General features: G+C 43.1%; 1 protein-coding gene across 1 annotated transcript; it reads left to right on the top strand.

The window, feature by feature from the left end:
• Nucleotides 1–13816: 13816 nt before the first annotated feature.
• LOC140735885 (tumor necrosis factor receptor superfamily member 5-like) lies at nt 13817–103159 on the top strand. Its single transcript, XM_073061458.1, has 9 exons — nt 13817–14089; nt 51250–51334; nt 64758–64883; nt 73575–73718; nt 83002–83098; nt 88727–88788; nt 92501–92599; nt 97920–97957; nt 99553–103159. The coding sequence occupies exons 1-9, from the start codon at nt 13862–13864 to the stop codon at nt 99799–99801; spliced, it is 1128 nt and encodes a 375-aa protein (XP_072917559.1). The 5' UTR covers nt 13817–13861; the 3' UTR covers nt 99802–103159.
• Nucleotides 103160–132637: the final 29478 nt, after the last annotated feature.

Below are 132637 nucleotides of genomic sequence, written 5' to 3'. Positions count from 1 at the left end.
AGATACCCCTCACTATAGTATCTACTCTTTTTTGTTTTGGCCTGCTTCTGCCAGTTTTGTTATGGATTAACAACCACAGTCCATTGCTTATTGTTTAAGTTCAACCTCAAGTGCTCTAATCAATAAAGAGGAGAGTTATGATATCATAATAATTCAGGCAAAATCTGACTCTCTGCCTGAAGGTACATAGAGTGGGGCAGTGATATCTCAGCTGGGTCATGGGTTAGAGAAATGCTGTCAAGTCTATTTGAAATGGTAGATTCTGAAGTTTACTCCATTGCTTGCTATACACTAATTCACAGGAATCGCATCACTACACGATTAGAGTACAGGAATCGTACTAGCTAACACTGAACTACAATAATAAATGGCAATAATGCATGGGCTGGGCCTGGGAAAAACATGATTTCTTCAATCCATATTTCTCATGATATGCCAGATACAGATGTGTCACATTGCTTTTCAGCAAATGTAATGCATTTCGAGCCAACTCTAAGAGAAGGGTGGGTTAGCAAGAGATTGTGTGATTATGTGATTACATGATCATTGCAATCAATTATGAGGCACTGAGGATCAAATGTTTACAATAAGTAATTCATTTCTTAAATTAAGTCCATAATCCCTCAGGTGTCCCCCCCCCCCCCCCGATATTGAGCATTCTCCACCTCCCTCTTTATCTTTATCGCCCCTTAGAAATTCCCACCACCCCTGGGGGGGGGGGGGGGGGTGAAGAGGGGTGATACTGCTAACTTTGGGAACTACTGCTATTATAGCGGAAAGGGTCTGCCCAAAGATAGTTACAAGTACCCTCACTAAAGGGAGGTTATATTGTTACTACCAAATTTTCAAAGACTAGTTCACTTCCCTGTTTATCCGCCACAGTGAAGTTCACTGCCAGTACCTACTACTTGAGTGGTGGGTCCCTTGTCTCCACCAAGGAGGAGATACCTTCAGCTAACAAAGTAGTTTAAAATGCAGTTCATTCATTTTTAGTGATACATGTTTAAATCCAAACAACATTCTGAAAACACACTTAAAACTCACAGAGGATTTCTATCTTATAAAAGGTTGCTAAATTACAAACAATGTCTAAGACATAAAGGTTTTCCAAAACGTAAGTACAATTTCTACAAGTTTAAAAGGTGTAACGACCTGGGAAAGGTTTCCCTGCTAATGTAATGGTTTCTCCGTAGTGTAGTGACTGAGTTACAACTTGAGATAATAGGGGCTTTGGAATGTGTGCTGGCCAATGAGGGAGATGCTTTTCTTTCTTGTGTGCCTGCCCATTTACAGTAGTCAGGCTGAAAGTGGTCTTGTTCTTTAATAAGATCCATTCTCTGGACACTGTGGACATCAAACAACGGTCTTTTGGCAAGCCAGAACCCTGGGCTGGAAGTTTTGGTCCTAAGGCTTTGCCTAGGAAGAAGAATGATTAAGTAGTCTTATTCATTGATGATGACTCCCCCCTTCCCCTTCTTTCTTTTTCCATTCCCCATTCTGGTTCCCTTCTCACTCCTTCTGTCACCTCACCTGGCCACTTTTTCCATTGGTTCCTTTCCTTCCCTTTTTCTCTATGGTCCACTATCCTCTCCTATGTGATTCTTTTGTTTTGCCCTTTACCTTTTCTATCACCTTTCAGCTTCTTACTTCCCCCACCCCTCCCCTACCCATGCATGTTCCCTCTCACCTGGTGTCACCCATCACCTACCAGCTTGTACTCCTCCTCCCATTCCACACCCCCCTCCCCCGCCATCTTCTTATTCTGGCTTCAATCCCCTACTTTTCCAGTTATGATGAAGGGACTTGGTCTGAAACATTCATTTATTCCCCTCCACAGATGATGCCTGACTTGCTGAGTTCCTCCAACAATTAAAAAAAGCATTTACCCTACTTGTGGCCTCGGAATGTAAAAGGCATTTCTTTCCCCGTTGACCATTTTTCCATACTATTATTTAGTCCCTAGCCTATCGTAGGTCTTTCATTTTTTTTTCATTTGCTGTACTATTTCCCCCCTTTCTCTGAATGTGCCAAAAATCTGTTGTATCCATGATTGGAGACATGGGAGACTGCAGATGCTGGAACCTGGAGCAACACATAAAGTGCTGGAAGAACTCAACATGTCTGGCAGCATCAGCCGAGGGAAATGGACAGTCAGCATTTCGGGTTGAGACCTTGCACCTGGACTTTTTTGTTGCAGAGCAGTGTCAGGGTAGATCTGGATCCTGGACTGCTCTACTTAGCCAAAGAAAAGTTAGGCATAGTTGGGGTCCATGTGTGTGTCTATGGTTATACCTTTGATTTGGAGGGAGCAGGAGGAGCCAAAAGGGCAAGGTTGAGGGAAAACACAAGCACTGCCAGATGGAGAAGGGATTTAGTGGAGGAGAACTGGTAGAACTGATTTTCCCAAAAGAAATGAAAACCCTGGGGCCTTCCTATATTTTATTGTCTGGAAGTGGTGCCAAGTTTGGGTCTTATAAGCCAGTCCAGATGAAGGATTTCACCCTAAAATTTCAACAGCCCATTTCCCTCCAATGATGCTGCCTGACCCACTGAGTTCCACCAGCACTTTGTGTTGCGTGTGTCATTTTGAAAGAATTGCATAAATCTGCAATGACAACTCTGCCAATTTGTGCAAAGCAGCCTGACCTGCTAAGAGTGCTCTGTTTGTATCTCAGCCTAAATAAATTACTTTTCAAATAAGTTTCCCTGATGGTGTGATGCATAGCTCTACTACAAAGTGCAGTACTGAATTGGAAGGCCCTTCCTTGGCTTGAACTGCACTGAGTTAGTGAGTCCACTGCGAAAGTTCTCTATGATTATGTGAACATCAGAAGAACTGCACATAAGGTATAGGAGCAGAAGTAGGCCATTCAGCCCATCAAGTCTGCTCCACCATTCAATCACGGGCTGATCCAATTCTTCCAGTCATCCCCACTCCTCTGTCTTCTCCCATACCCTTTGATGACCAGATACTTAGAAATATGAAATGAAAACAGTAAGTGTTGGAAACACTCAACAGCTCAGACAGGTTCTGTGGAAAGAGAGGCCTGGACCCTTCTTCAGAATTGGCATCCAAACATTTAACTATTTCTCTTTCTACTACTGAGCGTTTCTAACTTTTTCTGTGTTTATCTTGGTAGCTGTGACATGAGATATGGTGAACCAAGTGTCCAGTACTTGAATACCAACTAGTATCTTCGGGTAGGAACTGCTACAAGCACAGCTGCCACACTGGACTCTGTTGCAATGCCTTGAATGCTGCTGTATACACCTACTTACAGAATGAGGGAGATACTGGACTCTGGAGCAACAGATGGAGGAACTAGTGGGTCAGAGAGCATCACTGGACTGAAATGGACACTTAATGCACCACACGCAAAATGCTGGAGGAACTCAGCAGATCAGCCAGCATCTATGGAAAGTCCACGTTTCAAGCCGAGACTCTTCAGCAGGACTGGAGATAAAAAAAGATGATGATTTGGAGTTAGAAGGTAGGGGTAGGGGAGAGAGAAACACAGGGTTATAGGTGAAAGTGGGAGGGAGAGAGATGAAATAAAGAGCTGGGAAGTTGATTGGTGAAAGAGATACAGGGCTGGAGAAGGGGGAACCTAATAGGAGAGGACAGAAGGCCATTGGAGAAAGAAAAAGGGAGAGGAGCATCTGAGGGAGGCGAAGGACAGGCAAGGAGATAAGGTGAGGGAGGGAAAAGGGGACTCGAACAGAGAGGATGGGGTGGGGACATTACTGGCAGTTTGAGAAATCGATGTTGATGCTGTCAGGCTGGAGATTACCCAGGCAGAATATAAGATGTTGTACCTCCAACCTTGTGTGGCCTCATTGTGACAGTAGAGGAGGCCATGGGTGGAGATGTCGGAATGGTAATGGGAAGAGGAATTAAAATGGGTGGCCACTGGGAGATCCCGTTTTTTTCTGGTGTACAGGGTATTGGTGCTTGGTGAAGTGGTCTCCCGGTCTACACTGGGTCTCACTGATATGCAAGAGGCTGCACTGGGAGCACCAGATACACTAGATGACCCCAACAGACTCAGAGGTGACGTGTCGACTCACCTGGAAAGACCGTAAGGGGTGCTGAATGTCAGTGAAGGAGGAGGTGTAGGGACTGGTGTAACACTTGTTCAGCTTGCAAGGATAAGTGCCAGGAAGGTGATCAGTGGGGAGGGATGAATGGGGTTGCAGGGGATCCTTACGGAAAGCAGAGAGTGCAGGGAGGGAAGAGAAGCATGTGGTGGTGGGATCCCGTTGGAGATGGCGGAAGTTACAGAGAACTATGTGCTGGGCCCGGGGGCTGATGTAGTGGTAGGTGAGGACAAGAGGAACCCTATCCCTGGTAGGGTGGTGGGAGGGTGGGGTGAGGGCAGACATACTCGAACTGGAAGAGACGTGGTTGAGGGCAGCATTGATGGTGGAGGAAGCGAAGCCCCTTTCTTTGAAGAAGGAGGACATCTTCATTCCGGAATGCCCTTGGACAGTTAATGTTTCAGACTGAGATCCTTCACCTGATTCTAGTCCAGGCGAATGGTTTAAACCTGAAAGGTCAACTGTCCATTTCTCTCCATAGGTGCTGCCTGACAGGGAGTTCCATCAGCTTTTTGCTTGCTACATAAGGAATAACTAATTGGGCCCATAAAATCACAGCACACAGGAGGATCACAGAAGGAAAGCAATGCACAAAAATTGAAATCATGAGATCAGACAGAACCATGGCTTCTATTGTGTTTTGAAATCATCCTGACTGGGATATACACCGCCAACTCCACATTGTCACTGGGTCTAAATCCCAGAACCTCTTCCCCAACAATCCTGTGGAAGCACCTTCATCGGAAAGGCGGCAGCAGTTCACCACCGGCTTCTCAAAAGTGGTTAGTGAAGAGCATTAAATGCTGGCCTTGCCTCCTTAAAACCAAATCAAGCACATATGTACAGTACATCATATACGGTAAATCCTGCTGGAGACTGAAGAACGGAGATTTGCAACCACTATGACAAATTAACCTGAGTTTAACTAAGAAATTACGAAGGTTAAAGCTGTGTTAATGACTCATTGTCAGGCCACAGAGCTCATCCTACGTCCTTCACTACGTACACAGAGGAACTGGAAATGAAACAGAAAGAATTGCGCACGGGGGAGGTTTCTTTTGAGAAAGGAAAATACCACAGTTCTACAAAATGGAGCTTATTTCTCTTCACTAAAGTTAGCTGCTATAAAGATAGTCCAACAAAGAATCTTATTATTGTGCTACTCTACTCTGCGTCAGCAGCTCATTTGAGTCTGTCCCACTCCAGGGCTGGATATATAACCTATGGAGAATGGGACACTGCTCTCTTTTGGATGAGATACTACACCAAGGCCTCATCTCACAATTCAGGTAAAGCAGTCGCTGGAAATATTCAGGGAAGTGAAGGGGAGATTCCCAGTATTCTATCCATCACCTCTCCCTCAATTTGTGCCCCGTATAAACAGATGAACTCATTGGCAACTCTGTGTTATTCACAGGTTTAAAGACACAATCAAACTAAGAGTAGCTGGCAGAGGATCAGCCTGTAAGAGAACACATAAAGAGCTAAGCATAAGTTTTCACCTTCAAAGAGCTGTGCTATGACAGGTATTGTGCCACAAGCCATACCTAATCCTTTCTTTTGAAAGCCTTCCACCAAGTTTCCATTGACTCTGAGGGACGATGTTATAGCAGTATCGACAATCACATTGGGTGTAGATGGAGTGAATGCACACAGCCTTTTTCCCAGGGTTGGGGAACCAAGAACCTGAGAACTTGGGTTTAATGTAGAAAGATTTAATAGGAACCCAAGGGGCAACTGTTTCACAACAGGGATGCCATATTCGAAATGAGCTGCTAGAAGAAATGGTTGAGGTAGGCACATTAATAACACTAAAAAGGCATTTGGACATGTAAGTGAATAGGAAAGGTTCAGAGGGATATGGGCCAAATACAGCTTAGTCAGCATAGATCAGTTGGGCTGATGGGCCTGTTTCAATGCTCTTTGACTCCACGAGACACAGATATACCTCCACAAATATAAAGAACTGACATCATCCATCACAGCCAATGCCTTTTGATATAAGGTCATGGGCGTAAAGAGAGGCATGCAAGGAGGCTTCCCTAGGGGACAAACACTGGCATGAGCCATTTGGACAGGCCTCCTTGTTCTCTGATGCAACTTGACATAGCTGCTGAACATAGAAAAATATAACTACCAGTTTACATTCTATAAGGCCAGAAAATCTGCATTTCATCATAGAATCCCAGAGCAAGGAAACAGACCAGTTGGCTCTTCATGTCCATGCTAACCAATCCATATTAACCCCATCTCCCAGCATTTGGTCTATAGCCTTCTATGCCTTTGTGATTCAAATGCTCATCTAGACACTTCTTAAGCGCTGTCAGTGACTGCTTCTACCCATCTCTCTAGCAGCATAATCCATCTACTCACCACTCCTAATCTCTTAGCTCTTAGCCTAAATCTGTGTCCTCTAGTTTTAGTCATGACTGATAAGGGGAAACGTTTTCTTCAGTTTATCCACCTATACCCCTCAAAATTTTATAAACTGTGGTCATGTCCTCACTTGATTTCCTGTACTCCAGGGGAAACAGATGCAGTGTCTCCTAACTGAAACACTCCCTCCCTTTCAGCCACCATCCTGTTGAATCTTTTTTGCACCCTCTTTAGCACTTATACATCTTACCATAATATAGTGACCCGAACTGCATGTAGTACTTGTGGTGAACTACATATACCTGTCTGGACACGCACCCCCCCCCCCCCCCCACTGACTGCTCCTGTGGCTCCTCCCACAGACCCCCGCTGACTGCTCCTGTGGCTCCTCCCACAGACCCTGGTATAAAGGAAATTGGGGCCTGAGCCCTGCCCTCAGTCTCCAGGATGTAGCATGGTGGCCAATTGCTGCTTGTTCTTTCTTCCAGTCAATAAAAGCCGATATCTCGCCTCACGTCTCAGAGAGTTATTGATGGTGCATCAGTACTCCAGTTAAGGTTGATGTTTTATAAATTTGGAACATAACCTCTCCACTCTTGTATTCAATGTTCTGACAGTGAATGTCAGTATCTCATAAACCTTCTTAGCCATATTATCTAACTCTGCTACTTCCTTCAGGAATCTTTGGTCTTCCACACCTTTTCTACAATGTCTCTGAGACTGTATCAATCACACTGTATGCCCTAACTTCACTGCATTATTAAGGACCTCCAGCACCAGGGCATGCCTTTTTCTCACTGTTACCATCAAGTAAGACATACAGAAGCCTGAAGGCACACACTCAGCGATTCAGGAACAGCTTCTACTCCTCTGCCTTCTGATTTCTAAATGGACATTGTGCCTGTGAACACTTCCTCACTTTTAAAATATATATTATTTCTGCTTTTTACACAATTTAAAATCTATTCAATATACACATACTGTAATTGATTTACTTATTTATTTAAATTTTTTTTTTCCTTCTTCTGTATTATGTATTGCATTGAACTGCTGCTGCTAAGTTAACAAATTTCACTCACATGCCGGTGATAATAAACCTGACTCTGATTCTGATTCTGGTATACTCTCACATTTATCTGGATTAAATGCATTCTGTGAGCACTAGGCTTCACACTCTCAACAACTCCACCAGCCGTGTCAATATACACAAAACGCTGGAGGAACTCAGCAAGTCAGGCAGCATCTATGGAAGCGAATAAATAGTCGGTGTTTCAGGCCGAGACCCTTCATTAGGACCGGAAAGGAAGGGCCCAGAACCCAGAATAAGGAGCTGTGGGGAGGCGAAGGAGAACAAGCTGGCTGGTGATAGGTCAGACAGCAAAAGGGGAAGGTGGGTGGGTGGGGGGGGGGGGGGAAGATTGGGGCGGAAATATAAGAAGGTGGGAGGGGATAAGTGGAAGAGGTAAGGGGCTGAAGGAAGTCAATGGACCATGGAATAAAGGGAAGGAGGTGGGGAACCAGAGCAAAGCAATTGGCAGGCGAGGAGAAAAGGGTTGAGAGGGTAGCCAGAAGAGGGAGTGAATAAGGAGAGAAGGAGGGAAGTGGGAGAAATTACTGGAAGTTGGAGAAATTGTTGTTCATGCTGTCAGGTTGGAGGCTACCCAGATGGAATATGAAGTGTTGCTCCTTTAACCTGTGTTTGGCCTCGTTGTGGCAGTTGTGGAGGATGGACAAATATGCTGGTGTGGGAATGGCAAGAGGAATTGAAATGGCTAGTCACTGTGACATCCTGGCTTCTGTGGTGAATAGAGCAAAGGTGCTCAATGAAGTGGTCTCCCAATCTGCATCAGGCCTCAGTGATAAAGAGGAGGCCACACTGGGAGCACCTGATACAATAGGTAAACCTTAGGGTCACAAGTGAAGTACTGCCTCACCTGGAAGGACTATTTGGGACCCTGACTGGTGGTGAAGGAGGAGTTGTATAAGGCAGATGCAACAGTTGTCATGCTTACCAAGGGTAAGTGTCAAGAGCGAGATCAGTGGGGAGGGACGAGTCATGTGGAAAGTGATCCTATAGAGAGCAGAGATTGGGGAGATACTGATGATAGGTGATAGGATCCTGTTGGAGATGGTGGAAGTTACAGAGAATGTGCTGGATATGGAGGCTGAGCGGGTGGTAGGTAAGGTCAAGCAGAACTCTATCCTTGTTATGGCACGACGATAGGGTGAGGGCAGGTGTGTGGGAAATGGAGGAGATGCAGGTGATAGCAGTATTGATGGTGATGGAAGGAAACCCAGATTTTTGAAAAAAAAAGGGACATCTCAGATATTCTAGAGTGGAAAGCTTCATCCTAAGAACAGATACAGCAGAGACAGAGGAATTGAGAGAAGGCAATAGCATCTTAATAAGTGACAGGGTTAGAAGAGGTATATTACAAATAGCAAGGATCCTAGCAACAAGTTATGTGGAACATCACTAGTCACAGGCTTCTAATCACAAAAAGTGCCCTCTACCTTCACCTTCTGGCTTCTATTGCCAAACCAAATTTGAATCCAGTTTGGCAACTGCTTCTCATGAGCCCTAACCTTTTGGATCAATCTCCCATGTGGGGTTTTGTTGAAGGCCTTGCAGAAATCCATGCAAAACACATCAACTGCATTACTGTCATCAAAACACTTCATTACCTCTTCAAAAGATTCCATCCAATTAGCCATTCAAGATAGGCTCCTGACACAGCCATGGCTGGCCAGCTTAAGTCAATTCCTGCCTATCCAACTGATCCTGTCCCTCAGAATGTTTTCCAATAACTTCCCTGCCACTGGTGCTAGACTCATACGCCCTTAACTATCAGGGTTTTCCCTGTTGTCCTTCTTGAAAGGGAGAAAACCATATTTTCTGTTCTCTGGTCTTCTCTCTATCTCTCTATTTACTTACTTAGTCCTATAGCAAGAAGTAGGCCCTTCTGACTCTTCAAGCCATTTCACTTCAGCAACCCCACATCCCTGATTAACCCTAACCTAATCACGGGATAATTTATAATGATCAGTTAATCTACCCGATATGTCTTTGGATTGTGTGAGGAAACAAGAGCAGCTGAGGAACACCTGCGTTTCCATGGGGATGATATACAGAGACTCCTTACAGAACGGCAGCAGAATTGAACTCTAATCTCCGGAATGCCCCTAGCTGTAATAGTGTCACACTAACTGCTATGCTGCTGTGGCTCACTTGTGGCCAGCAAAGATTAAAAAATCTCAGCCAGAAGCCCAAGAATCTCTTGCCTTGCCTCCCAGAGCAACCTGATATAAATCTCATTTGGCCATAAGGATTTATTTACATTTAAGCCTGTTACAGCATTGACTTTGTCTATGGTGATTAATGCTTGGAATTTCACTTTGTCCTTTACTGAGTTCTACAACTACAAAGTCCTTGTCCTTTATGTAACACCCTGGTTAAGATTGAACTGCTCAAGTTGAAGGGTATTTCATTTAATGTTTTTCTGTAGACTCAGTGTGTTCTGCTGGTAGTGCTTGTGTTACCATTAAAGATAAGGGGTTGCAATGTTCAGCTTAGGAATGTTGTGTCATCCAATCAGGATATGGAATTAGCAGAAGGTTCTAGAGAACACTGGGCGGAGAGGTTCTTGTGATGGACACTGGGGTGGGTCAAGGTCTTTTCGATGGGAGATGGAGAGAGGAAAAACTTGAGAGAATCGACCATAGGATTCAATCCAACACAAATGCGCAATTTGATAGTCCTAGAGGGGAAATTCTACTGGTGATCGGTGAATAGGAGTTGGTGCCATGAGTACATTGGATACATCAGCTTTTGGAAGATTTGAGCTCCAACCTTGTGCACATTTGACTGTTTTAATTATGATGGGCTCTTTAATTTTTTTTCTTTCTTCTTTAATAATGGCTTTGTTAAGTTAACATTCATAAATATACTTTCCTTATAATTGTATGCAGTATATGATCTGTTACTTCTTGCTGATGGCAAATTGCATGAGGCAGTAGTTACATGGTATTCACACAGATCAGAGTTTGGGTGGTCAAGACATTCCAACTTCTTGGTTTTGGTGGGACCCAAGTCATACTGCCACTAGATGTACAGAGTCTGAGAAAGGTGGTTTTCTCATCGCTGAGTCCGGTGGCTGTCAGTGAGGGACAAACGAGCCGCATCTCTAGAGATGCCCAGTAAAAAGAGGTTTCATTTATAACTATTGATGAAAAGTATTCACCTATACCTTCTGGCTCCATGTACAGATTGCCCATGTCCATATTGGGCCCTACTCCTTCCCGGGCTGTTCTTTTGTTCTTAATATACTTATCTTGTCTGTGAGTGGTTTTGTGACCTTTCTTTGTCTCCTTTAAGCATCTACCTACACTTTTTACAGTCTTTGCCCATTTTTAGTTCCTTTGACTTGCTATAAGCATCTATCATCTCTTTATTCAACCCTTGACATACATCAAGATCCAGGCTTCCTGAAATTGTTACCTTGACTTTAACTCTTACAGGAACATATTGGCCTAGAACTCTTGCTATTACACCTTTGAACATTTACCTGCATGTGGATGCTCTGAGTTTACCTTTGCCAGGTCTTGCCTTACTGTAATGAAATTAGCCTTCCCTCAATTTAAGACCTTGATGGAAGCCCGACTTTTTCCTTAATCACTTTGAAACATGCAGGTATGGTGACTTTCTCCAAAATATTTCCCACTGAAACTCCCTCCATCTGACCAGTAATATTCCAAATGCAAACTAGAGTCATAGAGCACTACAGTACAAAAACAGACCCTTTGACCCATCTGGTCTGTGCCTATAGTCATCAACTTGCAACTGGACTGTAGCCCTCCATACTCCTCCCTTCCTTGTAATTATCCAAATTTCTCTTAAAGGTTGAAGTCAAATCTGTTTTATCTCTTCCACTGATAGTTCCATTCTCACACCACCCTCTGAGTGATAAAGATCCCTCTCAGTTGCTCCTTAAATATTTCACCTTTCATCCTTAACCTGTGACCTGTAGTTCTAGTCTCACACAACCTCAGTGAAAAGAGCCTGTTTGCATTTACCCTATCAACACCCCCTCATAATTTTGTAATCCTCTATCAAATTTCCCCTTATTCTCTTATACTCCAGGGAATAAAGTCCTAACCTATTCAACCTTTCTCTATACCTAAGGTCCTCCAGACCCAGCTACGTCCTTGTAAATTTTCCCTGTATCCTTTCAATCTTATTGATATCTTTCCTGTAAGTAGGTGACCAGAACTGGACACAATAATCCAGATCAGGCATCACCAATATCTTATATAACTTCAACATAACATCCCAACTCCTGTACTCTGATTTATGAAGGCCAATGTGCCAAAGGCTCTCTTTACAACCCTATCTACCCATTATGCCTCTTCCAAGGAATTATGGATTTGCATTCACTGATCCCTCTGTTCTACTCACTCCCCAGTATCCTACCATTCACTGTGTAAGCCCTACTCTGGTTCGACCTCACAAAGTGCTCCGCCTCACATTTTTCTGCAATGAATTCCATCTGCCATTTTCCAGTCAATTTTTCCTGGTCCTCCAGATACTGCTGCAAGCTTTGATAGATTTTCCCACTGCCCAATATGCCCCCAGTCTTGGTGACATCCACAAATTTATGGATCTATTTTACCACATTAGTTCATTGAATATAGATGACAAACAACAAGAAGCCCAACACTGACCCTTGTGGCACACCACTTGTCATAGGCCTCCAGTCAGAGAGGCAAGCATCTCCTATGACCCTCTAGCTTCTTTTGCAAATCCAATGTTGAATCTAATTTACAACCTTATCCTGATTGCCAGGCAACAGGAAGTTTTTGACAGGGTTCCCCTGCAGGACCTTATCGAAGACCTAGCAGAACATTCCCTCATATTTCACTTGGGTAAACTACAATGCATCTGTCTGACCACTGAATTTTCCAGTTTCAGGTAACCCACATCCAATGTTCCCTCTAACTTGTAGTAATTAGTGTACGCAAAAAACCTGTGCTGTGCATTTTTTTGTCCTGTGACAACAACATGTGTGCACTGAACAATTCCTTCAATAAAAAGAGTATGAATAAGCCATTTCTACAATCTACAGACAAATCATTGCCAACTCCACGTTGTGAACATCATCCGTATTGGAAACCGGGAAAGGAAGTGTGATTGTGTACGATCAGAAAAATAAAGGGCTATGCGGTAGGGAAATTCTAGGCGGTTTCTAGAGTAGGATACATGGTCGGCACAGCATTTTGGGCCTGTAATGTACTGTAGATTTCTATGATTGTGTAATATACTTAACAAGCCAATGGGTTAGAGGTTGACAACCTTCTGTGTGCAGTTTAAATTCCTTTGTGCTCTAGTAGCAAAAGATGTGTGCACACAAATTGCTTAGAGTGAGCATTATCCACACCTTTGATTTCCTTTCTGACCTCTAGCATTCCACCTAGGTTCTCTCTACCTTTACTCACCTTCTCCTTTCCCAGCATCACACGAACACCCTACCCATTACTTAGATCCATTACCATGTCCTGCTTGGCTCCATCTACCCACTATCCACAATCTCACCCAGTTGCACCAGTTATCAGCCCCTGTCTCATTCCTCCCCCCCTTCACTACTTTTTGCTGGCTACCTTTGCTTTATGATGTGGAAGCTTGACTTGAAATGTCAACTATCTCTTTGCTGAATTGATGATTTTCTAGCATCACTGGTGATTTGCCTTGGTATGCATCCCTGGGTGCAACTATAGACTTGAGAATCCTTTATTAAGCAGTTGCTTGGGGTGAATCCCCACAGAGGCAGGGGATGGTCTCATCTTCACCACCGATGTCCTGATGACAGTAAGGGCTGGGAATGAGATTCCAACCAATCCTTCCTGTGAGGTTGGTCTTTGTGCACAATGAGATGTCCAGAAGGGAATGCTGCAGACTGGCACAGCCCTGGCTGCAGGAGGAGGTGCTGAGGCTCACACAGCCAATGCCAAAGCTCTACGGGGCAAGAGTTTCGTCTGCCATTGGGTATTGAGGGACTGAGCCCTGTGTAGAAACCACGGAGACAACTGGCAGTGTGTATCATCCCAGGAGGTCATACTGCTAGCAATTGATGCTCTGTACTCAGAGTGCCTCTGTGGGCATGGACAGATGGGCCGAAGGGCCTGTTCCACGCTCCATGACTCTAGTGTGATAACTACCAATGCACAGAATCGATACACTGTGAATGTGCAGCACTCAACCACCTCGGAGGCGTGCACGCGGTTACTTTTGTATTTCTCGCATAGGTTTTCGCCAATAACATTGGTGGATTTTAAAAGTCCCTCTGCCTCCCCAGTAGCTGCTCGACCCGCTGGGCTCAGCTGAGACAGTGGGATGTGGCGGTTGTTCACGCAGCAGCTGGCGTTTCGCTCCGATCTTTCGGTCGGGCGAGGGATTTTGGGGGAAGCGGGGCCGGGAAATCTCACTCCGCCCCCGGAATGTGCGAGGACGAGGAGGAGGAGGCGGAAGTCGGAGCGAGTCGAGTGGGCACGGGGCAAAGCGGCAGTACGGCCGCTGACAATGGACTGGCTCCTCGCCTTCTTCTGGAGCGTCACCCTGCCGGTGAGTGGGGGCGCGGGGCATCAGGGAAGGGTATCGGGAAGGGGGAAGCTTTAAACTCGCCGTCCCGGTTCGTTCCATCTCCCTCCCGCCACCCAGCTGTTACTATCGTCTGCACAATCGTTGAAAGGGCCACAGAGCGGTCCTTGCCTCCTTGTTTACGGGAGCAGGAATCAAACTCTTTTGGTGGGATTTGTCGGGAATTAGCCCGCTTTCACTTTCGATTCTCTTCAGCCCCCCCACCGCGTCCATTGCCGTGAGCGGCGTCAGTGCAGCCACACAGCCGGTCACAGATCGCCCGCCAGCCGCCTTTCCCCGTGCCTCCCCACTTGACAACCCCCCCCCCCCGGTAGACGTCCCGGCTGTTGACCCATTTACAATGTACAGTTCTACCGCTGTAAAAGTCGAATTTTCATGGCATTTATACCTTGAGACAATAATCTTAAACTTCGGCCCCTGCTCAATTCAACCTATCACTCGTCAGATTGCGCTCCCCACTACTTTACCCTTTGCGGCCTTCTCCTCACCCCTCTACACTGGCTACCTCCCCTCAACACTTTCAGTGCAGATGAGGGCCCTCGATTAAGATGTCCACAGATCCTGCCTAATCTGAGTCGCTCTGATTATTTGTTGCTTCTTATTCCAGTATGGGTAGACTTTTATGTCTCCAGTCAGGGTGACAGGGGGTGTTGGAACCAGACCATGCTCGTCCTCTCTAGACCTTACTTGTCCTCCCAAGTGTGTCCTGGGGCTATTTAAATGATACTTACTATCCATTAAATATCCTTCAATGAAAGGCTGGATATTTATTTATTGTAACTTCTAGTGATTTTAAAATGCCTTTCACTGTACTACTGTTACAAAACCCACACATTTCACAACGTGTCAGTGATGATAAATTTCATTCTGGTATCTGATCATAAATATCCTTCAATCAGAATCAGGTTTTTTATTACTGATACAATAGTATGTTCTGAAACGTGTTGTTTTGGTGCAGCAGTGCAGTGCAAGACAGAAAAATTACTGTAAGATGCAAAAATTAAATACTGAGGTAGTGTTCATGGATTCTTGGGCTGCATAGAAATGTGGTGGCAGAGGGTAAGATGTTTGTAAAACATTAAGTGGGTCTTCAGGCTCCTCCGTACCTGTTTGGAAGGCAAAGAGGGCGAGCCCCGACTGAAGAGGGTCTTTAATGACGGCCGTTGCCTTCTTGAGGCAGTCGCCCATTTCTTGTATCAGTGCTGCAACTCCGCTGACAAGTAATTCCTCACAGACTGTCCTCTGAAGAGTCCTTGCCAAAAAGAAGGTAGCATTTATGCCCTTTACATATACCTGCAAGGGAGAGGGGTCTGCGGTTTATTTAGTGTGTCAGCTACAGGTTGACACTTCCGACAGTGCAGCACTCCCTCAGTGTCAAAGAATGACCTGTATGGAGGTGAATAGCTTTAAATGTGGCAGAAACTTGTCAAAGTCAGAGACTTCTCACATTCAACTTCTATAGAGAAGTCTGAGGGGGGAAGTGCACACTTGGCATGAACAATTAAACCGTGCTTACCTTGAAATGGTGAAGAATTATGTTTAGGCTATATTTGGTTGTCCTTTGGTCCTACTGTGATACCACAATAATATAGAGGGTGAATGTGTGATGGACTGTCTACCCACGTGTGTGATAAGACATACAATCATCAGCATCCACAACTGTATACAAATAAAAGCCCATTAACTTTCTGACAGACTATGACTCATTTTGTAAGCTCGTGTTCACATTTATTGAAGGAAAAGGTTAAATGTACCAGATTTTCAGAAAACTTGCAGCCTCAGTTACAATATAATAAAATATTCTTTGTTGAATCATAACCTTTGTTTGGTTCAAAGAAAATGTGTAAGACTTGTACAGGAAATCGAACATTTTCTGAGGCAGCAGTGGAGAAAGCACATTATCACTCAGAATTTTAACTTGCTTTAAGGCAGGGGTTCCCAACCTTTTTTGCACTATGAACTGCTAGCATTAACCAAGGGGTTCGTGGACAACAGGTTGGAAATCCCTGCCTTAAGGTCTGAATTGTCACAGAAGTAAAATCAGCACCCTTCTTTTAGAAACAAATAAAGCTACTGATCACAAAAGACCTGAGTAGCAGATAACAAGCCCCAAAATGTTTTCCTACCTGAAAGAGCACACCCATGAAAGAAAATAATTGTGAAACAGTGCTTGAATATGATAGGATCACTAGTTGCATTTTATCAAAGCACCTGAAAGTTATTTGGTCACAAGGACAGTTTGAGTGATCTTGGCTATCTAATAGGCTTACAAATTAATTTATTGCCATTTCAGGCAAAATTCAATGTAGCTCGCTCTCCTTCGGTAACGACAGCTGTGCGAGCTCTACTTTTTTTCTATGGAAGTAAATCTCCGCTTTGGGTATAAGAAAGTCTCTCTGAAACATTACCAGGCTATACCACACACATTGTTTTAAGAAAGGAAGTGAGTGTGGGCTGAAACAGCATCTGCTGGCAAGTGCTTTGTCCAAATGTTTAAATGATTGTTTTGAGTTAATTAAAATACCTGCTGAACGAGTTTACAGGAAATTATTGATAATTGTTGCTGAGGCAATTCCAGCATGAAGAGAAAAGAAAGCAGACAGAAGAGATTGTGGCTAAATAGTGACATGTCATTGCTCTCATTATAAAAATACCATTTAATGTACAGTGAAGCCTGCTGTCTCCCTGTGAGTATGTAGACTCCTATGAAATTAAAACATTTCGAGAATCCCCAAAATATGAGTGAGGGGTAAACAACCGATGCCCACCCATTGCTTCAGCTGAAGCACATTACTCTGCAAAGTCAGAAATCCAGGCTCTTATAGAATTCATTGAACCCCAAACTCATAGTGAAGAACAGAATCTGTGCCAAGATGAAGCCACCCCTCGGGGTGGAGGAGCAACACTTTAGATTCCATCTGGGTAGCCTCCAACCCGATGGCATGAACGTTGATTTCTCCTCCCAGTAATTTTTCTCCCTCCTCTCCCCTCTTCTTCTATTCCCTACTCTGGCCTTTTACCTCTTCTCACCTGGTCTCCTGTTCTTTCACTTCCTCCTGGGTCCCCTCCTCTTCCCCTTTCTCCAATGGTCCACTCTCCTCTCCTATCAGATTCCTTCTTCTCAAGTCCTTTACCTTCCCCACCCACCTGACTTTACCTATCACCTTCTAGATCACCTGCTTCCCCTCCCCCCCCACCTTTTTACTCCGATGTCTTCCCCCCTTTCTCTTCAGTCCTGAAGAAGGGCCTCTGCCCACAACTTTGACTGTTTATTATTTCCACAAATGCTGCCAGACATTCTGAGTTCCTCCAGCATTTTGTGTGTGTTGCTGCAGATGCTGGAGCAACTCACAGAAGTTTCACCAGAGAAACTTGGCAGGTCAGGCATCATCTACGGAGGGAAATGGATAGACGAGGTTTCCTCCAGAGATGCTGCCTGACTTAAGTTCCTCCAATGTTTTGAATGTTGCTAGAAACTATTTGAAAGCATCTCCTTAAATAAATAATAGAATATTTGGTGAAGTGGATAGTTGTGATTTACATATTTTACTTAAGCTGACTGTGATCAAATGAAAGAAACACTGGGATTAACTTGGCCACTTCCATGGGCCTATCAACAATTTCAATGTGCTGTAAAGTCAGCAGGGTCTCAGCCTGAAATGTCGACTGTACTTTTTTTGCAGAGATGCTGCCTGGCCTGCTGAGTTCCTCCAGTATTTTGTGTGTGTGTGTGTGTGTTACTAGTCAGTATAAATACTGCTGAACCTGTACAAGAGGGACAGGTTGCACGTGAACCAGAGAAGGACCAATACCTTTGTAGGGAAATTTGGTAACGTTAAATGGGAGTCTTTGAACTAAATTGGGAAGGGGTGGAACTGAGCAGGAGCAAGGCATCTTAAGTAAGTTTAGTAATCTGGATAGCCAGGGGCACAGTAAAGACAGGGAAAGGAATATCCAGTAGCGCTGCATGTATTTCAATGTATGATGTTTAACAAATAAGGCGGATGAACTCAGAGCGTGGATTGGCTGCAGAGGATCGGGATTTTATAGGCATAACAGAAACATGGCTGAGAGAAGGGCAGAATTGGCAGCTTCATGGTCCAGGATACTGATGCTACGGGTAGATACAGGTTAGCGAGGAGATGTTACCTTTTTGAGGAGGGAGGGCACAGCAGTGGTGCTCAGAGATGCCATTCTTCGAGGAGCATCCAGTGAGGCCATATGGGTGGAACTTGGAAACAAGAAAGAGAGGTTTTCTCTAGTAGGGCTGTATTATAAACCTCCCCAGTAGTCAGAGGGAATGTAGAGAAATTGCTCATAGTATTAAAAATAATAGTGTTGGGTTAGTGGGAGATTTTAATTTGCCTGGTATTGACTGGTATTTAAATAAAAGATTGAGAATACTTTTAAGAGGGAAATTAGGAGGGTAAGGAGAGGGTAGGAAATGAATCCGGCAGATAAGGTTAAGGAAATTCCCAGGAGGTTCTATAGATATACTAAGAGTAAAAGGGTGACTATAGAGAGAGTAGGGCCTCTTGGAGATCACCGTGGCTCCCAATGCCTTGAGCTGCAGGAGGAGGGTGGGATTTTTAATAAATATTTCTCTTTTGTGTTTTGGAGTACAGTTGTACTATTACAGAGGAGGTGTTTGCAACCCTGCAGCATGTTAAAGTGGATACATCCCCTGTGCATCCTTGGACTTTGTGCAAGGCTAGAGAGGAAATCGTGGAGTCCCTTGTAGAGATATTTACTTCATTGTTACTCACGGATGAAGTTCTTGAAGGCAGAAAGCTGGCCAGGATCTACTAGCATTTGGATAGACTGAGTCTGTTTAGGAGTCAGTGTGGCATTGTACATGAGGTTATGCTTGACCAACCTTCTAGAATCTTTTGAAGAGATGACAAAACATGTCGCTAAGAGTTGGGCATTGTCGAAAGCCTTGCTAAAACCCAAATCGACAAGGTCCCATGTGGTAGGCTGGTCTGGAAGGTTCGATCCCACGGAATTCAGGCAGAGCTCGTTAAGTGGATTCAACATTATCTGGGAGGTGGGAAGCAGAAGATGGTGGTTGAGGTTCATTTCTCAGTTTAGAGGCCAGTGTGCTGCAGAGATAGGTGCTGGGACCTTAGTTATTTGTTATTTATGTAAACGACTTGGATTCAAATACACAAGACTTGATCACTAAATTGGAGGATGACATCAGATTAGGCGGTGGTATTGATAATGAAGTAAGTTATCGATTACAGGGGGTTATTGATGAGTTGGGGAAGTAGGCCGTGGAGTGGAAAATGTATTTCAATACAAATAAGTGTGAAGTGATGTAATTTGGAAAGTTAAACCAAACTAATATAGTACAAATGTTCGAGCATTAGGAATTGTAGTGTTACATAGGGACAAGGAGTACAAGTGCATAGTTCATTGAAAGCAGCATAACAGATGAACAGCTTGGCTCGTTTAGCATGCTGGCCTTCAGTCAGGACACTGAACGTAGGAATTGGGACATTATAGTTGTATCAGTTGTTGGTGAGGCTGCACTTGGAGAAATGTGTACAGTTTTGGTCAGCTTGTTATAGGAGAGATGTGGTTAAACTGGAAAGGGTGCAGAAAAGACTCACAAGGATGTTGGCAGGACTGGAGGGCCCAAGTTTTGGGGAGAGGTTGCCCATAAAACGTACGATAATGCGGGGCATAGATAAAATGGATGTTAGCAGTCTTTACCCCAGGGTAGGGGAGTCCAAAGTTGGGGGGCATAGATTTAGGGTGAGAGGGGAAGAGTTGAAGAGGGAGGAAGTTGGTGAAGCAGTTACAGTAGTATAATTGAAGAAGCATGTGGATAGTTACACGGAGGAGTGGGCCTTTGTGGGGTGTGTGCTGAATGCAGGAAATTGGGATAGCTGGCTGGGCACGGTGGTCAGCATGGACTAGTTGGGCCGAAGGGCCTGTATTTATACTGTGTTGCACTATGACATCATGACTGTATGAGCACTCTCACATCAGGGTTAAATGAAAATCTTTCTCATGCCTCACAGTAGTTCACCATCATGGTGGACTATTTGATAACAGATGAGCTGAGTTATGATCCTGCCTATGTAAGTTCCAGGCAGACTGCTTGGTCAGGATTTCATGTAAAGTAGGACCAACACACTAATAAGATACATGTTGGATATCTTGATGGAAAGCGAGAGTAGGATGAGGGGAGCGCTCACTCAGCTGCTTATTGTTGTACCCTCATCAGCAAACCTCTGCAGCTGTGGCTGGAAATATTCCTGGCCCTGGCTCTGGATTGAGCTCTCTATTCTAGTTGTTGTACACTGCCAGGTTCTTCAACAGGCAATGTTTCTCCACAGTTACACAGCAGAATAAATAAAAACATTTTTTAAAATGGGTCTATAACTTCTTTTCTGTAATTCACCACAGAAGTTAGGAGGTTATTTATTATCTAGGAAACTCTGAGACAATCCCACAAGGTTTGTGTTTACCTCAGCAAGCTCAGGGTTCATTGACCCCAATTCCCCTGAGAAGCTTGTGATGAACAACCTTCAATCTCAGACATGGGTTACGAAACATCTTGTTCTCAAAATGTGCATTTATATTAACAATTTGGTGGTTTCTTGGACACACACGTATCACCTCTCTTTTTAAAAATTATGGCACATTAACTATTAACAGCATCTAATTTCTGTAGCTGTGATGGGGAGATTTCAATTCAAGTCTTTAGATGATTATTTTGGGCCTCAGACCTGTTAGTCCACTGTGCAGCATTTTTTAAACCTTGTGACTGATCTAAAAGCACTGTGTCTTTGGCAAGCACAGTTTTGAGTTTGTTCATGGAGGAGTTTAGCTTGGCCAGAGATGGAGAGTAGTAAATAAATCAAGTTGACCATTGTAACATTAAGCTGAGTGCAGCAACTGAAGTTGTCCATTGTCATATAGAGTGTAGTGTAGCTGGAGCTAGAGGATGATGCCTAAGCCTAATGGATTTATTGACATCCAGTGAGGAGGCCCCTAATGGCCCTTTGAGTCAGTGATCCCTGATTTAACCCTAGCCTAATCATGGGCAATTTACAATGACCAATTAACCTACCAAATGGTACATTTTTGGACTGTGGGAGGAAATGAGAGCACCAAGAAGGGAACCCATGTGGTCACTGGCCTGACAGAAATTGAATCTGGGTTGCTGGTATTGTGTAGTGCAGAGCTAACCACTACACTCCCGTGCTGCAGATGTTAGATTAGGGTGTAGAATCGTACTTTCCTTGTTTAATTTTCCAATGCTTGCTTGTATTTTTATATAATTGCCTATATACATGTAAATGTTTGGTGAATTTGCCTGCAATTACAGAATAGCTTCTTTATGTATTTTTCTAGAAGTTTCTTTGTTTCTGTAGCATGTGTGAGACAACTTGAATTTGGAAATTTTATCGGCTAATAGTTATCACAGGAGTTCTGCTATTTCTTGCCTGAGTATGAAATGACCATGATTGTTTTTTTGTTTATCTTTTCCTTGTTCCCTGGGCTCATTTTATTTGTTTGTATTCCGCTCTTGAAATGCTTAATGAAGTGGCCTTAAGCAATAAGTTTTGTGTCTCATTCTTGACTTCCAAAGAAGTTTTGGACCACAAAAGCATCAGGATCCATCACCAGACTGAAGCTGATGATTGTAATTTAAAGCAGAGTGCCTCAAGGTGGATGGTATGGCATTGGCAGTTTCTTTGGATGCCTCCCTGGTCTCAGCTGCGCTACAAGGAAGGGATGAGCAACAGCAACTCGAGGGAATGGGCAGGCATTCACTGGTCTTTGTTAATCATGACAACCATAAGAATGCTTTTGCTGAATTCAACCAGGCTGGCTGGGCTTCCATGATCTATATTTAGAGTTAGAATTACTTATTATTTTTGGTTTTGCTTGGGTCCATTTTTTTTTCTGTTTGGCCATTAACATTGTGTGGCAAAAGTAAATTTTGTTTGGTTAAGTGTGACAATGCTTCTTGGTGGGACAATGATGCAGGGAATACCACACAATTGCACCTGCTATTCCCATCTCAGTGGCCAGCGGGTCTGGCCGTGTTCCATTCGGAGCTCACAGAGGCATGGAAGTTCACTACCAAGTAAGAGTAAATGGGATTAGTATAAATGGGTCATCTCCCCTATCAACCAAGAATCTCTTAATCTTTGCTTTAAGTACACTCAATGGCCTCCTTATTAGGTACCTCCCCTCTACCTAATAAGGTGGCCACAGCGTGTATGTTCATGGCCGTCCTTCGCTGTAGCCCATTCGCCTCAAGGTTCAATGCGTTGTGTGTTCAGAGATGTCTTTCTGCACATCACCATTGGAGCACACGGTTATTTGAGTCACTGCCGCCTTCCTGTCAGCTTGAGGCAGCCTGGCCATTCTCCGTGTCTCATTAACAAGGCGTCTTCTCCCGCAGAACGGTCACTGGATGTCTTTCTTTCTTGCACCATTTTCCGTAGACTCCAGAGACTGTTGTGCATGAAAATCCCAAGCGATCGGAAGTTTCTGAGATGTTCCAGCCGACTCCAGCAATCATTCCATGCTCAAAGTCACTTGGTTCTCATTTCATCTCCATTCTGATGTTTGGTCTAAACAACAACTGATTCTTGATCATGCCTGCAGCATGCTTTTATGCACTGAGTTGCTGCCATATGATTGGCTGATTAGATCTCTGCATTAACGAGGTGCAAGTATCTAATCAGCCAATCATATGGTAGCAACTCAGTGTACCTAATAAAGTGATCACTGAGTGTATACCTCCTTTTTTATGATATGGACCCCTATGATTAACCCAGGTTGGGAACCCCTGATACTGACTGACTTGACCTCCACAGCTCTCTGTAGCAATGAATTCTACAGTTTCACCACTATCTGAGTGAAGAGATTACTCTTCATCTCAGTTCTAAAGAGACATCTGAAACTGTGCCCTGAGACGGAAACATCCTCTCCATATTCACTCAATCCAGGCTTTTCAGTATTCAGTAGATTCAATGAGTTATCTCCACCTCCCCCCCTCCAGCCACCATACATCTGAATTCAAATGAGTGCAGGTTCGGATTATCAAACATTTATCGTAGGTTAAGCCTCTCATTCCTGGTATTATTCTTGTGAACTTCCTCTGGACCCTCTCCAAGACCAGCGCATCTTTGCTTGGATGTGAGGTCACAACATTTCACGCATTATTCTCAGTGTGGTTTCATCAATAGCTTGTAAAACCTTAGCAGTATGTCCTAGTTTTTTTTATTTTCCAGTTCTTTCAAAACGAATGTCTTCTTTATTAGCAGATTTGGTCACAGTTGAGTTTGGGCCAATGGATACAGGGAAAGGAAAATCAAAGAACACATAACAGATGTGAAATAGGGATGAAAGGGAATGGCTTGGAAGAAAGGCAAGGACAAGCAAATGGAGGGATAAATCCAAAAGAAAGAATTGCAAAATTTCTTCCAAATGTTAAGTAAGATTACCGTTGAGATGGGGTGATGTGAGATAATGTTATCGAGGCAGTGATGCTTCCCAAAGTGTTCATCAGATGTTCTCTGTAGTTTCCTCTTGAGTGTTGTGGTTTTGCAGGTGAGATGGTGTTAAAATGTGTGAGAAGTGATTGCACATTGAACTCCTGACTATAAAAGTCTGCTTTCTGCCTTCACGTGTTGCATCTTGGAAGGCTGTGTTTAATTACAAATTCTATAATGAAACCAAGTTTCTCTAAACTTTTGCAGTCCACCATGGGATGGGCTTGACCTTGCTCTGTGCTGTCAGATCAAGTATAAAAACAAGTCTCTGCTGCTCTCTCGAATGTTCCAGGGATGACCTTGCTTGCATCTCATACTTATCCCTCAACTGACTGCAGTAGAACAGATTATTAGCTCAATGGTATTGCTGGATCATGCCGTGTCCACTTCAGCTACAATGAAGTACCAGTGTTTGGAAAATATATCACGGAGTATAAAGCACTGTGAGTTGTCATGGACAAAGTAATGAATTTTAAAGTTATTTAGTTTTTTTAAAACTTAAGTATCCTGAAATTGGGAGGGATAGCTTTGGAAAATATTGGGAGGCTGGGTAGTGAGGTCTTTCACCATTTCAGCATGTGCCACAGATTTCCCTCTTTTGGCCTCCATCACAACAATCTCCAGATGAGTATGTTACAAGTTTTAATGCTCAATAATTCTGGCCAAAAAGTGTAGCTAGTGCTCAGTATCTGGAATAGAAAAGAGTGCTAAGCTTGAATCTGCAGATGTCTCTCTGTTCTGCCCATGTTAATATCCAAAGAATTATGTGTTGTGAAAACATACTTTTTGGCCTAATTCCTCCACGTCAACCAAAATGGCTTTCTGAGCTAGTCCTATGTGACTGTGTTTTGTCCATATCCCTTTAAACCTTCCAATCCATCAACCTGCCCAAATATATTTTAAACATTGTAATTTTACCCACCTCTACCCTTTCCTCTGGCAGTTCATTCTATCTGCTCATCAACTTCTGTGTGGGGAAAAAACTTATCCCTCAGGTCCAGTTTAAATATTGTCTCTCTCACCATAAACCTTTGTTGTCTAGTTTTAGATTTCCCCACCCTGAGGAAAAGAATGTGACTATCCACATTTAATATATTTTACTTTAAATTAAAGAATGTCAGTGTTTTAATTTTAATTTTTTTATTTAATATTAAAATTAAAATAATGCTGACACTCTTGGACCAGTTACTTCACCATTCTGCACATTTTAATTTGGTGAAAGTGGTTGGAAACAGAGAGAAGTAAGGTCGGCCCTCCTTATCCGCAGGGGATTGGTTCTGGGACCCCCCTGCGGATACCAAAAAACGCGGATGCTCAAGTCCCTTATTTAACCTTTCTCAGTGCAGTGGACTTTAAGGCCTGGCGGAGCTCTGAATGCGCAGTGTTTCTGTTCACGAAAATAATCATGACCATGATTGAAAATAAAGTGGAAATAATAAAGTGATCGGAAAGAGGTTAAACGACATTGGTCATTAGAAAAGCCTTAGGCTACAGTCGGTCAATGATCGGAACAATTTTAAAGGATAAAGGCCCTACCCTGATGAAAGCTACAATTATTACTAAGCAATGCAGTGGTTTAATTATTGAAATACATACGTTTCTTAAGTTTTATATGCATAGAAAGGTAAAATATATATTAAGACAAAACGTTTGACTAACTGACACTAAATAATACTGGATGTACCTGTTCTGACTTACTTAGTAAGAGAACTTCCAGTTTTTTTTCCGATTCCAATCCACGGTAACCTATGCACATCCTCCCGTATACTTTAAATCATCTCTAGATACTTATAATACCTAATACAATGTAAATGCTATGTAAGTAGTTGTTATACTGCATTGTTTAGGGAATAATAACAAGAAAAAACAGTCTGTGCATACTCAATTTAGTGCTGGAGAGAGAACTTCCGGGTTTTCCCGATCCGCGGTTGGTGAATCTGCGCATGTGGAACCTGCGGATAAGGAGGGCCGACTGTATTAAAGAAGTTTTAATTTCTGCAAGATATTTGCCCCCTTCAACTATACATGCCTCATTGGGAAAAACAATGTTACTCAGTGGCTCATGTTCATTCAATGTGTTAAATGTTTTACAACTATGGTGTGTAAAACAGTTTAAGGCAGCACCATCCAGGTGCAATGTGCTATGCATTGTTTGGCTTAGCTTGGCAAGTGTACAAGTCTTTGAAAAGAAAGAACCATGGCACCAGAGTTCTCGGTCAAATCACAAGTTACTTGACCTTGGAAAGGATGGCCATAGGCAACTGAAGGTTGATTTCCATGCCCTGGGTGAGGGGAAAGGAAAGGTCAGTTTGAATTCTTCCCCTTGATAACTATTGGTGGTAGGTTCTCCCAATAAATACCTTGCAGCAATACTTTCACAAATGGATCCTGGCTATCAAAGATCGACAAAGTCCAGCATGATTCAGCACGTGAAGGGAGAGTTTGCAGGAAATAACTTCCATTCTGCACAATAGTGTATATTTTTATGATACAACTCTGGTTAGATGGGTTATACAACTCTGATAGCAATCTAAGACTGGGAATAATCCAAAGACCATAAATTAAAATCTCACCACAGCAGAAACGTTGAATTTTTTTTGGTAAAATATTCATATCTCATACATAACTAGCCAGCATTTATTGTACACCCTCAATTCCTCTTGAGACGATGAGGTTTGGATTGGATCATGTTTGGACCAAGCCTGTGATTAGGTAAAGAACTGAGAGGTGCTGGCAAAACACAAACCTGGCACTGGTGACATCGTCATCGGTTGATAAGTGCCATTCGATTGCATTGATGATGACAGTTTTCACCACTTTGCTGCTTCAAGAGTGGATTGAATGGGGGGTATTTTGCCAGACTGGATTTGTCTGGCTTTTTGTGCAGTAGATACATATGAGGAATGTTTTCTGCTGTTTTGTTAGGTGCTTGTCTTGTTATCAGATGAACTTGACTCGGAATGTAGCTGGTTCTGGAGGGCACCTTCATAAAGACAGCATCCGTCATTAAGGACCCCCATCACCCGGACATGCCCTCTTCACATTGCCACCTTCAAGGAGCTGGTACAGGAGCTTGAAGAGACACAGTCAATGTTTATGAGCAGCTTCTACCCCTCCACCATCAGATTTCTGAATGGACAATTAACTCATGAACACTCCCCTCTCTTTTTACACTACTTATTTATGTATATACATATTGTAGTTTTTTATTATTGTGTATTGCAATGTGCTGCTGCCACAACACAACAAATTTCACTTCATATGTGAGTGATATTAAACCTGATTGTGGTTCTGAGTGCATGTGTTCATTATCACAGCTGGGAGGTTGTATAGTCCCAGCTCTTGCTGTGTCCATTGCTCTCAGCTGCTTCTTAATAATACACAGAGTGAACTGAATTGAATTGTCTAAAGAGTGGTTTATGATAATGGGGATCACATGAGACAGATCATTCAGCTCTAGCTGAACCTGGTTTTGAACGATTGAGCGTTTCCTTTAGCACTTGCTGGGTCCCACTGTCACTGAAGCTGAGGATCGTCTTTAGAGCCTCCTCCCCCATTAGCAACTGCACAACAGAGGGTGTCCTGGCTGTGAAGATGGGACTTTGACTTAACAGGGTTCAGTGTGATGGTCACTTCTACCAATGTGTCACCATTGGCAGGTTGGCTAGGACGTGGTTGAGTAGGTTAGCCCTCGTAATGGCTCTCTCACTACTTGCCATAGCTGCCAAACTCTGTCTAGGTCTAGCACAGTCATTCAGAATGATAGCAGGTCCTCTGGCACAGCAAGTCCACGCTGATCATGAGGCACCCATGTGTTTCCGGCCTTGGCCAGCTCCATTAGTAGTGGTCCCGCCAGAAGTCCTCACCCAGAGTCAACTCTGAACCCTTGCTACTCCCAGTATTTCCTCCCAAGTATTGAATAACATGGAGGAGCCCTGATTTATCAGTTGTTGGTGGTGATCATGCAGGGGTTCCCTTGCCCTGTTTTATTCGATGCCAGAATCAGGTTTATTATCACTAAAATATAGTATGTTGTGAAATTTATTGTTTTGTGGCTGCAGTACAGTGCAAGGCATAAAAATCATTATAATTTATGGTAAAAATTATAAATAAGTAAATGCAAAAGAGGAATAGTGAGAGCCATTCAGTAATCTGATGGTAGAGGGGAATAAGATATTTTTGAAATGTTGAGTGTAGGTCTTCAGACTCCTGTATACCTCCTCCCTGAAAGAAGTAATGAAAAGAGGGCATGTCCCGGACAACAATTTAATGATGAGTGTTGCCTTTTTGAGGATCCCTGAGGGACTGCCTTTTGAAGATGTGTGAGAAGGTGGGAGTGCTTGTAGTCATGATGGAACTGGCTGAGTTTACACCCTTCTGTGGTCTCTTTTAATAGACAATAGATGCAGGAGTAGGCCATTTGGCCCTTTGAGCCAGCATCGCCATTCCATGTGATCATGGCTGATCATCCACAATCAGTACCCTGTTCCTGTCTTCTCCCCATATCCCTTGACTCCACTATCTGTAAGAGCTCTATCTAACTTTTTCTTGAAAGCATCCAGAGAATTGGCCTCCACTGCCTTCTGAGGCAGAGCATTCCATAGATCCACAACTCTCTGGGTGAAAAAGATTTTCCTCAACTCTGTTCTAAATGGCCTACCCCTTATTCTTAAACTGTGGCCTCTGGTTCTGGACTCCCCCAACATCGGGAACACGTTTCCTGCCTCTAGCGTGTCCAATCCCTTAATAATCTTATATGTTTCAACCAGATCCTGTGATGAGGCTTCAATGACCTGAGGTAATGTTGAAAACTCTAAGGACTATTCTCTCTCACCTCTGCATCACTGTGCCGCCTCCTTTAGTGGATCCGCCCTGCCAGCAGAACAGGACGTGAAGAATGAGTCTGAGTCTGTTTCTTTCAGACCTTTGGACAACTCTTCTCTACTTAAATACCAACCCCCACATTTGTGAGGAGGAATTTACCATGCTTGATTTTGATGACTTTGATCACAAGAGTGAATTCACCGTATCCGAATTTGATGCCAGATGGCCCGTCTGTTTCTCTTTCTTCCTCTATATGTAGTATTTCTCGGATATGTGAATGGCTTACTAAGCCATTACAGAGATGACCACAGGGAGTGGGCCTTGACTCACACATAGGCCAGATTGGGTCACGGTGGCAAATTTCATTTCCTGAAGGGCATTATGTCAATCCAGTAATGTCATAAGTATTAGGAATAGGACTGATTATGTGTGAGGGGTTTTCCACCAAATTCCTGATTATAAATCTGATATTGCGCAACAGCCATTGTAAGATTTGAACTTTGGTCTGTGCTTTGGTTTGTACTCCGGTCTCTTAATCCACTGTGCCACAGCCACGAGGAGTATTTGTATATATAATGCCATTAATTGTCCTTTGGGGAAGAAAGCTGACCTTATGGGAAGATCTTGAATTAGTGAGTAAATGGACTAAGGAGTATTCCACCCACTGCTATAAAGACACTGCTCTTTGTTATTGTTTCTTCTAGTGATCTGCATGTGGTTTCTTATCACTATTAATCAAGAGGGTTTATCTGGTTTTAGATTTTGTATCAGCTCCCTTTTTATGCTCATATATAGAACCTTCAGAAATATAATTAATATGACCAGTTGAAGTCACACCCAGATATTTTTAACTTATGAAACTGTTGGTTCTCCAAAATGGATGACCTATTTAATATAGCACAAAGCAGAACTGTCCAAATGTTCTGTTCATAGATTCACACTACGTGTGAAGAGCTATTGCTCAGGAAGGCATTTTCTGGTGAGCGACAGATAAACAAGGGCTTGCAGGGCAGTAACTCAAGTTAGTAATCAGGAAATGCGTCAAAATGACCTTATTATTTCAATCACTTGACTGAAACTCAGTCCTGCAGCCTCTTCAAATCACATCATCATTATACAACCTGCCGTTCAGGGTGTTGTGATATATGTGATAATGGAGCATACAGTAAAGAGTGTCATAAACTTTAAGCTTCAGTGTCACCGAACTCCCAGGATGATATAGCTCATGAACAGCACTGACTTCCTCCTTCACAAGAAGCCTGGCAAAACCACGAGACAGAATTAAAAGCATGCACGCAGTTTTGAAAGATTGTACCAAAAAGCTCAAAGCCAGCTTTTATCAGGCTGTTATCAGACTCTTGAATGTACCCTCTGAATGATAAAAGGCAATCTCTAAATCTCCCAGTCTACCTCATTATGACCCTTGCATTTTATTTGTTCATCTGCACTGTACCGTCAGCACTATATTCTGCATTTTTTTTTCTTTTTACCACCTTGACATACTGGTCTATCTGGATGGCATGTAGAACAAAAGCTTTTCACTGTATCTCAGTATATAATAAGCCAGCAATTTTATAATGCATTTCCCATACACCAGCTTCAGTCATTTTGAAAGTATGCTTTCTATGGCGGTCTCCAAGACCCTGATGAAGGGCCTCAGCCCAAAATGTCTACTGTAGATTCGTGTTCATAGATGCTGCCTGACCTGCTGAGTTCCTCCAGCATTTTGTGTGTGTGTTTTTTTGGGGCCACCTCCATTGGATTCTTCACTGTCCAATAAAGAAATCTTAAAATATGACACTCTTCGGGCCTGATCGGAGAGTTTAGACTCTCCAGTCCTGTATTCATTACTTGTTTGACTTGGACACATTTTGCTGTGAGTTCTTGGTAGTTCTGTGGGCACCACTGGAGCCCCTTGTGCCTCGTTGTGGCCACTATCACACATGAGGTGTATATAAGCTATACAAAATTATGAGGAGTATAGATAGGGGAAATACAAGCAGAATAATAGTTTGGCATGGACTAGATGAGCCAAAGGGCCTGTTTTGTATACTGTAGTACTCTATGACTCTATGAGAGCTGTGTGGGTGCTTTGGTCCTTTGTGTGAGTTGAAGAGTTGTTATGCATGTATTTTCTGGTAGCTTCTGCTGGACCTGAGTGAGATTTTTCTAGTGCTCTACTCAAGAGAGTTAAAGAGGGTCACCTTCTGCTGCTCACCCAGCCGAGAGAAGCTAATTTAACACAGACAGGAAGTTAACGCTGTGAGCTGCTTGGTTGCATAATTCTCTAAAATGTGACTTTGAATCTTAGTGTAGCAAGCATCTGAGGGTTTGCTGCTGAGTACTAACTCAGATTTAGTGCTAGTTAAGGTATCTATGTTAAAGAGGTCACTTTCTAAAGGTCTGAGTGCATGGACCAGAATGATATTCCAGTACAGCGTAGGGAAGTTTTGTTCTATTGAATCAGAACTTTATTCATTCAGTGGTGGAAAACAAAAGAAAAAAAATCTGACAGCATATTTTGCAGAAGCATAGGATCCTGGTGTCCAGGTGAGTAGTTGTGAGACAATTGAGCCATTATCAAGTTTATGGAACCTGGTGTGCCACATTCCTTTTGTTAATGCGAATGAAGACTAACCTTTGTGTAGTGCCTGGGAGTGACCATAGGATTTAGGAGTAGAATTAGGCAATGTAACGCATCAGGTCTGCTGATTTTTTTAAAAATGCCTTTCTCCTGCCATCTCCAGGTCACCCTTAACTCCCTTACCAGTGAAGCACCTATGAATCTCTGCCTTGTGTCATGGTCTCCCACAGCCATCTGTGGCAAAAAATTCTGCAGATTCCCCACCCTCTTGCTGAAGCAGTTCTTCTATTTCACTTTTAAAGGGGAGTACCCTTTATTCTGAGCCCATGCCCTTGGACCCTAAATTCTCTGACTAGAGTCATAGAGCAATACAGCACAGGTACAGGCTTTGCAGCCCAATTAGACCATGGTGCAACCTAGCTAGTCCCAATTTCCTGTGTTCAGCCCATATTCCTCTAGGCCCCACAACCTCATGAATCTATCCAAACGTACCTTAGATGAGATTATTGTACCTGCCTCAACCCCGACCACTGGCAGCTCGTTCCACATACTCACCAGCATCTATGTGGAAAAGTTGCCCCTCAGGTCTCTTTTAAATCTTCACCCGTTATCTTGGTTTTGGATTCTCCTACCCTGGGGAAAGACTGTAACCAGCCACCTTATCTGTGTCTTTTGTAATTTTAAGCACTTCTGCAAACTGTCCCACATTCCCTGTAATTCCAAGGAATCAAAACTGCTTTGACAAACCTCTGCCTGTAACTCAGCCCTCTAGTCCTGGCAACATTTTCTCTGACTTCCACTTCAGTTACTTGCCCTGCCTCCTTCACAAAGAGGTGGTCCCTCCCAAATTTGCACCCTCCCAAATGAGACCCTCTGTGTATTGATTCAGTCAGCTTTCCGGGACCTACTTCACAAATACCCGTGGAAACATCCTGCCCACATCCGCTCTATCCTGGCCTTTCAATATTTGGTAGGTTTCAATAAGATGTCCCTTTTATCCTTCTGAGCATTTTACCACCATTGAAATATTTTTAAAAGAATAGTCACTATGAAAACGTGACTGCAATTTTCATTCAACTAAATCCCTCAGTTGGCTTTGGAATCTTTTCAGCAGCTCTCCTTATTTAGTGACATTGACTACGGAACAATTTTGAGGCACTGGATGGGGATTAGAGTCATGGGATCATTTGTAACTGTTGTTTGTGTACACATGGATTATCCAATGGGAAGACAAGTTGGTTATTCAAACAATGGCACTTCTGGCACTGATGTTATGATTGGAGACTTGCGGTGATTCCACTTCAGTGTGCTTCAGATGTTGTGAGGCATATCGTGACGTAATGGAAGCTGCCTGTTACTTTAAAAATATGCTCTGAGTGTCATTAACACTCCCAGGTTTAGAATTTGGAATCCTCTTTGAATCCCTGAGTCACTTGTAGGAGCATCTTTCCCCTTCTTTCTTGCCCAGTCCCTCACTTTGTGTCCTGCACACATCACGTCTTTCCTGTTCCCCTGCTCTAAACTGGGGAGTTCCTTGTTTTCCACGTGTGACAAAGTGCTTCCCTCTTACTTGTACCGTTGTGACGTAGAACGCCATCTGTAGCAGTACAGTGCTGTTTGTGGAACGCAAGCTTCTAGTCTCTCAACAGAGGGTTCTGAAATTCGTGTACGGTATTTCCTTGATCGGGATTAAAAGCAAATTGCCTCCCATTTAACACGGTATTTTACATGAAATCATCTCTTGTACCCCATATCAATATAGGGACTGCAGGGCTGGAGCTTCTTGCGTCTTCTGTGTTAAGAACAGGCCAGTGATTGAGTTACCCGCAGGCTGTTACAATAATCCTGACCAGGTGCTGTTCATGAGTATCAAAAGACCAGAAGTCCTTACTCAGTGGTGAAATTTTGAGCTGGAGAAGGTGGCAAAATGGTGCGGCTAGTGCAGGGTGAGCTGCTGCCTCACATTTCCAGTGACCTGGGTTCAATCCTGATATCTAGTGCTGTCTGTGTGCAGTTTTCATTCTGTTTCCTCCTGCTTCCAAAAGTCTGGCCGGTTGGTAAATTGACTCATAATGCAGAACTGAGGTGGGGGAAAATGGAGAATGGAGGGAGGGAAAGATGTGTTTGGTGGTAGGATCCCACTGAAGATGGTGGAAGTTGCAAAGAATGATATGCTGGATGTAGATGCTCATGGGGTGGTAAGTAGCGACAAGAGAAACCCAATCCTTGTTAAGGTGGCGATAAAATGGGGTGAGGTGGGGAAATAAAATTTAAAAATGTGTTCTCTTTTGCTGATCCCAATAACCAGTTAGACAATTCCTGCATCTCACCATTCCGAAAACTCCCTTGTGATGAAACTTAGACTTTGTTTTTATGACAAAGCTTTGATCCTGTCAGTCATAAGGTACAAGAAGAGAATAGGGTTACTGCCCAGTTACTGTGCTGCATCATTCAGTCATGGCTGACGTTTTTATAACCCCAGTCTCCTGCCTTCTTTCAGTAACCCTTACCACCTCACCAGTCAGAATCTCAGTCTCTGCTTTAAATACAGTCAATGATACACTGTTAAATACAGCCCCTCGTGGCAGTGAATTCCACTGATTCACCACCATCTGGCTGAAAAAAAATTCTTACTCAGCTCAGTTTAAAAGGAGATTCCCTTCAGCAAGATATTTGATAAGGTACCCCATGCAAGGCTTATTGAGAATGTAAGGAGGCATGGGATCCAAGAGGACATTGCTTTGAGGATCCAGAACTGGCTTGCCCACAGAAGGCAAAGAGTGGTTGTAGACGGGTCATATTCTGCATGGAGGTCGGTCACCAGTGGTGTGCCTCAGGGATCTGTTCAGGGACCCTTACTCTTCATGATTTTTATAAATGACCTGCATGAGGAAGTGGAAGGATGGGTTAGTAAATTTGCTGATGACACAAAGGTTGTGGATCGAGTGGAGGGCTGTCAGAGGTTACAGCGGGACATTGATAGGATGCAAAAATGGGCTGGGAAGTGGCAGATGGAGTTCAACCCAGATAAGTGTGAGGTGGTTCATTTTGGTAGGTCAAATATAATGGCAGAATATAGTATTGATGGTAAGACTCTTGGCAGTGTGGAGGATTAGAGGGATCTTGGAGTCCAAGTCCATAGGACACTCAAAACTGCTACTCGGTGACTGTGGTTAAGAAGGCATACAGTGCATTGGCTTTCATCAATCGTGGGATTGAGTTTAGGAGCGAGAGGTAATGTTTCAGCTATATAGGACCCTGTCAGACCCCACTTGGAGTACTGTGCTCAGTTCTGGTCGCCTCACTATAGGAAGGATGTGGAAACCATAGAAAGGGTGCAGAGGAGATTTACAAGGATGTTGCCTGGATTGGGGAACATGCCTTATGAGAATAGGTTGAGTGAACTCAGCCTTTTTTCCTTGAAGCGATGGAGGATGAGAGGTGACCTGATAGAGGTGTATAAGATGATGAGAGGCATTGATCGTGTGGATAGTCAGAGATTTTTTCCCCAGGGCTGAAATGGTCAACACCAGAGGGCACGGCTTTAAGGTGCTTGGAGGTAGGTGCAGAGGAGATGTCAGGGGTGAGTTTTTTACTCAGAGTGGTGAGTGTGCGGAATGGACTGCCGGTGACGGTGGTGGAGGCGGAGTAGATACTCCTGGACAGGTACATGGAGCCCAGAAAAATAGAGGGCTATGGGTAACTCGAGATAATTTCTCAGGTAAGGACATGTTCGGTACAGCTTTGTCGGCTGAAGGGTCTGTATTGTGGTGTAGGTTTACTATGTTTCTATGTTTAATCTGAGACTGTGCCCTCAGATCCTAGACTTTCCTGCTAGTGGAAACACCCTGCCCTTGTCCAATTTATCCAGGCTTTTTAGATATTTGTTAGGTTTCAATAAGATCCACACTCATCCTTCCAAACTCACAATGAATACAGGTCCAGCAATATCAAACAGTTGTATGTTGAGTTTTTCATTCCTGGATCATTCTGGGACAATCAAAAACTGCAGCAGGTCAGACAAGTTGCTCTCTTTGTCTTTGTTGCTGTTCTTGTAAGATTATCGCTTGTACGTTTCACAAAGCCTTGGTTCTCTCAAAACACATCTGGATCCTGGTTCTAACTGTACAGCCTGTATATTCATCTGACCAGCCCCATTACAGAATGCTACAAATATGCATTGGCATTAGCAAGACCTCAGTTTTATTGGCAGCATTTAAACAGAAAGTGGTAATTTTGTCTTCACAAATTCCATCAAGAAATTCTTTTAATGGATCAGTTGTTATTTCCTTGTTCCTTGATGCTGCCTGTTCTTTTCTGTTCCAGAGTCCAAAAGCTAGTAGGATACTGTGTATACCTATCATAGAGCAATGCGTGTGTCTCGTCCCCTCGTCTCTCTTAAAGATGGCTGCTTTAAAACGTTGCTTTTCCCTAATATGTGGTTCCTAGTCAACTTTTGAATAATGATTATATTTTGGGACTTTTTAAAATCACATTACAATTGCTTTCCAAAAATTGGTTTATATAGCGTAAGAGACAGTATTACGTACTAAGTTTAGCTGTCAAATTACTTAGAAATGTACAAAACAGGAACACAAGTTTAGACCTAACCTGCTGGTAGTTATAAACCGCCTCCACTTTATTTCCTATGTCTCAATCTATGTTTTTAAAATTTCTTCCTCACATATGTACCAACCTCTTCCTTCCCCTAAATCAGATTGATTCAATTTCACCTCAATAGATGACTTCCATATTCTCTCTGTCATTAGTCGTACTCAGTTCCCTGAAACTGGATGACATTGAAGCATGGAAATTCCATTGTTATGTAATGACATAGTGACATTTACTGTGTGTAAATACAGTTCAATATAATTGAAACTGATGGGACAAAACAGAAAACCGATAAAATATAGCTTGGATTTTTAGATTCATGAATAGAAACAGAGCACAAAGCAAACTAGTTATCCTGTACAAAAGCAAAGGAGTAATGATTATCCAGTGTTTATAAATCACCCTGGAAGCCTTTTTACAGTTTTGTGTCTACTTTAGGAAGGATTCCAAAGTCTGTCCATACTTGGCAATAGAAAGATACTAGAGGAACTCAGCAAGTCAGGCAGTAAATGTGGAAGGAAATGAGCAATTAATTTCTTTCCACAAATGCTGCATGTCTTGCTGAGTTCCTCCAGCAATGTGTTTGTTGCCCAGATTCCAACGTTTACAGTCTCAATCCATCCTTGGCTCACTTAGACCAGGAACGAGGTGCTTCAATTACACAAACTGGGAAAAAAAATAGGACTTTCTCCTTTGGACAGAGAAAGTTGGAAGAAGATTTAATCAGTGGGTTAAAATGACCTTTCTAGGGTAAATTTTGGAGACTGGCTTGCAGCTACTGGTGGCTGAAATAAGAGGACACCCTCTAGGATAGTTAGCCAAAGAACAAGGGCAAGGATATTTTTTTCTCTCTTTTAAATGCCAGAGTTTTCACAACTTGGAGTAAATCTCCTGAAAGGATTTCACAACAAAGCAATCCAGGTTAATTATAGGTAAGTTGAAATCCTCTACTACTGTGGCCCTAAATCCTCAAACACCTCTCTGTGAGTTGCATACATATCTCGTCCTCTATCTCCCACTGACTGCTGAGGCTTGCAAAATATTTCTTAGAAAGTGATGCCCATTTTTCCTTTATTTCTAATCTCTATCCAAATGTCCTGTGAAGAGTCTTCTGAGTCACCCGCCTCATTACTGCAGTGATTCTCTGCTAGGTCAGTAACACAGTGATTAAATGGCAGGGCAGATATGGTGGGTTGCAAGGCCCAATTTTTCTCCTGTGTCCAATGGTCCTCTTTAATACCCCCCTTTCATGCCTGAAGATTCAACACTCTGGAATACTGATTTGTCAATCCGGCTCTTCTTTCCACCATGTCTCTGTGATTGCAGCAATATGATATCCCCACATGCTCGTCAATGCCCTCAGTTCATCTGCCTAACCATCCAGGCTCCTTGCATTAAGATGCGATTTACCCTTCTAAACCTGTAGGAGGTTTCAAAGGTACATTTAACGCCAGAGAAATGTATATACAAATATATCTTCTGAAATGCTTTTTCTTCACATGTGTCCATGAAAACATGGCAGGTAAATGTTAGACCCTCAAATTCCCTCCCAGCTCCCCTCCCTACCACGCATAAGCGGCAGCAAGCAACGATTCAGCACCCCCCCCCCCCCCCCACTGGGGAGGAGGACCCCCCACCGAGCACTCAAGCGTGAGCAAAGCAACAACAAAGACACAGACTTGCAATACTCCAAAGACTACTTGTCCACCCAGTATTTGACGTACCACAGGCGCTCTCTCTCCCTACTAAGGGAGAAGGAGGTGTCTCTGGTTTCACAGCGAGAAGGGAGACATAACAAACAACTCGCTGATTTACGATGTTAAAAGTCCATTGTGTCGCTTTTTCTGAGCTCTGTGCCCAAAGATCTCAGGGCACACGGCCTTAGATTTTCCATCTCCCATGACATACTGATCTCTTGCCTGGACACCGATCTTTGATCTGCCCATCTCCAGAGCCATGAGATCTTGGCCCTCCGAAAGCGAGCTGAGTTCTTAGACTGAGCCCTTGGCGAGCCAAATAACGGCTAGTCATGAAACCCCGAGAGCAGGTCCCATTCAAAGAACCTTAGTCAGCATGTAACTCCAGATCAGGGTCTTCAAAAGAACCCTGAAAGGGAAAAATTGAGATATTAAAGATGGAAATAGAGCTGCTTCTGAAGATGCAAGCAAAGGAGTCGCTGTTAGGCACCATTAACCCTCCTAAGAGGTGAGCAGTATGTTCCATTGCTGGGTTGATCTGGGTTCTGCAGGTTGGTTCAAGAACTGGTGGTGACCAGTCAATGACTCTATAACTGTACAGAGTCCAGTTTGGAATGAAGAGTGGAACCACGTGTATCTTGGGGAAAGTGTCTAAAATGGCTAACTGAGCAGAGACAGATAGTAAGTCATCATAACATGACAGAATAAAAACATAGGTACAGGAGAAGGCTGCATGGCTCTTGAGAATGGTCAGAAATCCAAATCTTGATCAAGTCCTTCTCATGCTCCCAAATCTACTAATCTTGGTCTTGAATGCAGTCAATGATTTGGAACATGCATTGTCCTCTGGAGTACAAAATTTACACCCTCTGAGTGAAAAAGTTCTGAGAGCTGTCTCTAACTCTTTAGTTTGTAGTTCTTGTCTCTTTAACCAAGGCAAATATTCTCCTACTTCTTCTTTGTTAGGCTTTTGGGATCAAGAATGACTTGCATCCACTCTGATTCAGTGGTGAATGCTGAGGCCAGTGTGGTAACTGCAGGCAATTCCAGAGGTGGGGTGGGTGGTGCCAGATTGGGAGGGTAGCTGTGTGCACTCGCTCTGCTGCTTATGCAGGGTTTCTGTCTGCTCCAGGTTCTCAATATGCGAAAAGCTTCACATAGAGTGGTCATTGGCCAGGCATTTTCAAGAGTCTGTGGGGGTATTGAGTTTAGTACATAAAACAGTCTGTGCTGAACATGATGTCAAATTAAACAATCGGCTTGTATATGTTCTCTATCCCTCCCTTCCATGCAAGTACACGTACCTCTTTACAAAGCTCTTAAAATGCATCTGTAGGATCTGCTTCCCCCACCACCCCAGGAATTGCATTCCAGGCACCAACTACAGGTCCTGCACACCTTCTTTAAACATTTGTCGTTTTGCCTTAAAGCTCTGTTTGCTAGCATTTGACATTTCCGCCCTTGGTAAAAGACTCTGACTATCTACCCTATCTGCATCTCCCAGAATTTTATAGACTACGATCAGATCTCCCATCAGGCTTCAACTCATCAGGGAAAGCAACCCGAGTTTGTCCTGATGCAGGGCCTTGGCCCGAAATGTCGACTGTTTATTCTTTTGCTGCCTGGCCTGCTGAATTCCTCCAGCATTTTGTGTGTGTTGCTTGTCCAATCTCTTCTTGTAGCTCAAAGCCTCAAATCCAGGCAGCATTCTCGTGAACCTCCTCCGCACCCTTTCCACAGCCTACACATCCTTTTGGTAATGGGACAGCCAGAACTGCTTGCAATTCTCCAAGTGTTACTTCCTTCCACAAGCCACTGAGTGTATAGCGTGTCCAATCCCTTAATAATCTTACATGTTTCAATCAGGTCCCCTCTCATCCTTCTAAATTCCAGTGTATACAAGCTCAGTCGCTCCAGTTGAGACAAGGACAGTTTACCCACCAGCAAGGACGGTATACCCACCAGCTTCTGAGGGATGAGTGTATTAAATGCCAAGTTGAAGTCAAAAATCAGCATCCTGGCATATGAGGTTCCATTTTCCAAATGGGACAGGACCGAGTGGATTGCAGAGGCTATGGCATCATCGGTGGACCCATTGGAGTGATAAGTGACCTGGAAAGGGTCCAATGTAGCAGGGAGATGGGATTTAATGGGATCCATAGCCAGCTGCTCAAAGCACTTCAGTATTGTTGAGGTCAGTGCCACCGGACAGCAGTCATTGAGGCAGGTTACTGTCACCCTCTTGGGCACCAGAGTGGTGGTGGCCACCTTGAAGTCTGAGGAGACAGTGGACTATTCCAGCAAGATGTTGAAGATGTTTGTCAACTGGACTGCACAGTCCCTCAGTACCGAACCAGGTACGTTATCAGGCCCTGTAGCCTTACCTGTGTTAACCCTAGCTGGTCTTCCTCAATTCAGCTGTAGCCAGGCAGGGTGCCTGTTCATCAGGGATAAGAGGGACCTTCCTTGCTGGCACATCGTTCCGTGCATCAAACCAAGCATAAAAGACATTAAGCCTATTAGGAAGAGAAGCATTGCTGTCATTGACGCACAGGATAGTCTTGTAGTGCATTATGGTCTCAGTGCCCTGCCACGTGCACCTGACATCTCTGGTGTCACAAGGATGGCTGTATATTTTCCTTGAATAATCCCGTTTTGCCTTACTGCTTGTGCAGGAAAGCGCAGAGCTGGCTGACCTGAGAACTTCTTATTCCCAAGAGAGCAATGGTAACTAGCCTAAACGATTACCGCCCAGTGGCACTGGCTTCAACAATCATGAAGTGCTTTGAGTGGCTGGTAATAAATTGTATAAAATCCCATCTTCCAGCTACATTAGACTCTTTCTAGTTTGCCCATTGCTCAAATGGGTCCACAGATGATGTCATAGCCTTGGCCCTCCACTCTGTCCTGCCCCACCTAAAAGACGATGCTTCATACGCCAGAATGTTGTTCGTTGACTTCAGCTTGGCATTTAACATGATCATCCGTCAGAGGGAGGTGGGTAAACTGTCCTCGTTGGGGACTTAACACCCCTCTCTGTAACTGGATCCTGGACTTTTTGATGGAAAAACCCTAGTCAGTGTGAGTTGGCAGCAATGTCTCAAGCTCCATCATGCTGAGCACTAGTGCCCCCCAGGGTTGAGTGTTCAGCCCACTGCTGTTCACGCTGCTGACTCAATGCTGCACTGCCTGATTCAGCTCAAATTGTATCATCAAGTTGGCCCTCATCAGCAACAACAGTGAGATGGCATACAGAGAGGAGGTAGAGAGTCTTCTCAAATGGTGTGAGAACAATAACCTTAGTCTCAATGTGGATAAGGCAAAAGAGGTGATTGTGGACTTCAGGAAGGCACAGATCAGTCACCCTCCATTGCAAGTCAGTAGCTCTGCCGTGGAAGAGTGATGAGCACGAAGTTCCTTTGTGTGCACATAACAGATTACTCGCATAAAACAGGCTAGATCGCCAGGATCCTGAAGAAATACCAGATTACAGATGTTCCCCGCTTTACGAATGTTCGCTTTATGCCACTTCGTTTTACAAAAGACCTACATTAGTAACCTGTTTTCGCATTACAAAGAGGATTTTCACTTCTACAAAGATTTTTCCCATATAAATTAATGGTTCTTCACTTAAGGCAATTTGGGCTTAAGAAAGGTTTCATAGGAACGATCTACCTTTGTAAAGGGGAGGGAAACACCTGTAATACCATCCACAATCTGTAAGGAAGCTCAAATCACAGCTTATGTGGGTTAAAGACTCAGGACAGCTGGAGTTTACAGGATTCCCTGTAAATGCAGGGCAGTGCATATTGGCCAGACAGGACACATGGTGGAAACCTGCATCAAAGAGCACAGGAGATGTATCTGTTTGGGTTACCCGGAGAAATCGGCAGTAGCAGAACATTGTATTTGCAATGGCCGTTGGATGACGTCAGCACAAAATTACTGTGCTGTGCCAGTGGCTTTTGGGACCACCTGAAATAAAACTAGAGGAAAATAATTTTAACAAAGAGGAAGGTATCGCTGTAAGTAAGAACTGGAGTTAGATTGTAAGCAAGATGGGACAGCTGAAACCTGATTGGATGAGGTCTAACCAATCAGGAAGGACAGAGGATGGTATAAATATCACTGGACTAGACATGCCCAGGCATCATCCCTGATGAAGATGACAGAGTCTGACATTGAAATGTTGTTTATAGTTGATATCTGTATGTGGCTGGAAGCCCAAGAATAATTTATCAGCAAGAAGCAGAGTTAATGCTTCAGGTTGTCAGAAATGGGAAAGAAAGAAAATCTTGTTTTAAGATCAAGAGAAGATAAAGAAGATAACTTTATTAGGGGTAGATCAGAATTGGGACAGTTAGATAGTGACAAGGATGTGCAATGCTTCTAGCAAATCAGGGTGGGAATAAAACAGGCCAATATATTTATGTACTTCACTGATAGACTTGGTTAAATTCTTTAGAATAAAGGCAAATTGTATGAAAACTCTCCCTAGAGAGCAGCCTTCTTATTGCAGGAAACAGTTCAGTAAGTATATCCTTCCTTCAGTAAGATGAAAAATGTAAACTCTACTCCAGATTTAGGAAAAAAAAAGTCTGATGTTTTCTGATGTTTGTACTAATTAATTACTGGAATGGGAGGAGACTTTCATTATGTTGGCTGCATTTCCAAGGCATGAGGAAGTGTCAGTTGAGGGGAGATGGTTTTGTGATAAACTTCCTGTGTTTATAGCTTTCTGAAACTTGTCCCACTCTGGGACAAAGCAGTGCCATGCCAAGCTGTGATACTGCCAGTGGCTTAGTATGACGCATCTGTAAAGTTTGGTGAAAGTCCTTGATGACATGTCAAATTTCTTGAAGACGTAGAGGCAATGGCATGTGCTTTTTTGGTTTTGGTGTCTATGTAGTTGAACCAGGAAAAATTACACTTAAGAATTTGAAGCTCTGAACCATATCCACCTCAGCACCATTAATACATACAGGGATGTGTACTCCACCCTGGTTTCTGAAGTGAATGACCAGCTGTTTTATTTGCTGGCGTTGAGGAAAAGGTTGTTTTGACGGCACGTCTTTGGGCTCTTTACCTCCTTCCTGTATTCCATCAGTCATTGTTTGAGATCTGGCCCACTATAGTGGTGTCATCTGTGAATTTGTAGATTGAAGTTCAAAGTAAATTTATTATTTAGTATGTACAGTGTACCATATACAACCTTGAGATTCATCTTCTTGCTGGCAGCCGCAACACAAAGAAACACAATAGAATCCACGAAAATCCCCACACGGCAAAGACATCCAGTGTGTGAAAGTAGAACAAGTAGTGCAGAAAAAAGAGAAGAGTAAACAAACAACACAAAGAACATGAACTGCAGAGTCCCTGAAAGGAGTCAGTTCAGTACTGAGGTGAGTACGGCCGGTCCTGGAGACTGATGGCTGCAGTGTTCATTCAGTGCGGAGTCGAGTGTAGCTGGCGCAGGAGCCCAGTGGCTGGGGGGGCAACAACCACCCCCAAACCTGGGGGTGTTGACCCAGAACTGCTGTACCACCCACCCAATGGTAGTAGTGAAAAGAGAGGGAGACGAGTGAAACCCAGGCAGATGGGACAAACTCAAGTGTGGGCTCTTGGCTGACACAGAGAAGTGAGCTGATCTGTTTAATCTGGTTTGGCACTTAATTTGGCTTGTCTTTTGCTCTTGGGCCCCAATGCTTTAATCCGGCCTGAAGTCCACCCCACAAATGGCTGCTGCAGGGATGGCCTTGTCTAACATTCTGAAGATTCCAGTTTGCCGAAAGGAGTTTCAGTAGACTGCACTGAGGCGATAGTGTGTGTGAGCAGGGTGAATCACTGGGTCTTCGAGTAGCAATGGTGACAATCTTGAGAGAAAGGATTTTGGCTAGACCTCAAACTGAACACATGGCATAGTCAATTTGAGACAGCAATTATAAGAAGCTTTGTTTACTGGCTCTGTTGGAGCTCTTCACAAACAAGAGAAAATCTGCAGATGCTAGAAATCAGAGCAACACACACAAAATTCTGGAGGTACTCAGCAGGCCAGGCAGCGTCTTTGGGGGAAAAAAGCACAGTCAACGTTTCGGAACCTAGTCTTGCTGAAGGGCTTCGGCCCAAAACGTCGACTGTACTTTTTTCCATAGATGCTGCTTGGCCTGCTGAGTTCCTCCAGTATTTTGTGTCTGTTGGAGCTCTTGTTCCCTTATGTTGATGGGTTTCAGCTGCAGAGTGGTGAGGTCAGCCAAATAGTAAAGGAAGTTCTGAAGAATTGAATGTTCAAGTGATTTTCAGACCTCTGCACGAAAGATTGCTTGGCTGATTTGTTGAAGTATGGAACTTTGCCACAGGACATGAAGCTTCGTTGAAATCAAGATTAGAAATACTCAGCCATTTTTTCACTAAATCTTGGCTTAGTTGGGGAAATTTGGTTAACGTTAGTGACAAAACTGGTGAAAATCTGGCTGTGTGGTGCCACACAACAGCTTCTCACTCAATGTCAGCATGACCAAGGAACTGATATTTGACTTCCAAGAGGAGGAAACTAGAGGTCCAGGAGCCCGTGCTCATTAGGGGATCAAAGGTGGAGAGGCTAGCAACTTTAAATTCTTTAATGTTATCATTTTGGAGGATCTGTCCTGGCTCCAGCATATACCATAAGCGCCATTATGAAGAAAGAAAGGCAGTACCTCTGCTTTCTTATATGTTTGCGATGATTCAGCATGTAATCTAAAACTTCTGACAAGCTTCTATATATGTGTAGTGGAGAGTATTTTGATTGGTTGTATCATGCCCTGGTATGGAAACACCAACGCCCTTGAATGTAAAAGCCTGCAAGAAGGAGTGGATACTTTCCAGACCATCACGGGTAAAGCCCTCCCCATCACTGAGTACACGGAGCACTGTCGCTGGAAAGCAGCATCCATCATCAAGGACCCCCTACCATCTGGGCGATGCTCTTTTCTCACTGCTGCCATTAGGAAGATGTACAGGAGCCTCAGGACCCACACCGTCAGGTTCAGGAACCATCAGCCATCAGGCTGTTGAACCAGAAGGGATAACTTCACTCAATATCACTCGCCCATCACTGAAATGTTCCCACAACCTATGGACTCACTTTCAAGGATTCTTCATCTTCATCTCCTGTTCTTGATATCTATTGCTTATTTACTTTTTATTATTTTGTTTTGTATTTGCAATTTTTTGTCTTTTGCACATTGCTTGTTTATCCGTCCTGGTGAGTGTCTTTCATTGATTCTAACGTGTTTCTTGTATTTACTGCGAATGCCTGCAAGAAAATGAATCTCTGGGTTGTATATAGTGAAGAATATGTACTTCGATAATAAACTTAATTTGAACTTTGAAAACTGTTGGAGATTAATCTTAAACTCACGAATTTGTCTGAGTTGGACCCAGTATTAACATTGGGGAATAGGTCCCAAAGAAAGTCTGAGGGGAAAAAAAACTGAACGACTTGAGTTCATCCAAAACAGAATAGTCCCGAGAGGTAAAGAGATTAGACTCCAAGAACTGCTCTGCAGGTTTCTCATGTCATTGCTGTAAAACGTCTGATAATCTGCTCTGCTATTGTTTGGAAATCCGGATCATTTGGCTTCTGGCTCACATAATTCTGATGCTTGCATTTGCTATAACTTCACTAGGGCCCTGTTCCCACACCTCCTTAAACTCTGATAAAGGAGTTTAACTGTCTATTCATTCTATTGCTGTTAGTCCCTCTTGTGTTTTTTTTGGTCAGGTTTATCATTCACATATGTTGTGAAATTTGTTGTTCTGTTGCCGCAGTATAGTGTAAGATACAAAACACTACGATAAGGTTACAATAAAAAGTTAAGTAAATGGCGTAAAAGAGCAACAGTGAGGTAATGCCGATGGATCCGTGGACCATTCACAAATCTGATGTTGAAGGGAAAGGAAGCTATTCCTAAAATTTTGAGTTGTATCTTTAGGCTCCTGTACCTTCTCCCTGGTAGTAGTAATGGGAAATGGGACAGATGGTGAAGGTCCTTCATGATAGATGCCCCCTTCTTGAGACATTGCCTTTTGAAGATGTCCTCAGTGGTGAGGAGATTGTGGCTGTGCTGGAGTTGAAGCATCATCTTTCAATCCTGTGCATTGGAGGCTCCATACCGGGAGATGATTCAACTTGTCCGAATGATCTCCACAATACATCATTGTTAGTCGTTGGTGATATATCAAATCTTGTCCAACTCATAATAAGGTATAGCCAATGGTGTGCCTTCTTCATGGTTGCATCAATATGTCAGGCCCAGGACAGATTCTCTCGGATGATGATGCCCAGAAACGTGCATGTGCTCACCCTTTCCACGGCTAACTCCTCAAGGAGCACTGATCTGTGTTCTCCTGGTTTCATCTTCCTGAAGTCAAGCAATTCCTTGGTCTTGTGGAAGTTGAGTGCAAAGTTGTAACACCACACAATGGCTGAACTGTCTTGGGCCTGAAATGTTAATCTTTCTCTTTCAACAGATGCTGTCTGACCTGATGAGAATCTCAGGCCTTATCTGCTTTACTTCAGATTTCCAGCAACTGCAGTTTCTTTCAAGATACTCATTTTTACTTTCTGAGCTATTTTGAGGCACTGGTCCCAAGCTTAAAAAATAACTGAACAAGGCCTCATTTCCCATGCTCCCTTGAAACACATCACCAGGAAACTATTTCCCATAAATGAGAAAATCTGCTGATACTGGAAATCCAAAGCAACAAACACAAAATGCTGGAGGAACTCAGCTGGTCAGGCAGCATCTGTGGAAAAGAGTAAATAGTTGACTCAGTCCTGAAGAAGGGCCTCAGCCCAAAATGTCAACTTTTTAACTCTTTGCCATAGTTGCTGCCTGACTTGTTGAGTTCCTCCAGCATTTTGTGTGTGTTGCAACTAGCTCCCATGACCCTTTTAAACTCACTGATGTCTCATTTTCCATGAGCCTTTTAAACTAATCAACAGCTATTCCCACTTTCCCTTTAAACATCGTCCAGGTCTGTTCCAACACTTTTAAAATCACTGGGGTTTACTTTGTTTCCCATGCTTCATTGAAAGTCACTGGGTTTGCTGAAAAAATGTTGTACTATTACGGTATATGAAATCTGTTTTAAAAAAAAGTTAATGGAAGTCTGTTGGACTAGCAATAAGAGTAATAACCAGATGTCTGGAAAATCTGCTGGTGTGGCACACCACTGTCCCGAGAGTGCCAGATTAGTGGAGGAAGCACTAGCTCGCTGTTGAATATAATGGTTTCCAGTTAATTGGGATACATTAGGGTCAGTACATTTTAGCCCAATTAAATGGCTGCCCCAAACAGCTGAAGTTTCAAGCAAATAGTTAAAAAGGTATATTTAAAAAAAAGCTACCATTTAACTGAGTAACGAATTATGTATTTAAATGAAGTACAGAAAAAAATTAGAACATTACCAATACTGCTGCAGTACTATAAAACTCATAGTTATTGATGGAGGAATTCATCCAGAGCACTCTTGTGTTCTTTTGATTGACTGTAAACAAAGACACCTGGTGCAGATAATGGATTGACTTCATACAATGTTTTCAAAGATTGCATCTTCTATGTCTTCATTTTCATTGTAACATTCAAAATGATTGTTGATACCTCCAAATTCTTCGTAGACCCTAACTTGTTGAAGTTGTGAAATAGTTCTGTTTTTGCTCCTGGCTACTTTTGGCATCACCAAGTGTCATAGCTTGAAATTGCAGTGAGCAAAACGGCTCTGAATTGCCGTAATGCTTATTTCTCGCTAACTATCAGTGACAAAAGCCATTGCTTTTTGAGCACAAACACAAGCAACTGATGCTATTTAAAAACTGTTCACTCTATGTATAGTGTAGTGTCTAACTGCCATGCAAGTTCACACGACTGACACTAATTAGAAATTGTCCATCAACTCTCTCCTGTCCCAATGAAGTGGCATAGTCTCAAATAGACAAAGGGAATCCCAGCTGTTTTCTCAATTAGTTTTTTTCATCCTTAAAAGTTGTCCCAAATAAGTGGCTGCCCCCATTAACTGATGGTCCAATTAACCTTGATGTACTGTAATGCATTAATATCTCTCTTGAAACACTAAAATCTTTACCATTGACCCTGAGATGGGGGTGGCAGGGATCGGCACAATGGTGCGAGAGCCTCAATGATGAGGCAATAACGCGGGCCCTTATGATGATCCCAGTCTGATGGATCAGTTGTCCTGAAAGTTAGTAAGTCGCTCTTGTGAAAACGTGGTCCGGTTTCCTAGCTGTGTGTGAGGGTGATGCAGTTGCTGTGATCCTGGTCTGACTGTGCAAGTGGGACTCCCACTGGAAAATGCAGCAGTGAATTTCTGAACAATGTCAAGTGGCCCAGACACAGTGATTATCACTTCCACAATAAGTGTATTTTCGATTACGTAGCTGAAATAAACTAAACCCTCTGGTGTAATTTCTAGGGTGTGCTCTACTGGAAATCTTATTTGATTACTAATAAAACTTCGTAGATACTGCGTTTCAAGCCCTTTGAACTAAGAACTTTTCCTCCTTGTTTTAGACCGTTTGGTGGGCCAACTACATGAGTCAAAGTCAGAGTAAAATTTGTTATCAGAGCACATACATGTCACCACATACAACCCTGAGATTCTTTTTCCTGCAGGCATACTTAGCAAATCTGTAGAACAGTAACTGTAAACAGGATCAATGAACAACAAACTGTGCAAATGCAGATATAAATAAATAACAATAAATAACAAGAATGAAATAACAAGATAAAAGAAGTCCTTAAATGAGTGTAGATATTGCATTTTGTTCAAGAGCCTGATGGTTGAGGGGTAGTAACTGTTCTTGAACCTGGTGGTGCGAGTCCTGGGGCACCTGAACCTTTTACCTGATGGCAGAAGTGAGAAAAGAGCATGGCCTGGTTGGTGAGGATCATTGATGATAGATTCTGTTTTTCAACGGCAATGTTTCATGTAGATGTGCACAATGGTTGGTGGGGGGAGTTTACCTGTGATGTTCTGGGCCTTTTGTAAGATTTTCTGCTCAAAGGCATTGGTGTTCCCATCCCAGGTGGTAATGCAACCAGTCAGCACACTTTCCACCACACATCAATAGAAGTTTGCCAAGGTTTTTGATTCTGAGTCTCCACAGACTCCCGAGGAAGTAGAGGCACTGTCGTGCTTTCTTCGCAATTATATTTATAAGATGGGTCCAGGACAGGTCCTCTGAGATAGTGACACTCAGGAATTTAAAGTTACTGACCCTCTCCACCTCTGACCTTCGGATGATTATAGGCTCATGGACCTCTGGTTTCACTCTCCTGAAGTCTGCAATCAGTTCCTTGGTCTTGCTGACATTGAGTGAGAGGTTGTTGTCATTACACCACTCAGCCAAGTTTCTAGTCTCCCTCCTGTATGCTGATTCGTCACAAACTTTGATACGGCCTACAACAGTGGTGTAATCAGCAAACTTGTGACAGACAGACAGACATACTTTATTGATCCCAAGGGAAGTTGGGTTTCGTTACAGTTGCACCAACCAAGAACAATGTAGAAATACAGCAATATAAAACCATAAATAATTAAATAATATTAAGTAACTTATGCCAAGTGGAAACCAGTCCAGGACCAGCCTATTGGCTCAGGGTGTCTGACAGTCCGAGGGAGGAGTTGTAAAGTTTGATGGCCACAGGCAGGAATGACTTCCTATGACGCTCAGTGTTGCATCTTGGTGGAATGAGTCTCTGGCTGAATATACTCCTGTGCCCAACCAGTACACCATGGAGTGGATGGGAGACATTGTCCAAGATGGCATGCAACTTGTACAGCATCCTCTTTTCAGACACCACCGTCAGAGAGTCCAGTTCCACCCCCACAACATCACTGGCCTTACGAATGAGTTTGTTGATTCTGTTGGTGTCTGCTACCCTCAGCCTGCTGCCCCAGCACACAACAGCAAACATGATAGCACTGGTCACCACAGGTTCATAGAACATCCTCAGCATCGTCTGGCAGATGTTAAAGGACCTCACTCTCCTCAGGAAATAGAGACGGCTCTGACCTTTCTTGTACACAGCCTCAGTGTTCTTTGACCAGTCCAGTTTATTGTCAATTCATATCCCCAGGTATTTGTAATCCTCCACCATGTCCACACTGACCCCTTAGATGGAAACAGGGGTCACCGGTGCCACATGGTCACCGGGTCACATGGTATTAGAGCTACACTCAGCCGCACAGTCATGAGTGTAAAGCAAGTAGAGCAGGGGGCTAAGCAGATGGCCCCATGGTGCATCTGCAGATGGAGATTGGAGATTGTGGAGGAGATATTTTTGCCATTCTGGACTGACTGGGGTCTGCAAGTGAGGGAATCCGGGATCCAATTGCACAAGGGGGTATTGAGGCTCAGGTCTTGGAGTGTTTAAGGAGAGCAAAAAAATAACATTTACTACAGTGTCATCTTTTGAATAAAGTTCTACTTGTGCAGCTATGGAAATGTAACAAAAGCGCAGGGGGATAAAGGTGAAATGTGGCAAAGTAATGTGAAACTTGTGTAGAACCGTGGTTAAACCAGAGCTGAAGTTCTGTTCTGCTTTCCACGTTATAGGGGAACTAGAAAAGGGTGCAAAATAATTAGTGTAAGGACATCAAAGCCAAGAGAATACACTCCTCTGGAAAGATTGAACAAGCTTGGGCTTTTCTTCTGAAAGTAGACTGAGGGGTGACCCGATAGAGTCTGTTTAACTGCACAATATTAAATCCATTTGCCAGTGTTCAGCAAATACAACAGGCCATGCCTGCATGACCTAGACAACTGCCACACATACCGCTTTAAAAAAAAGTATATCCTTGCCTGTAAAATCTTTTCAAAGTGTCGTTTAGAAGATGCTGTAAAGATGTTGAAGAAGGACTTGTGGTCTGATGCAGCTAAAGTGGAATTTTTTAGCCTTGGCACTGAGCAGTACGCGTGGAGTAAATCTAATACTGCACATCAGCCAGGTAACACCATCCCTACTGTAAAGGATGGTAGCATCATGCTATGAGGATGGTTTTCAGCAGCAAAAATGGAAATCTGGTTAGCGTTGATGGGAAGATGAATGCTGCTAAATACAGAGAGAATCCTGGACAAAAACCTGCTAGCCTCTACAAGAAAGCTTAAAGCAGGGAGGAAGTTCATCTTTCAGCAGGACAACAACATAAAGCACACTGCCAGGGCAACCATGGAGTGACTTCAAATAAAGAAAACTGATGGCCTTGAGTGGTCTAATCAGAGTCCTGACCTTAACCTGATCAGACATCTGTGACAAGACCTCAAGATTGCTTTCACCTAGCACAGCTTTAGTAATTTTGCAAGGAGGAATGAGCAAATCTTGCTCCATTACATTGTGCAAAGCTTTCAGAGACTTGTCAAAAAGGACTGCTGGCTGTAATAGCTGCGAGAGGTGGTTCAACTAAGTACTGAGTAAAGGGGGATCAATACTTTTGAACTGCAGACATTTCTAGTTTCTCATACTTTACAATTTTGTTTTATTTAGGGGGGAGGCTCAACTGTGGAGAGACAAAAAAGAGCATGTGATTCACAAATAAAAATTCTCAGTTAAATTGATCATGACCCATGGTTGTAATACTCATTTATGAGAACACAGGGTTGGGATCTAAGTACCTTTAAAAGGAATATTCCTTTCATATGCTTGAAAGGAATAACTTGAGCAGCTATAGGCCTGTGATTAATTTCAAGGCCCATTCAGAAGTTGAATTTTATTCAGTGATGGGCTTTCACTGCGTCGAAGGCGCAGACTTTCATTAAGAAGTAAGAGCATGATGAAGGCCAGCTGCATGTATAATCATTTTGTGCCCGTGTTTTATTTTCAGTTTTGCATTTCTGCTCCCTCCATCAACTGCGACAGTGAGACCCAGTACCCAAAGGATGACCGGTGTTGCTTCAAATGTGGTCCTGGTAAGTACCTCTACCATGGGTCTTAATCACAGTGAGACTGGAGGGGGAGGAGTGACAGGAGCAAAAACAAGATTTACTTAAGAACTGGTAGAAAGAAAAATAGATTCATATTTGGCACAAGAGTGACTTTGTGTAAAAACAGGAAATTCAGGGTTGTTCAGAATGCTAGTGGAGCGAGTGATAGGGTTAAATATTTCAGGTTGCTGACATTTCACCAGAACTATGAAGAGTTATAAACTAAACATGTTGAAGCTGCAGATATGACTGGATGAGAAACTGAGTTTAAAGCACATCAGAAGCAGAAGCAGGATGAGGCCATTTGGCCCTTCATGTGGCTCCACCATTCAATAAGTTCATGGCTGACCTTAGCACCACATACTTGCATCAACCTCACTCCCCTAAATATCAAAACAATTTACTGATTTTTTTTCTCTTGAATATACACAGCAACAGAACCTCCAGGGAAGAGAATTCTGAAGTTTCAGTACTCCTGGGTTAAATTTCTTCTCATTTCAGATCTGAATGCCTATTCCCTTGTTTTTCCGAGATCATGATTACTGGCTCTGTTCATCCCAGCAGAAGCCACATTGCTTCTAAACTATCAGGAGTTTTGTGACTTCAATGAGATCACCTCTTTGTCTTCTAAACACTACCCAACATATGCCCAATCTGCTTAATCCCCTCTCAAAGGAAGGCTCAACTCATCCCTCCTGCTTCAGGAACCCATCAGTTGATGGTTGTACTCCCTGTATCAGAGTGTATCTTTCCCTATCTAGGGAGACCAGACCATACGTAACATCCAGGTGTGGTCTCACTTGGACCATGTATAAATGGAGAATTGAAATCCTCCAGCAAGAAAAGCTAGTGTACCGTTTGCCTTGCTAATACTTGCTGTGGATATCATTGTCACTGTGATTTGTGTACAAGGAGACTCGGAACCCCTTGAACACTGTTAGACTTTATTCTTCATCATTTAAAAAAAAACACAGCACTTTCCTAATTTTTCTGCCAATGCAATTCACCTTGCATCATATTCTATCCGTCATACCCTCTCCCCCATCTGTCTGTACCCCACATCCTGACGGCCCACTCTGCCACCCAGGTCTGGACATCTTAAATCACTGATACAGATTGTGAATTTCCCCACTAGTCTCAGTTCCCAATCAGAACATACGTGGCACATGTTTAATAACCTCTTGTGTGGCAACTTATCAAAGGCCTTTTGAAAGTCCAAATATATCACATCCATGAATTGATCTATTTAAGTTGTTATAAACTCAAAAATTTCCAACAAATTAGTTGGACTTGGGTTTATTTATATTTATGTGTGCCGACTCTACACAGTCCTATTATTTTTTTTCAGGTTCTCCATTGCCGCTGTGTAAATGATAGATTCTAGCATTTATCCCTACTATGTACTATTCTCGGGTGATAAGTCTCTTGTTTTCATATTCACTCTTCTGGCTCCTCTATGTCTGCAGTAGGGTGGAGTCCAAGAGAGACTGAACGGCATGTTCTGTGAGATGGCTGTGAAGTCCTGTTTATGACAGATAATCTCCCTGAAGGCGGGTGTATGGAAAGAGAACTGTTATCTTTGTTTCCCTCCTCACAGATGTCTGACTGTTGAGAACCTCTAGCATTCTCCATTTTAGCTTGTGTTTCCAGGCATTGCAATGCATAACTTTTTTATTCATTGTTAAAATAACACCTTTTTTATTTGATAAAGGATCTAATTAAGTTGTCTTTCCTCAAAGGCTGATGGATTTTGTTATAGTTCTAGCATGTATTACTTTGGACCTCTAAACACTTTGCTTGTGTGAATAGTTTATTCATTATTTTCAGGTTAATGATGCCGTTGCAAGGTGCAGAAGATTGACATTGAGGTCCTTTGGCCCTTAAAACCATTCTGCTGTGCAATTTAGAGTCTAGTCCTTTTGCATCTCAATTCCATTGATCCCATAATAATCTTACCTGGCTTGAAACCTTTGCATTTTGAAGCTTTTAATTGAACCTAGTTTCTGCCACCTTTTGAAGTGAATTCCACATTGTCACTACCCAGGAGAATTCACTTCTTGCCCTTTCCCAACATTTCCTGAATGGCTGAGGTGACATGACTCTGTCACCTGGTTGAGTACTTTCCACCACAGGTCAGCACAGAAAAAAGTCCTCCAGCCTATTATGTCCATGCTGGCCATTACACTAATCCCATTTTCTCAAAGGTTCATTTTACTGTCAAAGTGTGTATGTACATTACAACTCTGATATTTGCCTGCTCCAGATGGCCATTCAATAGAGAAAGACCATGGGTATTGATGAAGGAAAAAACATCAACTACCCCCCCCAACCGACTCGAAAAAGAACAGAAACAAAACTCGCAGATGTAAAAATCCCCGCAGCAAAAAACAGCCACAATAACAATCAACGATTCTCTACTCATACCAATCCCCGCACCCCGCACCCCTCACCCCTCACTGGCAGGAAAGAACAGCGATAGTAGCACCAAACCCCCAACCCCTCTTCTTACACAGAAAACAATTAACAGATCACTCACCCACCAATCGTCCACAAGAAAACACTGAAAACTGGAGGATACCAATATCCAGTCCAATAATCAGATAAATTTCAGTATATGGGAAATGTTTTTTTTTTGCAGCATATGTGGAGAGCAGCTGCATGAACTTAGCCTTTCCGTAAAGAGTGACCTCTGACTCACGTCTGAATGGCGCCAACCCGGCTGCTGACCTTTTTTGCGCTGAGCCATTGCTGACCCCTTCTGCATTTCACCTCGATGTTTCAGTCTTCCTTGCCGCTTCGAGATAGAGTCACTCTTGACCCTGCGATTTGTCTCTGGTCTTTCCCACAGGTTAGCTTGTGTTCTTGGACCTTTCCCCCCACAACCGTCTCTGACCGCCATGAGGCATTTCATTTTCAGCCTTTTATGCCCTGGCTCTCACTCTACAAGCTCATATTCTCTAATCATTTTAACCATCTAGCCAGTGAAGCATAAATCTCAAAGTAATAACGGAAAGACATGATTTTAAACTTTGACTCAGAGCACTCACTATAGACTGAAAACAGTAGTGTAGTTTATACCCAAGATGACTGAGTATTCATTGAGTCATGCAATGATATGTCAAAGCAAGAAGCTGCTCAAGCTATTACCCTTTTTGTAGGCTTTGTTAGAGATGCCCCTTCTTGTGCATAGTCCTGTGCTTGTTTCCCCTTAACTGTTTATCCATTCTGTCTTGCCGTTTAGCACTGAACCTGCTTTCACCAGACAGTGTACTGAAGGTCATTTCTTGCCACATCCTTTTCACTAAGTTTCTCTTCCTGAGTTATCAACCAGTCTGCTGATGCTAGATGTGGGCTTTATTTTTATCAAAACAGTATATACAGTGGCATGCAGAAGTTTGGGCACCCCTGGTCAAAATTTCTGTTACTGTGAATAGCTAAGCGAGTAAAAGATGACCTGATTTCCAAAAGGCATAAAGTTGAAGATGACATATTTCTTTAATATTTTAAGCCAGATTACTTTTTTATTTCCATCTTTTACAGTTTCAAAATAATTAAAAAGGAAAAGGGCCCGAAGCTGAAGTTTGGGCACCCTGCATGGTCAGTGCTTAGTAACACCCCCTTTGGCAAGCATCGCAGCTTGTAAACGCTTTCTGTAGTCAGCTAAGAGTCTTTCAATTCTTGTTTGGGGGATTTTTGCCCATTCTTCCTTGCAAAAGACTTCTAGTTCTGTGAGATTCTTGGGCCATCTTGTATGCACTACTCTTTTGAGGTCTATCCACAGATTTTCGATGATGTTTAGGTCGGGGGACTGTGAGGGCCATGGCAAAACCTTCAGCTTGCGCCTCTTGAGGTAGTCCATTGTGGATTTTGAGGTGTGTTTAGGATCATTATCCTGTTGTAGAAGCCATTCTCTTTTCGTCTTCAGCTTTTTTACAGACGGTGTGACGTTTGCTTCCAGAATTTGCTGGTATTTAATTGAATTCATTCTTCCCTCTACCAGTGAAATGTTTCTCATGCCACTGGCTGCAACACAAGCCCAAAGCATGATCAATCCACCCCCGTGCTTAACAATTGGAGAGGTGTTCTTTTCATGAAATTCTGCACCCTTTTTTCTCCAAACATACCTTTGCTCATTGCGGCCAGAAAGTTCTATTTTAACTTCATCAGTTCACAGGACTTGTTTCCAGAACGCATCAGGCTTGTTTAGATGTTCCTTTGCAAACTTCTGATGCCAAATTTTATGGTGCGGAAACAGGAAAGGTTTTCTTCTGATGACTGTTCCATGAAGGTCATATTTGTGCAGGTGTCGCTGCACAGTAGAACAGTGCACCACACTCCAGAGTCTGCTAAATCTTCCTGAAGGTCTTTTGCAGTCAAATGGGGATTTTGATTTGCCTTTCCAGCAATCCTATGAGCAGTTCTCTTGGAATGTTTTCGTGGTCTTCCAGAACTCAACTTGACCTCCACCATTCCTGTTAACTGCCATTTCTTAATTACATTACAAACTGAGGAAACAGCTACCTGAAAACGCTTCGCTATCTTCTTATAGCCTTCTCCTGCTTTGTGGGCATCATTTATTTTAATTTTCAGAGTGCTAGGCAGCTGCTTAGAGCAGCCTATGGCTACTGATTGTTGGGACAAGGTTTGAGGAGTCAGGGTATTTATAAAGCTTTGTAATTTGCATTACCTGGTCTTTCCTAACGATGACTGTGAACAAGCCATAACCTTAACAAGCTATTTAAGATTTGAGACCTTGGTAAAAGTTATCTGAGAGCTCAAATCTCTTGGGGTGCCCAAACTTTTTCAAGGTGCTCCTTTCCTTTTTTCACTCTAACATTGTACAAAACAAAAATAATACACTAATCTTGCTTAAAATGTTGAAAATAATGTTTCATCTTTAACTTTATAACTTTTGGAGATCAGTTCATCTTCTATTCACTTAACTATTCACAGTGATGGAAATTTTGACCAGAGGTGCCCAAACTTTTGCATGCCACTGTATGATTTTAAATATACAACATGAGTGGCATCGATAATGCAGAGAGTAAGAAACTTGTTTATTTGGTAGCAGGGGTGTATAAAATTAGAAGTATTGAACTCAAAATTCAGGAACTTACATATATCACAGCTTTGTAAAATTCTGTTTAGGCCACATCTGGAGAATTGCATTCAGTTCTGCTTGCCCCATTATAGAAGGGATGTGGAAGCTTTGGAGAGAGTTCAGCGATGTTTACTAGGGTGCTGCCTTGATTAGAGGGCATGTGCTACAAGGAGGGGCTGGACAAGCCAGGATTGTTCTCTCAGGAGTGGCAGACACTGGGCGGAGGCATGATAGAAATTTATAAGATTATGAGAGGCATAGATAGAGTGGGCAGTTGGTCCCTTTTTTTTCCTGCACAGGGTCAAAATGTCCAATTCTAGAGGACATGCATTTAAGGTAAGAGGGGGATAAGATCAGAGGAGATGTGTGGGGCAGGTATTTTACACAGAGTGGTGGGTGGGAGGAATGGTGGCAGCGTTGATAGTGGAGTCAGTTATAATGGAGGCATTTAAAAGGGTCATAGGTAGGCATGTGAATATGCAGAGAATAGAGTGGTGTAGACTTATGTAGGCTAGTGAAGGGACTAGTTTATTTAGGCTTTTAATGTCTAGTTTAATTAGTTTGGTACAACAATATGGGGCTTAAGGGCCTGTTCCTGTGCTGTACTCTTCTCTGTTCAAGCGAGAGGAGAAATGGATTTCAAGGGGATTGCGGAAGAATATTTTCCACCCATATTGTGGTTGGAATCTACAAAGGGGTGGTGGAGGCTAGGACTCTCACAACTTTTAAGGAGTGCCTGGGTGAGGCTTCGGGCCAAGATGCTGGCTAGTGGAGATGGGCTTAGACGTGGTGGGCCAAAGGGTCTGTTTCTCTGTTGGATTGTGCTGAGGCCTACTACTCCCTCTGTATCACACAATGTTGCTGTCTTCCTCATGTCTGCACCAAAGCTGGCACCATTCCAGTGAGCTTGTGTTACACTGTATGCTGAGCAAGGTCTGGATTTCTCTGAAGTATAGTAGTGCCTAGAATTAAATACAATAGCCTAGTTGAGACTTTCAAGTATATTTTATTAAGATTGACCATAACTTCTTTGCTGTTCACTGCTCTAATAATACACCAGACTTCTAAACTAAGTCTATATATTGTGCTGAGGTGTATGCTTTCATCTGCATATGTAGCTCTTCATTATTCCGTCATTCCCTCTAAATTGCTCCCATTTGCCACATCTTGCCTCTCTTCATTCTCTGGCTCACTGTCAAATAGGAATGACGTGCAAATGACCTATGCTAGTTGCACTTCCCAAATTTATGCCTCTTTCTCATGCACTGCACACTTTGGAGGATGAGGCCAGTGCTTGCGGGAGGCAGGGAGCACCGTCTGTTTGAGGAAGTGGGTGGCCACCATTGAAAATCAAACAAATTGATGTATGGAACCTGAGCTGAGCTGGTCTTCAACCAGTTGCTGTGCTGATAGTGAATGCTGCTGTCCGTCCATGGTCAACACCAGATGTTAAGCTAAAGGCCACTTTGTGGAAACTGTGGGGCAACGTGACATTAAGCCTTTGGTGCAGTGGGTCAGGTGATTAAACCAGCATTTGGCCCTGTTGTGGTCTCAGGCCTCCCTCTTGGCTGCACCAAGGAAATTCATTCTCCCTCCTGGCAGCCTCTGTGATCTTTAGCCTCCCCCAGGATAATGTGTCCATTATCATTACTCAAGGACATCTTAAAAAGGTGGCACCCCAAGAAGGTAGCATCTATCATTAAGGGCCTTCACCATCTGGGACATGCTCTCTTAGAACCATAGAACATTACAGCACAGAAAACAGGCCATTTGGCCCTTTTAGTCTGTGCCAAAACTTTATTCCGCTAGTCCCATTGACCTGCACCCAGTCCATAACCCTCCAGACCTCTCCCATCCATGTATCTATCCAATTTATTCTTAAAACTTAAGAGCGAGCCTGCATTTACCACGTTAGATGGCAGCTCGTTCCACACTCCCAGCACTCCCTGAGTGAAGAAGTTCCCCCAATGTTCCCCTTAAACCTTTCCCCTTTCACCCTAAAGCCATGTCCTCTCATATTTATCTCTCCTAATCTAAGTGGAAAGAGCCTACTTGCATTTACTCTGTCTATACCTCTCATAATTTTGTAAACCTCTATCAAATCTCCCCTCATTCTTCTATGCTCCAAGGAATAAAGTCCTAACCTGTTCAGTATTTCCCTGTAATTCAACTCCTGAAGACCCAGCAACATCCTAGTAAATCTTCTCTGCACTCTTTCAATTTTACTGATAAGTTAGGTGATAAGTTAGTTTTACTGATATAGTTAGGTGACCAGAACTGCACACAATACCTTCAGGGAGGAGGCACAGAAGACTGAAGACCCACACTCAAATTTTTAGGAACAGCTTCTTCATATATGTAATAACTTGAAGTTTTTTTTATGTCTTACACGAGATTGCTGATACAAAACAATTTTCATATATCAGTGTTAATAAACCCGATTCTGATTATGAATCCGATGTGATATCAAAAGCAAATACACATTGATGTTTCATCTCAGTATAGGGAATTGTGTTGCTTAAAAATGAAGCACATTTTGAATTTGAGGATGCTTTGCAAAGTGCTGGTGTGGTGCTGGGTGACATAAGTGGATTCAGAAACACATTGCCATTGTAGGAGTCCCTCTGTCTGCTAAAACTCGTCATTAGGATTACCTACTCCATTAGGGTGTTTGACGCAGTCAAAAAAAGAAGTGACAGTGATGTTTTTGAGTTTTGTGAATTATTCATTGACATCATGATTAAATTTTAGAATAGGAATTGACAAGGTACCCAGATACTGACAAGCTATGGCATACACTGCACTGGAGAATCCAATGAAGTTCCAAAAGCAAGAGAAAATCTGCAGATGCTGGAGATTCCATCCTGATGAAGGGTCTCCGCCGGAACCATCGACTCTTTACTCTTTTCCATAGTTCCCTGAGTTCCCTCAGCATTTTGTACGTGTTTAAAGTTTGAAAGGACTGCTTTGTGCACTTTTCTCTGTACTGAATAAAATGAGCATGTTGTCAGTTTGTTGACCCCCTTTGATAATGCATTAATTTTTCTCAAGCTGGAAGCTTCACTGCTTCAATGAGAAGGAACGTTCTGAGCCTGCCCAGTTCGTAAGCTGTGTTTCGGCACTTCATTTGCAGAGAAACAACAGATCGATCCTAATAACGTGGCTCTGTGTTCACCGTCACATGTGACCAGATGGATTTTTGAGGCAATTATTTGCCATGTTGAGCTTCCCAGAGATTTCAATTTCTTCAGCCAAAACCTCACCTAAGATTGAAATTAGAGACGCGTTAGAAGAATTCCTCTTACCAAAAGTCACTTATCATTTCCTGTCAGAGTTGCCTCATATACAGATACTTCTGTGCTTAATGTCACTTTATGTACATACCATCAGTCCATGTATGTAAGCTAATCTTATATATTAACAGTTACATGTACATTGGTTTATAGGATTGTTTTTATGTTCATTGTGTTTTTATGCTTTGCGTTCTATTATGATACATCAGATCGGAGTAACAATCATTTTATTCTCCTTTCCACTCATGCACTGAAGGATGGCAACAAGCAATCTTGAATCATTCATCTATAACATGATACCAAACAGTCACATTTGGTAGTGTTTGGCCCATTTCGCTTTAAGTCTTTCCTACCATGTAACTGGCCAACTGTCTTTAAAGTGCTGTAATTATTGCCACCTCCACCACTTGTTACATATAGCCAGCGCCCTTTGTGTGGAAAAAGTTGCTCCTTGGGCCCCCTTTTTAATTGTTTCCTATTCTCATTTCAAACATACGCCTTCAGTTTTGGACTCTCCTACGCTGCGGAAAAGATTGTGGTTATTCACCTTCTCTGTGCTCCTCATTATTTTGTACATCTCTATAAGGTCTCCCCTCAGCCTCTTGAGATAACATCTTGTGAGTCTTTACTGCACAATGTGCTGGTTGGTTAATTGGCTCCTCCTGTACGTTACAGGCAAAAGAATCAACGGAAAGTGAGTGCTCCAGTTAGAGAAATAATAAGTTGCAGGGGCATAGGAAAAGGGAGTAGGCTGATGGGATTCTTTTGCATGAACTGGTATGTACCCAAAGGGCCAAATGGCCTGCTATATTGTACTAAGTAAGTGCAAGTACAGAAATTTCAAGAATTGAATTTTGAGTAAAGTAAACCTTTAGATGAATGGTAAATTGAGTACGCTCGAAGATTGATACAAACAATCAGCCATTATTATGTCAGACTAATTGACTGCTACTTGGTTGTGAGTTCAAATCCCAGTCCATATCCTGAACTCTGACCGTGCAGTGAAAACTTAAAAGGGCTCGATAGAAGTGTATAATGTTGCAAGAAACATAGATAGAGTGGACAGCCAGCATTTTTTTCCCCAGGGTGGCAATGGCTTATTCTGGTGTGTCTACATTTGAGACATTGAAGAGACCTGTAGGTGGGAACATGGATAAAAAGGAGGGTCATATGCGGAGTAGGAGGGAAGGTGAGATTGGTTGTGAAGTAGGTTAAAAGGTTGGCACAACATCAAGGACTGAGGGTCCATACTGTGCTCTATTGTTCTGTGTTAAAGATGAAGAGATTTAAGAGATAAAGAGCTTTATTTGTCAGCAGAACATACAGTGAAATGTGCTATTTGCATCAAATCAAATTAGAGAGGATTGTGCTGTGCAGCCTGCAAGTGCTGCCATACTTCCAGCATGAACATAGCATGCCAACAACTCACTAACCCTAATCGTTCGTCTTTGGAATGGGTGAGGAACCCGGAGGAACCCACGCAGTCACAGGGAGAGCATATAAATTCCTTACAGACAGCTATGGGAATTGAGCCCGCTCTTACAGTTGATGTAGTAAAACAATTGTGCTAACTGCTATGCTACCGGCCCACCCCTTGCTGAATTGGGCAAGATGTTAAACTGAGAGATTGTTGTTTAGCTTGCTTGGGTTAGTGGTCCCATGGTACATATCAAAGAGCAGAGTTCCCCATATCCTGACCAATCCAACACTTCAGCAGACTGATGAACTGACGTGATGTTTCTGTCTGATACTGCCACAAGATGTACACCTTTTTGTTTTATATATACGTATATGATTATGTGATGCTCCAGGAATTGTTTCTGGCAAAGAAAATGTCTTTATGTAATTGTTAGTTTTTGCCCACATAAATAAGTTTGTAATCAACAGTGTTTTGCAAATTTTGTTCCAAAACGGATCCCAATTTCCACAACATATTTGTAGTATGAGGTACAAGGGTTACCCCGATAGTGAGGGTGTTGGGGTGTTTTGATGGGTGAGCGCATTGGGGTAAAATGTTGGGTTGAAGTGTTGGGATGAGGTGGGTGGGATTTTTGGGGTGTGGTGTTGGGTGGGATTGTTGGAGTGAGGAAGTTGGGTGAGGTGTTGTTCAAGTATATTGGGGTGAGACTTTGGTGTGCTCTGTTGGTAGGACCATTGGGGTATCACATCGGGTGAGGGTGTTGTGGGGGCGTTGGGGTGAGGTATTCAGTATGGGTGTTGAGGTAAGATATGTGGGAGCTTTTGGGTGCTGCATTGGTTGTGGTACCATGTTGGTGGAACCACTGGGGTCGTGTGTTGGGATGTTCTGGTTAAGGTGTTTTGAGTGCTGTGTTGATGGGGGTGTCGTTAATGCTCATTGCAACAGTATGCAGTGGTATATTGGGTAGTCAGTTAGCATGTCACAGAGATGGAATTATCCGGAGAAAGGGTGATGTGTGCTCCATGGAGCCAGATCCCATGAGCCCCCAGGAGGGTGATGTCAGCTTTAAGAAGGAATCAGTGTGGAGATATCTGCAGTTTTAGTTGAGCCCTGGCCTGCCATGGTAACCCTGTCACAGTCATGGTTACCATTTTCCTCTTGACATGGAGATAGGTTGTTACACTCTTCAAACAGTCCCATCACTCCTATCCCTGAACTTGTCTCCCGTTAACCTATTCTCTCTTCACATCCTATCAGTTCTGCTACTGTTCACCCTGAACAGTGGCCAGTTAACCAGCCAGCCGGATCTGTCCCTGAGAAGTGAGAGGATAATGAAGCCTGGGGTGTCCTCTCACTCTTCACACAGACAGCACCTGCAATCAGGATCCAACTTGGGTCTCTGGAGCTGTGAGCACTGGTGCTACCTGCCACACCACCGTGCCACTGATATTAAATGGCAGTTCAGATCCCTAAGGTTGTTATAGCTGGGAGTGGTAGTGGGGATAAGCTCCCACTACTGATTAACTGCTCCTAATGGCATGCGACTTAAGTAGCCTTTGACAACCAAGCCTTCCTGACAACCTGGCCTTCATGTGTGGTTTAGCTACTAGGCCTGGTGAAACAGTTTCTACTGATAGGAGGGGGGGCAGAGGCAGGTTACTGGCACCTTACAGGTCACTTCGGGCAGGTGAGGCTCGTCAGCCATGGTTGGCAGCTTGTCTAGGAGAAGGAAAACTCTGATCTCAAACCTTCGCTGCCTTGCGGCTGTACCCACTCATGGGGAAGGCTTTGGTAGTAAACCCTGAGGGGGGCAAAGAAATCCGGAGCTGGAGTCCCTAAGGCAGTCCTACGTTGAGTTCAGCACTGACTGGCAACTCTGGCGACGCTGCTGGTGCCAAACTGTATCGGCCTGTGCGCTTCCATTGGGTTCATCAGATGCGTGGCGACGGGGAACTTGCTCTCCGTATTTTACTGCCCTGGCTTCGATATCTAGACAGCCGGGACGCAACATGGTTGACCGTGACCAACGGAGGCCTCGGTCCAGTTGTGAGCCTTTGGCCAGTTTTAGTCTGTGTGTCAGTTTACTCCTGCCTGAGCATTGAGGTGAAGGGTTGTGGTCAGAAGCTGTGAGCTCTCGCTTTGCTGCTGACAGCAGGCCCGTGACTGCTGTTCAGTAAGCCTGGACCTCCGGGACAGTAACGTGGTTGGCTGGCATGCCGGCATAGTCAACCCCTGTGAGTACGGCCTTAATGGCTGGCTGTGAGAGGCAATCACCCACAGCATTATTCTTTCCCTTTGATACGTTATATATCAGTTGTGAACTCGGATACGTAGGTCACGTGGTGTTGCCGCCTTGCAGACCTTCTGATATTTTGGCCATCGCGTGCATGAGGGATTTGTGATCACCTAACGCTGTGAGGTGGTGGCCCTCTAGAAGAAAGCAAAAATGGCAGACAGCCAGATAGAGACCGAGAAGCTTACACTCAAATACACTGTACTTCCTTTCGGGGGGTGGGTACGTCTACCACTGAGGTTTTGCAGAGCTTGAAGTGCCTTGGGTCAGGGCAATTTCCAGAATTTCAGGCAGTCCTGGTACAGCTCCCCTTTAGCAGGTTTACTGTTAGAGAAATGTATACAATATACATCCTGAAATGCTTTTTCTTCGCAAACATCCAGAGAAACGGAGGAGTGCCCCAAAGAATGAATGACTGTTAAACGTTAGTGTGCTTACAAAGACACAGACTTGTAGTGCCCCAAAGACTACTGATTCACCCAGAATTTGACCATACCACAGGCTCTCTCTCTCTCTCCCCTTAATAAGGGAGAAAGAGATGTCTCTGTTTCACAGTGAGAGGGGAGACATAACAAACAACTTGCTGATTTACAATGTTAAAAGTCCGTTGCGTCGCTTTTTCCCAACTCTGTGCCCAAAGATCTTGGATCTCTGGGCAGACAGCCAGAGATCCTCCGTCTCCCGCAACACACTGATTTCCTTCCAGGACAGTCTGCCCTTCTCCAGAGCCTCGAGATCCCGGAACTCAGAAGGCGAGCTAATCTCATAAGCTGCATCCTTGGCATGTCAAACGACGGCCAGTCATGAAGTCCTGAGAGCGGGTCCCATTCCTGCAAAGAACTGAAGTCAGGGTGTAACTCCAGGTCAGGGTCTTCAAAAGAACACTGAAAGGGAAAAATAGAGATATTAAAAATCGAAATAGAGCTGTTTCCGAAGATGCAAGCAAAGGAGTCGCCGTTAGGTGCCATCGTCTCCTCGTAAGCTCCTCCTTCTTCTGAAGGCTGGTTTTAAATTGTGCTGGCTGTCATTGAACTGGGTTTCATTCTGATGAATGCAAACAGGTCAACAACCTGGTGTGCACTGGCTGCACGCAGCTGTCAGTGAAAGAGTAGTTTGTGTTGCCCTGAATTGCAGTCAATGGGTGTGGGTTAAAGGGAACCCCTATACTTCATCTTCTGAGATACTCACTTTAGCATTCTGATTCCTGCAGCGGTATAACCCTTCCCTCGCTGTTGTAAGGTTATGAGGCTTCTATGTTCTGATGTAATTCGGGAAGCTCTAAGAGAGGTTTTCTTTTTCAGGCTCGTACATGGTAACTGAGTGTAGCGTAACGCAGTACCCCGATTGTCATCCTTGTGAAAATGGCTTCTACCAGCAGCAGTGGAACAAGGACGCTCACTGCAAGAAGCACTCGTCTTGTGATTCTGGCAAGTGTCTTTTACTTTTAATAGTCACATTGTGTTTAACAATAATTTTCCATCCCTGTCAGTGGCAAACACGAGGAAATCTGCAGATGCTGGAAGTCCGAGCAGCACACCCACAAAATGCTGGGGGAACTCAACAGAGCGGGCAGCACTGGTGGAAAGGAACAAAGAGTCAACATTTCGGGCCGAGACTGTTCATCAGGACTGGAAAGAAAAGGGGAAGCAACCCCAATAGGAAGGTGGGGGGAGGGGAAGGGGGAATGAAGTGTGAAGTTTGGAGGTGATAGGTGGCAAAGATCAAAGGGCTGGAGAAGAATGAATGAGAGGAGAGTGGACCATGGGAGGAAGGGAAGGAGGGGAGGTATCAGAGGGAGGTATTAGGTGATAGGCAGTTGAGAAGAGAAAGGGTGAGGGGGAGCCAAGAATGGGAAATGGAAGAAGAGAGGAGCAGGAAGGGGGAGAAATTATATGGAGTTGGGGAAATTGATGCGTGCCATCAGGTTGGATGTGAGGTGTTGCACCCAGCGGATATGAGGTGTTGCTCCTCCAACTTGAGAGTGGCCTCATTGTGGCAGTAGACAAGGCCATGGACCAGACTGTCAGAATGGGAATTGGGATTGGAATTAAAATAGCTGGCTGCTGGGAAAATCCTCCATTTTGCTTGACGTAATGTCTGCCTGGCTTTGTCATCCACCTGGTCTGATCGATTGGACTTACCCTAATGCCCTCTTTGCCTCCATCCTGTGTGTGATGTGCTATGGCTCAGCTGATGGCACCAGTGACTGAGTTATAAAGGTGGTGGGATCACAGACGTTAGCTTGTGATCCAGTCAGTTGCTCCATTACAATGCAGAGGAGGTACAGTGGGGCAACCTTGGGTTAACTGAGAGGGGGTGTTCAAGGCCACATCTGTCTTCCTTCTCAAATGGCAGGAAACCGTCTCAACAGAGGGAAGGAGGTCAGAGGACTGACCTAGCATTCTGATGAATAATCACTCCTCAGTCAACATTGCTGATGTAAATTATGGGGCTTTGCTGTATTGAGATTCTGCCAAGAGAATCCTGGTTGCTGCATTGTCACTTTAAAGTACTATCTACTGTTTCTGAGTACTTCCTGCAGGTTTACAGTAGTAGTGATTCAATTTATTGACTATAAGGCAATTGGGTATCTCCTGAGATTGTCATATAGCCATACACCCTTCAGCATACCTCGCCTATATCAGTCATCAAATGCCCATCTCTGCTAATCCCATTTACCAGCATTGGCAGACGGTATTGCATGCCTTGGTAATCCGTGTGCTTTATGTGAAAGGTGCTAAATGAACTAATGTGTTTTTAAGCACTTTTTTTCAGAATATTTTCAGTGTAACCTTGGCCACTTCTTTCACCCTCAGATACTCAATGCGAATAACTCGTCATGCTAAGGTTTTAAAGATTTGTCTCATTTTGATTCCCATTTAAATGTTCTTGACATATCACAGAGCAAAGCACAGAAAGTTTTAATAAACATGTTACTTTACCAATCAGTAATGCCTGATGTGAGAAAACAAGGTATAGTAAATAAAAAGTGAAATCATTTTGATTTCTGCGGTTTGAATTTGTTGATAGATAGATAGATAGATAGATAGATACTTTATTCATCCCCATGGGGAAATTCAACTTTTTTCCAATGTCCCATACACTTGTTGTAGCAAAACTAATTACATACAATACTTAACTCAGTAAAAAAATATGATATGCATATCACTATTTAGATATGCATCTAAATACATACAGATGTATGCTGAGATTCAATGCTTCGAACCTCACTCACCCCATGCCATCTACCAATCCTGTTGTGCAAATTAACCATTAGCCTGACTGGAAATGTGATGGATTAGAGTTGTGAGTACTCATTCTACTCTCCGTTTCTGATGTGGGTCAGCAAGGATTTTAGGGGGAGAGTCTGTTTTCCTAGTACAGGGAATCAATGTGAATATTGAGCAGAGAGTTGGGGTGGGATTAGTATTAACTCTAGCCCGGGCAATGATTAGTTCATGGGAAAACACTGGAAGCCATTGCTCAGGCAGTGATAACAGAAAGCACGATTTGACAGAAACAACATGAAAGGGAAATCAAATTTATCAAACTTATTGTAGTTCTTTGAAGAGTAAGCTGATAAAAGGGAGCCAGTGGATATCAGTATTTTTGGATTTCTAAAAGACATTAGATAAGGTCCCACTTTAAAAAGTTACTATACAAGATAAGGGCTCGTGGTTTTGAAGGTTATAATTTAGCAAGGATAGACAATTGATTAGCAGGCAGGAGACAAAGAGGGATAAGGGGGATAAAAGGGTCACCTTTCAGGTTGAGCTGTACCTTGAGCGTGCTGCTGAAGTGAATGCTGGGATCTCAGCAGTTCACAGTCTACAATAAAGAGGTGAAGAGTCTGAGTGTAATGTAGGTGACAATAAAGATATAAGAAGGGAAGGAAGTTGTGGGGAGCTGCAGAAGAGATATAGGTAGGCCAAAACATTGAAGTATAATTTTGGCAAATATGAGGTTATTCTCTTCGGCAGAAAGAACAGAAAAGCAGAGCTTTATTTAAATGGGGTAACCCAGTAACTGTTAGTATTCTTTTACACAAAACATCAACAGTTTAAATGCAGGTACATCAAGTAATTAAATCAGAAAAGAAGAGTGCAAAGGGAGTAAAATTAAGCAGGAGGAGGCCATTCAGCCCATTAAGTCTGATATTTATGACACTCAAGGCTGATCAAAGTTGGTATCCTATTGGAGCTTTCTCCTCACATTTCTTTATCTCTTCAGCCATAAAGGACAGGATCTAACTCCATCATAAATATATTAATATACTTGAATAACTTGGCCTCGGCTGCCTTCTGTGGTATAGAATTCCTCAGGTTCTATGAGTGAAGAAAGTTTTCCACATCTCAGTCCTAACGAGGCTACCCCTTGTCCTTGGGCTGTGACCCCTGATGCTGGTTTTACCGTCATTGAATGCCACAGTGGTGCAGCTGGTAGAGCTCAGGGAGTCTTTCTTCAATCCTGACCGCAGGTGCTGTCTGTGTGGAATTTGGCCATTCTCCCTGTGACTCCGGTTTCCTCTACATCCCGAAGATGTGCGCAGAGACGTACCTGCTGCCACCCAGCACACACATACACCCTGTCAGAATGCTCACTCGCACCCACAGGCACACTGTCATCCTGCACCGGTCACTTCTCATCTTTTGCTGCTGCTGTTTCACATATTTATACAACGACTTGTCGTATTATAAAAGAGTGAGTAACATTAAACTGTCTTACATAGACATGCACCTTGCACTTCATGACAACCTGTCGATCTCCAGGCCATGCCGCTCAGGGACGTGAGCTAATATTATTTTGTGCTGGTGTCTGACTATATCTACTGTGTTTTGCACCTTGGCCCAAGTGGAACAAAGTTTTGTTTAGTTGTATACATGTGCATGGTTGAATGACAATAAACTTGAACTTGGTTGGTTAATTGGCCACTTTAAAATTGGCCTTTGTATTTAGATAGGTAATACAGGTGGGGTGGGGTATGTTAATGGGAGCGTAGAGAGAATGCAGTGGAATTATGTGGGATTAATGTTAGTGGGTGCCTGATGGTAACCTCAGACTCAATGGGCCAAAGGGCCTAGTTCGATGCTGGATGAGTCGATAACTTACAGAAGCATCCCTCTATGTCAAAGAAATTTACTATCACTGATTAGACTTAATCAAGACACAGATCTTGATGTTCGGTTTAATTACGTGACCGTGGAGAGCCCATTAAGAGACTCTGCTGAAGCAAGAACAAGCATGGTCTTTTATATCTTAAAATACATGCAGTCCAGTAGTTTTCAGGGATCAAATGATCTTTGATGTTTAGACCTTATCGACAAAGTTCAGGATGCTTCCATTCCATGCACAAAGTTAGGCATAGGGTCCCCACGTAAACAATCAGTTCCCATTAATTTGAAGAAACCAAGCTATTCGTCCTGTAGCCTTGAAGGCCGAAGGAACCTCCCCATTAATTATAAGAAACCAAGCCGTTAATTTTGTAGTCTTGAGGGCTAGGGTTTTCTCCTTACAACATCCGTAAGACCACTGTAAGACATAGGAGAAGAATTAGGCTATTTGGCCCATCGAGTCTGCTCTGCCATTTAATCATGGCCGATCCTTTTTTTCTCCTCTTCACCCCCATTTCCTGGCCTTCTCCTCTTAACCATGTCCAGTCAAGAGCCTATTAATTTCTGCCTTAAGTACACCCAACGACCTGGCCTCCATAGCTGCAGGTGGCAACAAATTTCACAAATTCACCACCCTCTGGCTAAAGAAATTTCTCCGTAACTGTTTTGAATGAACGTCCAGCTATCCTGAGGCTGTACCCTCTTGTCCTAGACTCTCCCACCATAGGAAAGATCCTTTCCACATCTACTCTGTCTAGTCCTTTCAACATTCGAAAGGTTTTAATGAGATCCCCCTTCATCCTTCTAAATTCCAGCGAGTACAGACCGAGTATCAGAAGTTCCTTGTATGATAACCCTTTTATTCTGGGAATCATCCTTGTGAACTCTTCTGGACCCTCTCCAATGCCAGCACATCTCTTCTAAGATGAGGATCCCAAAACTGTACACAGTACTCAAAGTGAGGTCTCACCAGTACCTTATGAAGCCTCAGCATCACCTCCCTGCTGTTATATTCTAGACCTCTTGAAATGAATGCTAAGATTGCATTTGCCTTCCTCACCTCTGACTCAACCTTCAAGTTAGGGTGTTCTGCACATAGACTCCCAAGTCCCTTTGCATCTCAGATTTTTGGATTTTCTCCCCGTTTAGAAAATAGTCCGCACACTTATTTCTGCTACCAAAGTGCATGACCATGCATTTACCAACATCGTATTTCATTTGCCACTTTCTTGCCCATTCTCCTAATTTGTCTAAGTCCTTCTGCATCCTATCTGTTTCCTCAATGCTACCTTTGTATCATTTGCAAACTTAGCAATGAAGCCATCTATTTCATCATCTAAATCATTTATATACAGCATAAAAAATGGTCCTAACACTGACCCCTGCAGAACACCACTAGTCACTGGCAACCAACTAGACAAGGATCCTTTTATTTCCACTCACTGCCTTCTTCCAATCTAACCATCTTAGTAACTTTCCTGTAATACCATGGACTCTTAACTTGGTAAGCAGCCTCATGTGTGACACCTTGTGAAGGGCCTTCTGAAAGTCCAAATATACCACATCCACTACATCCCCTTTATCTATCCTACTTGTAATCTCCTCAATGAATTCCAACAGGTTTGTCAGGCAAGATTTTCCCTTAAGGAAACCATGCTAACCTTGTACCATCTTGTCCTGTGTCACCAAGTACGTCATCGCCTTGTTCTTAACAATTGACTCTAACATCTTCCCAACCACTGAAGTCGTTAATTGGTCTATAATTTCCTTTCTGCTGCCCTCCTCCTCTCTTAAAAAGTGGAGTGACATTTTCAATTTTCCAGTCCTTTGGCACCATGCCAAAGTCCAATGATATTTGAAAGATCACTTCTAATGCCGCCACAATTCTGCCACTACCTCAGTACCCTAGGGTGTTGTTCATCTGATCCGGGTGGCTTATGTACTTTTAGGTCTTTCAGCACCTTCTCATAAGCAACATCTGTGCTCATCAGTTCTTCATTTCTAACAGGACTTACTGCTTAGTGCAAGTAAACAGACAGACCTCATCTGCTTCTTACCTGGCTATCCTCATGATTTTGTTAACCCTTAAGTCTCATGCTTAATTTTCTTCCACATTCTGCAGTCTCCTTCCTGCAACTTATCAATTCAGTGTGTTTCAATGAGGTTCCCTCTTGTTCTTCTAAAATCTAGTGAATATGGGCCCAGTTGTCCCAATTTCCCTTCATTCTGTCATCCTAGGATCAGTCAAGTGAATCCTCAATACACTCCCTCCACAGCAAGAATATCCTTCTTCAGCTAAACAGACTAAAGCTGCACGATGTACTCAAGGAGTGGTCTTACAATTGCAGTGAGACATCTCTGCTTCTTTGTTCATATGCTCTCTCCTGCATGTACCGTTTGCCTTGTTAATTGCCCACTGCACAAGTATGCTCACTTTCAGTGATGTGGTGCACAAGAACACCCAGCTCGTGCTGTTTATCTTCATCGGACAATCCACGCCAAGGGTGTGTGAAAAGAGCTACTTTTTCATCACTGCAGAGTTTTGCGGTAGGCTTCTGGGTTGAGGAGCAACCGATCAGCAAGTGACAGTGTTAGAAGAGCTACCTTTCAGTCAGGTTGCTCTCAAGATTTAAAAAGATTTAAAAAGCAGAGCTTAATATCCAATGATGCACATTGTATTGAAAGAATAGGCAGGAAGGGGTGGCGTGGCGTGGCTTGGTAGGTAAAAAATTAAATTAGCTCACTAGAAAGAGGTATTGAATCATTGTGGATGGAACTAGGGAACTGCAAGGGTGAAAGGACCCGGATAGGAGCTACATACAAACCCACAAATGGTATGTAGTAGGCCTCCGTTAGACTCGATAGACCATGGATTTGCACCTTGGTGCAAGCCTGGGCAAGGTTTTTTTTATGCCCAAGCTGCAAGTCTCCCCTCTCCAGGCCACCAATGTTGTCCAAGGGAAGGGCATTGGCATCCAGACAGCTTGGCACCGGTGTCGTCGAAGAGCAATGTGTGGTTAAGTGCCTTGCTCAAGGACAAACACGCAGCCTCAGCCAAGGCTCGAACTAGTGACCTTCAGATAACTAGATGAATGCCTTAACCACTTGGCCACGCGCCAACACTCTACAAATGGCAGTAAGGATGTGGTCTACAAGATATAACAGGAGAAAGAAAATGCCTGCCAAAAGGCCAATGTTATATTAGCCACAGGGGATTTCATTATGTAGGTAGATTGGGAAAATCGGGTTGGTGCAGCAGCTCATTGCTGCCTTCTCTACTGCAGTAGGGCTGTGCCACTAATTCTGACTTGCCAGTGATACTGAGATCAATTGAAAGGTATTTTGTGATGTATAAGTGCAAATTCAAACAGAGCGTTTTGTGCTGAGTTAGAGCGAGAAGGGTTATTGTGAAGTTCAGGGGCGAGATGTCAGAAATGGGCATGAGAAAGCTTTGGAAGTCAATGCAGGCTGTTGCAGGAGGGTCAGTGTTGAGTGTGAGGGGTGGGTGTCCTTTGGATCTGCCGTGGGGTTAGGGTGAATTGCGGGTTGACTGGTGGGGGTGGAGGGAGTTTACAGGCTTGGGTGTGGGGGATCAGTTCCCTGATACCTGCTCCTAGGTACGTGCTGCCAGGTACACCTTCTGGTACAGATTTTCAGACACCTGGGCTGTTTGAGTAGGTAAGATCTGTGTAGTACAAGTGTGGAACTAAGCAGGCATAGGGTGTGTGATTGGGGCTTGATTCATTAGGCTGATGTTGCTAGTACAGTATTAGACCTCCCTCGTTTTCACCAGCCGGTAATGTTCAGAAATGGTTACTTTGGTCTAAAGTTCCGCCCAGATTAATTAAGAGATTCCTGACAAAATTATAACGCCAGCCCACTAATTACTGTTGGACTTTCCCTGCCATTTCACTATATCAACAGGGAGGTGTCCTCCTAACTCTGTCCAAATGTGGACTTTTGAATGAGGCATTTTGTACGTGTTGCTTTAACACAATGACAGTGAAGAACGCTTCCCAGCTGTTGCCCAGCTTGGAGCCTGTGCAGTTTTGCATGCTGTAAAATGGTTCAGGTCAGAGATAAGCTCACTGAACCAGGAGCAGCAACTCTGAATTCATGGCTCTTCCCAGAATCAGGTACTTTCCTGAGCTGGTACTCTGTCACCTTTGGGAAATCAATTTGCACAACTTGCTTGATAACCTCACTATTAAACTGAGTTGTTTAGCGAGGGACCATTGTTTTTATCTCCCACTGTTGTTTGGTCTGTGGGAAATATCAACAAAAGTTAGACCTAGCCAAGTCTGAGCAGGAGCTGCCAAACCACACACAGACCTCCCTGTCCACCATATGTCCTGCTGCATAACCTTGCTATTTATTCTCAGAACAGGCCCTTTGGCCCACGGCATTTTGCTAAGTTAACTTACTGATTGAATAAATTACTCACTCTATGATTGAAGCCAAAATTGCCTTTTTGCTTAAACATAAGAGATTCTACAGAAGCTAGAATTCTTGGTTCTTGATCTTGAGTCCTTATGAAGTATCCCGACCCGAAACGTTGACTGTTTATTGCTCTCCAAAGATGCTGCCTGACCTGCTGAGTTCCTCCAGTATTTTGTGTGTCTTGATTTTTGCTTTTAGCTTCCTTCACAGAATCCAGTGGCTTCATTCCAAGCAGAAAATACCAGGAATATTCGGCAGGTCTGGCAGCATCTGTGGAGAGAGACCAACCAATGTGATTGCCTCCAAATTTCCCCCTCATCTCTGAGGCAGTTAGGGATGGACAGTATATGTTGGCATTGTCAGTTGATGGCAACATGCAGTGAACAAATAAAAAGAGAGGGAAAATGGATTGATTCTGAGTCCCGTGCAGGCAAAGAGGCCTAGGTATTTTAGAGTAGAGTTGGTAGTTTGAAGGAGCTGTGCCTTTGTGTTTTCGTTAGTCTCTGAGATACAGATGCAAGAACATTCTCTGCGACATATCGTCTAACCCAAGTCTCTATTTTTCAGGAGAATTTGAAGTTGTAAAAGCCGGTGACTCAATCAGCGATGTGGTGTGCTTGTGTAAAGAAGGGAAGCACTGTCCTAACAGTGACTGTGAGGTCTGCAGGGATGATGATGTGTGCCCGCCGGGATCAGGAGTCCAAATCCAAGGTGAGCCTGAACACTGAGGACAACGGCTTAACCCGTCCCAGAATGATCTCAGAAAGAGCATAAGAATCACGTTTATTGTCACTGACATATGTCATGAAATTTGTTTTTTTGTGGTAGTGGTACAGTGTAAGACATAAAAAATTACTATAAGTTATGATGAAACATAGAATAAATAAATAGTGCTAAAGATGAATAGCAAGGTTGTATTCATGGGTTTATTGACCGTTCAGACAGGTTGAATGACCAGGGTAATCTTTGATTTGCTTGGCTATGTAGTAGTTCGTATTTTTATACAACATTGAAGGAGCCGACTCTTGGAGCAATCCCATCAAACCCATTCCCCCAATGTAACCTGAAATCTCTCGCATTCTCTTTAACTCCACACCTTCCTTCCACTTGCCACTCAACTGTACTCAGTTTGTAGTGACTAGTTAATCCAATGACTGGTGTTTCTTTGGGATGTGGGTGAAAACAAGAGTGCCCAGGGAGGTGGGGTGGTGGTGGAAACTTGTGCAGTCAGAAGGAGGATGCAAACGCCACACACAGACACCATTGAAGATCAGGATTGAACCCTGGGCTGGTGGAGCTATGAGGCAGCAGCACTAACTGTTGCAGTACTGCGCCACCCTCCAGTCTGTGGAGGGGAATGGGTTGTTTGCTTCCTGGTTAATGTTGGTACTACGTGTGTCACGTCCTCATTCCCAATGTGATGGGGACTGAAGAACTCACATGCCTGCCTTCACTCACTGGATGGGAAATTGGAGAGCTCAGTCCTGACCTTGTGTGCTGTCTGTTTTTGCACGTCCTCCTTGTGACCATGTGAGTTTTTCTGGGATTCTCCTGGTTTCTTCCACATCCCTAAGTGTGCTGGTGGAATAGCTGGATGCTGAAATGATCTCATTGGGTAAATGACACAAGGAATTAAATAGGAGTTGATAAGCACATATAGAAAGGGGGAGAGAGAGGAAATAAGTTAGAAAGCGATAGAGAAATAATGAGTGGGAAATGGTATTGATGGGTTTGTTAGAATAAATAAATAGGTTTTATTAGTTAATTAGACTTGTCTGCTGGCACTGAGAGATTCTGTAAAAGGTTACTGAGGGATATTGCTTGTTTACGTATTAGCCAGTGGGATCCAGGGTGAGCACAGGTTAAAATCAACTGGGAATGGTATGAAGGATTGCCTCCCATTGCCCAGCATAATCCACCAATCAATATCTCCAACTTGAAAGTCTTCACCACTACATCCCAAAGGTAATGAGATTTCCAGATGGTTTGTTGCCTCCCGGGTGCCAGGGTCCGGGACATCTTGAATCGAGTCCTCAGCATTTTGAAGTGGGAGTGTGAACAGCCAGGGGTTGGGGTCCATGTAGGTACCAATGACTAATGTAGGAAGAGTGTTGAGGTTCTGCAAAGTGAGTTCAGGGAGTCAGGTGCTAAGTTAAAGGGCAGGACCTCCAAGGTTGTGGCCTTAGGATCGTTACCAATGGCACAGACTGACTAGTGAGGCCTGAAAGAGGAAAATTATACCATTTAACGTATGGCTAAGGAGTTGGTGTAGGAGGAAGGGCATAAGATTTTTGGATCATTGGGCTTTCTTCCAGGGGAGGTGGTACTTGTACAGAAGAGACAGTTTGCGCCTGAACTGGAAGGGGACTAATGTCCACGTGGGAAGGTTTGCTAGTGCTGCATTGGAGTGGGTGGGGGGGGGGTTGGATGTTTAAACTAGAGTTTCAAGGTGATGGGAACCAAAGTGACAGATAGTAGAATGCTTGTAGACAAATGTTAAAATATCAAAGTGAGGAATCAAAAGGTTGAGCATGGTACAACTGGTGTCCTGAGCTGTGTATATTTTAATGCAAAAAGTATTGTAGGAAAGGCAGAAGAGCTCAGGGCATGGATTAACATATGGAATTACCATATTGTAGGTATTTTTGAGACTTGATTGCAGGAGGGGCAGGACTGTCACCTCAGTATTCCGGGGTACCTTTGCTTTAGATGCGACAGAGTGGGAGGGATTAAGGAGGGGTGGCGTTACTATTCAGGGAAAATGTCGTGCCGGTGCTCAGTCAGGACAGATTGGAGAACTCGTCTAGGGAGGCGTTACGGGTGGAGCTGAGAAATAAATGTATGACTACGTTAATGGGATTATATTACAGACCACCCATAGTTCAGAGGATTTAGAAGAATAAACTTGCAGAGATCGCAAACTGTTGCAAGAAGCATAAGTTTGTTATAGTAGGTGATTTTACTTTCCACGTATTGACTGAGATTCCCACACGATAAAAGGACTAGATGGGAAAGAGTTTGTCAAATGTGTTCAGGAAAGTTTCCTTAATCAGTATGTGGACGTCCCAATGAGAGAGTGATCTGCCATTAGGACAGGGCAGGTGACAGAAGTTTGTGTAGGTGAACACTTTGTATCTACTGATCACAGTACTGATCTACCCTCAAAGTAAATATGCAGATATCTTAAAAGCAAAAGGATTACAAGGGACATAATTGGTCCTCTGGAATATCAGAATGGCAATCTATGTATGTGTGGAGCCAAAAGAACTGGGGGAGATTTAAAATTTTTTTTGCAACTGTATTTACTCAGGAGACAGACTCAACGTCTATAGAACATAGAAATCTACAGCACATTACAGGCCCTTCGGCCCACAATGTTGTGCTGACCATGTAACCTCCTCTAAAAACTGCCTAGAATTTCCCTAGTGCATAGCCCTTTATTTTTCTATGTTCCATCTATAGAAGTGGGGCAAAGCATCATCAACTTCATGAAGATGGGGCAACACGAGTGAATCTGCAGATGCTGGAAATAAATAAAAACACAAATGCTGGCAGAACTCAGCAGGCCAGACAGCATCTATGGGAGGAAGTAGTGACGACGTTTTGGGCTGAAACCCTTCATCAGGAGTGAAGTAACATGGGAAGGTCGGGGGGGGGGTGGGGGGAGGGATGAAGTAGAGAGCTGGGAAGTGATAGGCTGGAGGGAACTTCATGAACCCCGTACAGATTACAAAGGAAGAAGTGTTTGTTCTCCTGAGGGAAATTAGAGTGGCTAAATTCTTATGGCCTGACAATGAGATCCCTCAAACCCTGTGGGAGGCAAGTGCAGAAATTACCATGGTCCTAGCAGAGATATTTAAATCCCCCTTAGTGACTGGTGAGGTACCAACAGATTGGAGGATAGCTAGTGTTGTTCCACTATTTAAGAAAGGCTTGAAAAGCCAGAAAATTATAGGCCGATGAGCCGAACATCAGTAGTGGGAAAGTTATGGGAAGTTATTCTAAGGGACCAGATATATAAGCATTTGGACAGGCGTGGATGGAGTAAAAATAGTCAGTGTAGCGTTGTGCGTGGTAGTTCATGTATTACCGAATTTATAGAGTTTTTTGAGGAAGTTGCAAGGAAAGTGGCTGAAAGCAAGGCAGTGGATGTTGTCTACATGGACATTAGCAAGGCACTTGCCAAGGTCCTGCATGGGAAGTTGGTCAAGAAGGTTCGGTTGCTCAGCATTCAAGAAGAGGTAGTAAATTGGATTAGACATTGGCCTTGCGGGAGAAGACATAGAGTGGTAGTAGATGGTTTCCTCTCTGATTGGAAGCCTGTGTCTAGTTGAGTGCCGCAGGATTGGTGCTGGGTCCTTTGTTGTTTGCCATCTATATCAACAATTGGATGATAATGTGGTGAACTGAATCAGGATGACTCCAAGGTTGGGGTGTAGTGGACAGTGAGGAAGGCTATCATGGCTTGCAAAGGGATCTGGACCAGCTGGAAAAATGGTCTAAAAATGGCAGATGGAATTTAATGTAGACAAATGTGAGGTGTTGCATTTTGGTAGGACCAGTCAGGATAGGTTTTATACAGTGAATGGAAGGGCACTGAGGAGTGTGGTAGGACAAAGGGATCTGGGAATACAGATCTATAATTTGTTGTCACATGGAGATAGGGCTGTAAAGTAAGCTTATGGCACATTGGCCTTCATGTATCAAAGTATTGAGTACAGGAGAAGGGATGTTACGTTGAAATTATGAAACACTAGTGAGACCTAGTTCAGAATATTGTATACAGTTTTGGTCACCTACCTACAGGGAAGATATAAATAAGGTTGAAAGAGTCAGAGAAAGTTTACAAGGATGTTGCCAGGTCTGGAGGACCTGAGTTCTAGTGATAGATTAGGACTTTATTCCTTGGATTGTAGAAGATTGAGAGGAGATCTGATAGATGTATACAAAATTATGAGGGGTATAGATAGGGTAAATGCAAACAAGCTTTCTCCACTGAGGTTGGGTGGGCTTATACAACCAGAGGTCACAGGTTAAAGTTGAAAGGTAAAAAGTTCAAGGGGAACATGACGAGTAACTTCTTCGCTCAGAAGGTTGTGAGGTTGTGGAACAAGCTGCCAGCATAAGTGGTGTGTGCGAGCTCCATTTCAAAATTTAAGAAAAGTTTTGGTAGGTACAATGATGGTAGGGGTTTGGAAGGCTATGGTCCTGGTGCAGATCAATGGGAGTAGGCAGTTTGGCATGGACTAGATGGGCTGAATGGCCAGGACTCTGTGACTCCTTAAAAAACATGAGACTGCTGAGGCTAGAATCTGGAGCAAGCAATAATCTGCTGGAGAAACTCAGTGGGTCAGACAAGATCCATGGAGGCAAAGGGATGTTTGACATTTCAGGCCAGCACACTGCATCAGGATTGAGAGCATAGAGGGAAGGAAGCCCCTTGGATAGAAGGCTGTAAGATAAGGCTGGAAGGTGATCCATGGAATCTGATGAGGTGGTGGTGATGGATAGTTAAATCCAGTTGGGGGACAAGGAGTGTTAACAGGTGATAGGTGAGAACATGAGGGAAAAAAATTAGAGACTGTTAGGTTGATGGTTCCAAGTAGGGGAGGAAAGGGAAAGCAGGTGGAGACAGAGGCTGGTAGGTAACAGATAGAGGCAGATAAGAGAGGGATAGTGGGTGGGTGGAACCAGAGGAGGGCCAAGGGGTTAATTGGTGATAGGTTGGAACATTAGTAAAGGAAAACGGGAATTTAGGGTTGAGGGAATCAGATGGGAGAGGGAACCGAGTGCAGGAAGAGACAGAGGCTGGTAGGTGACAGGTGACACCAGATAAGAGAGGGATGGCAGGCAGATGGAGCCAGGTAGTGGAGGGGTTGTGAAAGGGAGAGGAAACCTGGTAGGTAGGGTTGTAGGTGATGGGCAGATAGAACCCAGTGATGAGTGAAGGTAATGACGGAGGGAGGGGATGATAAGGTGTACAGAGGGAGAAAGATCCTGGGTGGACTGGTGAGAGGAACGTGGGGGAGTGGGTTACTTGAAAACTGGGAATTTGGTATTACTGTTTGGGTTGTCAACTACTTGTATCAGAATCAGTATCAGGTTTAATGTCACCAGTATTTCTCATGAATTTTGTTAACTTTGAGGCAGGAGTACAACACAATACATAACATACTACGGATGCTAGTGCCCATGATGGAGCTGACTAAGTTTACAACTCCCTGCAGCTTACTTTGATCCTGAGCAGTGGACCCACCCTCCCATACCAAATTACCATGCAGCCAGTTAGAATCTGTAGAAACTTGTGAGTGTTTTTGGTGACGTTCCAAATCTCCTCAAGCTCTGAATGGAATGTAGCCACTGCCTTGTCTTCTTTGTAGCTGCATCGATATGCTGGGTCTAAGTTAGGTCCTCAGAGATATTGACGCACAGGAACTTGAAATTGTTCACTCTCCCTCTTCTGATTACTGTATGAGGACTGAATTGTGTTTCCTCGTCTTACCCTTTTTGAAGTCTACATTCAGTTCTTTGGTCTTCCAGACATCGAGTGCAAGTTTGTTGCTGCGTCGCCTCTCAACTTACTAGTATATTTTGCTCGAGTAAGCCCTCTTGTTACCATCTGGAATTCTACCAGCAATGGTTGTATCGTAAGCAAATTTATAGATGGCATTTGACCTATGCCTAGCCACACAATCATGGGTGTAGAGAGAGTAGAGCAGTGGGCAATAAGCACACATCTCTGTGGTGCGCCAGAGTTGATTGTCAGGGCTCTTCAGGTTAGTAAGTCGAGGATCCAGTAGCAGAAGGAGGTACAGAGGCCCAGGTTCTGGAGCTTTTCAATCAGAACTGTATGAATGATGGTGTTAAGTACTGAGTTTGAAGTACTAATAATTTGCATTTGGCTTTACTGTGGCAGTGGAGAAGGCAGGCTCATCTAAGTATGGTTTCACCGATGCAGAGGAGGCCACTTCATGAACACTGGATACAGTAGATCAGCTTGGAGGAGGTATCTCACTTGGAAATGTCGTGTAGTTCCCTGGATGGTGTTGAGGGAGGAGGTGTTAGACCTCCTACTGTTAGAGGTGAAGGTGGGAATGGTCCAGAGGATGGAAAGGGTTTTGTGGACTCGTGGGTAATAAAGAGTGTTCTCCTTAATAGGGTGGGGAACATGGCTGGCGGGGATGAGAAAGGAAGGTGTGGCTGGTGGCGGGTTCCTGCTGGGATGATGAAAATGGAGTTCAGTTGCACTCGACCTGTGAGTGTACCTACACCTCGGGGACTGCAGCGGTTCAGGAATGCAGCTCATCACCACCTTCTCAAGGGCAACTAGGGCTGGGCAGTAAACGCCGGCTTAGCTGGCGATGCCCACATCCTGTAAATGAATACGTAAATAAAAAAAAAAGAGATCTAGGAATCATCGTTTTTTTATGGCATTACGGTTTAGCAGATGTTTGAAATGTATTCATTCATAGGATGCGTATCGGTGATTATGTTGGCCAATCACACTCATTGTCAGTTGATGGTAAATTGTCAGTCAGAGAGTGTCTGATCTCTTCGTATTCTGAGTGCTCCCCTAAACCTCACTCTAGCTTAGGTCCCCCCATATCCCCTGAGGCCCTTGGGGGCTTTGGTTCACATACGCTGCCAAGACTCACAAGGGCCCTCTGCTCCCTTTTGAAACAATGTACTGAATGATGAAATGTGAGCTTAGGGTTTGGGAAGTTAAATCGTGTATGTGGAGCATGTCCGTTCATCCTGTTCTTGGGTGTTAGTGTTTCCGTACTAGGCATGATGCAACCAGTCCCAACCCAGCACAGCCTGCTTATCAAAGCCCAGGTTCCCTGGGAGGCAGTGCGTTCTGGGATCTTGTTGCGGGCCCCATATCTGCTATCGATCAGAATTTTAATGGAATTTCTAACTTACAAATCAGAAACGCTCTGACATAAAAGAAAATTATCTGCTCCATTTTGAGATAATTATCAAGCGTGAGATTTGCAAGTTTATTTTGGGCTCCTAAGGAGCGAGATAATGCTATCCCTTTCCACCAGCATTTGGCAACAAGATGGTAGATGTTTAAGATTAGTGGTCGCCAACCCGTTGATTGCAATCGACTGGTTGATCTTTGAGACTTTCCCAGTGGATCCTGAAAAAAAATGAAAAAATAAATACACAAATACTGTTGAGAAATCGTTTCCGGGTTGCGGGGTTTTTGTTCCATTCTTTCTGCCCAGTGCGCATGCGTGTAGCTCCCTCCCTCACTACACAGTGTACTTCAGTGGTCCCCAACCACTGGGCCGGAGGAAACAATATGAGTCAACTGCACCTTTCCTCATTCCCTGTCACACTGACTGTTGAACTTGATCGCATGCGAGGTCATCAGTCACCTAAACACAGTGACACCCTTGCGTGGGCGGCGAGAACCGCCAACACTACTGGCCCGGAGTGCGGACAGATGGGCGCTGTCTGTAAACTTGTTTAGCGCACTGAATGTTTGTGGGGAATCCAGTGCTAAAATATTCACAGACGACCTAATTAGGGCTCAAGGTTTCGTAAGTATCAGAGCAGCTACCTCGCTGTGATCTGCTGAAACAAACATTTGACGGCCGATAGATCCTACAAGGGGGGCGGGTGCATCCGGTCACTCTCCTCGCTCGGTCAGTCGCTCTCTCCGGACTGCGACCGCCGCGGCCTAGGTACAGGGACCTCCGGCCCTGATCTTGTCCTCTCACCCCACCCACGACCAGCTGCACCTGGCCAGGGCATCTGGCAGCGGGCGGGCGGGAGGCTGCAGTTTGGGCCGGGAGGCTGTCTAATGAGGCAATGAAGCCCTCAAAACTGTTTTGGTACCCTGAGTCCAAGCACCCTGCACTTAAAGACAAACCCGTTGAGATTTTTCAGCTGAAAAAATGTGAGCAGCGCGGGACAGCAGCTAAGTGCCGAGAGTCGCGAAAACTAAATTGCGGAATAAACTGGACATAAGGAACCTGCTTCGAGTATTGCTGTATTCTCGTCGTGTTTAACCCCCCCCGTTGGCCGGTCTGCAGGAATATTGTCAATATTAAACTGGTCCGTGGTGCAAAAAAGGGTGGGTACCCTGGTGTTTATGCATTATTTCTACTTACTGGTTGCGGGGTTTTACTTCCGGTCTTTTCTGCCCCGGTGCGCATGCGTGTAACTAATTGATCTGGGGTTGATCTTGCCTTTCACTAAGGCTGAGGTAGGGGCTGGTGACCACTATTTAAGACAATTACCACAAGAACTCATGAAAGATGAGGAAATCATTTTCTTCTATTAAGCAACATGTTTTTTTCATGAATGCAGTGTTTAAATGGTTGGTGGAAGCAGATAAAATATCAGTAATCTGGCATGTTCAGGATTTGGGATTATTAGGGCCATTAGCTTTGATTGACATGTTAAAAAAACTAGTTTTTGATGATGCCTCACTGTATTAATTAAATTTGGTGAGTTCCGGAGGGAGTGTAGGAACTGGCATTCATGGGCACTGGGACTTCAGTGAGTCGTAGGGAAGATTAGGTACTGGGGTTGTGGTAAGACGAGTACGTAGACTGGAGACCAGGGAGTCTCATGGGAGTATGGGAAATGGGACACAAGTGAGACATGGGGAATCGGGGTCTGAGTCTCTGGTGCGTCTTGAAGGAAGGTGGGGAAACGAGGTGCTGGTGGATCTAAGGGGAGGGTGGGGAACATTACCTGGTGAACCAGATGCCGAAACAATGGAATTTCTGAAAGGTCAGATAGCGAATTATTGGAATTTGGACGGGTATTGGATAAATGCTGGAAAGAAATTAAAAAGACCCATTTTCGGGGTATGGGGCCGAGCTGGAGATGACTTTTGTGGAAAAGCAAGCCTGCCTGCCACTTGGTCTGACCTTATTTAAAATTTGATGTGTTGTAATAATGGATCAACAGGCTTGTTCTGACAATAGCTGTTGATTAAATGTAATGACAGTACCTTCTTTAATCTCTTGGCCAGGTGATCGAAAATACCGGGGCACAGTGTGTGAAGAATGCAAAGAAGGATTCTATTCAAATGTGTCATCCTCTATCGAGCCCTGCAGGGAATGGATGAAGTAAGTCGAGAGGGAAGTAGACAGAGTGGTGAAGGCAGCTTTTGGCACACTGATCTTCATCAGTCAGGGCACTCATGGTGCGGTTGTGCAGGACACTGGGGAAGCCACACTTGGAGTATTGTGTTAAGTTTAGGTCACGCTGCTATAGGGAGATGTTATCTAACTGGAAAGAGAACTGAAAAGATGTACAAGGATGTTGCCATGACTTGAGCGACTGAATCAGAGGGAGTGTTTGGACAGGCTAGGACTCGTTGTTCTTTAAAGCATAGTAGAATGAGGAGTGAACTACAGAGGTGTGTACAGGTAGGGGAATCAAGGACTGTAGAGCATAGGTTTAAGGTGAGAGGAGAAAGATTTAATGGGAACCTGAGGGGCAGCTCTTTTATACAAAGGGTGTCATGTGTGTGGAATGCACTGCCAAAGGAAATGATTGAGATAGACACAATTGAAAGACACTTGGACAGGTACATGGGATGGGAATGTTTAAAGGTTGATGGGCTAAATGCTGGTAAATGGGACTAGCTTGGTTTGGGGCATCTTGGTTGGCATGTGCCCGTTGGGCTGAAAGGCCTGTTTCTGTTTTTACAACTCTTTGTCTCTATAACTCTGATTAGCCAGGTTCAGAGACTTTGTCTCTATAACTCTGATTAGCCAGGTTCAGAGACTTTGTCTCTATGACTCTGATTAGCCAGGTTCAGAGACAAAGTCTCTATAACTCCGATTAGCCAGGTTCAGAGACTTTGTCTCTATAACTCTGATTAGCCAGTTTCAGAGACTTTGTCTCTATGACTCTGATTAGCCAGGTTCAGAGACTTTGTCTCTATGACTCTGATTAGCCAGGTTCAGAGACAAAGTCTCTATAACTCCGATTAGCCAGGTTCAGAGACTTTGTCTCTATGACTCTGATTAGCCAGGTTCAGAGACTTTGTCTCTATGACTCCGATTAGCCAGGTTCAGAGACTTTGTCTCTATGACTCTGATTAGCCAGGTTCAGAGACTTTGTCTCTATGACTCTGATTAGCCAGGTTCAGAGACTTTGTCTCTATGACTCCCGATTAGCCAGGTTCAGAGACTTTGCCTCTATGACTCTGATTAGCCAGGTTCAGAGACTTTGTCTCTATGACTCTGATTAGCCAGGTTCAGAGACTTTGTCTCTATGACTCTGATTAGCCAGGTTCAGAGACAAAGTCTCTATAACTCCGATTAGCCAGGTTCAGAGACTTTGTCTCTATAACTCTGATTAGCCAGTTTCAGAGACTTTGTCTCTATGACTCTGATTAGCCAGGTTCAGAGACTTTGTCTCTATGACTCTGATTAGCCAGGTTCAGAGACAAAGTCTCTATAACTCCGATTAGCCAGGCTCAGAGACTTTGTCTCTATGACTCTGATTAGCCAGGTTCAGAGACTTTGTCTCTATAACTGTGATTAGCCAGGTTCAGAGACTTTGTCTCTATGACTCCGATTAGCCAGGTTCAGAGACTTTGTCTCTATGACTCCGATTAGCCAGGTTCAGAGACTTTGTCTCTATGACTCTGATTAGCCAGGTTCAGAGACTTTGTCTCTATGACTCCCGATTAGCCAGGTTCAGAGACTTTGTCTCTATGACTCTGATTAGCCAGGTTCAGAGACTTTGTCTCTATGACTCTGATTAGCCAGGTTCAGAGACTTTGTCTCTATAACTCTGATTAGCCAGGTTCAGAGACTTTGTCTCTATGACTCCGATTAGCCAGGTTCAGAGACTTTGTCTCTATGACTCCGATTAGCCAGGTTCAGAGACTTTGTCTCTATGACTCTGATTAGCCAGGTTCAGAGACAAAGTCTCTATAACTCCGATTAGCCAGGTTCAGAGACTTTGTCTCTATGACTCTGATCAGCCAGGTTCAGAGACTCTGTCTCTATGACTCTGATTAGCCAGGTTCAGAGACTCTGTCTCTATGACTCTGATTAGCCAGGTTCAGAGACTCTGTCTCTATGACTCTGATTAGCCAGGTTCAGAGACTTTGTCTCTATAACTCCGATTAGCCAGGTTCAGAGACTTTGTCTCTATAACTCCGATTAGCCAGGTTCAGAGACTTTGTCTCTATAATTCCGATTAGCCAGGTTCAGAGACTTTGTCTCTATGACTCTGATTAGCCAGGTTCAGAGACAAAGTCTCTGTAACTCCGATTAGCCAGGTTCAGAGACAAAGTCTCTATAACTCTGATTAGCCAGGTTCAGAGACTTTGTCTCTATGACTCTGATTAGCCAGGTTCAGAGACTTTGTCTCTATGACTCTGATTAGCCAGGTTCAGAGACTCTGTCTCTATAACTCTGATTAGCCAGGTTCAGAGACTCTGTCTCTATGACTCTGATTAGCCAGGTTCAGAGACTCTGTCTCTATGACTCTGATTAGCCAGGTTCAGAGACTCTGTCTCTATGACTCCGATTAGCCAGGTTCAGAGACTTTGTCTCTATAACTCCGATTAGCCAGGTTCAGAGACTTTGTCTCTATGACTCTGATTAGCCAGGTTCAGAGACAAAGTCTCTATAACTCCGATTAGCCAGGTTCAGAGACACATCCTCACAACCCTGGCAACATAGCTGACTCTTTGCTGCTTCACGTTCCATCACCAAGTCTGTGCGTACCTGGTTACACACGTGACCTTCAAGGTGCTTCTGTGTTTGTGGTTCACGGAGGCCAAATCTGGTCAGGCATATTTCTGTAAGTTTCAACCATGATCTTTGCCAGAAGATTCCTAATGAAGACCGTAGAACGAGGACTGGAGTACGCCATTTGTGATTCTGGGTGACAGTTTTTCTCCCTGCCTCAGTTCCAAATGGAGTGCCTCATATTCTGTGATCCCTGGTTCTGGACTCAGCTGAGGAAACACATCGCCTGCGTCTACCCTCTGAGCCCAGTAAGAGCTACACTCCAAAGAATGATAGGCCCTACTTGCTCAGTCCTTCATTGTGTGGCAAATCCACCATTCCTGGTGCCAGTCTGGTGAATCTTCTCTGCAATCCCTGTCAGATACATGGATTGTAATCCTTGTAAGTTGCATACTTTGTCTTGTCAATAGATCCGAGCTATACACCATACACCCGGTGTGTTGCACCAAGACCTGATATAATTACAATGAGACTGCCTTACTCATGAATTCAAATCTGTTTATGGTAAAGGCTAAAGTACCATTTGGCTTCCATACTACACTTGCTTGTTGGCTTTCAGTAAGGTGTGTGCAAGGACACCCAAGTCCCTTTTGTATATCAATATTTTCCTGTCTGAAAGATACCCTGCTTTTCTGTTTTGTGCACAGATATTTTTCAATGATTTCATAATTGTTAAATAGCCTTTCAAAGATAAAATAGAAAATTCTGGAATTCTGGAAAAGTCTCCAGGAAGAAGTTAATATCTCAAATCAAATGGAGGAAACATTGCAATAAAAAATGCAGGTTTTGATGCTACAGGGAGGTTCAATCAAGAGGAAAAGTTAGGGGATTGTCGGATTTATGATCTGAAAAGCTTTGAAGTTGATTCTGGAAGTCTTTTTGGGTGCTGTTCCTTAAGTTTATACTGAGTTTAAATTGAACAGTGAAAGAGTCAGTTGTATGGTGAATTTGATTAAAGAGGTTCAAATTTCAAAGTGAAGCTGATTTGATTTCAGATTATCTGAAGCTCAGGGTCATGCTTGGCAGTGAGGTGTTCAGCTATCTGACTTCAATCTACCTGATGTCAGAGAGATGTCAGAGAAATATGAATGTAGATGTTAGATGCTGTTTGTCATCTCTGATTAGGGCAGGGACCAATGTGGGGTAGAGTATGATTCATAAACATCTAGCCTCCCTTAGTTAAAATCATAGGCAGAATAAGAACCAGTATCAGACATGTATTGTGAAATCTGTTGTTTTGTGGCTGCAGCACAGTTAAAGACACAAAAAAATACAAAAAAGTCACATTAAAAATAAATCGTGCAGAAGAAGAATATTTAGGTTGTGACATGGGTTCATTGACCGTTCAGAAATCTGATGGCAGAGGAGATGTTGCTATTCCTAAAGCGTTGAGTGTGCGCCTTCAGGCTTCTGTACCTCCTCTGATGGTACTAATGAGAAGAGGGCATGCTCTAATGGTGAGTTTCCTTAATGATGATGGTGGGGATGGTTGTGCCTTTGATGGAGCTGGCTGAAATCTACAAACCTCTTCAGCACCTTTCAATCCTGTGCATTGGAGACTTCATACCAGGTGGTGAAGTGAGCAGGGGAAAGAACCGAGGGAAAGCGTCTGGCCCGGACAGTGTACCTGGCCGAGGACTGAAGATTTGTGCTAAACAACAGGCTGGAGCGTTCACTGACATCTTTCACCTCACACTTTGGCAGTCTGAGGTACGTTTAAGCAGGCTTCAATTATATTGGTGCCCAAGAAGAGTGTGATAACCTGCCTCAATGGCTCTCGTCCAGTTGCACTTACATTCACTGTGATGAAGTGTTTTGAGAGGCTGGTCATGAAGCACTTCTACAGATGTACTGTGGGGAGCATTCTGATTCTTTCCTCTACCAGGTCTGGTAGAGAGGGGCCACTGTGCTGGATCTGAAAGAGCTAAAGTTGTGAACCCAGCCAGCTCCACCATGGGCAGTAGCCTCCCCAGCATTGAGGACTCCTTCAAAAGGTGGTGCCTCAAAAAAGGCACATCTATCATTACGGACTCCAATCACCTGGGACATGCCATCTTCTCAATCAAGGAGGAGGTGCAGGAGCCTGAAGACACACGCTCAATGTTTTTGGAACAGCTTCTATCCTTCCGCCATCAGATTTCTGAATGAACAATAAACCCTGCCTCATTTTTTCTCCTTTTTTTGCACTACTCTAATTTTTATACAGTATATGCAGCACATATTATAATTTATATCATTTATTATTATACATATATTGCAATATTCTGCTGCCACGAAACAACAAATTTGATGACATATGCCAGTGATATTAAACCTGATTTTGATTCTAAGTTTGTCTTTTGTGCAGATTGTCAGTTTTTGCGTGTAGTTTTTCATTAATTCTGTTGTATTTCTTTGTTCTACTTGGAATGCTTGCAAGAAAATGAATCTCAAGGTAGTATACGGTGACATTTATGGACTTACATCGTAAATCTTCCTTGAACTTTGAACTTTACCACAGGGCAGAAAAATCTGCATTTTCGAGAGCGCCTAGTTTTTATGGCTGAGCTTTGCTGCCACCATGCGGCCAATGGTAGTATTGCTCACACTTTTCCCAGCAAGGAGAAACAGATCATCTGTTCAGCAGAACTGTCCCCTTCCAACCACTGAGCTATCCTCAACCACCCCAAACTAATCAGAGCTTGCTCATGTATGGAATGATCTGCCTGGATGGTATGCAAAACAGTTTTTGATGATAACATATGGCAATAATAACCCAATTAGTAGTTACACATTTCACTGTATACTTTGATGTACATGTGATAATTAAATGAACCAGAATGTGAATACTTGAACTCATTCCTGCAGGCTGTGTCTGACAAGATGCCCCCATCCCTAACACAGTGATCTGAACAGAGGCCAGGGCTACCAACTGTACACTGTGGGTTTGGAGTTTGGGAGTGGTCACAATTTGTCTCAATGTTATTTGTTTTTTTTCAGTTGTGCATCACTTGGACTGGTTGAAACTCAACCTGGCACCCCAGAGGACGACGTTGTCTGCGGTGAGTATCCTCACCAGTGGAAGGGGCCTGCTCTTCTGAATAATCGGGACCCGAGTAAAGAAGCCAGTATTAAAAAAAACTACAGACACTGTTTGTCTTAAATAACAACAGAAAATGCACGGGGATGTTCAGCAGGTCGGGCAGCATCTGTGAAGTGAGACCCAGGGGTAACGCTTCAGGTTAAGCACCTTTCATCAAAACTGGAGAAGTGAGGCAAGTTGCAGAGAGGGTTGGGAGAAAGGAGGGGCGATCTGTTGCAGAGTGTGGAGTAGGTGATACAGATGTTTTTTGTTGTGTAGGAGAGGGAAATGACACTTGGTACAGTACTGCGGCAGTGCTGCATTACTGGAGAGGGAAGTGACAGTTGACGTAGTACTGCAGGAGTGTGTGTTACTGGAGAGGGAAATGAATGAATGACTTTGAATGGCAGCTCATCTGTCTGGTGAGGCAGTGGAGATGGAAAAGAAACCAGAATCAGGAGATACAGAACATGATGCCTGCAAGAAATCTGACATAAATGAGATTGCTGGTAACACTCAGTGGATCAGCAGCTCCTGTGGAAGGAGAAAAGCTATGTTACTGTTACTGGGCAGTTCAGCTGTAATCAAGAAAGGACTGTCAAATACGTTGTGAGTTTCCAGAGCAAGTCAGAAGAGGGAGTGACTCTGAGCTTTGTTGAGAAGGTGTAGGAAGTGAAGATGGTGTAGGAACAGAATGATGATAGGGAGTTAAAAGTGATGGGGGACTGGCAGCTCTAGGTCACTCTAATGATTACATGGAGAAGTTCTGCGAAGTGGTTGCCCTGTCTGCAGTGTAGAGGAGACCACGTGAGGAGAACCAAGTGCAGTTTGCTTGATTGAAAGAGCTACAAGTGAATCTCTGTGTCACCCGGAACAATTGTTTGGGTAATTGGATGGTGGGGAGAGGTCAGCTGTTGCATATCCTGCCATTGCACGAGAAACCACCACGAGGCAGAGAGGGGACCAGGAGGTCACAGAGCGAACAGCATTTCGAGATGCTGATGTGGTGGAAATTCTTGGGTGATGATGAATTGAATGTGGGGGCTGGTGTGGTAGAAGTTAAGGATTGATGGTTCCCTATTGCTGTGAGGAGAGGGAATGAGAGTGTAAGTGTTAAAAATAGAGAACACTTGATTGGGATCACTCTCAACAATGGTAGAGGGGGAAGTCATGGTTAAGGAAAAAGGAAGGCAACTTAAAGATACTGCTTTGAAAAGCCTCATCATTGGAACAGGTATGATGGGCTGAGGAAATGGGCGCGATGTGTACAGAGAGTAGCTGTGAGAATTGGTGGGATTATAATGGATATTGGTTATTGATCAATGAGCTGGGGAAGGAAGAAGTCAGGAAAGGGCAGGAAAGTGTCAGGTGTGGAACATGTGGAAATTGGTAGTGGTACGTTTGAGTTCTGACCAAGTGTAGAGAGCAGCACCAATGAAACAAACGAGAAAATCTGCAGACACTGGAAATCCGAGCAACACGCATTGCGTGCTGCAGATCCAATCATCAATGTGCTGAAAAAAGAGGTGAGGCAGTGGGACTGAAACCCGTACTGCCCCACTGTCCCACTGAGGAACAGGCTTAGCCTCAGTCCAGGTTAGTTCCACCTTGGACTGGGAGAGAAGAAATTGTTCAGAAACAATTTCTTACGTTATATCGACGACTGCATCGGCGCTGCTTCCTGCACGCATGCTGAGCTCGTCGACTTCATTAACTTCGCCTCCAACTTTCACCCCGCCCTCAAATTCACCTGGTCTATTTCCGACACCTCCCTCCCCTTTCTAGATCTTTCTGTTTCTATCTCTGGAGACAGCCTATCCACCGACGTCTACTACAAACCTACTAACTCCCACAGCTACCTTGACTATTCCTCCTCCCACCCTGTCTCCTGCAAAAATGCTATCCCTTTCTCTCAATTCCTCCGCCTCCGCCACATCTGCTCTCAGGATGAGGCCTTTCATTCTAGGACAAAGGAGATGTCTTCCTTTTTTAAAGAAAGGGCTTCCCTTCGTCCACTATCAACTCTGCTCTCCATCACGTCTCCTGTATTTCACGCACCTCTGCCCTCAGCCCATCCCCCCCGCCAGCGCACCAGGGATAGAGTCCCCCTGGCCCTCACCTATCGCCCTACCAGCCTACAGATCCAATGTATAATCCTCCATAACTTCTGCCACCTCCTACGGGATCCCACCACCAGACACATCTTCCCCTCCCCCCCACTCTCGGCTTTCTGCAGGGATCGCTCCCTACGCAACTCCCTTGTCCGTTCATCCCCCCTATCCCGCCCCACCGACCTCCCTCCAGGCACTTATCCCTGCAAACGGAAGAAGTGCTACACCTGCCCCCATACTTCTTCCCTCACCACCATCCTAGGCCCCAGACAGTCCTTTCAGGTGAGGCACCACTTCACCTGCGAGTCAACTGGGGTGATATACTGTATCCGGTGCTCCCGATGTGGCCATTTATACATTGGGGAGACCCGTCGCAGACTGGGAGACCGTTTCGCCGAACACCGGCGCTCGGTCCTCCAGCAGTGGCGGGATCTCCCTGTGGCCACACACTTCAATTCCACAGACCACTCCCACTCCGACATGTCTGTCCATGGCCTCCTCTACCGTCAAGATGAGGCCACACACAGGTCGATGGAGCAATACCTTATCTCCTGCCTAGGTAGCCTCCTACCTGCCGGCATGAACATTCAACTCACAGACCTCCGTTGATACCCCTGCCCCCCCCCCCCCCCTTGCCCCATCCCTATCTATTATTTTAGTCTGGTTCTCTTTCTCTCTCTTTTTCCCCCCTCACTATAATCTCCCCCCCAGCCCTACCTTTCTTTCTCTTTTATTTCCCATAATTCTCCACCTTCCCCCAGCCCATTTCCCTTCAGCCTATCACTTCCCAGCTCTCTACTTCATCCCTCTCCCCACTTCTTATCCCCCCCTCGACCATCCCATGTTACTTCACTCCTGATGAAGGGTTTTGGCCGGAAACGTCGTCACTACCTCCTCCCATAGATGCTGTCTGGCCTGTTGAGTTCTGCCAGCATTTTGTGTTTTTATTTTGTTCAGAAACAAGCAAGGATTGGACAGGAGGGAAATGGATGGAAAAATGTAGAGAAATCACTGTTGCTGGGGAAGCGCAGAGTGAGATAATGGGTCTCCCTGATCTCGGGGAGAGACAGACAGAGGGGGATTGTACAAACTGAGGACCATTTGGCTGCAGCTTGTAAAGGGAAGATCTTCTGAGAATCTGGAGACAATGTGCTGATGTTCCTGTCGGTGCCTTGGGTCCAGAAACTGGTGTGAGGAAGTACATGAATGTTAATGTACAGCCTTTCTCCATAAGCAACGTAAGTTTGATGAAGATGCTGTGGTTAGTCGTTATTATGTGGAGTGTTACAGGTTCAGAGTGGACGGGGAGGTTAGAGGTTCAGAGTGGACCCCGACATTGAAGTATTGCCATTCCATAATTGTTAGAATCCTGGGAAGGCTCCCACCACAGCACCTTCACCCCATGGACTGCAGGTGTTCAAACCAAAGGCTTCACAACTATTGGGAATGGGCAGAGCCCGTCTTCCAAGCCCACAGTGCAGGCAGTGATCTCATAGGTGCTTCTGCCTGCTGAGAGGAACTTTGACAGGTTTTCAGGTAAACTTCAAGACCAGGTTAATCGAGGTTGGCTTTTTATTTCAGGTGTTCCGTTACCAAGCAAAGGGTGTTGCAAAGGAGTAGTTATTCCCCTGGCTCTGATTATTGTCGTCCTTATAATTCTGTTTGCCTGCGACCGGTTGGGTGAGTCATTTGCTTTGAGAATTATCCTGACTCTTGTGCTAGTTTATAATACTCTTTAATCTCACAGTGTAACCAAAGCAAATCAGAAGGCAGCAGTTGCTGCATATTGCAGAGCAAACGCACAAAATTCTGGCAACACTAAGCAGGTCAGAGTGTTTATGGGGAGAGAGGGACTGTTTTCTACCCATGGATACTGATGAATATGTCCAGCAATATTCTTTTTGTTACTGCAGTAGTGGATGTTTTGTATCCAGTCACCGTTAAGTAGCCAAACGTTCAGCTGAGCTTTACCATTTTCTGGATTAGACAGTTTCAAATGAAGTTGAATGGCAAGCCACAGCACTTCATCTCATAATATTTTATGAGTTTTAGATATCACTATCAGCACCAAACTTGGTTAATAGAATCAACCCTTACCAGTTGGCAAGTCCTTAAAATGCCTTTTGTATTGTTTGTGTCACATGATAAATTTCCAAATAAGTGTTGCATATGTTGATCACCTTATCATAAGACATAGGTGTTGAATTAGGCCATTCAGCCCATCATGTCTGTGCCAGCATTTGATCATAGCTGATTTATTTTGCCTCTCAACCCCATTCTTTTGCCTTCTCCCATAGCATTTGACACCCTTATTAATCAAGAACCTATCAACCTCTGGTTTAAAAACACCCAATGACTCGGCCTCCACTGCTGTCTGTGGCAATGAATTCCACAGAATCACCACCCTCTGGCTAAGGAAATTCTTCCTCATCTCTGTTCTAAAAGGATGTGTTCTGAAGTTGTGTCCTCTGGTCCCAGATTCTCCCATTAATGGAACATCTCCATGTCCACTCCATCTAGGTCTTTCAATATTCGGTAGCTTTCAATGAAATCTCCCTTCATTCTTCTAAACTCCAGAGCCATCCAACAATCCCGATACATTAACCGTTTCATTCCCAGGATTATTCTCATCAACTTCTTCTGGACCCTCTCCAATATCAGCACATCCTTTCTTGGATATGGGACCCAAAACTCCAAATGCTGTTTGAAAGATGTGTTATAAAAACTTAACATTACATCCTTGATTTTATATTCTAGGACTCTGCTAACATTGCATTTGCCTTTCTTACCACTGAGACAACCTGCCAGTTACCCTCTAGGAAATCCTGTATGAGTACTCCCAAGGCCTTTTGCACCTCTGATTTCTGAATTTACTCCCTGTGCAGAAAATTGTCTAAAACTTTATATTCCTGCCACCAAAGTGCATAACCATACACCTCCCTACCTTGTACTCCCATCTGCTATTTCTTTGCCCATTCTCCTAATTTGTTCAAGCCCTTCTGCAGACTCCCTGCATCCTCAACACTACCTGACCCTCCACCTAACTTTGTATCATCTATAAACGTGGTCAAAACTCCATCAATTGTATCATCTAGATCATTAACATATAAGGTGATAACAGACCCAACACCAACCCCTGTGGAACACCACTAGTTACATGCAGCCAGCCAGGAACAGGGCTCCTTTATTCCTATTCTTTGCCTTCTGCCAATCAGCCAATCTTCTGTCCATGCCAGTGTCTTTTCTGTATTGTCATGAGCTCATATCTTGTTTAGCAGTCTCATGCACGACACCTTGTCAAAAACCTTCTGAACATCCAAGGAAACAACATCCATTGATTCTCCTTTGTCTATCCTACCTGTTTTTTCCTCAAAGAATTCCAACAGACTTGTCAGGCAAAAGTTCCTTGTAAGGGAACCATGCTGAATTCAACCTGTTGTATCTTGTGCCTCCAGTACTCCGAATCCTTATTCTTGATAATGGACTCTAACATCTTGCCAACGAGTGAAGTTAGGCTATTCGTCTGTAATTTCCTATCTTTTGCCTCCTTCGCTTCATAAAGATTGGAGTACATTTGCAATTTTCCAGTCCTCTGGAACCATTCTAAAATCTAATGATTCTTGAAAGAACACTACTAATGCCTCCAAAATCTCTTCAGCTACCTCTTTCAGAACTTTGGTGTGCAGTCCATCAGGTCCAGGTGATTTATCTACCTTTAGACTGTTCAGCTTCTCAAGCATCTTCTCAGTAACAGTGGCTACACTCACTTCCGCCCCCTGACACTCTTGAATTTCTGGTATACTGCTGGTGTCTTCCACAGTGAAGACTGATGCAAAACACTCATTGAGTTCATCTGCCCTTTCTTTGTGCCTCATTTCTACCTCTCCAGCAATATTTTCCAGCCACTCTTTTACACTTTATTTTTCTGCAAACAATTTTGGTATTCTTTATTACATTATTGGTTAGATTACCTTCATATTTCTCTCCTTTGCTTTTTTAATTGCCTTCTGTTCTTAAAAGCTTCCCAATCCTGTAACTTCCCACTAACTTTTGCTATGCTATATGCCTCTCTTTTGGTTTTGATTTTCTCTTTGTCTTCCTTTGTTAGCCATTGTTGCCTCATTCTCTCTTTAGAATGGCTCTTCTTCTTTGGGATGAACCAATTTTGCTCTTCGAATTAACAAGGGACTCCAATCATTGCTGCTGTACTGGCCTGCCCGTCAATGTCCCCTTCCTATCAACTTCAGCCATCTCCTCTTTCATGCCTCTGTAGTTCCCTTTCGTCTTCTGTAATACTGATACATCGGACTTTACTTCTTCCTCTCAAACTGCAGAGTGAATTCATATCATATTATGATCACTGCCTCTTAAGGGCTCCTGTACCTTATACTCTCAAATCAAATCTGATTCATTAAGCACCACCCAATCCAGAATTGCCTTTTCCCTAGTGGGCTCAACCACAAGATGTTCTTAAAAAAGCCATCTCATAGGCATTCTAGAAATTTCTTGTCTTGCAATCCAGCATCAACCTAATTTTCCCTATCTATCCGAACACTGAAATCCCCCATGACAATCGTAACACTTACCTTTTCACATGCCATTTCTATCTCCCATTCTAATTTATATCCCCACATCCTGGCTTCTGTCCGTAGGCCAGTATATACAGTGGCATGCAAAAGTTTGGGCATCCCGGTCAAAATTTCTGTTACTGTGAATAGTTACGTGAGTAGAAGATGAACTGATCTCCAAAAGTCCTAAAGTTAAAGATGAAACATTCTTTTCAACATTTTAAGCAAGATTAGTATATTATTTTTGTTTTGTACAATTTTGGAGTGAAAAAAAGGAAAGGAGCACCTTGAAAAAGTTTGGGCACCCCAAGAGATTTGAGCTCTCAGATAACTTTTACCAAGGTCTCAAATCTTAAATAGCTTGTTAGGGTTATGGTTTGTTCACAGTCATCGTTAGGAAAGACCAGGTAATGCAAATTACAAAGCTTTATAAATACCCCGACTCCTCAAACCTTGTCCCAACAATCAGCAGCCATGGGCTCCTCTAAGCAGCTGTCTAGCACTCTGAAAATTAAAATAAATGATGCCCACAAAGCAGGAGAAGGCTATAAGAAGATAGCGAAGCGTTTTCAGGTAGCTGTTTCCTCAGTTCGTAATGTAATTAAGAAATGGCAGTTAACAGGAATGGTGGAGGTCAAGTTGAGTTCTGGAAGACCACGAAAACATTCCAAGAGAACTGCTCATAGGATTGCTGGAAAGGCAAATCAAAATCCCCATTTGACTGCAAAAGACCTTCAGGAAGATTTAACAGACTCTGGAGTGGTGGTGCACTGTTCTACTGTGCAGCGACACCTGCACAAATATGACCTTCATGGAAGAGTCATCAGAAGAAAACCTTTCATGTGTTCTCACCACAAAATTCAGCATCAGAAGTTTGCAAAGGAACATTTAAACAAGCCTGATGCATTTTGGAAACAAGTCCTGTGAACTGATGAAGTTAATATAGACCTTTTTGGCCGCAATGAGCAAAGGTATGTTTGGAGAAAAAAGGATGCAGAATTTCATGAAAAGAACACCTCTCCAACTGTTAAACGTAGGAGTGGATCGATCACGCGTTGGGCTTGTGTTGCAGCCAGTGGCACGGGGAACATTTCACTGGTAGAGGGAAGAATGAATTCAATTAAATACCAGCAAATTCTGGAAGCAAACATCACACTGTCTGTAAAAAAGAGGATGGCTTCTACAACAGGATAATGATTCTAAACACACCTCAAAATCCACAATGGACTACCTCAAGAGGCACAAGCTGAAGGTTTTGCCATGGCTCTCACAGTCCCCCGACCTAAACATCATCAAAAATCTGTGGATAGACCTCAAAAGAGCAGTGCATACAAGACGGCCCAAAAATCTCACAGAACTAGAAGCCTTTTGCAAGGAAGAATGGGTGAAAATCCCCCAAACAAGAATTGAAAGACTCTTAGCTGCCTACAGAAAGTGTTTACAAGCTGTGATACTTGCCAAAGGGGGTGTTACCAAGTACTGGCCATACTGCGTGCCCAACTCTTGCTTTGGGCCCTTTTCCTTTTTTGTTATTTTGAAACTGTAAAAGCTGGAAGTAAAAAAAAAGTAATCTTGCTTAAAATATTAAAGAAATGTGTCATCTTTTACTTAATGCCTTTTGGAAATCAGGTCATCTTTTACTCACTTAGCTATTCGCAGTAACAGAAATTTTGACCAGGGGTGCCCAAACTTTTGCATGCCACTAACTCTCATGAGGATCTTTTTACCCTTGCAGTTTCTTAACTCTACCCACAAAGTTTCTATAGCACCTGCTTTTATGTCACTTTCTATAGATATGATTTTATTTTTTTTACCAATGAAGTAACCCCCAACTCCTCTGCCCACCTCCCTGTCCTTTCGAGACTTGGCTTGTTCTTCACCTTTTTCCACAACAAGATGTCCCAATTAAATTATTCAGTTTCCCAGTGGCTTGAGTTTCAGTTGGACAAATTTTACAAAAAACTCAGAAATGTTACTTTATTTATAAAGTTGATTAGTACTGATGTGATGTAATAAGTGCCAGCCACATGACAAAAATTAAATGTAATTAACAGTAAGCAATTGAATGGTTCCCTAGTATGATAGGATGGGCTGTTGATATCACAATCTACTTTGTTCTGACTGTGCACCTTATTATCTGCTCTGCACTTTCTCTTTAGCTGTTACGCCTGATTCTGCACTCTCTTATTGACCTACAGTATTCTACCTCAATGAACTGTGTAATGATTTGATCTGTAATAATGGTATGCTTGTCACTATGCCTCAGTATGTGTCACAACACAAAACAGAAACCTAAAAATAAAATCGTCTCTGCTATCAACCAGAAATCGTGATTAAAACCTTTAGTCAGTTGAGAGTGGAAGGAGCTTGTCTGCAGCAAAAGGGCGAAGAAACGCACTTTCTAGTAACAGGCAGCTTGTCTTTCTCTGCAGGTTATCTGAATGCTGCCAAGGACGCCATAAGAAGGCGGGTGAGTGTTATCCTAATAATAGCTAACTGCTCTGAGCTCCTCAGCCTGTAATGTTTTCACAGTTCCTGGAAGCTGGTAAAACTATATTAATTTAGCACTGGGTAGTCCACTTACCTGTTCCAGTGACCTGAGCTGGTCTGAGACTGTCCTAGACTTGAAGAGATCCAGCAATATCAAGTGCTCAGGATAGCTCTCGCTGTTGGAATCTCAGCTTGCCTAGGAACATCCACCCTGTCCCTGAGCTGACGTGTATATTGTTAACCCTTCTGATGAACTTCCATTCCACTCCATCTCCTGTGGATTGATGAACTGGGGGTTTGTATGAGGGGATCAACTGGCATTGGTGACATGCCTGATATAGAACAATATACAAAGAATGGGCCCTTCAGCCCACAATGTTTTGCCAGCCTTTTAACCTACTCCAGATCGATCTAACCCTTTCCTCCTACATTGCCTATACCCTATATAACCATATAACATATAACAATCACAGCACGGAAACAGGCCATCTCGGCCCTCCTAGTCCGTGCCGAACTCTTAATCTCACCTAGTCCCACCTACCCGCACTCAGCCCATAACCCTCCACTCCTTTCCTGTCCATATACCTATCCAATTTTACCTTAAATGACACAACTGAACTGGCCTCTACTACTTCTACAGGAAGCTCATTCCACACAGCTATCACTCTCTGAGTAAAGAAATACCCCCTCGTGTTTCCCTTAAACTTTTGCCCCCTAACTCTCAAATCATGTCCTCTCGTTTGAACCTCCCCTACTCTCAATGGAAACAGCCTATTCACGTCAACTCTATCTATCCCTCTCAACATTTTAAATACCCTACCATTTACCCTGTATGTTCTATTTGGATTATTCCTGCCAAAATGTAGAACCTCACACTTCTCAGCATTAAACTCCATCTGCCAACGTTCAGCCCATTCTTCTAACCGGCATAAATCTCCCTGCAAGCTTTGAAAACCCACCTCATTATCCACAACACCTCCTACCTTAGTATCATCGGCATACTTACTAATCCAATTTACCACCCCATCATCCAGATCATTTATGTATATTACAAACAACATTGGGCCCAAAACAGATCCCTGAGGCACCCCGCTAGTCACCGGCCTCCATCCCAGCAAACAATTATCCACCACTACTCTCTGGCATCTCCCATCTAGCCACTGTTGAATCCATTTTATTACTCCAGCATTAATACCTAACGACTGAACCTTCTTAACTAACCTTCCATGTGGAACTTTGTCAAAGGCCTTGCTTTGACAAAGGCCTTACCCTTGATTTTCTTTTTCTTTCATCCATCCACGTGCCTATTTAAAAGCATCTTAAATGTCCCCAGTGTATCAGCCTGCACCACCACCTCCAGCACTCATCACTCTTCTGGGTAAAAAAATATAAATTCCCTCTGATGTCCTCCCCACTTCCCCGGCCGACAATTACCTCCACTCACCTTAAAACAATGGCCTCTGGTATTAGCCATTGCTTCCCCTGGAAGGAATGTTGTGCTGCAGAGGGCAGGTTGTGAAACGCCTTGCAGTCCATATGATGAGATGTGTCTCACGTGGCTTCTCTGTCTTTCAGATGACGAGAGGAAAGGAAGAGGAGGACGTCAAGGGTGTGGCTTGCGCAGACAGGCTGTTAGATGGCATACCGACACCGGAGAGTGGGCTGCACGCAGGGATCCAGGAAGAGGGCAAGGACAGCCACCCCTCTGAGGAGGAACAGAACCACATTGCCACTTCGATCAGGAGGGAAGACTTCATTTGTGGACAAGATGCTAATGGAAGTACGGGAAGACAGTGGGTGGACAGAGACATTGCATTGCCATGAATCCGTGGCTGAAGCAACATTCCATGGACTTCAACAGGTTTCCCTTGAAATATTGTGGCTTTTATTTTAATCCAGAGCATTTTATTTTGCCTTCAACACATTATTTCTATAACGCTGCACCCAAGGAACCCTGTGAAGTTTAATCACCGGTAATGTTTCTCATTGGATCAGTGTACTAAGGGATTCCTGTTCTGATGGAAGCATTGAACTGACAAAGTGGTCACTCTCAGTGCAGGTGGGTTCAAGGACATTGGTTGTCCTGATCTGAAGTTCTTTGTGCTGCAACCATCCATGGCAAATCTCTTAGGTTGGGTGTTTGAGGTTGGTGCAGAGATTTGCTCATTGCTGCTTGGGAGTGGGTTCAATGGGGGTCGGACCAAACCCTGTTATCAATCTCTACCAGACGTAACGTGTGTGTTGCGAGAGAGGTTTGGGCTCATCATCGCCTCATGATTTCTCAACATCTACGGCTTTGGATAGAGATATGGAATGAACTCTCAGTGGGTGAGATTTCCGAGAAGCTGCCCCTAGTCACGGGCAGTTGGCCAGTGTGAGATGGTCACTGCTGGTCACTCTCCAGCGACTCTAGATACATCAGGAGAGGAGGAGGGTGGAAAACAGCTAGAACAATGACAAGAACATAACCCCCAAAACTGCTGAAAGAGAAGCCATTTGAACTTCATCATTGGTCATTTCATTGAAACCACTTGTAAGCTCGTACCTTTGTGATTTCATTAGTCGATTCGGTAAAAATTTCACATTAATGGCAATCTTCTTTTACTTACCTCACTGAGGATTTTTTCAGCTGCTTTGATAATGAAGGTGATGACATTAATTATTCTGAATTTACTACAACTATAAATAGCATGATTTTGCTTTATTTTGTTGGGGAGCCACATAGGAATATCGATCAAAAGCTCTTACTGAGGGAGGTTGTGAACTTGGGACAGAGGAGCTGTGTGGTGTTATGTCTTTAGTGCATTGTGATCTGTTTAAGCTTCAGCTGTTAAAGTGGGAATCTAAAACTGATACTTCATTAATTTAACTTATAAACTTAAATTAATTAGTTAAAAGACCAAGTGAATTTATTAAATAAGCAACCCCATGGGGATGAATAAAGTATCTATCTATCTATCTAATCATCAATTGAATATCCAAGCAAGGTTAGATGGGGATTATTCGGAAGGAGGTGGGCTCCACTTTTCCAGTGTGGGTACTCACAGAAAGCAGGGTCCCAGATAGCCAAATCTGTGGCGCTCATACTTTGAGGAGCTTGTTCTTGGCAAAGCCAAACTTACGTGCAAGACATTGTAATGTTTCAGGGACAGTGGGGCATAGCACGGACACTTCAACCCAAGAGTCAGTGCCACAGTTTAGTTTTGGTTCCCAATGTGTGGTAGGGGCTTATGATGTCCTGCGCTGGCCAGTGAGGCGGAAGCAGTGGTGGAAGAGCTTCCAGCTATTGCCCTTGTTTGACATCTGTGAGAAACTTGCTTAATCTGGACAAGAACAAGGAATGCTAAGAAATGGACAAGCCATGACTTTAATGAATGAAGGAGCAAACTCAAGAGGTTGATTGCCAACTCCTGCTTTGCTACTTTTGATTTTGTGACTGTAAAGATTGTGATATAATACAATCAGTAGCATGTGAAAGGAGAAAAAGAGGAATGTAGTTGAATATAATGTTTAGAGTGATAGATACCACTCTTGGCATCCATGGACTACAGTCAGTTGGAACTGTGACTGCAGACAAAGCATCCACTTGTCATTCATGTTGGAATTAGTATGCAGGCCGAGCTAGAATTCAGGTTCTGCTGAGGGAATTTGAGGAGCTTTATTATAAATTCAAATGCAAAACCGCAAAGGTAATAACTCTCCATATTGCTACCAGTGCCATGTACACATTGACAATAGCACAGAGTAGACATGTAGAAAGGTAGAATGGGACAGGGCATTTTATTTTCTGGGGCACTGGGGAAAGATTGACTTGCCATTTTGGGACAGACTCCCCTTAGACTGAACTCAGCCCGATCTCCTGCAAAATTGTATAATTCATGTTGGAGAGAGGGCTCAAAATCAAAGACTCAAGAGGTTCTGCAGGTGCTGGAAATCCAGAGTAGCACATACAAAATGCTGGAAGAACTCAGCAAGTCAGGCAGCATCTATGGAAATGAATAAACAGTTGATGTCTTGGGCCAAGATCCTTTATCAGAACTGTCTCCATAGATGCTGCCTGACCTGCTGAATTCCACCAGCATTTTGCGTGCATTGCTCTAAACCAAAAGAAGCTGGAGGGTGAGTAGGGGGAGAAGTAGACATCCGAAGAATGGAATCAAGTCTGTAGTGTGAAATAAAGTCAAGCCAGTTAGAAAAGGCAAAGAGTTTAACAGCATTAACGACAGAGATCACATGCAAAAATAGTAAAATTGGAAGCACTCTGTCTAAAAGTTTATAACATTACAGTCAAATCTGCAATGGGTCTCTGCAGCACAAGTTACTTTCACAGAGACTGCTGAACTTGAGTCTGAAGTGCAATTCTTGCAATGTGCCCAACATGAGGATATTTAGATCTAAAATATACAGTAAATGCCACTACCAGAGTTAAATGACTTTAAGTTGTCTTTTCTGATGTCTGGTTGTAGAGTGACCAGGTGTGACTTCTAGAAAACATAAACAAACAGTAAAGAGCACCTTGATAATAACGGATAACATCAAAAGATTAGGATAGTTGAAAAATTAAGTTGTTGCCAGTTAAGAGAAAAAAGGCAGAAATTACTATAGGAATTGTTGATAAACACACTAATCCAAGTTTTAGACAAATAAATCAGGAAATTGGAGGAGCATATTGGTAATAATCTTGAGAAGTTTTAAACTTCACAAAGTTTAGACAAACCAAACTGGCAAAATGGGGAAGTGCATGGATCTTGAAGGCAGTTCCCTAGATCAACCAGCCAAGGAACATGCTAGTTTATGTGTTGACTGGGGCTAGTTAAAAACCTTTAGATCAAGAATTATCCTGGGATCCTAATATGGCAGGACCTCATGTAAAATTTGATTGATAGGATTAAGCCAGAAATTAAACTCTTAACTTGAAAAAAGGCAATAATGAAGAAGTGGAGATTGCCAGAGGTAGACCGGTGTAATGTACATTTTGCCATGCAGTTCTTTTGCACGCCAATATGTGTGTTCATACTGTGGTCTTCATGGGATAGGATGTTCTTGGTGCTCTCTGCTTTACAACAATGTAATATTATTTGAAATTTTCAGTTTGCACCCCGTCTTAAAGACTCAATGTGTGATTAATGTGTTTTTTTATGCAGCTTTGTGAATAAATCTTTACATCTTCTGTGTTCATAGACGTCCTGTGTCTGAATGCATTTCTGGAGAAAGTACCGTTGAGAAATACAGTTAAAAGATATGATAGACAATTAACAAAGCAAGCATTAAAGAAATAAAATGCATTTCAAATAGAAGTATGATCTGATGGCCCTTACTAGAGACATAAAGCTGTGATAGCTCATTAGGCTCTTCCTCTGCCTTACCATTCAGCTGATCTGCCCAGGCCTCAACTCCCCTTCTGTTCCAGTTCCCTATAACTCTCAATTCTGTGATCTTTCTAAAATATAACTACCTGCTTTTCAAATATGCCAGTGAAATAATTCCAGAGTTTCAGTGCCCTCTGGGAGAAGATATTCCTTCACACCTCAGTTTTAAATAACCACCCCCTTATCTTGTATCTATGTGTCCTTATTCAAGATTCTCCCATTCGTGGGAACATCTCAATATTGTCGGACTATGGAAAGGGCTGCTTGGAGTCTCAAGATGGCGCTCAGGGAGTAAACCGCTTCTAGGCTTTGCTCCAAACCTTTTACGTCTTTTTAACCTACAAACACCCCTTAAAGGATCTTTTTATACTTATTCTAAAGGGGTCTAAACATACAGAATTTTTCTTTTTAACTATTTGAATTATTCTCAACTTGCTGAAATGTCTAGAGCAAAAGAATCGAAACAGACGAAAGAACCGATAACTTTAGAAACAATTGTGAAGCTTATAGAAGACAAATTTGAAGAACTGGAGAGAAAAATAACCGTAAAGTTTTTTCGGTTTGATGAGCGTTTGAAACTAGTTGAAGAAAAGCCCCAGCCACTTTCACTGGAATCACAAAAACAACAAGCAAGTATTTTGGCTCTTGAAGAAGCCGCTCGCAAGAAAGATCGTATAATTGAAAAAATACAAGAAGAGCAAACCGACTTCTCAACAGATGGATCGCTATAAAGTTAAAATTACTGATTTGGAAAATCGCTCTCGAAGACAAAATCTTCGGTTAATTGGGATCCCGGAAAAATTTGAAAGCGGTGATCTTACCGTTTTCTTCTCTAAATTCCTAGTGGATGTCCTGGGCTCAGAGGTACTGGATATTCCCCCGGTAATCGATCGGGCACATCGGGTTTCCAGATTTCAGGCGGATTCAAGCTTGAAACCACGACACGTAATACTCCGGATTCATTATCCCCATATCAAAGAACGTTTGATTCAGGCAGCTCGTAAAAAAGGCATGATAACCCATCAAAATTTCAAATTTCGCATTTTGGAGGATTATAGCCCGGAGGTTTTACGGGCTAGGCTGGCTTTTAGATCGGTTATGTCGAATCTTCACCAGAAAGGCTACAAGCAAGCGCTGTTATTTCCAGCACACTTGAGAGTCACTCTTCAGGATGGATCTTTCCGGCTGTTTAAATCGCCAATGGATGCTCAAGGTTTCCTGGAACAATGACATTCTATCGGGCTGACCAATGTAATCTAGCCTATAGATTTGGATCTGTTATAGATTGACGTTTGTTTTTTTTTGATATGGTTTACATGTATTTCTTACATACGGTTAAAGCTTTTTTTTTGCTGGGTTTATTCTGACTTTATATTTTTTCATATTATTAATCTATTAGCGTTGAAAATAACCTATTAGGGTTTTTTCTTCCTTTTTGCTTTTCTTTTTTAAAATCGATATACGCTCTCTTTTACACTTTTAACATTTGAATATTAAGATTGGGAAAAAAATAAAATGGCGTTTCTTCTTCCCAACAGACTCTAGTGTTTGCAGCGTCATAACTGTTTTGATGTGTTTGAAAGTTTTAAACTTTCATTTATTGTTTTAATTCTTTTTTTAACCCTTTTGTTTATATACATTTATAACATTAATTTTATATTTTAACTTTTGTTATATCAACCCTTTTTTATAATGTGGGTTGTTTGTATTTTTTTTAACTTTGTTACGTTCGAGTTGCCGTCTTGAGACAAGGGGGTAATTTTAGTATTAGATCGCTCGCTTGCCTCTTTTTGGCTTTTTTCCTGGGGTTTTGAGGGTGGTGGGAGGGGGATTTTTCTTTTTTCTCTTTTTTTCGCTTGCTTTTTGCTTAGTTTTATTTCATGGGCTTATATGAAACTACAAAAATGGCTGCAGTGCTGTGACTTCCGGTTTCCCTTTGAACTTACTTCCTTCTTCCGGGTTCATGAGTTCACTTTTCTTTCAAACTTATCTGTCAACTGTAATATATATTGTCAATATGGATAAGACTACTAACTTTGTTTCTTGGAATACTAATGGTTTAAATCATCCGATCAAACGGAAAAAAATATTCAAAGTATTCCATAGAATGAATGCTAATGTTATTTTTGTACAAGAGACTCATGTAAGGAAGGTGGATAGTCAGCGGTTGTTTAGGTTTTGGAAGGGCCAACAGTATCACTCAAATTCACAAGCCAAAGTGAGAGGTGTTTCTATTTTTATAGACTCATCAACTGCTTTTATACATCATGAAACAATTTCAGATCCGCAAGGTAGATTTTTGCTTATTACTGGTTTACTTTTTAATCAAAAAGTTGTTTTAGTTAATGTTTATACTCCAAATACTGACTGTCCTGAATTTTTTAAATGCTTATTTACATCTTTTCCCAATCTGAATCAATATAGATTGATAATGGGCGGGGATTTTAATTGTTGTCTAAACCCTTTGATGGATAGATCCAAGCCCACTCAAACTTTTCCGAATAAATCGGCTTCTCTTATTAATTCTTTTATGATTGATTCAGCTATTTGTGAAATTTGGCGTTTTTTACACCCTAATGACAAAGAGTTCTCATACTTTTCCCATGTGTATCATAATTACTCAAGAATTGATTACTTTTTCATTGATCAGCATTTACTTACAGATGTTATGGATTGTAAATATGACTCTATTACTATATCTGATCATGCACCTTTGAAGTTATCTATTAAGGTGACGGATTCATATATTAGTACTAAAGGTTGGAGGTTTAATCCTGGTTTACTGCAGGAGTCTGACTTTGTCAACTTTATTAAACAGCAAATTGATTTGTTTTTCTCAATAAATTCTACAGCAGAGATCTCTAGTGGAATTTTGTGGGATACTTTTAAGGCATATATTCGTGGACAGATTATTTCATATTCTGCTGGAGTTAGGAAACGAACTAATTCTAAAATATTAACATTAGTTGATAAAATTAAGGCAATTGACAAGATCTATTCATTGACCCCTAGTAAAGAACTTTATAAAGAAAGAGTGGAACTTCAAATGGAGCATAGTTTATTATTAACCTCCTCGATTGAAAGTCAGTTAATTAAATCGAAAGCTCAATTCTATACATATGGAGATAAGTCTGGTAAACTACTAGCTAACCAATTGAAAATTGCTTCGGATAAGCGACAGATTACTAGGATTCGCAAACAAGATGGTACTTTGACGATTGATCATAAAGAGATAAATAAAGCCTTTCAAGATTTTTATAATTCCTTATATCAATCAGAATGTACTAAGGACTCTTCTATAATGAATGAATTCTTAAGGAAATTGAATATTCCAAAAGTAACTGTTGAGGATAGTCTATTTTTGGATATACCTATTACGGAGTCTGAAATAGAAAAGGCTATTTTTTCAATGAACTCGGGTAAAGCTTCGGGTCCAGATGGTTTTTCTGCAGAATTTTTTAAATCCTTTTCTTCCAGACTTTCTCCTTGGCTTTGTAAAATTTTTAAAGATGCATTAAGTATAGGTAAACTACCACAATCTTTTTATGAAGCTTCTATTTCTTTAATTCTTAAAAAAGATAAAGACCCTACTGAATGTGCATCCTATCGGCCTATATCTTTGCTGAATATGGATTTTAAGATTTTTAGTAAAATTTTGGCTATTAGATTAGAAAATATATTGCCTCGGATTATTTCTGAGGATCAGACTGGATTTATTAAAAATCGCTATTCATCCTTTAATATTAGAAAATTAATTAATATTGTTTATACCTCTTCATCTAAAAGCCCAGAATGTGTCATTTCTTTAGATGCCGAAAAAGCATTTGATAGAGTCGAATGGTCATATTTATTTAATACATTGCAACATTTTAATTTTAGTTCAAAATTTATATCATGGATTAAATTAATATATCAGAAACCTTTAGCTTTGGTCTTTACCAATAATCAAAGATCCCCTTTTTTTCAGTTATTTCTGGGTATAAGGCAAGGTTGTCCTTTAAGCCCTTTATTATTTGACATTGCTTTAGAACCCTTGGCTATAGCCATTCGTGAATCACCCAATATTTTAGGTATTACCCGTGGGGAGACGATGTATAAGGTATCATTATATGCGGATGATTTGTTATTATATATATCTGACCCTGAAAGATCTATTCCTGCTATTTCTTTTTTGCTTGCTCAATTTAGTAATTTTTCTGGATATAAATTGAATTTTAATAAGAGTGAACTTTTTCCATTAAATATGCATACTTCAATTTATAATCATGTACCATATAGAATTGTTACAGATTATTTTACTTATTTAGGTATTAAAATTACTAAAAAACATAAAGATTTATTTAAAACTAATTTTTTACCTTTAATAGACCAAATTAAGCAACTTGCTAATAGGTGGTCTCCACTATCTTTGTCTTTGGTAGGCAGAGTTAATGCCATTAAGATGATGATACTCCCTAAATTTCTATATCTGTTTCAAGCATTACCAATTTTTATTCCTAAATCTTTTTTTGATATGGTTGACTCTAAAATATCTTTGTATTTGTGGCAAAACTAAAATCCTAGGCTAGGTAAAAAATATTTACAGAAGCCTAAGAAGGAGGGCGGCTTGGCTCTACCAAATTTAAGATTTTAGTATTGGGCAGTTAATATACGGTATTTGATGTTTTGGACACAAGAATCGACTACAGTTGCTGGCCCACAATGGGTGAATTTGGAATGTAAATCTGTGCAAGATTTCTCATTGATCTCAATCTTAGGATCTTCACTTCCTTTTTCGTTACTCAAAATGAATAAACAGATAACTAATCCCATAGTCAAGTATACATTACGAATCTGGTTTCAATTTCGTAAATTTTTTGGTTTGAATAAGTTTATGCTGTTAAGTCCTATAATATCTAATTACTTCTTCCGACCATCATCTATAGATCAAGCTTTTCTTTTATGGAAAACAAAAGGTATAACATGTTTTCGTGATCTGTTTTTGGATGATAACATTATGTCCTTTGAACAGTTATCTAATAAATATAATTTATCTAAAACCCATTTTTTTAGATATTTACAAGTTAGAAATTTTCTATATAATGAACTAAAGTCTTTTTCGAAAGAATGTCCATTGGACATTACAGAAAGAATTTTAGCTCTCAATCCTTGTCAAAAGGGTTTAGTAGCTATCATTTATAATATGATTATGAATGTACAGCCAGATATATCAGAAAAAATTAATAAGGAATGGCAGGAAGAATTGCATTGCCCTATATCTACTGAGCAATGGGAAAAAATTTTATCATTGGTAAACTCATCCTCTATCTGTGCTAAACATGCTCTAATACAATTTAAGGTTGTACATAGAGCTCACATGTCTAAAGATAAACTTGCTCGATTTTATTCTTATGTTAATCCAACCTGTGATAGATGTCATTCTGATGTTGCTTCATTGACTCATATGTTTTGGTCTTGTCCTTGTTTACAAAACTATTGGAAAGATATTTTTAATATTATTTCAAGAGTTTTAAATATTAATCTCCAACCACATCCTTTTACTGCAATTTTTGGTCTACCAATGATTGATAATAAGCGTTTATCCGCTTCATCCCAACGAATGATTGCATTTGTTACACTAATGGCTAGAAGATCTATTTTACTGAATTGGAAAGAAATTAACCCTCCAACTGTATTTCAGTGGTTTTCTCAAACTATTTCCTGTTTGAGTTTAGAAAAAATTAGAAGTGTGGTTTTTGATTCTTCAGTTAAATTTGAGGAAACTTGGAGACCATTTATTCAACATTTTCATATGAATTAAATGGTCTGATCCTGAACCTTATTGTTACTATCCTGAATTGTGTGGATGGAGGTTCGGAGTCATCGGCACTACTGTATGTATTTAACATTATGCAATTGCCCATGTTGGTTAGTTTTTTTTTATTAGTTGTTTTTTTTTTAATTCTTTTAGTTTTTTTTTGGGGGGGGTTTCTTTTTCTCCTTTTTTTTTCTTAATTCCTTTACATTAATACTATGAGTTTGGGAGACTTTATATATTGATTAATACATATCTGATTGTTAATTAATCTATTAATTGTGTACTCTCAAATGTTTTGTACTTATATTTTACTTATGTATTTCTTAAAAATTAATAAAAAGATTTGAAAAGAAAGAAAGGAAAGGGCTGCTTAAAGAAGTGATGAAGGCAGATAATTCCACAACCTAAAAGAAGCATCTAGATAAGTACTGAAAGGCATAGAAGGCTACAAACTTAATGCAAAAAGTTAATTTACAAAGTTGAGGCTACAAAGTTAATGCCATATTCAAGTTTGTTGTCATAAGCCGAATCAAAGGTGGTGATGAGTCAGCATACAGGAGGAAATCTGGCTGAGTGGTGCCACGACAACCTCTTACTCAACGTTGGCAAGACCAAGGAGGTGATTATTGACTTCAGAAGAAGGAAACCAGATGTCCATGAGCCAGTCTTCATCGAAGGATCAGAGATGGAGAGCGTTAGCAACTTTAAATTCCTCAGTGTTATTATTTTGGAGGACCTGTCCCAGGCCCAGCACTTAAGTACAATTACCAAGAAAGCACAGCAGCACCTCTACTGCCTGAGGAATTTGTGAAGATTTGGCATGACATCTAAAACTTTGACAAACTTCTGTAGATGTGTTGTGAAGAGTGCAATGTCTGGCAGCATCACAGCCTGGTATGGAAACACCAATGCCCTCAAATGGAAAATCCTACAAAAAATAGTGGATACGGTCCAGTCTATCAGAGGTAAAGCTCTCCCCACCATTGGGTACATGTACATGAAACACTGTTGCAGGAAAGCAGCATCCATTAACAGGGACCCCCACCACACAGGGCCTGCTCACTTCTCACTGCTGCCATTGGAAAGAAGGTACAGGAGCCTCAGGACTCACACTACCAGGTTCAAGAACAGATATTACCCTTTAACCATCATGCTCTTGAAACAAAGAAGATAACTTCACAGCATCACTTTCCCAATGATTGAAATGTTCCCACAACCTATAAACCCACTTTTGAGGACTCTTTTACTCATGTTCTTGACATTTAATTTATTATTTTTCTTTCTTTTTGTATTTGCACAGTTTGTTGTGTTTTGTACACTGGTTGAACACCCAGTCTTTCATATGGTTATAGCTTTATTGAGTATGCCCACAAGAAAATGAATGTTAAGGGTGTATATGATGACATGTATACTTTGATAATACATTTATTTTGAACTTTGATTAAATAGATGTAGTGTAGATAGGTGCAATGGACATCATGGACATGGGGGCCAAAGAGCCTCTTTCTGTGCTGTGTGGCTCTGCGAGAAACAGTTACAATGTTTTGTCATTGATTCACACTTGTGGAAACTTGCTGTGAATAATGCGTGCAGTGGTAATTTCTAAAATACAGGAATGGCTATGCTTCAAAAATAATTAATTGGTTGTGAAGCACGTAGGGCATACTGTGGGCTTGGGAGGTGATACAGAAATGCAGCCCTTTCTTCACAAAGCATCAGGGTCACAATGGCAGAATCATGCTCATTGTTCATGTCTAATACAATGCAGTGGAAATCAATAACCTGCAGATGCTGGAAATCTGAAATCAAAACAAAAAAATACCAGAATTACCCAGCAAGCCAGGCAGCACGCAGAGAAAAAGAAACTGAGGTATTGTTTCAGATCAAAGACTCAAAAGTAAGCTTTTTCCCTCCTCCACAAAGTGGTGGCTCAATACCTGCTGGAAGTGGTGACAGCGTCTTATTATTTGGAGAGTATCAAATCTAGGAACTTCACACAAAACATCTGGCAGGGATAGACCCGGATCTTAGTGGGTTTTACTTGGGTTAGCAAGCAGACTGATGTGTGTAAGAACCCAACCTGCCTGCTTCAACAACTTCAAAGTGCTGTTACTATAAATGTTTAATAGCTTATCTGATTATTAGGTGGGGTAAAGTCCTCAAACTTACTCCGAAGGATTGGAAACAAATCAGTTGTACATTTCCTGGAAGGTATACCATTTAGACACATGGATTTTAAGGAGATGATTGCTGGTAGGATCAAATTGGAAGCAAATTTATTTCTTTAGCGTTTTACTAAAAAATGTTTCTCAGTTCTGCTCTGCATGGTTGGGTGGTCAGTGACTAAACCAGCTCCCCCACCAGGCTTGCTTGCTGAGGAGGGTGGCTGGACACCCTGCAGGATGAAAAACAAGACCTGTGAAAGGGCGGATGAACCCTCTCTTTGGGTCAATGGCCATCGCACAAACACGTGCCGGGAAGCGCGGAAAAGGCATCCGTTACGTTGCAGCTCGTCTGGGCATTCACTGCAGCGGAACATCCCCCAGCTGTCTTGGGCCCCACTATGCCGCTGGATCCGGGAGGGGACGCTGAGAGGGTGGGTCTGGACCTGTGCAACCCCATATTCACCTAAAATCCATTCACACACATGCTGTTCCTTTCTGAGGAGTGGGATACGGCTCCACTGACTGACCGAAAGGAACCATCATCATCCTATGGGATGGATAGCCAGAGAGAGAGAAAAATGTCAGAAGTTCCCCCAAGCCTGCCCCGTGACTGGCAGACAGTGGAAGGTAGTGCAGGTAGTAAAGTTAATGCGATGTTATTAAACTTTTCCTCAGAAGTTTAAATGTGGAAGGCACAATATATCTTCAGAACCAGTTTATAATCACTTTATTAGATACAGGAGTGGAGCCTGGTGTGATTTTCTGTTGCTGTAACCCATCCACTTCAAGGTTTAACACATTATGTGTTCAGAGACAAGGAACTCTATCTGCAGCAGTGGGAGATTCAAGACTGAACACTCCAGCCAGTTGGTTAGCACAGGTTTTCAGTGCCCTACCAGGTACACTGTCAGGGCCTGACACCTTGCAAGCGTACACCCTCTTGAAAAATGTTCTGACGTCAGCCTCTGCAAACCTTGTAGAGATTCTTCAAATGTATCCTTTCATTGAGAACTGCTGTGAATTTGCTGCACATTAGGTCTACCATTCACTTATCTATTCACATCATTGATAAACCTTCGGCAGTTTGGGTATTGATCTTTGGTAAGTCTGGCTTTCATTCTGCTGCCTTCCAAGAGAGCAACTTTATTGCCAGGGTCAGTGGAATTCTGGTTCCACATGGATTTTGCTGAGTTGCAGAACATGGGTCTCAGGGATTCTACACCGGCAGCCAACCAGAAAAGGCTACCTTTATTCCCACTCTTTGCCTCCTGCCAATCAGCCACTGCTTTACGCATGCTCGAATCTTCCCTGTCGCACCGTGGGCTCGTAGCTTGTTAAGCAGCCTCAAGGGTGACACCTTGTCAAAGGCCTTCTGAAAATCCATGTACACATCAACCGATTCTCCTTTGTCTATCCTGCTTGTTATTTCTTCAAAGAATTCCAACAGATTTGTCAGACAAGCTCTCCCCTTAAGGAAGCCATGCTGATTACAGGCTATTTTATCATGTGTCTCCAAGTACTCCAAAACTACATCCTTAACGATCGACTCCAACATCTTCCCAAAAACTGGGGTCAGGCTAACTAGCCTATAATTTCCTTTCTTCTATCTCCCTCTCTTCTTAAAGAGTGGAGTGACATCTGAAAATTTTCAGTCCTTTGGAACTATTTCAGAATCTAGTGATTCTTGAAATATTATTACTAATGCCTCCATGATCTCTTCAACCATGTCTTTCAGATGTACACCATCTGTTCCAGGTGACTTACCTACATTCAGACGTTTTAGTTTCCCAAGAACCTTCTCTCTAGTTACCGTAGCTTCACGCATTTCATGACCCCTGACACCTGGAACTTCCACCATATTGTCTATTGTCTTCCACCGTGAACACTGACGCAAAATACTTAGTCAGTTCTTCCGCCATTTCCTTGTTCCCCCATTACTACCTCTCCAGCATTGTTTTCCTGTGGTCCGATATCCACTCTTGCCTCTCTTTTACACTTTATGTATCTGAAGAAACTTTTGGTATCTTAATGATTTTTTAGTTGCTTCCTGTTGGTTTTAAAAAGCTTCCCAATCTTCTAACTTTGCACTAATTTTTGTTCTATTGTATGCCCTCTCTTTGCTTTTTATGTTGGCTTTAACTTCTCTTCTGGGGTGCCAAGATCACAGACGACCCCAACGGCAGCTCTCATTGAAAATGATGGAAAACATCAAGTATTCTCGTTCTAGCCTGCTACGGCTGAGAACCATAACAGCACCTATGATGTGTACAGTCAGTGATAAAGTTCTAATGAGATTGAAGGATGTATCACTTCATAAAACCAACGGAAGTAGTCCGGATTGTGGCTGGCATACTGCCCTTTTAAGAAGCTGTCGGCAAAAGAGGGGTCGATGTGCTGGCCCAATGGTGCATTTTATTAAAAAAAAGAGGTTTTTGACTCCCAATACCAACTATCTTGCTGGCAAACGTGCAGTCTCTGGTAAATAAAATTGACGATCTCAGAACTAGACTGCTGTTTCAGAGGGATGTTAGTGGTGTGTGCGCCCTTTGTTTTACAAAATCTTGGTTAGCCCCTTTCCGTGCCGGATGCAGTGATTCGAATAGACGGGTTCACAAGACATAGCCAAGTCTCTCAAAAGCAGAAGTGGAGGTGTATGCCTCATGGTCAACTCCTCGTGCTGTACTACGATGTTGGTGACGTCCCAATATGGCTCACCAGACCCGGAATAGCTCGTTTTCCTTGCAGCGGTAGTGGCATACATTCCACCTCAGGTTAATGTCAAACAGTCTCCAGACGATCTGAGCGATGTAATCAACAGGCATGAAACAGCACATCCTGATGCCTTCCTCATCATTTTGGGGGATTTTAGCCAGGCTTTAGTGATAAAGTCATTACATAATTAGAATCAACAGATCTCCTTTGGCACCAGAGGAGAAGCACTCTGGATCACTATTACACAAAGTTCAAGAATGCCTACCATGCTATTCCACACCCACACTTTGTTAAGTCTGATCTTGCGGCTGTATTTCTACTCCCTGAGAAGCAGAAGACCACAATCTCTGCAGATTGGAATTAACATCTCCACCTTGCCGACTGTTAACACTGGCACCCCACAGGGATGTGTGCTTAGCCCACTGCTCTACTCTCTCTACACTCATGGCTGTGTGGCTAGGCATAGCCCAAACAGCATCTATAAATTTGCTGATGGTACACCACTTCTGGCAGAATTTCAGATGGTGATGAAGGGATGCACAGGAGTGAGAGATGCCAGTTAGTTGAGTAGTGTTGCAGCGAGACCAAAGAGCTGATTGTGAAATTAAGAAAGGGCAAGACAAGGGAACACAAACCAATCCTCAAAGAAGGATCAGAGGTGGAAAGAGTGAGCAATTTCAAGTTACTGGGTGTCAATATCTCAGAGGACCCAATCTGAATGCAACTGATTGATGCAGATATAAAGGCGGCAAGAGGGCAGCTATATTTCATTAGGAGTTTTAAGAGATTTGGTTTGTCAACAAAAACACTTGCTCAGTTCTGGTCACCTCACTAGGAGATTTACAAGGACGTTGCCTGGATTGGGGAACATGCCTTATGAGAATAGGTTGAGTGAAGTCGGCCTTTTTTCCTTGGAGCGACGGAGGATGAGGGGTGACCTGATAGAGGTGTATAAGATGATGAGGCATTGATCATGTGGATAGTCAGAGGCTTTTCCCCAGGGCTGAAATGGCTAGCACGAGAGGGCATAGTTTTAAGGTGCTTAGAAGTAGGTACAGAGGAGATGTCAGGGGCAAGTCTTTTTTTAAAAAAAAATACGCAGAGTGGTGAGTGCATGGAATGGGTTGTCAGCGGTGGTGGTGGAGGCGGATACGATAGGGTCTTTTAAGAGACTCCTGGATGGCTACATGGAGCTTAGAAAAATAGAGGGCTATGGGTTAAGCCTAGGTAGTTTTAAGGTAGGGACATGTTCGGTACAGATTTTTGGGCCGAAGGGCCTGTATTGTGCTGTAAGTTTTCTATGTTTCTAAAACTTCTTCAAGTGTACGACGGAGAGCATGGTGACTGGCTGCATCGCCGTCTGGTGTGATGGGGTGGGTGGGGGAGGGGGCTACTGAACAAGATCGAAATAAGTTGCAGAAACTTGTGAAATTAGTCAGCTCCATCATGGGCACCTGCCTCTGTAGTATCCAAGACATCTTCAGTGAGTAGTGCCTTAGAAGGCGGAGTCCATCATTAATGATCGCCACTAGCCAGGACACGCTCTCCTCACTCCTTTACCATCGGGAAGGAGATATCCGGGACACGCCCTCCTCACTGTTACCATCGGGAAGGAGATATCCAGGACACGCCCTCCTCACTCCGTTACCATCGGGAAGGAGATATCCAGGACACGCCCTCCTCACTCTGTTACCATTGGGAAGGAGATATCCAGGACACACCCTCCTCACTCTGTTACCATTGGGAAGGAGATATCCAGGACACGCTCTCCTCACTCTGTTACCATCGGGAAGGAGATATCCAGGACACGCTCTCCTCACTCTGTTACCATCGGGAAGGAGATATCCAGGACACGCCCTCCTCACTCTGTTACCATCGGGAAGGAGATATCCGGGACACGCTCTCCTCACTCTGTTACCATCGGGAAGGAGATATCCAGGACACGCTCTCCTCACTCTGTTACCATCGGGAAGGAGATATCCAGGACACGCTCTCCTCACTGTTACCATCGGGAAGGAGTTACAGAAGCCTGAAGGCACACAGTCAGGAACAGCTTTTGCTGTACAATTTCTGTATGGACATTGAACCCATGAACATTGCCTCACTTCAATTGCCCTCTATATTTCTGAGCTCCATGTACTTATCCAGGAGTCTTAAAAGACCTTAGTGGGCTCAACCATGAGCTGCTCTAAAGAACCATCTCATAGAAATCTCCTTCCTGGAATCCAGCACCAAGCTGATTTTTCCCCAATCGACCTGCCTACTGAAGATCCCCCATGACTATTGTAATATTGCCCTTTTGGCATGCATTTTCCCTCTCCCATTGTAATTTGCAGGCCACATCCTTACCACTATTTAGGGGACTGTGTACAACTCCCATTAGGGTCTTTTACCCTTGCCGTTCCTTCGCTCAGTTCACAATGATTCCACACCTCCCAACCCTATGCCACCACTTTCTAATAATAGGATTTCATTTTTTAATCACCAGAGCTACATCACCCCCTCTGCCTTCTTGCCTGTCCTTTCAATACAATGTGTATCCTTGGCATTAGGCTTCCAGAAACAATCCTCTTTCAGCCGTGATTCCGTGATGCCTACAACATCATATCTGCCAATCTGCAACTGTGCTCCAAGTTTGTTTACCTTATTCTAAATACTGTGTACATTTAAATACAACACCTTTAGTCCTGTCTTCATCCTTTTCAATTTTGTCCACCTTTTGCATTACAACTCATCCCATTGGCTGCAATTTTGCCCTATCAACAGCCTCTCCTCACAACACATGACCTCTGTTTGTAAACCAGCTACCTCATTTTCAGCACTGTCATCTGCCTTTCCTACGATACTCCTTGCATTGAAATATGGTTCAGGTGCAAACTGTCCCTTCTGTACAGGTCCCACATTCCCTGAAAGGGAGCCCAATGATCCAACAATCTTATGCCCTCCCTCCTTAGCCGTGTATTAAACTGTATAATCTTCCTACTTTCGGCCTCACTAGCATGTGGTGCAGGTAGCAGTCCTGAGATCACAACCCTAGAGGTTGTGCCCTTTAATTTAGCACCTAACTCCCTGAGCTCTTTCTGCAGAACCTCATCACTTGTTCTACCCATGTCATTAGTACGTACATGGACAGACCCTGGCACCTGGGAGGCAACATACCATCCGGGAACCTTATTCTCACTCACAGAACCTCCTGTCCATTCCCCTAACAAAAGAATTCCCTATCACCACAGTGTGCCTCTTCTCCCTGCTTCCTTTCTGAGTCACAGTGGTAGACTTAGTGACAGAGACCCAACCATTATGACTTTCTTCTGTTAGGTCATTCCACCCCCCCCAACTGTATTCTACACTGGTTTCTTAACACCTTTCCCTTCTTGACTGTCACCCAGTTTCCTGTGTCCGGCACCTTGGGTGCAACTCCTTCTCTACATGTCCTTTCTATCATCCCTCCAGCCTCCCGAATCCAGAGTTCATCTAGTTCCAGCTCCAAATAGAAACATAGAAAATAGGTGCAGGAGTAGGCCATTTGGCCCTTCGAGCCTGCACGGCCATTCAGTATGATCATGGCTGATCATCCAACTCAGAACCCTGTACCTGCTTTCTCTCCATACCCCCTGATCTCTTTAGCCACAAGGGCCATATCTAACTCCCTCTTAAATATAGCCAATGAACCGGCCTCAACTGTTTCCTGTGGCAGAGAATTCCACAGATTCACCACTCTGTGTGATGTTTTTCCTCATCTCAGTCCTAAAAGGCTTCCCCTTTATCCTTAAACTGTGACCCCTCATTCTGGACTTCCAACATCAGAAACAATCTTCCTGGATCTAGCCTGTCCAATCCCTTTAGAATTTTATATGTTTCGATAAGATCCCCCTCAATCTTCTAAATTCCAGTGAGTATAAGCCTAGTCGATCCAGTCTTTCTTCATATGAAAGTCCTGCTATCCCAGGAATCAATCTAGTGAACTTTCTCTGTATTCCCTCTATGGCAAGAATGTCTTTCCTCAGATTAGGGGACCAAAACTGCACACAATACTCTAGGTGCGGTCTCACCAAGGCCTTGTATGACTGCAGTAGAACCTCCCTGCTCCTGTACTCAAATCCTTTTGCTATGAATGCCAACATACCATTTGCCTTTTTCACTGCCTGCTGTACCTGCATGCCCACCTTCAATGACTGGTGTACAATGACACCCAGGTCTTGTTGTACCTCCCCTTTTCGTAATCGGCCACCATTCAGATAATAATCTGTTTTCCTGTTCTTGCAACCAAAGTGGATAATCTCACATTTATCCACATTAAATTGCATCTGCCATGAATTTGCCCACTCACCTAACCTATCCAAGTCACCCTGCATCCTCTTAGCATCCTCCTCACAGCTAACACCGCCGCCCAGCTTCATGTCATTTGCAAACTTGGAGATGCTGCATTTAATTCCCTTGTCTAAATCATTAATATATATTGTAAACAACTGGGGTCCCAGCACTGAGCCTTGTGGTACCCCACTAGTCACTGCCTGCCATTCTGAAAAGGTCCCGTTTACTCCCACTCTTTGCTTCCTGTCTGCCAACCAATTCTCTATCCACATCAATACCATACCCCCAATACCGTGTGCTTTAAGTTTGCACACTAATCTCCTGTGTGGGACCTTGTCAAAAGCCTTTTGAAAATCTAAATATACCACATCCACTGGTTCTCCCCTATCCACTCTACTGGTTACATCTTCAAAAAATTCTATAAGATTCGTCAGACATGATTTTCCTTTCACAAATCCATGCTGACTTTGTCCGATGATTTCACCTCTTTCCAAATGTGCTGTTATCACATCTTTGATAACCAACTCTAGCATTTTCCCCACCACCGATGTCAGACTAACTGGTTTATAATTCCCTGGTTTCTCTCTCCCTCCTTTTTTTAAAAAGTGGGGTTACATTAGCCACCCTCCAATCCTCAGGAACTAATCCAGAATCTAAGGAGTTTTGAAAAATTATCACTAATGCATCCACTATTTCTTGGGCTACTTCCTTAAGCACTCTGGGATGCAGACCATCTGGCCCTGGGGATTTACCTGCCTTTAATCCCTTCAATTTACCTAACATCACTTCCCTACTAACATGTATTTCCCTCAGTTCCTCCATCTCACTAGACCCTCAGTCCCTTACTATTTCCGGAAGATTATTTATGTCCTCCTTAGTGAAGACAGAACCAAAGTAGTTATTCAATTGGTCTGCCATGTCTTTGTTCCCTATGATCAATTCACCTGTTTCTGACTGTAAAGGACCTACATTTGTCTTGACAAATCTTTTTCTTTTCACGTATCTATAAAAGCTTTTACAGCCAGTTTTTATGTTCCCTGCCAGCTTTCTCTCATAATTTTTTTCCCTTTCCTAATTAAGCCCTTTGTCCTCTTCTGCTGGTCTCTGATTTTCTCCCAGTCCTCAGGTGTGCCACTTTTTTTTTTAACTAATTTATGTTTCTTCTTTGGACTTGATACTATCCCTAATTTCCCTTGTCAGCCATGGGTGCACTACCTTCCCTGGTTTATTCTTTTGCCAAACTGGGATGAACAATTGTAGTTCATCCATGCGATCTTTAAATACTTGTCATTGCATATCCACCATCAACCCTTTAAGTATCATTTGCCAGTCTATCTTAGCTAATTCATGTCTCATACCTTCAAAGTTACCCTTCTTTAAGTTCAGAACCTTTGTTTCTGAATTAACTATGTCACTCTCCATCTTAATGAAGAATTCCACAATATTATGGTCACTCTTACCCAAGGGGCCTCACATGACAAGATTGCTAACTAACCCTTCCTCATTGCTCAATACGCAATCTAGAATGACCTGCTCTCTAGTTGGTTCCTCGACATGTTGGTTCGGAAAACCATCCCGTATACATTCCAAGAAATCCTCTTCCTCAGCACCCTTACCAATTTGGTTCACCCAATCTATATGTAGATTGAAGTCACCCATTATAACTACTGTTCCTTTTTTGCACGCATTTCTAATTTCCTGTTTAATGCCATCGCCAACCTCACTACTACTGTTAGGTGGCCTGTACACAACTCCCACCAGCGTTTTCTGCCCCTTAGTGTTATGCAGCTCTCCCCACATCGATTCCACATCCTCCAGGCTAATGCCCTTCCTTTCTATTGCATTAATCTCCTCTCTAACCAGCAATGCTACCCCACCTCCTTTTCTTTCCCGTCTATCCCTCCTGAATATTGAATATCCCTGGATGTTGAGCTCCCATCCTTGGTCACCCTGGAGCCATGTCTCTGTGATCCCAACTATATCATATTCATTAATAACTATCTGCACATTCAATTCATCCACCTTGTTACGAATGCTCCTCGCATTGACACACAAAGCCTTCAGGCTTGTTTTTACAACACTCTTAGCCCTTATACAATTATGTTGAAAAGTGGCCTTTTTTGCTTTTTGCCCTGGATTTGCCTGCCTGCCACTTTTACTTTTCACCTTACTACTTGTTGCTTCTACCCTCATTTTACACCCCTCTGTCTCTCTGCACTTGTTCCCATCCCCCTTGCCACATTAGTTTAAAGCATCCTGAACAGCAGTAGCAAATGCTCCCCTAGGACATTGGTTCCAGTCTAGCCCAGGTGCAGACCGTCCTGTTTATACCAGTCCCACCTCCCCCAGAACTGGTTCCAATGCCCCAGAAATTTGAATCCCTCCCCCTTGCACCATTTTTCAAGCCACGTATTCATCTGAAATATCCTCCTATTTCTACTCTGACTAGCACGTGGCACTGGTAGTAATCCAGAGATTATTACCTTTGTGGTCCTACTTTTTAGTTTATCTCCTAACTCCCTAAATTCACTTTGTAGGACCTCATCCCATTTTTTACCTATATCGTTGGTACCTATGTGCACCACGACCACTGGCTGTTCACCCTCCCATTCCAGAATGTCCTGCAGCTGCTCAGAGACATCCTTGACCCTTGCACCAGGGAGACGACATACCATCCTGGAGACTCTTTTGCAGCTGCAGAAATGCTTATTTATTCCCCTTACAATCGAATCCCCTATCACTATAGCTCTCCCACTCCTTTTCCTTCCCTCCTGTGCCACAGAGCCACCCATGGTGCAATGAACTTGGCTGCTGCTGCCTTCCCCTGATGAGACATCTCCCCCAACAGTATCCAAAACTATATCTGTTTAGGAGGGAGATGACCTCAGGGGACTCCTGCACTAGCTGCCTACTGCTACGCTGTCTAGTGGCCACCCCTTCCCTTTCTGCCTGTGTAGCCTTTACCTACAGTGTGGCCAACTCACCGAACGTGCTATTCATGACTTTCTCAGCATCGGGATGCTCCAGTATGAATCCAATCGCAGCGCCAGACACTCAATGCGGTCTGCCAGAAGCTGCAGTTGGACACACTTCCTGCACACATAGTCGTCAGGAACACTGGAAGTATCCCTGATTTCCCACATGCTGCAGGATGAACAAACCACAGGGCCGATCTCAGCTGCCATGACCTACCCAATACTTGCCTCAACTTTTGAAACTTTCTCCTTTGAAAGGAACTTTCCCAGCCTTACCTCACTTGGAGTGAAGCTCATCCTCTTCTCATCAAAGCCTCAAATCTCCACTCCTTCACAGGCCACTCTGCTTGAGGTAACCCTTTATTTATTTGTTTGAGCTTTTCAAACTGCTTGGTCACCTGACCTCAATTGCCCAATCAGCTGCTTTCTGCTGAGTCTGAGCTATTCAAATCTTGATTGTCTAATCAACAGCTTTCTGCTGAGCTATTCAAATCTTGATTGACTTGATTGCACAGTCCAACTGCCAAAACTCTGCCAGAATCTCTCAAGTCAAAGCCTCAAATCTCCACTCCTTCACTGGCTGCTTTCCACAGGCCGTTCCACTTGAGGTAACCCTCTATGTATTTGTTTGAGCTTTTCTAACTGCTTGGTCACCTGACCTTGATTGCTCAATCAGCTGCTTTCTGCTGAGTCTGAGCTATTCAAATCTTGATTGTCTAATCACATCCTTAACAAGGTTTGTTAAAAGCTGCAGCTGGATGCACTCCTCACGGTTGGAGTAATCAGGGACACTGGCGATCTCCCTGCCTTCCCATATCCCACAAGAGAAGCATTCAACCATCCAGCCTAGCATCTCTACTATCCTAGCTGAGCAGATATAAAGAAGGGAAAGAAAAAAATCTTAACCTTGAACTTTACCTTCTCTGACCGAAGCCTGTCTTCGCAGAAACTTCAAAGAGCTAAAGCCTCAAGATCACCACTCTGACTCTGTGCACTCAGATGATGGCTGCTGCGGTTGCCGCTGCCTTCCTTTAATTTGTTCTTGCTAATCAATCCCGAATGCCAACTGGTCACTGATCAAAGCTCTTTTTCACTGCAGCGACCCGCTGCTGTGAGATGTACTTGGGCAGTGGACCTGATTGAAGTCCCCTTCTCTCAAAACGTTGGCTGCTGGTCAAAGCTCTCGTTGCTATGACACTAAAATGGATTCTTATTCTCAGAGTTTACCTTGGTGTGGTCTTGTATCTTATTATTTGCCTGTTCTGCACTCTCTCTGGAACCTTGTTCTACCTCAATGCACTGATCCGCATGATCAGTATGCAAGACAAGCTGTGCTCGGTACCTCAGTACTGTGACAATAATAAACCAATTACAATTCCAGTTCTAGGGCAGGACTATATCGACGGCCCAGCCTTCTACCAATGCCCTCCTGTGACCAAGGTTCTAAACATAACCTTGAGGGTAGAGTCCTTCACCCAGGCTCAGATTCTCCAGTGCTGACTGTCCCTGAGCCTCAGTTACGAATTACAACATCCTCTTCAGGCCGGTTGCTGATTACAACATACAGGACCATTGATAACGACTGCCAACCATCCCAAGTCTGACCTCAAGCCAAGATCCTAATCAGAAGCTCCACGAGCTGACAGAGGTATTAGACAGTTACAGTATGGATGGCAGATGTCTCTTTATTGAGCACAGAGAAACAGTCCAGCTGATCCCACTCCTTCACCTTCTCCTCATAGCCTTGAAAATTATTTCCTTTCAGATACTTAGCTATATCCCTACTAAACAGGACAATTGAATCTCCCCACCCTCCCCTCCCATCCACAGAGGTCCAATTCACACTACCCCATTATTTGGGCACTATTTGCATTTAATAAATCCACTACTGGCTCTCTATAAACTGCACTTGTCAACATGATTGATCATTCTGATCCTGGTTTGTTTTTCTAGAGTACTCCCCAAGATTAGTCAGACCCGTCCATAGTTACTGGGTCTATCCCTACATCCCCTCTCAGGGGTGTATCACCTTCATTTTTCCGGTCCTTGAAAAGCACCCTGGAATCCCTTTGGAAGACAATGGCCAGGGCCTTGCAGTTTCCTTTCTTTCCCCAGCAATGTAGGACATGTCCCACCTCAACCACCTGCTTTATCCACTCTCAGGTGCAACTGGTAACTCCTCTTTATCAACTCTTAACCCACCCATAGCATGAATGAGATCGTCCTTCACTGAGACTCCAGCAGCATTGTCCCTGATAGAGTACGGCCTTAACTCCTCCCTCTGTACTCCAGCCTTGCCTCTGCCCCACGAGCAGACCTCTTCTTTGGTCTGTGCTCTTCTCCAGCTCTGTTCTTGTAAACCTTCTCCCATTCAGGTGCCCACAACATGTTTTATGATTCTCCTTATTCCTTTTCTCCTAATCTTTTCTCGAGCTCTCTCCCTGTCTCACAAGTCCAAGTCCAACAAATGCAGCGAGAAAGATATTGATCAAGAAGCTTCTCCTGCACACACTTCAGAAACTCCTCCTCAACTTTGTCTCTTATGGTATTGCTGCTCTAGTCTACATTTGGCTGACTAGGCCCCCTATTAACTCTATTCTGTGGCTCTTGCTCTTCCTTGAAATTTCCTTGAAAATTACCTCCTTTCCCACCAGCTGGTGGGCCATGAACAGAAGAGATTCTGCTAATGTTGAAATCTTGAGCAATAAACAGAAAATGCTGGAGGAGCTATGCAGGTTTTGGCAGCATGTATAGAAGGGAATAAACAGTTAATGAATTGGGCTGAGACTTTAGAGTCCTGACCTACTGAGCTCCTCCTGCAATATGTGTGGGGTGAGCCATGAAATAGCCCATAGCATAATCCCAACTGTATAATTTCTCATAATGACTCTGCTTAATTGATTCAGAACATACTTTCTTTTCAACACAGATATATTCAATAGTGCTTTCTTTTCCTCTCCTTTCTTCCACCTTCCCTTCTTTCCAGACACCTCCTTATATCCAGAAATACTTAAAATGCATTCTCATCATTTGTGTTTACTGTGGTATTAATGTTACTGTCACAGTATTAGAAACAACATGGGCTTCCTTTGACCTGTTCCTCATCAGCCTCGTTCCATCCATCAATGTACATGCGCTGTAAACCATTCTTAGATCTTCTACAGGTTCTCCAGTCTGGCACTTTTAGGACCTAACTAATACTGGAACACAGTATTTCTCCTGAAATCTCTCACATTTTTTAAGTTTAGACACTACCTGGGTCACATAAGGGATCTAAGAACTGTTTGTAACTCAAAGTTACTTAAGTCAGCTGAGATTGAAAAGCTGACTGTAGCTGATTACAGATGTTCTTTCATTACAGATGTTAGATTTTAGTTAGAATGAATTTATTAGTACAGATCTGTAGTGTTAGTTTGAAGTGTGCCAGAACATAGAAGTTGCTGGCTCCAATCCTTGTAACAACCTACCGTTTCTTGTTCTGGTGCTATTTACCTCTTCCAATCATTTATGCACTTTCATTTTCTCTTTTCAATGATATTTTTCTTTTCCTGAGACTCAGTCCCTAATCATAACCCCACAGCTGAGACCTTGCCTCAGTTCTGTCTTAGCTCCAAATTCCAGGCCTGAGATCTGAAGTACAGTGTAGAAACAGGTCCTTCAGCCCATCTAATTTTTGCTGAAAACCCTTAAAACTGCTTAATCCCAACGACTGCACTGGGACCATAGCCCTCCATATCCCTACTATCCATGTCCCTCCTTTTAAATGTTGACAATGAATTTGCATGGATCACCTCAATCTGCACTCTCACGACCCTCTGAGTGAAGAAGTCTCCCCTCATGTTCCCCTTGAACTTCTCGACTTTTACCCTTAAGCTATGACCTCTGGTTGTGGTCCCACCCAACTCTATGGAAAATGCCTGCTTGCATTTACCCTGCCTATACCCCTCATAATTTTGTATCTCTCAAGTCTCCTCTCAATCTTCTACGTTCTAAAGAATACTGTCCTAACCTATTCAGTCTTTCCATACACTGTAACTCAGGTCCTCCAGACCTGGCAACATCCTTGTAAATTTTCTCTGCACACTTTCAACCTCGTTTACATCTTTCCTGTCGATAGTTGACCAAAACTGCACACAATACTCTGAATTAGACCTCACCAACGTCTTATACAACTTCAGTATAACATCCCATCCTCTGTACTCAATACACTGATTTATGAAGTCAGTGTCCCCAAAGCTTTCTTTACGACCTGATCTACCTTTGATGGCACTTTCAACGAATTATGGACCTGTATTCCCAGATGCCTTTGTACCACACTCCTTAGTGCCCCACCATTCACTGTGTAAAAACTCCCCTGGTTGGTCCTACAGAATTGCAAAACATCATACTGCACTTACCTGCATTAAATTCCATCTGCCATTTATCCAGCTGATCCAGATCCCATGATAGCCTTCCTCGCTGTCCACTACACCCCCAGCCTTGATGTCATCTGCAAATTTGCTGATCCAGTTAATCACTTTATCATCCGATCACTGATACAGAAGACAAACAACAAATGACCTTGCACCGATTTCTGCAGCTCACCACTAGTCACTGGCCTCCTGATAGAGTGGTAACCCTCCATGACCACTCCCTGGCTTCTCCCACAAAGCCAATATCTAATCCAATTTATTACCTCATCCTGCATGCCTCCCATGTGAGACCTTATCAAATGCCTTGCTAAAGTCCGTGCAGACCACATCCACTGCCTTGCCTTCGTCAACTTTCCTGGTAACCCCCTTGAAAAACTCTGTAAGCTCAGTAAGACATGACCTACCAGGCACGAAGCCATGCTGACTATCCTTAATCAGTCCCTGTCTATCCAAATACTGACATATTCGGTTCCTTAGGATACCTTCCGATAACTTTCCCGCTACTGATGTCAGACTCATTGGCCTATAATTTCCTGGTTTAGGGTCCCGGCTGATCCAGATCCCATGAAAGCCTTCCTCACTATCCCGTGGGGTTCAAGGAAACACTTTGTCAGGCCCTGGGGATTTATCCACCTTGATTTGCCTCAGGGTGGAAAACAGCTCCTCTGTAACCTGCACAAGGTCCATGAAGCTGATGCCACTTTGCCTCAGTTCAGTAGATTGTGAATCTGTCTTCTGAGTAAATACAGATGCAAAGATTTCATTTCAGATCTTCCCCCATCTGCTTTGGCTCCACACATTGATTACCATTCCAGTCTTTCAGAGGACCAGTTTTGTCCCTTGCAATCCCTTTGCTCTTAATATACCTGCAGAATCCATTCACCTTGTCTGCTGGAGCAACTTCATGCCTTCTATTAGCCTTCCTGATTTCTTTCCTAAGAGTTATCTAGCATTTCTTGTACTTAATAAGACCTCAATTGTTCCTACTTGCCTATACCTGCTACGCACCTCCCTTTTCCTCTTAACTAGGGCCTCGATATCTCTTGAAAACCGAGGTTCCTTATACTTATTACCTTTACTTTTTATCCTGTCAGGCACATACAAGCTTTGTACTTTCAAAATTTCATTTTTGAAGGTCTCCCACTTTGCAAGTATGCCTTTCCCAGAAACCAGCCTGTCCCAATCCACACTTGCCAGATCATTTTTGATACCATCAAAATTGGCCTTTCTCCTAATTAGAATGTCAAACTGCAGATCAGACATATCTCTTTGCATCTTACTTTAACACTATTGGCAGTGATCACTAGATGCAAACTGTTCCCCTACACAAACTTCTGTCACCTGTCCTGTCTCAGATCCAGCATTGCATGCTCTCTCACTAGGCCTTCTAGGTAATGATGCAGGAAACTTTCCTGAATACATTTGACAAAATCTATCCCATCTTGTTCTTTTACAGTATGGGATTCCCAGTCAACATGTGGAAAGCTAAAGTCATCTACTATAACAACCTTATGTTTCTTGCAACTATCTGACAACTCCTTGCAAATCCCTCGGACTGTTGGGTGGCCTGTAATCTAGCCCCATTAACGTAGTCAAACCTTTCTTATTTCTCAGTTTCATCCATAACATCTCACTAGTCCAGTTCTGGTCCCAAATTAGTATCATAGAGAACTACAGCACAGAAACAGGCTGTTCAGCCCATCTATTCCATGCTGAACAATTATTGTACCTAGTCCCATCAATGCACACCTGGTCCATACCTTTCCCTTCCAGGTACATATCCAAATTTCTCATAAATGTGAAATCTAACCTGCACCCACCACTTCCACTGGCAGCTTGTTCCACAATCTCGTCAGCCTTTGAGTGAAGAATGACCCTCTCAGGTTCTCCTTTAATATTTCACCTTTCATCCTTAACCTATGACCTCTAGCCTAGTCTCACCCAAACTCAGTGGAAAAAGCCTGCTATATTTATCCTATCTATGCCCCCCATAATTTTATATATCTTTTGTATTACTGTTCTAGAGCTGCACTAACTGAGAAATAATGACTCAAGCTGCCTCACTGATAATTACCTCAGTGAAGCATAGTTTGTTTAACAAACATAGAATTAAATACTCAAATTAATGTGTAAATTTTAGTAATATAATTAATGGACTGTCTGAATCCTTAACGCAGTGTGTCCTTGTAGGGAGAATGAATCATATGCATGCATAAGTAATCAGATCTCCTTTTGCTCAATAAAATAAATATGTTTATCTTGTATAAATAATGAATTTTTCATTAGCTAGATGAGTTAACTAAATAATAACCTGCCTCAGATGAACGATTCATTTTCAGACTGGAATCGATAGCCAGTCGGTTAACTTAAATAAATAGTGGATAAGCTGGCTGCAATGTTATTTCCCCCGCCCTCTGTAATCATTCTCCAAAGCTGGTCAATCCTTACTCACTCCCGCTAGGAACTTTAGCAGAGAGCTGTTTATATGTCGCAAATTCCCATAGGCCTAAGGTTGACCTGGAATGAATCACAAAAGACCTCACCATTTTCATAAATTATTGGAAACCATTCTATCCTAAAGGGCCCAGCTAATACTGCCCTCTGGTGGACAGAAGCTGGTTCTGTCTAAGCATTCCTCTCTTGTCAGGTCTTCATGACTTTTTGAGTGTATCCGCTGTGAACCTTTGGACAATCCCTGCACCAGATGTGTGCCCACACTGGCTTTCCTGACCACTGCCTTTCAATCACACCTGACCACAGCAAATTACACAAAAGCTGAAGGAACTCAGCAGGCCAGGCAGGATCTCTAGAAAAGAGTACACAGTTGAGGCCCTTCTTCAGGACTGATTCTTGATTAGAAAGGGTGTCAAAGTTATGGGGAGAAGGCAGGAGAATGTGATTGAGAGGTATAATAAATCAGCCATGATTGAATGGCAGAGCAGATTTGATGGGCCAAATAGCCTAATTCTGCTAAAAATGGTTTATGGTCTTATCTCCTCTCATTCCCTTGTGGTTCAGGGAATAAAGTCCTAACCTATTCAATATTTCTCTACAGTATTTTTTCTCAGCCATCAGAAAACTCGGGGATCATTGTGGCGTTGCAGTCCTTTAATGGCCAGCAGAGGGCAGTCACAGACCACTATCAAAATGTTCCAGTCATAATTGCAGACTCTGTGGTGTGTTTGGGAGAGCTGCAGCAGACAGGCCTGAGCATACGAGGCAATTATTCCCTGAGGGTGCAGGACTAGCATTCTGAGGCAATGGGAAGTAATTTATCTTCGGTCACTCCATTTGCACAATGTACAGTGGATTCCAGTTAATTGGGCAATTGGTTAATTGGGGCAAATGCTTATTCGGCACATCTCTCAAAGAACAAAAACTAATTGAGTAAATAACCAGGTTTCTTTTCTTTATTTAGGACACTATGCCACTTAATTGGAACAGAAGACTTTTGCTGAACAGTTTCTAACTAGCGTCAGACATGTGTACTTGTGTGGCTGTCCATCACTGCACTGTGCTATTTCTATACTATGTGCCTGTGCTGACTTCGTTCATTTCCAGTCAATCAAAAGAATGCACCAGTGTACACTGAATGAATTCCTTTGTTGGTAACTACTAGGAACTAATACACAGTTTTAAAGTACTGTAGTAGTATTATTAGTGTTCTAATTTGTTCTGTATTTCCATAAGACCATAAGATATAGGAGCAGAATTAGGCTATTTGGCCCATCGAGTCTTCTCCACCATTTCATTATGGCCAAACCATTTTTCCTCTCAGCCCCAGTCTCCTGCCTTCTCTCCGTATCCTTTCATGCTCTGACTAATCAAGAATCTATCAACCTCTGCCTTAAATATACCCAAAATGATTTGGCCTCCACAGCTACCTATGGCAATGAATTCCACAGATTCACCACTTCTGTCTAAAGAAATGTCTCCTAATCTGCATTCTAAAAGGATGCCCCTCTATTCTGAGTCTCTGTCTTCTGGTCTTAGACGCTCCCACCATAGGAAACACCCTCTACACATTCACTCTATCAAGACCTTTCAACATTTGATAGGTTTCGATGAGATCACCCCTCATTCTTCTGAATTCCAGTGAGTAGAGGCCCAGAAATATCAGACACTCTTCAAACACAAGCCTTTCAATCCCAGAATCATTTTCATGAACCTCCTTTGAACCCTTTGTTAGATAAGGGGCTAAAAACTGCTCACAATACTTAAAGTGAGGTCTTACCAGTGCTTTATAAAACCTTACATCCCTGCTTTTATATTCTAGTCTTTCCAAAGTGTATGCTAACATCAAATTTGTCTTTCATTTAAGTACATCAAATTTTACTCAGTTAAGCAGTAGTTTGTATTTTTATACCTTTTTGCTATTTCTGATAGTTTACACAGTCGCTTAATTGGGCTAAAATGTACTGGTCCCAATGTGTCCCAATTAACCAGAGTCCACAGCAGTTTCACACTCACTGTACTTAGTTCCTGAAATTCCATTGCTTTGCCCACTTTCTCAGCTGATCAAAGATCTTGTTATAACATTAGATGACTTTCTCCTCTATCATCAATTTTGGAGTCTTACCTAATCAAGATACCTATGTACATTATCAGCCAATCCATTGATATAGATGACAAACAACAGTGGGCCCAGCAACGATTCCCACAGCCTGCATTGGTCACAGGCCTCCAGTCTGAAAAACAATCTGAGAAAGTATCTCTCACTGATGTTTTGTGCTTCTTGCTGTTTCTAAGCTCCACTCCTGATTCTGGTTTTATGGCTACTGCACTGACATTATTTTTATGAAGAGTGTTAGCCCACCTCTTCATAATTTTTTGCTTTTCCTGCTCTTGTTCAATACCTTTTCATATTCATCTCCCTGCTGTGATCCCCTGCAGCCTCATCTCCAAAATGACATTTAGAACACGGGCAATCACTTCTGCTTGTTCCAATAATCCATCAGCCTTGTTGTGAACGCTGTGTGCAGGAAGAAATCACAGCCACTACTCTACTCCATCGACACTCACGAGTGTGTGGCTCGGCACAGCTCAAACGCTACCTAGAAACCTGCCAGTGACATATTGTTGGCAGAAGCTCCAATGGTGGTGAGGACGCTTACAGGTTGTCTGCATGAAGGGTGTCACAAAAACAACCTGGCACTCAATGTCAGCAAAGCCAAGGAACTGGAAGTTGGAAGAACACACGCCGGTCCTCATTGAGGGGGTCAGCAGTGGAAAGGGTGAGCAGATTCAATTTCCTGGTGTTAGTATCTCAGAAGGTCAGTCCTGGACCAAATACATTGATACAATCATGAAGGAGGCATGCCGGTGGCTATACTTAGTTAGGAGATTTGGTGTGTCACCAGAGACTGTAGCAAACCTTTTACTGATGTTCGGCGGAGCGCACTCTGACTGGTTGCATCACTGCCTGTTGTGGAGGCTCCAAGGTGCAGGATCGAACGAGGCTGCAGAAACCTATATGCTCAGCCAGATCCATTACGGCCACAAGACTCCTCACCATCAAGGAGGTGCCTCAAGAAAGGAAGTATCTACTATTAAGGCCCCTCACATGCCTTTTTCTCTTTACTACTATCAGGGAGGAGGTACAGGAGCCTGAAGACCCACGCTCAATGTTTTAGGAACAGGTTCTCCCCCCCTGCCATAGTAGATATCTGAATTGGCCCTGAACACTACCTCACTATCTATTCATTTATTTTTGTAACTTATACTAATTTTTGTCTTGTAGTGTTTGTTCTGCTGCCTAAAAACATTTCATGACATATGTCAATGACAATAAACCTGATACTGATTCTGACTTCTAACTTTCTTTAACTCAGGTGTCCTCCCAGTTCTCTGCCTTGGGTGCAGAGACATCCAGACAGACATGGTGATGCTCTTTACCTGCTTCAATAACACTTGCTTAAAATTTGTGTGCGGAGGCATGAATTGCAATCATCGCCCAGTAGCTGGTTCATTAGGGTGGAGTCTAACACTTGGAACCAGTTACGTGTACATCCCTCTCAGTCATCTGCACTCCCCTCGCGATTGCCTACCTGAGTCCACTGTGGGCCACGATCTGACTCTGGCCGGATCACGTGGCTGCAATGGATACCGAAGCCCTGAGCTGTTAGTTCTCTGTGCAATTAGAACACTGTGCTGAAGGGTCTGTCCTCACAATAAATGCTGTCCGTATCACAAAGTGAGTTTGAGGACAGCACCGCTGTGAGTGTTGTCTTTGTGAGAGTTGCATTATGACTTCTGCCCAGTAGGTGTAGCTACCGTCACACAAAGCCACTTCCTACCCTTCACGAGTGGGCATGCTTTAGTGCCCGGCACAAGATGAATATGGGCTGTAAAGTGTTTCGATTTTCCAAATGGCTGTTGAGGCCAGCTGTACGTCTTGGATTAATTCAAACTACCTGATCACTTAGGAAGGCGAACCTTTATAAATTTTAAAAACTGATTTGGAAATATCCCAGAACACTTTATAGGCAATGAAGTTTGGTTACCATAAGACTCTGCAGGAGCAGAATTAGGCCTATCGAATCTACTCCTCCATTCCATCATGACTGATGTATTACCCCACTCAACCCCATTTTCCTGCCTTCTCACTCTAACCTCTGGTGTCCTTACCAATCAAGAACGTGTCAACCTCCACTTTAAATATACCTAATGACTTGACCTCCACAGTCCTCCGTGGCAATGAATTTTTCAGATTCACAAAGCTCTGGCTGAAGAAATTCCTGCACATCTCCGTTCTAAAGGGACGCCCTTCTCATTTGAGGTTGTTGCTGTTGAAATGAGGAGAACACCACAGCCAGTTTGAAAGCAGCATTGAAATAATGAATAGGGTCCCACTCTTCATTATTTAATTTGTTATTAATTTTATCTACTTATCGCAATACAATGCAGAGTAGGCTCG

The sequence above is a fragment of the Hemitrygon akajei genome, chromosome 11 (assembly GCF_048418815.1).
Source record: "Hemitrygon akajei chromosome 11, sHemAka1.3, whole genome shotgun sequence".
Lineage (NCBI taxonomy): Eukaryota > Metazoa > Chordata > Chondrichthyes > Myliobatiformes > Dasyatidae > Hemitrygon > Hemitrygon akajei.
The sequence above is the reverse complement of the archived record's forward strand: the minus strand, read 5'-3'. Positions and strand labels throughout refer to the sequence as shown.

Bases quoted from the DNA above. Each gene is read 5' to 3' on its own strand.
- LOC140735885 (XM_073061458.1), top strand. From the start codon at position 13,862: ATGTGGCGGTTGTTCACGCAGCAGCTGGCGTTTCGCTCCGATCTTTCG. The intron at 51,335-64,757 runs GTAAGTACCTCT...TTTCTTTTTCAG, and splicing joins TTGCTTCAAATGTGGTCCTG to GCTCGTACATGGTAACTGAG. The intron at 97,958-99,552 runs GTGAGTGTTATC...TCTGTCTTTCAG, and splicing joins AGGACGCCATAAGAAGGCGG to ATGACGAGAGGAAAGGAAGA.